This window comes from Aedes aegypti, chromosome 2 (genome assembly GCF_002204515.2).
Source record: "Aedes aegypti strain LVP_AGWG chromosome 2, AaegL5.0 Primary Assembly, whole genome shotgun sequence".
Classification (NCBI taxonomy): Eukaryota; Metazoa; Arthropoda; class Insecta; order Diptera; family Culicidae; genus Aedes; species Aedes aegypti.
Window position 1 is genome coordinate 72412855 of NC_035108.1, and position 144179 is coordinate 72557033.

General features: G+C 37.5%; 2 protein-coding genes across 4 annotated transcripts; one reads left to right on the plus strand and one right to left on the minus strand.

Moving 5' to 3' along the window:
• Positions 1–6914: 6914 nt before the first annotated feature.
• LOC5565654 (probable ATP-dependent RNA helicase DDX20) lies at positions 6915–33977 on the minus strand. Of its 2 annotated transcripts, XM_001649954.2 has the most exons (3): positions 33843–33977; positions 22014–22328; positions 6915–10142 (listed from the first exon to the last, which is right to left on the minus strand). In XM_001649954.2, exons 2-3 carry the CDS (start codon positions 22192–22194, stop codon positions 7138–7140), a joined length of 3186 nt encoding a protein of 1061 aa, XP_001650004.2. In that variant the 5' UTR covers positions 22195–22328; positions 33843–33977; the 3' UTR covers positions 6915–7137. The 2 variants fall into 2 exon arrangements, with proteins under 2 accessions (XP_001650004.2, XP_021696905.1); XM_021841213.1 differs by lacking the exon at positions 22014–22328.
• A 168-nt stretch (positions 33978–34145) lies between these two features.
• Positions 34146–50249, plus strand: LOC5565650 (D-glucuronyl C5-epimerase). 2 transcript variants are annotated; one of them, XM_021841214.1, is made up of 4 exons: positions 34146–34665; positions 46583–46745; positions 46806–48221; positions 49010–50249. In XM_021841214.1, exons 1-4 carry the CDS (start codon positions 34609–34611, stop codon positions 49159–49161), a joined length of 1788 nt encoding a protein of 595 aa, XP_021696906.1. In that variant the 5' UTR covers positions 34146–34608; the 3' UTR covers positions 49162–50249. The 2 variants fall into 2 exon arrangements, with proteins under 2 accessions (XP_021696906.1, XP_001650002.2); XM_001649952.2 differs by having other exon boundaries at positions 34171–34665; positions 46803–48221.
• Positions 50250–144179: the final 93930 nt, after the last annotated feature.

A 144179-nucleotide genomic window follows, 5' to 3' on the forward strand; every position in this document is an offset into this window, starting at 1 on the left:
TCATGCAAAATGGTGCAGCCCAAGTGGCGCTAGTTCAAGAACCCTACTTTCGTAGAGGGAACTTCTATCTAGGTAACCTTGTGGACCCAGTTTTTGCTACTTTTAGCAAGCTTGAAATGGCAAACTCGCGCTCCATGCCTCGCGCATGCGTGCTCGTTAATAAAGCAATCGTTGCTACACTCATTTCTGAGTTAACTACCAGAGATGTATGTGCTGTCACAATCGATGTTTCTGTTGGTGACCTCAACAGGAAATACGTCTATTGTTCGGTATATTTACCACATGATGAACCATCCCCAACGGATGACTTCAAACGAGTTGTCGTACACTGCGTAACAAAAGGCCTTCCGCTGATTGTGGGCAGTGATGCCAATGCTCATCACATCATCTGGGGCAGCTCGGATATCAATTTGAGAGGCTCCAGTCTGATGGAATACTTAAGTAGTACAGACCTTGGATTACTTAACATAGGCAATCGCCCAACCTTCATGGTTTCTAATAGAGAAGAAGTGTTAGACATAACGCTCTGCTCGAATAGAATCAGTCACGAGTTGACGAATTGGCATGTATCAGATGAGGAATCATTATCTGATCATCGCTACATCTTCTTTGAACATTCAAATGTAACTGCGCAGACTCTGCGTTTTAGGAATCCCCGGTCAACAAACTGGGAACTCTACATTGAATTGGTTGCGACCAAATTTCATGGATATTCTCCGTCCATTGAAAATCCAAGTGATCTGGATGATGCCGTTGATACTACAACATCCTACATTATGGAAGCTTTTGAAGAAGCATGTCCTCTGCGGTCTGTAAAGACTACAAGAGGGACCCCATGGTGGAATTCCGATCTGACTAGACTCAGGAAACAATGTAGAAGGAGTTGGAACAGACGCCGTTCAGCTGGATCAGAGTCGTTCAAGTCAGCTCGCAAGGCTTACAAGAAGGCTCTTCGTTCTGCTGAACGATCCGGCTGGAAAAACCTTTGTACAAATGTTTCCAGTTTAAGTGAAGTCAGTCGGTTGAACAAAATTATTGCAAAATCTAAGGATTTCCAAGTGAACGAAATTCGCTTACCTAATGGTGACTTTACTTCTTCCGATGAAGAAGTTTTAGAATGTTTATTCAATACACACTTCCCCGGATGTGTGGACATAGCATCTACGGATGAACCAAATGTCTTTTCATGTAGTTACGAGTCTCTGGCCTCGGCTCGCAGTATCGTAACTACTGAATCGATTCAATGGGCACTTAATAGTTTTGCTCCTTTCAAATCTCCAGGAGCGGATGGGATTTATCCTGTTCTGCTCCAAAAGGGATTTGAATCTATCAAACATGTTTTGAAAAAGCTACTTGTAAGCAGTTTTGCTACCGGGTACATTCCCAAATCCTGGCGTGATATTACTGTAAAGTTTATCCCAAAAGGAGGACGTGCGTCGTATGAGGAAGCGAAGAGTTTTAGACCAATCAGTCTGACCTCTTTTCTTCTGAAATGTCTGGAACGCATTATCGATCATCACATCCGTGATGTTTATTTGGCAAACATGCCTCTTCATGTGAATCAACATGCTTACCAATCTGGAAAGTCCACTGTGACTCTTTTACACAAAGTTGTATACGATATCGAGAAAGCATTCGCTCAGAAGCAATCGTGCTTGGGTGTTTTCTTGGATATTGAGGGTGCCTTTGATAACGTGTCTTTCGATGCCATATTGGAAGCCGCACGAAACCATGGGCTACCTACAATGATTACCAATTGGATTCATCAAATGCTCAAAAACCGACATCTCTTCTCGACATTGCGTCAAGTAGCGATTCGAAAATTGAGTGTTTGCGGATGCCCCCAAGGGGGAGTCTTGTCACCACTTTTGTGGAATCTCGTAGCAGATACGCTATTGAGGCAACTCAATAATTGCGGTTTTCCAACTTATGGATTTGCCGACGACTATCTAGCTCTGATAGTTGGTATGTGCATAAGCACCCTATTCGACCTGATGCAAAGTGCTCTTCAGGTAGTCGAGAGTTGGTGTCGCCAATATGGCCTTTCGGTTAACCCGAATAAAACATCTATTGTTCTTTTTACGGAAAGACGAAACCGCGATGGAATTCGACCTTTACGTCTTTTTGGCACTGAGATTAATGTGACTGATCAAGTAAAGTATGTCGGAGTCATTCTAGATTCCAAACTTTTATGGACAGCTCACATTGATTTCAGAGTCAAAAAAGCTTGTATGGCCTTCGGTCAATGCCGGCGAACCTTTGGTAAAACTTGGGGCCTCAAACCCAAATATATCAAATGGATTTACACAACAGTTGTTCGACCAATATTGGCATATGGATGTCTTGTGTGGTGGCAAAAGGGCGAAGTGAGAACAATCCAATCAAAATTGGGCCATCTCCAAAGGATGTGCTTGATGGCGATGTCTGGTGCGTTCTCTACAACTCCCACAGCAGCGCTCGAGGCCCTTTTCGACGTTGCGCCACTACAAATATATCTTAAACAAGAAGCACTTTCTTGCTCTTACCGTTTATGGGTACTGGATCTACTGGAGAAAAATCCAGTGAATCGTAGATCTACACACACTTCGTTGTTTCCACTTTTGGTGAATTGGGACAAAATTGTCCTTGCTCCAAGTGATCTCACAATCGCTTGTAACTTTCCTTACAGGACATTTACCACACAATTCCCTTCACGGGAAGAGTGGACGTCTGGCTATTTGGAAAGAAGTATATCAAACAATATAGTATGTTACACTGATGGCTCCCTTCTTGAAGGTAGAGCTGGTGCAGGAGTATATTCTCGTGAGCTAAGGCTGAATCAGTTTTACTCACTTGGTAGAAACTGCACCGTTTTTCAGGCGGAAATATTTGCTCTTATGTGTGGAGTGCAATCAGCACTTCAACAGCGCGTAATGGGTAAAGTCATATACTTCTGTTCAGATAGTCAGGCTGCTATAAAAGCTCTCGCTTCGGCCAACTCAAGGTCGAAGCTTGTTATCGCATGTCGAACTCAAATTGAGGAACTGAATACAGTCAACTCTGTAAACCTTGTATGGGTACCTGGCCATTCTTCCATCGCTGGAAATGAATTGGCTGATGAGCTAGCTCGCGATGGAGCATTGCATGACTTCATTGGCCCTGAGCCGGCTATTCCAATTTCGAAGTGCTGGGTGAAGCTTCAGATAAACTCTTGGGCGGCAACTCAGCACAAGCAATATTGGAATAGTTTGGAGTCGTGTCGTCAAACCAAATTGTATATTACTGAGCCATCTCCAAAGGTGGCGAAGTATTTAACAAATCTGTCAAAGCAGAATTGCAGTCTCTTGGTCAGAGCGTTGACAGGCCACTGCCGACTCAACTATCACATGGCAAATATTCAGCGTGCTGACTCATTTGTGTGTGATAGTTGTGACTCCGATTATGGAACTTCGTATCACCTGATATGTAACTGTCCAGTTTTTGCGCAAATGCGATTCCAATTACTTGGTAAACACTTATTAAGTGAAACTGAATACAGAAGCCTGAATCTTCAGGACATCCTGTTATTCTTAACCCGCTGTGGTAATGAGCTATAGGCTCTCTTTACGCTCATGCGTTTTGCAGTGCCCTTTTTAGGGCGCTGTACGAACCCATTGTGGTATGGAGCTACATGCTCTCATTTCGCTTATGCGATCTTCCCTCTTCAAGGGACCCCACTCCTATTTCCTCCCATCTTTCCCTTCCCTTTCCTCTCCCATCGGGTAGATGATGAAATAGGCTCAAATATGGCGATGGCACAAATCTCCCAACTGGTGGGGAACGTGCCTTTGGAGCCGGCCTTCTGATACCTGATACCCCATAAATGAGCAAGTGGTTTATGGACGACCCCCAAGGATGGTACGGAGCTAAACTCATAAGGGTATACGACATCAATAGATCCAGTCAATTTGTTTGCTTTACGGTTGATATGTAACATTGTGGCGTAAAATTGTTGTTTCAGTGTTATCTGTGCAAATGAGCTTGCGTTTGAGCTTGAACTTGAGTGATTGAGCTTGATTGGCCGTCCCTGGTTGCTTCTTAAGTATCGCCAGATCAGCTGCATTTACACAAGGAACCAACAAGGATGCTTGTGACTAATATACCCTCAGTGTATATTGGCACCTGCCACGTCAGAATGCAGACCTATGAGGGGAAGGGGGAGGAATTGATGTTGCATTTTAAAACTGGCCCACAGTAGGCCGGATATACCCCTGCATCTACTGCAGGCTTGCTTTTGGTTAGCAGACTGCCTATTTATCGGGCGTAAGGAAAGGCGTGATAATGATGGAAGAATGAATGTCTCTGTTTTTATCGATTGCTATGAACGAATGGTGTGATAGATCAAGAGTGAAAGACAGAAGCAAGTGATAGTTACAACTACAAAGTACGAGGGAAAAAACGGGCCTGGGAGTGGAGGAGAAGCGGTAGTTATCTTCAAATCTGTTCGAATGTTAACGAAAAAAAGGAAATGTAATGATCGTTAATCAAATAGCGCACTATGTTTAAGCTTTAGTGTGATCACGTGAGTCCATAATTTTGTGAAACTATATGTACAAATAACTAGGATACTAGCCAAACTTTTATCCCATTGCAGAAAATAATGTATTTTTCTGTAGACACTTTTACTTAAACGTGACAAATCGAGGAAAAATTATAGCTCTTGTGCTACTGAACAACATTGCCGAAGACGCCATCTTCGAGTTTTAGAAAACTTTCTAAAAGACACCTACACCACAGACAAACAGACGTAACACTTAGAACAAATCCCGATCAAAATCATAGTCACGATGACATGTACGCCCAATGCTAAAATCGGTGTGTTTGGCCGATGGACCAACAGATGGCGGTAGTGTGTAAACGTCAAACGCGAACAAAAACGATGCGAGCGCTGCGGGTGGTGGATTGGCCACCTACCATATATTTGAATCGGCCGTTAAAAAGGTGGTCGATGGACATCGGTGAGAGTGTGACGTCTGTTTGTCTGTGCCTACACGTTACAACAACTCAATAATTGAAAATAGGGGAGTTAGGGGCATAATGAACACGTTAAGCAAATGTTCATTTTAAGATCATAAAATGGCAATGTTTTTAATTTACGCCCAGCTTGTTTTCAAGTTTGATGTTAGTACGACGTGCTACATTCATGCATGGTAATACAAATCATATCATACGTCAGAAAAACGAGATAGAAAATTGGGTCGAAAACAAAGCTGGTAAAAAGGTATCGGGGCAAAATGAACACTTGCGTGAAATTTAGTGATTCAAATATATTTAATGACTGTCAATCGATATGTAAAAGGATGATAGCTAAAAAGAATGTTTCTGGGTTCGTTACTTTTCTCAAAAATTCCACCGTCTTGCTTATATGCCAATTGGAAACTGAGAAAAACTTGAAGTTAATTTTCAAAGGACAGTTAAAGCAACAAATAAACTTTTATATCGTCAAACATTTCAAATGCAATACAGATTTCATGCAGCAGGGCTGGTAGCAAAAAGTGGTGCCGAAGAAAGTTATTTTAGTGACCAGATTTGAGAAATAAATGACTTCCGATTCTCGAAAAAGTGACTTGAAAATCAAAACGTAGTTAGTTTTATTTCAGTTCTTCTACACTGTTTTTTATCAAGAATGGAATATCCAATATGATCTACTGCAGGTAGTATGGGTAGTTGAGGATGAGTACCAAATTTGGAAATTTTTATTGTACTTTCAAAATTTCAAGATAATGTTAATATTTTTTTAACAGAAAAGTATTTACACAAATCATTCTCTTCAGTAGATTCCCATAATTTTATAAATATGCTCTGAAGAAGATCACCGTTTGTCTATTATATCAGCAAAGTATTTTATTTTGTAATGTAAATTTTAAAAATTTGGTCATATCCGATTTTCTTAAAAACAAATAACGAGCGATGGAAATCCTACATAGCAGAAATGCAATTTCTTTCCCATGATGTAAGAACTAACATTGAAAATGTTGCAGTTATAATGTTGTCGATTCATTTCAACAAACATAACTGAACAGAAGAAAATTCAAGTAATAAGAATAAAATTCTCTTTGTTTACATTTTACTTACGTTATTGTTCATTGGGACGCCTTAACAAATGTTAAAGGTAATAGAAATCGTGAATAGAACTGTTAGTTTTTGAATTTATTGTTCAGAACGATAAACTTTTCACTTGCCCTACTTATGGGGCAAGTGAAAAGTAAGGAGACGTTTTTCAAAAACTATTTTTTTTTCAATTTTATATAGAAATCAATTTCAGCATACTGCTTATATTTGGTGGGAGTCAAGCTAAAAAATATATACGACCTCATTTGTTTTAATTTAGTCTCTAGAATTTGAAGATTCTCAACTATGTGAAATCCATTACTCACTTGCCCCACGGTACCTTAACTATGACTATTTTAAAGCCTATAGGTATGAATTCGCCGAGGGTAGCCACTATATGGAAAGATCCTCCAGTACCGGACACCTAAGCCGCTAAATCAATAATTCAAAAACTATTGGTTATATGCGGTTTTGGTGGCCATTTATGACAAATATTACCATTTTTGTAGTGTACAAAAAATAATTTGAAAATATAAATATGAATTTTGACATTGCATTGTAATGATGCATTTTAGTACCAATTTGACCGATATTAAAAGGTGGCCCCCAATACCGGACACCATCTTTATTCAACTTCCAAATTTTCGGAAACATACCTTAACCTTTATTCGTCAATCGGTTTTCAAACATCAATTTTTCCAATAAAAGCATGCATATTGCAAGTATGTATTATTCTACGCAATCATTACTCTCTAATAGTTTCCATTTCCTCTAATACACCATCTTGTTTGGACCATGATTTTTCGGACTTAAGGACATTTTCTCCCAAACGCACAAAACTTATGTAGGATACTATAATATTAACTTTTATTTAAATGTACCTGTCTCTTTCTCTCTAATTCACAAGAGCCTTCATGGCCAACAAAAAAATAATAATCCAGGAGCAACTGAAAACTAAATCGATAATAATAAGTAGAGTAATAACATCACATTTCGAAGAAGATCAAAAACCACTTGGCTACGTGTTACGGTTCGTAAAATGGTAGTCAGAACAAATGCAAAACGGTTTCAATTGCCAAAGGCGTTGTGGCGGGCGTAGGCCGCAAACCGCACGTAATCGCGAATCATCGTCATCTGGTTCCAGTACTGGGTGGTCCAGCTGGAATGCGACCGATGGTACCGATTGGTGGCATTCTTCGATCTTTTCGAAACTTTCCTCTTCCGGGCTGGGTCTGCGTTGTTCTCCTGTTGCTGTTGTTGTTGATCTTCCGGCTGTGCCTCATCGGGAACATTTTGGGTTTCCGACTCCCAGACCTGCTGGTCAAAGAAGGATGGGTTTGACGATTCACTGTCGTACTGGGAGGAATAGGAGCTGGCATCATCGGCTTCCTCCGTGGCGGATACGGTATCTGGGATTTGGGGAAGTGCCAAGGGGTCAACTTCCGGTTGGTCACCTTGTTGACTGGCCCCACCCGGAATAACGCCGACGGAGTTTGAGTGCAGTTCTAGAGAGTTGTCGTCTTGCTGCTGGAAACGGATTCGCTTCGGACGATTATCTTGAGGAATAACGGCTTCTTCCGGTTCAAACACGGATCCATGGTTGGAACCGCACGTGTTGGAGTTAAGATCGAATGTGGCCGCTTCCTCTTCTTCCTCCTCGACCGATGGTTGATGCTGCAGTCGTGATGGATCTAGGGTGATTCCGCTCGGTACCACATCGGGAACGGATCCTTTGCGCGAATTGATGTCCCTATCGCTGACCGGGTCATCGTGCACCTCCAAGCTGCACCCGTCAATGGAGAACTGGAACGGGCGCTGCAGTTGTCCGGCTTCAAGCTCTTTCTGTTCCATGATTTTGGCAAACAGGGCATCGTTGTTCACCTCTAGATTGAGGCTGTTCTGTTGGGTAGGAATTTCGGGGTCAGAGTTGTGATCGATTTCCGACGAATTATTGGAACTGGAGGAGCTGACCTGATGATCGGGCATGGCGCCTCGAATTCCCTGAACCCGGGAGTTTGGTGTTGTGAAGTTTGATCCAACTTCCACCTTTTTGGTGGCGTTGGAGCTGAAGGAACTGTCACTGGTGTAGCAAGATTCGGGCGTGGAACAGCTGAGTTCAGATGTTTCAGAGGATGACTGTTTGTCGGACGTTTCCGAGGATTCTGGCGGATCACGTTCGACTTTCTCCATGGCCGCGAGAAAGAGTTCGTCAACGTTTTCTCCGTTAGAGAGGGGCTGTTGATCTGCTTGGTCTTCAACGTCCAACTTCTGCATCGCTTCCAGGAACATTTTATCAATTGGTGGTTCTATATTTTCGTTGGTATTTGGTGATTCTTCTGGGACGTTTCCATTTTCCACATCCTTTTCGAGCTCCACTTGCTTCATAGCATCCAGGAACTTCTGATCTACCTTGGATATAATACTGTCGTCCGAGATTTGCGATTCGCTGGATAGCGTGACCGAGTCTTCCAGTTCCAGCTTCTTCATAGCGGCCAGAATCATGTCATCTGCATTTGCACTCGACTCGTCGTTTCCCGAGGATTCGATTACTTTCTGTATTTCGTTATCTTCAAATTGAAGCTTGTTCTCAGAGGCCAGCTCTAATTGATTACCGCTCTGTACCTCTTCAGCATCAACCTTTCCGATGGCAGCGAGGAACACATCGTCGACATCTTTGGTCTCGCCACTTTGAGCAGCGTTGTTTCCGGAGTCGTCTTCCGGAAGGCTAAGCGGAATAATCCTCTCCACTACTTCCTCTTGCCCTTCATCGTCTGTGGCTTCAAACTGCTTCTTCGAATTTTTGGACAAATCCTCAATGGAATCCATCTCAACAGCGGAGTTCACTTTCTTCACCTGATCTTCCAGACTGTCGTTCAATACGGTTTCGTTCGATTTGACCTCCAGCTCCGTTTTGGAATCGACTTCTTCGATGGTTTCCAAAAACGATCGATCCGCGTCCTGATCGCGAATTTCCTGTTCCAGCTTAGATGCGTACAGTTTGGCGTATTTTTCACCATATTCGTCAAAATTCCAGATTTCTTCCATTTTTTCCGCAGGAAGGCGATACACAAACATATCGTTACCTCCGATATCTTGAAGGATTTTGCGAAAGCGGTCCATCTCTTTACTCGACGAAACCAGGGTAATTGCGATGGCTTGAGTGCCAAAGCGACCTGCTCGCCCAATGCGATGCAGATAGACCGAGTTATCCCTCGGAACATCTACGTTGATTACCAGATTCACATTTTCGGCATCGATTCCGCGCGAAATGACATCGGTAGCGGTTAGCACCCGGCAACGGAATTCCTTCAAGTTCTCAACGGTCTTCAATCGAACGCGCTGCTCTTGTCCTCCACGGATGACCTCGGTTGGCCATCCAGCCCGCCCCAAATAGCTGCAGTAAGTGTCCGCCTTGGTTTGGGTGTTTGCAAATACCAGACATTGGCCATACGGAACCTTCTTCAGTATGCGATTCAGCTCGGCGATTTTTGCCATCATTTCTTTAATGTTGTCCTTCGCTTCCGGAAGTTCCTGAACAAATTGTCGAATGCCATGCAGAACCGGAACTTCCTTCTTCGGCGTAACTCCAATGAATTTATCGTTCAGGTATTTCAGCAATTCGCGGTCCCTGTTGTTGTAATACGTTGCACTGCAGACCACCGTTTGCCTCTTAGTGGGCAACATTTTAACAATCTGGTCAACTTCCGGTTTGAGTGATCCGGTTATCAACGAATCTGCTTCATCCAGTACCAAGATCTTGATCTGACTTGTGTTCAACACGTTGCTCTTGATCAGATGGTTGATCCTCCCGGGAGTTCCGACCACGGCCGAACAGCTCTGCAAGTTCTTCCGGTCCTGACTGATGTCCAACCCGCCGATGAAACTTTTGGCGCGGAAATTCGGAACCGAATACCCGATCCGGTTCAGGACGTCCTCGATTTGCACTGCAATTTCCCGAGTTGGCACAACCGTCAGCGATTGTGGGAACATGACGTCCGGATTGTGGTTCTCCGTTATCAACACAGTGAATACCAGTGTTTTGCCCGTTCCGGATTTTGCTTGTACCAGTAAATCTGGAAAAAGATAAAACATTCCATTAAGTAAAGGGAACAATCTCTCAGGGTGGCCACAGAGAATCAGTTTTGAAATTCTTACATTAATCCCCCATCATTTAGTATTCTTCTCTATGCGATGTATGTATTCGGTGGTATGTAACAGTAGAAGGATTAATCATATTAGTTTCTATTATTACGTGTGATTGAACAATCGATGGAAAATTACAACTAAAGATAATGATAAATTAAATTTAGTTTAGTTACAATAGCACCTCTAGCGTTCTATTTATGTAACCACTAAGTCTGTAATCAAAATTCTTCATAATTTTCTCGGGAATATATCCTGTGCTTCTTTCACGGATTCTGCCTCCAATAATTACCCCAGGAGCTCTTCTAAGGAAGGACCTTCAAAAATTATTACAGAGATTCCTCTAAAGATTCTTCCAGAAATTTTCTCAATGAAGTCCTCAGTCCCCTAGAGATTTATGTACGGATTTTCAGGGATTTTCTCCAAAATATTCGTTGAAGACTTCTACAAAGTTTAAATCTAATAATGAAATTTAGACAGTCAGGACTGCTAGCAGCAAGCGCCTATGAAATAGGAACTTTATAGACTTTATGCTTGAAAAAAGAGATCAAAAAGAGACCGAACTGGAGCCAAAAAGGACCATACAGGAATCAAGAAAACACAAATTATCAGGAATCAGGAGATTCGAGTTTCCATAGGAACTTGTAAAGAATCCAGTCAGCCATTTTTCTATGTACATTTTTTTAATTACAAATATTACTGCTCGTATTACTGTTTTTCCAGGAATTCCTTTATTAGTTTTCAGGTAAGTATTTGCCCAAAGTTTTTTATAGGCATTACTCAAAAAAAAAAAAAAATCCTTCATTTATTGATACTTTAACTAGGGAAAGTGTACCAGTTATGGCTATAGTGGTTCCCTATTTGGCTATACGTGTTTTATCGAAAACTTTCACATTTTGAATATTTTTGAATGTTTCAACATCAAGATATATTTGATATCATACTACTTGAACACACAGAATGATTAAAAACTTGAAAATAACCAATTTTTTCCGTATGGCGAAATAGGAAACAAATATGTCCATAACTGGTACACCTACCCTAGCTAAGAAATTCCTGCATGAATTCAACGTACATTTTTTTTAGGATAATCTCAGAAATTCCATCATGAATTTCAAAGATCCGTTAACAAATTTCAGTGATTCTACATTCGATTTTGCTAGGGCTTTGTTCAAGATTTCCATTTAGGACATCTTCAAGCAATAATTTTTACAGATATGCCTACACTCAGTGGCGTACGAAGTGGATAGAACATGTCTTACGCACAAAAAAAACCGGAGTAGGACAGTCAAGGGATTATCCTACCCGTGATTCAACATGAAGTGACATTCTTACAGAATTTATACAGCCAGATGGTATGTTTTTGGATTAATTACCATGAGCTCTTGGAAGTGTTTCTTGACAAATAATTGCATGGAGAAGTATCAAGAAGAGATTCCTGAAGAATCGTTGGAATAATTAATGGATTAACCCAAGACCGATAGCATCGGGTACTAAATATAAGTATCTTAAGCAAAGCTCGTTTATTATAGTCCTGCTGCGATGACCGATGATGCTCTTGATTTCTCAAATCGTGGAAGAATGTGTTGACGATCTGTTGAGCAATTCCTACAGAGCTCTCGAAGCACATTCTTTAGGAGTTTTTGACTGAATTGTCGTTAGCATTTCTGTAAGATTCCTTGATTATTTCCTAGAAAGTGATTTGATCATATTTCCCATGATTCATAAGAATAGAGTATATTTTGGAGAATTTCTGAAAGAATTCTTGTCGGAAATACCGGAAGTATACTTGCAGAATTGTTTAAGAAATTCAAGCAAAATATTTGAGGGAGTTTCTGCACGATGATTCATGTACCAAGAATCTTGAGCATCTTGAGATATTTTACAACTAATCCGGTAGTTTCTAGCTTCGGTGATATCTAGTTTGCGTCCTGCTATGAATTGCAAGCAGGGGCGCATCCTCGTTCGAAACCATGGGTAGGACAAACCATTGGCAAATATTGCAAGTTCGGTCAATCGTTAGAAAATGCATTTCGCTGAAGTTGAATTTTTCTCGGAATCCATGCAAAATACCCTACATCGGAAGTAGACCGTATTTGATGATGCGAATCAAATGCACCACTTCCGAAGTTAGGTATCTCCCATAGGTTCTGAGATAAATCCAACTTCGGCGGGGAATCATTTCTAACTTTTTACCGCGCCGACAATATTTTGTGCACAGTGAAGCTAAGAAATTTTTTAAACCTGGATTGGAAATTGAAAGTTACTATGTATGAGGGGTTCAAACGTAAAGGAGTGTAAGTGTCATTTTGATCGGTTTTGAGTTGAGTTGAGGAAATTCTACTGTTTGCAAGCGTTCTAACGATATTATCACTTGATTTTTCTGCTTAACAGAAAAAATAACGTTTGAGGTTATGGCTTTCAGTCTTAAATAAAACTCAAAAACGGATTATCGCTTACATCCGACGTTTCGGACACATGTATTGCGGTTTTTTCAAGGAATTAAAAAGGCACAATACAAGTGTCCGAAACGTAGGATGTAAGCGAAAATCCATTTTTGAGTTTTATTTAAGACTGAAAGCCATAACCTCAAACATCAACATACCAGTCGCACCTCCAAGAAAAAATAACATAATTCTTTGAAGTTTGGTTTGATTTTTTCGTTTCTCATACAATTTGTATATAAAACGAAAAATTACTGAAAAACATCATAGTAAATTTTCTTAAAACTAGGTTTTGTTACTGACACCCTCATTTTTCTTTCTCTAACCCCCTCTTTTTTATGTCAATCGTTACCACAAAACTAAGAAAGTTTTACGTCTTTACAGGGCTGGTGCCAGATATTACGCCGGAAATTTCGAAAGGAGTTCATTTAGTGATTATTTCCCAAGGAATTCATCCACGAATTTTCCTAGGGAATTTTTTGGAGAATTTTGCTTAGTATACTTACGAAAATTCAACCAGGATTTTTTCAAAGGAGAATCACAGTAATGAATTCCCCCAAATACTATTTCAGAATTCCTCCAAAAATACCTTAAGATTTTTTTCAAGAAGGTCTCAACTCCTCCAAGACTCCAGTGTTTCATCTATTGATTTCTCTGGGCATCCTCCTAAGATTACCGGTTAAAACGTCTTCTAGAATTCAATCAATAATCCCAGAGATTCTAGAGATTTACGTTCAAATTTTTTTTCATGATTTAAATAAAATTTCAACTAGGGATTGGGGTTTCTCTAAAGATACCTTCAGCAATTGCTTAAGAGATTTCTTCAGAAATTTCTCCAGTAATTCTTTGAGATTTTCTCAAGTAAGCCTTGAATCTTTTCTTATTCAGAATTTTTTTCAGGAATGTCTCCAAGGAAATGCCAAGGACTTTATTTGAAAAATTAATCCAGGCGGTATTTTTTCCTTGAACCGCTCAAAAAATTTAGAATTCTGGGGGGAAACGTGAATGAATTGTTGAAAAAAATCCACATGAACAGGCGGAGGAATTCTTGCAGGATTTCTTGAATAAAAAAAAAACCTTTAGCTATTTTTTCAAACAATCTGGAATGAACCTTTGTGGGTTTCTTCGGAGAAATTCTGTAGAAATCATTGGAAGATCTCTGCCGATTTCGGTTGAAGGATTAGTGAAAAATGTCTGGAGGAAATTCTAGGATAGTTGAAGAAAAAAAATCAAAGTAAAACATGAGTAAATTACTAGAGGTAGTAGCTTTGGAGTTGTCAAGAATTTCCTGGAGCAAATCTGGGGATATTTTTCTAAGCATCATTTGAAAAATCGTTAAAAGAATTTCTGGGAAAATGGGTAGAGATATCTCTAGAAGAAATTCTGGAGAGATCTCCGTAGGAGACCCTGAAGGTATTCTAAATAAAATAACTGTGATAACTCCTGAAGTTTTTCCTCGGAGAATCTGAGACGAAATTCTTCAAAAGCCTGTTGAACCCGTTATAGTTTCTGAAGGTTTCTTTGGAGCCTGTACTAATTTGCATCAGAATTCGAAGCAAGAAAATAGAAGAAAATTTTGATTAAAATAGATACTTAAAAGAGCTTCCATTAAAAATAGAGACTTTTTTGAAACTTGCGATAAAAAAGAGATCAAATCCCTTAAACGAAACCTTTTACCAGTCCTGTCCTTAGGATCATTCAACTTCCTCATCTATTTCCAGAAAACAAATTAATGAATCGTGGGTAGGACAATCCTTTGACTGTCCTACCCAGGATTTTGTGTGCGTAATACCGTGAAGGCCCCATACTCTGCGCACTTAAGGCTTTTTAATTTTCAAACAGCTGTAATTAATTGAAAACAAAACACAATATTCTGAAATTTTGGAAACAAATACTTATTGATCTTATGTATAAGGAAAAAATATAAAAGCTTCACTAAGTAATGATTTGTATAGCAAATTTTTAATTTTTCTCAAGGGTGTTCGTGTTCCTAACTCTGCGCATTAATTTTTGCAATGCTCCTTATTCTGCGCATTAAAGTTCCTAACTCTGCGCACTCGATAAATTCTTTATAACAGTTGAAGTATTTTACTAAAAGCATTACTAGCTTTTAAACTCCGAATTAATCTTTATTTTCTTGCTTTATACGGCTTTACGTTCCCAGTGGAGCGTGGAATGTCTCTAACACAAGTTTACTAAGTGAAGTGAATTTTATCTATAATTCAATTGAATGCCATTAAGTGCAACTCTCAAAACAATCGAAATCATCATATGTTTTCCAAAACATCTATTTAACTTAGTTTTCTAAAATCTAAACCAACGATTAAACCTCGATGTTCCATTACTCGATATTGACTCATGAAACTATACAAAAAATCATTTTTTTTTGCATGGTTAGGGAGCATTCAAAAATTACGTCCATCGTTCAGGGGAGGAGGGGTATACGAAAATGTGGCAATGCATTCATTAGGTACTGTAAAATCGCGACAGGGGATTGAGGGGACGGAGTGTAGAAATCCTTAAAATATGATGGACGTCATTTTTTAATCTTCCCTTACTATGATGGCCCCCTCAAACAATTTTCCAAAGCATTTCTATTCCATATCTCGATGGTGTCGACAAGTCGATGGTTCCCTTCAATATCGACATCTGGAGGGTTGATTGTATGTTGAAAATAACGTTTTATACCTGCTTTGCATAGTAAGGAACATAATTGAAAAATGGTTCCTTACTATGCGCAAGAAGAATAAGAAAATGAAGAGAAAATAAGTTGCACTTCACCAGTGATGATTGCTCGATAAATAAACTAGTGACTACGTACTAAAAATCTGAAATATATTCTCTTTAATTTGCTTAAAATGACTTAAGTGATGAGGTACTCCCTTAGCATTTTTGCTAACGGGCAGTCAATTTGGACGTTTTTCAATATTTTTAAAGCTATTTTATTTTTTATTAAAGTAATAAACGTAAATTTGTCAAGAAAATTCTTCGCGTACTTTTTTATTACTATTGTAGCAATATATGCAAAATAAATTTTGATCAAAAATGTAAGTATTTTACCAGATTTTGGTGGATTTTGGTGAAAGTGCGCAGAATTAGGAGCTGCGCAGAGTTAGGGGCCTTCACGGTACATGTCCAACCTGCCCTACCCACTTCCCGCGCCACTGATCGCAAGTCAAATTGAGTTGATATTTTTTCAGCTTACTTATCTATTTGTTTACTCAATCGATTTCACCTAATGTTGTTACAATTTAGATTTTTACAGAGATTTATGCCACTTACAGCTGCGAGTAATGTCATTTTTCAACTATTTTAGGATGTCGATTATTATTTCTAATTTTTTTTCTAACAAAAAACTATAAAAAACCCTAGAATCAATTTTCGATCGATTCGTACGACTAATAGTACCACATCTATGCTTATGGAAAATGGCAACAATTAGGGTTATCAAAGTATTTTGGACAGGCCGTTACGCGTACATAATTGGGCCATTTACGGCAAAATCAAATGGATGTGGTCAAATTATATACGCGTAACGCTCTGTCCAAAATACATAAAACACCCTAGCGGATTATTAGACATTTCGCAAGTTAATCTGAATCTTTATGCAGCTTTTTCTGCAAATCTGAAAATTGTTTTAATTTCTGCTATTTCATGCAACTCTTTTTTTTTTGAAACACATCAACAGGCAAATTGTAGCCCCAATGATGCCTAAAATATATATAAAACAATTGGAAGACAAAAACTTAACAAAAGCACTAAACAGTCAAGAGATAAAACTTAAACTAAACTCTTCGTTCGTCAAAAAATGATAAAAACTCTCGGCGAAGCATCATTTGGGTGGTATTGAAGTCGAACAATGATGCGACTTTATTGAACACTCGCTGCAATCCACTAAGTGCTCCGTGAAGTCCGTAGTTTGTTCGAGTTAGAGGCAATCTCAACATGACGCTGTTCCGAAGGAAGCGTGGATCGGCATTTAGATGGACTCGAACCAGGATTGTGCCACAGTCGATACGACCCAGTAAAACGTCTGCAATAGTTAAAGCTCTGATTGTATCCCTTCTGTTCCGGAGGAGGTCCAAGTCTATCAATCGGCATCGACTCTCATAGCTCGGCAAGTGTAATGGATCTCTCCAAGGTAGCAAACGGAGTGCGAATCGGAGACATCGGCGTTGAACAGATTCGATCCTTTCTGCGCCATTATTATAAATAGGACTCCAAACAGCGGAACCATATTCCAACGTGGAACGCACGAGAGAACAATAGCGTGATTTTAGACAGTAAATGTCGGAGAAATTCTTGGCGATTCTACACAGTTGATTTGTACTAGTGTGGCTGCGCTGTAACTGTCTGAAGGAGTGACTGCACAATCATGCATAGAACAGTGTACAGGGTCTGGATAGGGGAAGCCGAGAGAGAGATGCTATCCACGAAATGCATGGTAGATTGAAGTCGCCCAAAATGAAAATATCGTAGACGGGTTGGCGGCTTCCATTGCAGTGATGATTGAGTCACAGTGCGCCTCTATAAGCTCATTATCACGAACTCGATCAGGAGCAATGTAGAGCGTGCACAACAAAAGAGATCGATCGCCAAGCTCGATGGACACCCAAACTTGTTCCAGACATTTCCACGATTCTTTTTCGATTAACTCTTCGGTACAATACCAGGGGCTTATCGAGCATCATTTTAAGAAGCTTATTCTGCTTAACTTAAGAGCGTCGTAGGTTGGGACAGCGCACAATTTCCCCAAACTGAGCAGCCATATGTGAGGACAGGCCTAAACACACTTTTGTAGAGAAGGAGTTGGTTATCTGGAGTGGTGATCTAAGGGGTGTTTAAAGGGATCGAGATATATAGTTGGCTTTACTGATAGTCCGATTTTTGTGCTTATCGAACAATTGTTTTTGATCTAGGATTAGCCCCAAATATTCTACATCCGCCTTCCTGGAGATGTTTGATCCATTGACGGTTATTTCTGCTGTTGGTAGAAATCTTGGTTGAGATTTCGCAGCATTGGTTTTGATTCGCCATTCGTTGAAATTCCTGTAATTTATTCTGGGCATGTTGGAGTTTACAGGTTACCATTTTGGTGTCATTATCAGTCGCTAGAAACGCAGTGTCATCTGCAAAAAATGCGTAGGTGACGGATCTTTGAGGTAATCCACATGAGATATCACTGGCTGTTAAGTTTCGCAATTTGTTCAAGTTTTTGTCAAATCTGTCGAAGTGATTTGGTCTTAAAAATAATATAAATTTTGATAAAATAATAAATCACTAATGAAGTTGATCTAACCAATGATCTTGAAGCTTTCTCAGTATTGGGTTAATGATTAGCATGAAAACAGTAATTTTCAATTTGTCTAGGATTCTATAGTTTGAAAAGTTTTCTGGGCTACCGTGGACATGATTTGCCAACGTTTGTCTTATCTTTGGTTTGAATGTGTACGTGCCTCTGACACTAATTTCTTAGGTACTCCTCCAGAATGGTCGTTCAGTATTTCTTCAGCATTTCAACCAAAATTTTGTATAAGGATATCTTCATAAAATACTCCTGCAGAAATTCTTCAAGAAATATCCCAACGAAGTTTTTATATAATCTATCCAGCGATTTGTCAAAGTTTCTTAGAATCCCTGTAGAAACTTGTATAGAAACGGTCGGATTAATTGCTATATTTGCTAGTGTGAAATTTCAAATAAATTTTCGAAAAATTCGTAGCGATTTTAATTGAAAAAAGTACTTGATTATTGTTTACAAGAACTGCTGCAAGAGTAATTCATAGATGACATATTGGAGAAATTTCTACAGTAAAACCTCTATGAGTCGATGCTCCATGAGTCAATATCGAATCATAAAACCATACTAACATCAAAATTTCATGGTTACTATGAATTTCTGCTCCTTTTTTCGAAATTTCCATGAGTCGATGTTCCCTTCATGAGTCGTGGATGTTTGACAAAATTTCTGGAGGAACTTGAATCCCGTTTGGAATTAATCGAGGAATTCTTAGAAGATCTTGATAGATTTGCTGGAATAATTAGGTGCTGGAAGAAACTTAAAGTGAATCCCAGGTTAAGTGAATTCACAAAGGAATTACTATGAAAATGGCTTGTTTGGGATTCCTGGAAAAAACTTCAACGAATCCCTTTAAAATCTCTGGAATAAACCTTTCGGGATTTTATTGGCAGAATTCTTGTTGTAATCTTTGGAAGGTCTGTTAGAGTAACTAAAGTCACACCTCTATGAGTGCATATCTGAAGGGACCATCGACTCATGGAAATATCGAACTATGAAACAGATATGCTTTTTGAGGAGACCATCAAAGTTACCGTAAAATTTTGCTTTAGTATGATTCCATGAGCCGATAGCGAGTTATGTTGATGTTCTGACTCATGGGGCTTTCACCGTACGGATAAAAACGGTGACAAAATCTCTGAAGGAAATCCTAGAATAATATTTTGGTAAATCAAATGCAATCCCAGAAGAACTTTGTACATGAATGGTCATAATAAACGCTGAAGTATTTACTGGTGTGAAACTTTAAATAAAATTTGGAAGAATCTGTGGAGCATTCATTTGAAAAATGATAAGAGGAATTCCTGGCAGTATATCGCAATGATTTTATGGAATAATACTCGGAGGAATTCTGTAACAATTTCTCAGAACCGTTGAGGAATTCATGAAGAACTGAGGAACCTCTTGAATAGTTTTTTGTCGTATCCCGGAAAAATCCTAGATTTCTTTCTAGAATCTTTGAAGATTTTTTTTATAAGAACTGTAGAAATCTTTGGCAAATTTGTTACAAAAACTACGGAACAAAGCGGTGAAAGAATTGGTGGAAAAATCTCTAGAGGCATTCTTGGAATAGTATCTGTAAATATTACAAGAGTAATCCCGGGAGAAAGCTTTGTTGGATTTCTTGTAGAAAAATAATGAATAAATTCTTTAAGTTATTCCTTAAAAGACGTCTGAAGGAATTTCTGGGCGTATTCCCTGAAAGTCAGTGGGAGATCTCTAGGGGATTTCTGGAGAAGCTCCAGATAGTATTCCAGAAGAAATTGCTGGAGAATAATCGCGTAAGAGTCTCTGAAGGAACGTCTCCAATTATGCACTGGGATTCACTGCGAGGAGTAAGACGAAAATGATGACTGAATAATTAAAAATAAGTCTTTAAAAAATACCCTCCAGAGTAGACCTATTCATATTTTCAAAAATGTCTGGAAACTCCCCAGTCAACCAATACTTTGATTTTTCATTGCGAAATGAACTTCTGGCCAAAATTTCAGTCAATTTAGAGTAAATTTAGTTGTGCTTCAAATCAATTATGTGTTTTTAGGCTATTTTCAAGCTTTAAAAAATCATAACTACCGAACGAAGCATCAACATTTATCGGAAATACTTCTACTTAGTAGTTTATCCAATTCTACGAACTTTTGCCGAACACAATTTTATGATTGGAGCAGGTTTTAACATAGTTTGGTTGAGGTTTGTATCTCGAGGTTCTTGAAAATCTCTTTTTTCGGGAATTGTTTTCACTGAACAGCATGCCTGCATGAAAATTTCGGATTTTTAATTTCCAGACATGATGACAATGCATATCTAAAAGTCAATCCCGTTCAAAGTAACCATTTATCTTACGGAAATTAATTGTAAAAAATAGGTAATTATGAAGTACATTTGTAAATCCACTGTGGGTGAGCCAAGCGCACCACCGTGAGCTTCAAGGAATACAAAAAATGAACACGTTAGCACTGCTTTTTCTCAGTCGATGATGATGATTGTTTTCAAATCGTTCTAAATTATCAGTGAAATGCGATCAAAACAATCATCACTCGGAAAGAAAAAGCAATGCTAACTTGTTCAATTCATTCGTTTCCGGTACATGTGTCATGCATGATTTAACTATCATCAGGTTGCGATGCGGTGCTCGATCTTTGGGCATTTATTGTAATTTATTGCCTTTAGCAACATGTAATCTGTTGATGGTCAATAAATTCATAAATATATTATGTTTGATTCCCTTTGACTAGGGCCTGAAAAAATAATACCAATGCATGTTTTATATACCATATATATTGAGAAAACTGTAATTTCTGGGTACAGCGGAGTACAAATGTTTAAACTCAATTTAATCTTGTTAGCGCGTTCGACAAACTTTAACAGAATAGAATTAGCTTTCAAATAGTGGTAATAGCAAGTGGTTTTGATTTTCCACATGCTAGTTATGATTTTTCAAACCTTGAAATAAGCCCAAAAACACATTTTCAACTTGAAGCATACTGAAATCTTTATCAAATGAGCTGAAAATTTGACCAGACATTGTTCTTAGCATGAGAATTCCGAATACTGCTTGCCCGGTAGATTTCCAGATATTTTTTTTAAATATGAACAGGTCTACTCCAGAGTCACAATTTCGCAGAACACATATTGCCTACGTGAACCATAAATCTAACAGTATCGCAATCAATTATATGCTTAACGTGAAGATGAATCGAAGCCAAACCTCAAATTTTCAGGAGCACAAATCTGGAGAACTAAACATCAGTTTAAGCTGAAAACTTAATCAATTGGTCACAAGCTGGTGGTGACCAATCGATTAAATTTTCAGCTCGGTGTTCGGTTCTCCAGGTTTGTGCTCTTGAAAATTTGAGGTTGGCTGCAATTCATCTTCACCTCAACCATAATCCTAGAAGCGCTTATTCGGGCATTGAAAACCTTACCATAGTCCTGGAAAAACATTAGAGAAGGATCCAAAAGGTCTTGACCCTTTTTCAAAAATGTTGCTGTTGAGCCCATTTTAGCTCGCCCACGCAAACTAGCACTATGTACTATCAGGAAGATTAGTGTTAGCTCTTCCTGATAGTGGTATTGTTAAACGTGATAGAGTTGAATTGGGCTGAACAGCGTCCTATAAAGCCATTGGTAACCAATGTCGATGTGCCCTTTTCTGATGTTTGTCCAGATTTATGCATCAAACATAAAACGATTCCGATACGTATGCTTTCACTAACACACTATTCAATTACATCGCAGATGAATTGCTGTTGTAGTGTTTTGATCCATGATATGGGTCGATTTGATCCATAATAAAAATCGTCAATCTGTGGGAACGACGTTTGAAATTTCTATAGAAATCGACACTTTTTCGTAAATATCCTCTAGTTTTGAGGTGTATTCCCGAAGATAACTATATTCAGCAAAAGCTATTTGTTTTGTATAGCGTCACTATTGTTCTGAATTTTGTTGATCCACAACTGTGGGGTAACTATACCAAAAGAACTTCCCGATGGTTTCAAATTCCCGAATGTTTGTGGCCGCCCTGATCTCCGGAGCGGTGGCTACCAATTCCATACCTAGTCCCAGCTTAGCTAGTGGGATGGCACGTGCCTGGATGGGGGAAGGGTGGGTGAAGTTGTTTCGCGTCAATCCTCGTAGCACCGGTTCCGAGAGGAACATCTTCGAGAACTGGAGCGACAAATCGAACTCGACGTCCGCCGTCCGGGGCCGCTCGTCGTTCATCTTGTGGCCGGCCATCCTGGATTGAGGTTTTCCGATTTTCACACTTTTCCCCTCAACTTTGTTGCACTTTTTTTTTTTCCTTTCGCCTAGAGCGTAAAAAATGATGCGGATCAAAACGGTTTTGCGTCTGTTTCCACACTTTCGGTCAACTGGAATGAGTCGAAAAGAGAAAAGTGCTGCGTGCGTTTCATTTGGAGTGGTGTTTGTTTTCGAGGTTCGCGATAGGAAATATCGATTGTTTTGACTTGTGAAACGAGGCACAGGAATGTTAAAATGCTGCCTCTTGTTCTAGCGTGCGCTAGAATTAGGGCGTCAGACCAGATGAAACGTCTGAACCCAAATATGGTTGTTACAAGCTGAGACTTGTGACCCTACTCATCATTTAAAAGACACTAATCTGCAGAAATAATGAACGTTGGAAAAAAAAAAGACGATGTTCTTATATTAGGCTTTCTGCTAGTGCAGCTAAAAAGAATATTGCACCGTCGTTTGATGCTTTATTTGCGAGATTTGTGTCTAAAGTTTTAGTACACACTGCTTTGTTGTCGGTATTTTTTAAGGCATTTGCTGAGATTGGAATTACAGAGTGCTCAGCAAATATTTTTTTTCAATGAAATTTCAGCAAGATACATATTATATTTTGCTGAAAGTCAGCTAACAAACGTCATTTATTTCTGAGATTCAGTATACAAAATTGACGAGCACACGGCGGTGCTGGGTTTGCCTTGAGTTTGGCAGTGTGTAAATTATTCCAGTGTATTAGTTGGTAAAGCGCTCGTCTAGCATACAAGAGTTCTGGGTTCAAATCCCAGCCGAGCACGTGGATTTTTTTTAAATAATTTCACTTATAATTTATCCATCTTTACCACGCGTAATGAGTTAATTCAATACAGAGTTATAATTAGGGCGAATGTGAAGACTAATACATTCTCAGTAAAATCGGTTTGAAGTTTAGCAGATGTAATTTTAATTCTATATTATGTTTCCGATCGATTTAATCGCATGATGCATTTTTGTAGGATGCATTACAGTATTACTTTTGTAGCAAAACATTTAATTTATTTACATATTATGAATAACATTTTAAAATAAATAAAAGTCCATCATGCGCCCTTCATCAAACTTCAGAGCTGTTGCGCCCCTCGTTTTCTCGTCTTCTTCAGTTTGACAGCAGCGATTGCGCCTTTCGACCTCGTCCTTCTGGTTTGACTAACATCAGCTTCGCCGTTTTGCTACGCTCTTTCACACGAACCTTTATCACTATCGCCCTTCTGCACACTCAGTTTAAATGCGCCCTGCTGCCACACTCAATCTCAAATGCGCCCGGTTACCGCAGGGGGAGAAGATGGGCGAAATTGACATCAGAGTTCGAACCGAAACAGAATATCAAATGCGCCTTTATGTTTTTCTTACTTATTTCGTGATAAACGTAATTTTTAAGGAACAGATGTGCATTATATGATTGTAATTTATCAAATAAACTGTTAGGTGAATAAAACTCCGTTTGTTTACATTTGTCAGTTAGGCCTTTAATCTGGTACTGTATTGAATTAATTTATTAACCATGCGGATTGGATTACCGAAAAGCTCAATATATGTGTAACTATGTATTAGGGGATGGTACACAAATTATGTCACGCTAAATTTCAACTTTTCGACCCCCTCCCCCCCTTTGTCACACTTTTTGTATGAGTCATCTGAAAATTTTGTAAGGCTTGTCACGCTTGGCTTGACCCTTTCCCCCCCCCTTGGAGCGTGACGTAATTTGTGCATGAACCCTAGAGTGACTGCCTCTCTGTAGTGTTGTCACTTGAATGCGAACGACACGTTGATGGCCTTCCTTCATCTATACATTTCCCCAATACAGTTCTCGCATAACTTTTGATCTCGCCCTAAAAGCCATTGGTAACCATGTGTGTAGCTCGTTGTTTATGAGCATTTCTCGCGTAACTTTTCAAAACGTCCTAAGTAACAAATGTAAACAAATTGAGATTATCATTGCAAATCATTTGCGTTGCACCACTTAGCAGCTAGAACACTCGTTCTGATATATTAACAATAAATTAATCTATTAAAAGCTTAACAAAATGACCAATGTTCAAAACTGCATCACTTTTAATCAATTGTTACATTGGACCTTTGATCAGAGAACCAACCACATGTCCTATGTAACATTTATGAATAAACACGATTCTAATGTTACATTGGACATTCCTGAATAAAGCTTTGGAATGGAGTTTAAAAGGTAGAATGATTTGTAGAAGCGTGTCTGAGACACTACTTAGATGTATAGAATGTCATAATAACTGCTTCTCAATCATTTCAGTCGATATTTTCAGAGTCGCACTGCCTCGCAAAATTGAAAACGCTCAAGTGAGAAAAAGGGAATGAGTTACACAAATCTGTATTTTGGTCATTTTGCCAAACCATGTTTTACCGTTTCGCTGGATTGGATCAGCTGCAACTTCTTTTTTCATATTATTAGTGCATTGCGTGCATATAGGGGAATGATATTGAGCACAAGATTGAGCATCATGATGTCATTGTATCAATCTGATTCAGATGCATGATCGATCAAGCATATAAATATGCTTCCCGGCAGCAACACGAGCAACGTACATGCGCGACTTGCGCACATATTTTCAGAGCGATCAATCACCGAAGGCAGGGGAAGCTGTATGTATTTGTTAGGCGTGGGCTCCTTTCTCAAGTTCCTACAACAAGATGGACGGTGTCGTCATCGTCATCATTCCCCACCGCAATTTCTTGTTTCAACCGACGGCTGGTGCTGATTGCAACTCAGCCGTCACCACCACCACGTCATGCAGTGGGAAACTCACACATGATCATGTGGGCGAAACCGTCATAAAAACGGGGGGAAAATTGAGGGAGAATCAGTGAGAGAGCAAAATGTCCTACATACAGCTCAACGTTTCCCCTCCTTCTGTTGTTTCATAGGACACATATACGGAGGGAAGAAGTGACGTCGTGGGATTGAGTGAATCAAAACAAAGCACAGCTGGTGTCTGCGATTAGCACACCGCAACAAAATGTCGATATTTCCAGAGTCGCAATATTGAATACGTTCAAATAAATAACAAAAAGAGAACGAGGTACACAAAACTGTGTTTTGGCACGGCAGCAACACGAGCAACGTGCATGCGCGACTTGCGCACATATATTTACAGAGCAATCATTCACCGAAGAGCGGAGAAGCTGTATGTATTTGTTTGGCATTGGTTTTCTACAACACAATCGACGGCGCCGTCATCGTCATCATTTCCCACCGCTATTTCTTGTTTGCGCCGACGGCTGGTGCCGAATGCAACACAGTCGTCACCACCCGTCGTGCAGTGGGTAACTCACACACGAACAAGTGTGGGCAAAACCAGCATTGAAACGGGGGGAAGATTGAGAGAAAAACAGCGAGAAAGCAAAAAGTCCCATGTACAGCTCAACGTTTCCCCTCCTTGTGTTGTTACATAGGACACATAGACGGAGGGGAAAAAGTGACGGCATGGCATTGAATGAATCAAATTGTTGTTGTTTGTGAGGGACTTTAACCCGAAGGTCATTCGTCCCTCCTTCAAATGAATCAAAACAAAGCACAGCTGGTGCCTGCGATTATCACACTGCAACAAAATTAGCAGTTCAACTTGAATGTTGAATCAGTTCAGTGCACGTGGATACAAAATGAAATAAAACATGCTTGCTGTGTGCTCAAATCAAAATGTCCGATGTTACTACAGTTAACTCTCCCTAACTCGATATTTCGTTTCTCGATATCGAGTTAGAGAACCATAGATAAAGTTGGTTTTCATGGCTACCTCGATGGTCCCTTGAATAGCATTTACACTGGTTTTGTGTTCTATAACTCGATACCTCCCTAACTCGATGGTCCCTTCAATATCGAGTTAGGGAGAGTTGACTGTATAACTGAAACAAAATGACCGAAGTGAATGTCCAATGTAACAATTGTTGAAACAGAACGACCTATGTGATTTATCCTATGTACATATTTTTGGTCAAAACGTCCTATCTGATGTTTTTATAGATTTCAGTGTAATTTCCAAATAAATTGACAAAATTTCATTTCTTACGTTGAACTCTATTACACTGCTTCCCTCTACAAGCAACACAGTGGGGAAAAATTGTTTCATTTTGATACAGTTTCAAAATATATTTTCACAACCTTCAAGCTCGATTTACTCGAAATGTGTGAATTGTTAGATAGGCCGTTTTGAAAAGTTACGCGAGATTTGAATGGATTTTCATGTTAAGGCTGGGCCACAATGGTGTGAGCGGCAACGCGGCGCGGCAAGATTTGACAGTTAACCCATACATTTTCTGTCAAAACCTGCCGCGCCGCGTTGCCGCTCACACCATTGTGACCCAGCCTTTATTTAACAACACTATGTGGAAGAAAGGATCATTATCTACCTGTCCGTGATGTTGGTTTGGTGGATGCTTATTCTTTCATTTGCTCAGAAACAACGAGCTACACACGTGGCTACCAATGGCTTTTAGGGCGTTATCTCAGAGTATGCGAGAGTTGTTGTGGAAGCGATGGGGGTATGATAGGCAAACAGTTTCAACACAAAAATAAATCGCACTCGCGCGTGTGTAGTAGATATGAGATGGATGGATGTGGGTTATGAAAAAGGTCCACGTGATCTGTGGGGATTTGAATTCGAAACTTGTAACCAACTGAGTTATTGTGTAACCAAGTCGCTCGGTAGCTTAGTTGGTAAAGCGCTCGTCTAGCATACAAGAGTCCTGGGTTCGAATTCCAGTCGAGCATGTAGATTTTTTTTTCATAATTTCACTCATAATTTATCCATCTTTAATACGCGTAATGAGTTGATTAATTTCATAACCATACGGATTAGATTACCGAAAAGATCAATATATGTGTAGGCTAAAATAAATATTTCCATCCTACCCAGTTTCGAACCTTTAGTCTTCGGAGCGCAAGTTCTGTATCTTACTTCAATACCAGTTCGAATCTGTTAGAAGGGGTTGAATTGATCTCAATGACTTTCTTTAAAGAGCTGCTGTCAATCATTGAGTTCGTACGAGAAACGTGATGTTTAAAATGATCGACTTTCCACTTCAGAGCACACTTGAAGACAAAATTAGACATAATTAAGATTGCTTCGATGGAACGGGTGGTAAAGAAGCACAAACTGTCATTTCAAGGCGTCGTTTCAACAAAAACGAGGGGCAGGTTGATGTGCTGGGGGATCGCCTGGGTTAACTTGGAGGCACAAATTGAAATTCTTTTGTTATTACCATAGTCAAATATTTCTGTTGATATTACTGTTCTGTCAAACATACAAGATAACGATGCCACTATCTATGCTTTCCATAGCGGCCTTGCGAGTATTTTAATGATCAATTTTCGATGCGTAGGAAATTTATTTCTTGAAACGGTCAAGAATAACACTTTTCTTCGTTCGCAGTACGCAATGGGTTACGTGCATGGCCTGATTCGCTACTCACCGCACAGTAACGCACATGCGCTCGTGTCTATGCACGAAAAATAGCTAAACGGTACCGCGAAAAATATTTGTATGGCGAAATGCATCCAACGAATTATTTCTCAATACTGGGAACTTTTTCCGAAAAAAATAATTGGTACCGGTTGTACGTAATGATGATGACTATCACGCCTACCAAATATTTTTTTTCCGATTAATGCTTTCATTTACGAGAAATTTGAAGTCAGATGCCTTTCCCCATACAAAATAAATCGAGAAAACTTCTGCCGATCAAGATGATGGACAAGAGCAAAGCAGGAAATCCATTGAAAAGAAATGTCTTTCCAAATGGAGCTCGCTGTAGAATCTTTCCTGGCCATTTCTTGCCAAAATTTCTACTTTTCTGAAGCGGAACAGCATACTTAGCTAGGAAATGGAATTGATGGGCTACAATCTGCTACGTTGAATTTACGCTGAATTGATAATTCTTCTCCACTGCCGATTAAAGCCTGATTCGCTGCTGACAAGTAATTTCTCAGCCTATCTTGATGCATGGGAAATTTCTGCAAGGAATCGATCAAGAATGCGCTTTTTTCTGATCGCAGTACGCAGTTGAAAAGAACTGTCAGTTCAAATGGGAGTCGCTGTAGAAAATTTCTGCAAGGAATCGGCGAGAAATTTCTTTAGCGATTCCTTTTCAGTAGCAAATCAGGCTTAAGATTAAAATTACTGAACAAATGTTTTAAGGAAATCGATTTGGAAAATTGAAAAGTGGCGATATAGAAGAAAATAAAATTTGAACATTCTGCAAGGGTTGTTAACATGGTTGAACTAAAAACCAAACAAAAAAGGTATTTCGAATCAAAATTTAAAAAAATATTTGTTTTTCCAATTATTTTACAATTCTTATGTTTATTGAAGTGTATGAGGGACAATAATTCATTGACAAAATATGTTTTTCATAACTCATTAGCATGCTTAAATGTGTGACAACTAAATGATGAATTTAATAATTATATATGAAATACATGAATATCTATTAAATTTGCGGTAATTTCAGCGGCAATATCTCTTGGTTCATTTTCTAGTTTTCTTGTATCATGACAGGACCTATTTCAATCCAATCCTGCTCTTGCTTTATCTCTTTCATCGGTGTTTCCAATAAGTTTTGACTATCAAGCAAATCAGGATCACGGATATCGCTTATTGCAGTAGTTAATATTATTTTGTTGGACTGTGAATCAATGGGATCTTTCTTCGGGCGACCTCTTTTCTTCAAAGGTTTAAGTAGATTATTTTCGCCTACATGCACCGATTCTCCTGAATCTTTCAATTTCATTGTATTTAAACTTTTTGCTGGTCGACCTCGTTTCTTCGACGATGTTTTCTGTTTTTCAGCGTTTGGTGATTCTACATTCATTTCGCTGTCACTCGACAGTGCAAGCGAATCAACATCTACAGCATCATTCTTTTTGTGTGCCCTCCGTTTGCGCTTCAGTGGTTTGATGAATTCTTTCAAGTGACGATCTGGATTGCGATGACATTTGCTGTGATTAGCAAGGCTTTGCAGGTGAGAAAAAGCCTTTTCACAAAATGCGCACTTAAAAGGAAGTTCATTGACATGCGCGGTTTCACGATGAAGTCGCAGTTCATCAGACAACTCGAAAGTTTGCGAGCAATGTAAGCAGTAGTATTGATTGTTCCGCATGTGCATCATTTCTATGTGTCGTTTCATGTTCGAATCCTGGGAGAATGACTTATAACAAATTTCACATCTGGAAGAAATATAAATCTAGTAATTGTATTACTGACAAACTCGAAACCAGTTATCATACCTAGAATGTTCTTCAACACGATGGGATCGTAAATGCTTTCGTAAACGAGGAATCGTATGAAATTTCTTAGTGCAATGCGGACACTGGAAATTGCGCTCCCCATGCGTAAGACAATGGTTCGAATATTTCGTTTTAGAGTTGAACACAGCATTGCAAAGTACACACGAGAAAGACCTTTCAATAGAATCGTTAGGATGTTTGGCTTTCACATGGGCACGTTTTTCTTCTATTTTTGCAAATTCTTCCTTACATATCGAACAGGCAAATCGTTTCATGGTGTGAACCAACATATGACCTTGGAGATCCTTTTTCTGCGGATAGCTTTTATCACAAATTTCACATTTGAACGGACGATCTTTTGAATGAACTTGTTTTTTATGTTTTGCTAAATTCCCACTCTCGGAAAATGCTTTTTCTGAAATTCGGGAAAAAATGAATGCATGTGTGAGCAAATAATACATTTTACACTTACCACAAACATCACATCTGAATTTTTTTTCATTAGAATGTGTTCGCATATGTCGCAGTAGTCTCCAGTGTTCAATGAATGTTTTGCTGCAAATTTTACATTTAGGCATAGTTGTGTCGCTATGCTTCTCCATTTGATGTTTTGTTAAATCCCATGGCTAAAATATATCTGTTTAGAAATGATAAACGACCCATTACATGCAGATATTGACAAACCTTGTAAAACCGTTCGGAGCATACTTCACAATCCAGAGGATTGCTGTGTGTCGTTTGGTGCTGGTAGAAATCTGCAGTTTTCCGAAAACGCTTGCCACATAGTTTACACTCGTGATGTAGTTCTTTCTTAATCGTATCTAACGTAACAATTGGGTTCTTTTTGCCACGTGGCGTACTTAGACACAAAGGATCTGGCACGTTGCGCAGCGTATCCATGAGAGCGGCTCCGATGAATCCATCGTCATACGACGCAGATTGGTCAAATGATGTACTGGCAGAACTTTCGGCATCAGGTTCTTGTTTCACTGCTATCTGACTGGGGGATGGCTCACATAAGCTTGGTTCCATGATGGGTTCTACTTTCGCGTTGAATGGTTGAATAAATGTATTCCAATGAAATGACATTTAAAACAAAATAATTATACATTTTTCGACTATGTTATCAGGGGGCACAACTAAGGAATACACATTGGCGTAAATAGGGAGGGGCCAGGGGGGTTTACAAAAAAAAAAATCTCGGAAATAAACAATGGTGCAGTAAACGAGTAAGCTGCTAAAGGCTAAAAAGCTAAAGGGTGATTTTCTGATGAAATGAAATCGCTCAAGAAAATTCTCACCGTTTCCTTGCAGTAATTTTCTACAGCGATTTCTGTTTAAACTGAAATTTATTTTAAACTGCGAACTGCGATTACAAAAAATAAGAAAAAAAAAAAAACGATTTCTTGCAGAAATTTTCCATGAATCAATAAAGGCCAAGAAATTACTTTTTACAATAGCAAATCAGCAAAAGCAATTTCTTGGCCTATCGAGATACATGAGAGATTCCTGCAAGGAATCGATCAAGAAAGCGCTTTTTTATCGTAGTTGAAAAGAAATGTCAGTTCAAACGAGAGTCGCTGTAGAAAATTTCTGCAAGGAATCGGCGAGAATTATCTTCGACTTTTTTTTCCAGAAGCAGATTAGGCTTATTGAGCTGCAGTTTAAATTATGTGAACACATTTGTTGGCTGGGAAATTTATGCACGAAAGAGAAAAGAAGCAAGCTGGATAACAAAATCAAGGTGTGCTATTTTCTCGGATACGCTGTAAACGGATACAGGCTGCGGAATTCCGAAAAACGAAAAGTTGTAGTCTCACGGGATGTAATCATTGGAGAACCGAAGCCCAAATTAGCGTCCATCTACACGTTGGAAAACTTAGTGCCCGATAAGGAAATTGCGCTGACGGAAAACAAAGTAATTGAAGAAGTAAAAATAACTGAAGAAGAGGAGGGAGATAACGATGTGTACGAATCATTATCAGAAGATGAAAATGGAGAAGAAGAAGTCAGAGTAGTATTGACAATTCGAGTGACAATTAGAAGTTCGGCAGTCAAAATTTCGGCGATGTTCGGCATCGTCATTCTAATTTAGTGCTTCGCTGACGCATAAGGAACGCCTTTGTCGGCGTAGCACTTCGGTAGAATTCCGACGAACTTTTGTTGGTGATGTTTCATTTCTCTTATGAACTTCGGTCTCAAGTTAATCTGAATGCACAATAAGACGAACCGAAGGAAATCGAAAACAGATTTTCCGATTATCATTTGTATGGTGCGTTTACTTTTCATGCTGATAGCTATTCAAAATCATTTCAGGGATGATCGACGAGGCAAAGAAGCGAGACAACTGGTCTGAATCAAGATGTGTGCATTGTACTCTGTAGCCAGAGAACTGAACCCGCCTTGGTCTGAATGGCAGCTGGCGGTAAACTTAAATCGCGGGAGTAGAATCATACCTAAGATTTAGTAGACCTACTAGATGGATGTCGAGCAATGCCGTGTAAAGGCTGAGCTACAATGATGGGAGCGGCAACGCGGCGCGGCAGGTTTTGACAGAAAATGTATGGGCTAACTGTCAAATCCTGCCGCGCCGCGTTGCCGCTCACATCATTGTAGCTCAACCTTAAGTGAGTCTTCAAGATCAAATATAACGACGATAGATCGAAGGATGGTCGCAAAAGGATGCAGCGATACGGATTCCATCCATCGGGAGACATATGAGTATGAGCGAATGGGTACCGTTCATGCGTTGCTGTTCAGAGGAAATGCATCTACACAAAATGGACGCACGAACTGTATTTTTGAACGGTAACTTTCAAAGAAAACTGTTTTCACGAAGCAATCGCCATGATTTGAGAAATAAAAGATGGTCAGCAAACACAACAAATCGCTGTACGATTTGAAGCAGGTGCTTCAGAGGAATGAGCGGTTCCACAAATTTATGGTGAAGCTTAGATTTCAACGTTCGAGGTACGATAGCTGCCTCTATACGTACACCGGAGAAAAGGCTCGCATCTACGTTGTTTTGTACAGTTGTGTTAAGAATAATAGTAGTGAAAGCCGATTTTCATACAAAATGCTCAACTTTGGCATGCTGTAACTTTGTTACCCTATGAGCAATCATCATGAAATTTTGGCAGAGTACTACAAATATGCTCAATTTTATTATTTTTTCACATTACCGGCTAAAGAGTTAAGCACCAGGTGAAATCGCTCAAAATAATAGTAGTTTTTCTTTGGTTAATATTTGTTCAACAATTTTTTTTAAAAATTGGCTTGTTTATACATTCGTAGCTTGGGTGAAAATGGTTGAAACGATGAGTGAAGAAAAATTCAAAAACTCAAAATAAGCAGATATTTAAATACTTAAAACTACTATTATTTTAAGCGATTTCACCTGGTGCTTAACATTTGTAGTTCTCTGCCAAAGCAGAGGCTTAAACGCATGTCAAAGTTAAGGCTTAAACGCAATGATAGCGGAACGGCAACGGAAAGCGGAACCGGATCGCCAGCATGAATTAGTGATCCTTTATAGGGAGATAAGCGGAAGTAAAATGGAATGATTTGGCAACAGACCAGCAGTGCTGATTTTGCTCGGCGTCGAGAATAATATTGTAACACGGACATGACTTCCTCATTGCTGAAAAATGTATTTTGTTTCGTTATAGATCTTTGAGCTACATATCAAAACTAATAAACCAAAAAAATCAGAAACTAAAAATCGCATTGAAAAAAATTCAAAAAAGTAAAACATTTCATTTTTTGCTTCATGCAAAATTACTTTTACCGAAATAATTTCAAGCGGATTACATTACTCCTCAAGAAAAGTTCAAAACAAAAAAAGCGTTACGAAGGGGTGGGTGGGTATCAATAATGGTCATTTTCAGTGTTATGAAATAAATGAATGAGCCCCATTTTATGTGAACATGGCCCGCATTTACAGCGGAAAAGAAAAAGAAAGTCGACAATTGGCGATCAAAAGTGAGGTTAGGTTGCGAGAGTTTTTCAAATTGAAATGAATATTCACGGTTTCCTTTGCCTTAAATTGCTAAAATCTTGTCAGATAAATGATTGTGGTGATTTTTCTTCCAAAGTTATCACTAGAAATTTTAATTGGGATGCACTAATCCCAGTTCCAGAAGAGCGCCATCTACGCATTTTAGCTTTGCGTAAGATCACCAATAAAAGAAGACCGTTGATAAGTCCATTCCAAATGTCCCGCCAGAAATTTTGTTCAGATTCCTACCCCTGGGTTGTTTACATTCAGTCCCAAGGATCTGATGTTGATAAATTTAGTTCAAAACCGATATTTTTCATTGCACATTTACTACAGAGTGACAAAACTTACCGTTGCGTTGCTTGGAGAACAAGTTTAACTAATAAAACATGTATTTTATTCACAAATTTCAGGTAAAATCTTCTCTTGGAGCCCTGAAGAAAACACCTCAAACTTTTACGAAACGTCAGCACTCGGCTCGTGACAGTTCGGTATCATCTTCGCTCGGCGATGATCGATATTTCCATCGATATTCAACGGGTTCGTTCCATTTGTACTAGTGCTTTATTATGGTTGATGTTCCCTTGCATCCCTGTCTGTTCCGCTTGTCTCAAGCGGGGTGAGCGAGTGCGAACGAATGAAATCGATTCGGGAAAAGCAAAACATCCATCATCAGAGGAGAGGACCTCGAAACGTCACAAGGAAGTGGCTGCAAAAAGTGTTTCGATCCGCATTTACCAGAGGAAAAGGATTCCGGAAGTGAGTGGAAAAGTTTTGTTATTATCCTGGATTGTGCGGTTGTAGGCACGGGAAGTGGTAGATTGAGTTAATGTTGATAGAATCGGTGCAATAGTTAATGGAAACAGTGAAGATTGAAGAGTTGAAAGTGGTGCCCGGAGGAAGGTATAGCTGGTCAGCTGCAGGGCAAGGACGACTTTTGTTTACAAGATTTTGCACCTTTTGCTTCCGCGGATCGGTAACTGGATAAGAAAGGCGGGGTTGCCGCAATCGATTGGTGACGGAGTGGAAAATGAGTTTAGCGGGACGTGTGAAATGCCGCCCCGGAATCGGAATTTGCTAAAGTGAGAAATCGTCTGCGTTACAAATTCGGTTCTCGATGACCACCAGCACGATATTAAGGAACGGTTTCAGCGCCCCAGTTCATCATCACAGGGTGAGTAATGACTTGCTCGGTTAAGTGGGTTAATTGCTCTCAAATGTTGTACGTGGTCAACAACCAAAAGAATTGTTTGGAAGGATCATCCATACAATTGTAATTATCTTGGAGGAGTTTCCGGCCTCCTTCCCGAAAAAAATCATAATTATCGAATTGGCCAAATTTGTGTTCAGCATAAGTCACGAAACCAATCACTCATATTCGAAATATGCTTCAGCTTCTTCCAAATCCCATTTGCAGATTTCAGTTCCTTTTTGCGAAAATCTATTAAAATTCGATCCTCGTTCTTCCTCGGCTCTCCTTTCCCATTTTCCGCAATCCATTCTCCATCACATCATTGATTTATTCATGCTCGTTTCCTTCCGTCTGCCCACTGCTATACTTGTCGCTTGTCGCTATACTTGGATGCGAAGGAAATGCGGCGGAAAATTTTTGCCGGGCTGTGGGTGGTGGCCGCGATGATAGACGAGAAAAACGTTGTTTTGATATATGTGTTTCTGGCGCTGTTGATGGTGATTTATGACCCGGTTTTTCGGAAGCAGCTTTTAGAATCGGGTCGAGTCGCGATGCCGGTTCGAGTTTATTACTTGAATTATAAATGAAATTGTTTGGATTTGTGTCAACTTTGGATCAGTTTTGCACAATTTAGGATGAGTTCTTGTAAATACAAACGATTTACGAGATGAAAATTTGGCAGTACACAGTGAATTTTCAGTGGATTAGTCTTGTCGGTATAGTTTTATAGAATGAAACAACATGAACAACTAGTGTTGATATCATATGATAGCATATGATCTAAACTTATTATTTTATTAGTATTATTTCAAACATCACAATAATTTCTTACATTTAGGTGTTATGTGTTAGGCAACATTGTCATTCTAATTTGGTAAACCTATATTAATCTATTATAAACATGTTGTCAACATCATATTACATTGCATTTACCGTACCAGTTCAAAATTGTAAAAATAAATTGAATGAACCTCCGTATAAGAGAAAAAAAAAAACACTTTTTAATAAACTTAACCTAAATCATAAAGGTCATTTAAGATGTACCACCTAAGGAAGGGATTCTTGTAGCTCTCCATACACAAATCAAATTGACCTTATTTCTTCCTAAACTCTTTCATATTAATTGACGCCTATTATATTCTTTCACATTACTATCAACCCATAAACATGCAATTCAAGATAATTTATCACCAAGTTTCACTACAAAACACAAATATCAAATCAACTGTTATAAATCGGTCCTACAATACGTATGACCCACAATTCAAGTAGTGACTACTGTAGTATCGAAGCTGGGCTTCAGTTCTGCGGGAGCACAGATTTGGAGAACCAATCCATCAGGGTTTCAGCATGAATAGTTGTCTGGTTCTTTAGGTTTGTGCTCTTGAAGGGTTGAGATTTGGCTTCGGTGGAAGACATAAAATCACTTCAGTGGTTCAACAATTAGTTACACTGGTAATTTGCTTGACTTTGTTCATAGACATGCAATTTCTGTAACGATGTTATTAGTCGTTAAGATATAATCTGACAAATAAATATTTAATTTGGGGATATCATACAAATGACTTGACAGAGTACTACAACGACGTTCAACAAAACTTTTAGATTAATAGTTTCGCAATGATTGATTATATACTTTACTACTTGTTGCGCTACATAAGAAGATGTTTTTCATTTGATATCTCTCATGTTGATATTCTAAGTTTATTTTTTAAATTTATTAGATTTAATCAGTAGTTTTCATATTTATATATTTTTGAATATTGGTTTTCCCTTGCATTTTTATTTTTATATGCTCGAAATACTATTTTAATATTGAATTACTCTGCTCGTAGGCTCTAAAATAATCAATAGAATTGTTTAACCTACGGATTCATTACATTTTGCAGCATTATTAGCATTATTGTGTCAAGTCCATCCCATACATCACATCCAACCCAATCCTATTCTTCTTCTACCATGGCGTTTGCGTGGTCAGTCTAGACTGTTCAGCTATTATCCCTCCTATCTCCAGCTTTGGATTGACTTGCGCTCTTATTACCCCATCAAATGCTGCAAAATGAAAATGAAAATTGTTACGGTTTAAGTCTTATACCGTCATCAATCATCAAAGACTCTATTTTCTATGGATATTACTTATGATGATACTTATACATTTCAAAACTAAACGATTTTTATCGTTGAAAGTACAGCCTATACCTTCATCTGGTCCCTTCATCTATTTTTCTTATTCTTCTTCTTCTTCTTCTTCTTCTTCTTCTTCTTCTTCTTCTTGACATTAACACTATCATTGAAACAGAGCCTGCTTCCCAGCTTAATGTTCTTATGAGCACTTCCACAGTTGTTAACTGAGAGCTTTCTTTGCCAAAGTTTCACATTCGTATATCGTGTGGCAGGTACGATGATACTTTATGCCCAGGGAAGTGAAGGAAATTTCCATTAAGAAGAGATCCTGAACCGGCCGGGATTCGAACCCAGACACTTTCAGCATGGCTTTGCTTTGTAGCCGCGGACTCTAACCACTCGGCTAAGGAAGACCCCTTCATCTACGAAACGAATTTCCTAAGCGTGATTTTTTTATAACATGCAGCAGGTATATCAGTTCTTGATGAATATAGTGACCGTAAAGTGCCCTAATGCAACGCATTGTCTAATTCCGCGTATTTCATACAACATCGTTTTTATATGAAACTACACATTAACCCATTAACGCCCAAGGTATCTCACAATTCAAGCGTGTAACCTTACTACAATAGTTGTAAATGTTGCACTTCGCTTGCCTTTCCATTGGCCGTTATCTTCAACCGCTCTGTTAATTCCGGATGCTTCCATACTCCTTGGAAGAAATCATTTGTTTTGCCGATTTATAAAAAAGGTAAGAAGACTGATGTCATCAACTACCGCGGAATCGCTGCTTTGTGTGCTACGTCGAAACTGTTTGAGTTAATTGTTCTAGACTTTCTCAAACATAATTGCTTGAAACTCGTCTCGGAGACCCAACGCGGTTTTATTGAAAAACGTTCGACATCGACTAACCTTGTAGCCTACACGTCCTTTATTATAAAATCAATGGAAGCACGCAAACAGGTTGATTCCATATACACCGACTTCTCGGCCGCATTTGATAAAATCAACCACCAGATCATGATAGCTAAACTGAATCGTCTGGGAATATGCGGAAGTCTCCTAGCATGGCTTCAATCTTATTTACTCGATCGAACTATGTCCGTTAAGGGTTGTGCTACTTTTCCCCGAATGTCGGTTCCCCGAATGTCGTTTCCCCGAACGCCAGTTCCCCGAATGCCAGTTTCCCGAATATCCCGTTTCCCCGAATAGCCCTCTTCCCCGAAAAGTTTTTGGCACTCATATTTGTCATAACTTTATACATTTTTGGGGGGATGAACGTACTGGTCATCTGATATGCACCCTTCTTTATTTGATTGGCGGTTCTTACGAGTTTTACCGTCCTCAGCATTTTGGCAACATGTGTATAGTCGAGAATAACTAAATACCTCCTTCTTTTGATTGCTTATCGTTTTTTTTAATTCACCATCCTGCCACTATTATAGCACCTATTTGAACTGCTACACTTTTCGGGGAAACGGGTCATTAGGGGAAATGGCATTCGGGAAAACGGGTCATTCGGAGAACTGGCGTTCGGGGAACCGACATTCGGGGAAACGACATTCGGGGAAAAGTAGCACAATCTCCGTTAAGATATGCGATACTACGTCTTCTGCATTCCGTGTCACTTCCGGTGTACCGCAGGGTAGCCACATCGGACCCTTCTTATTCCTACTCTATCTAAACGACGTCAATTCACTACTCAAATGTTTCAAATTGTCCTATGCAGATGATTTCAAGCTGTTTTATGAAGTAGTGTGTCATCAAGATACCGTTTTCTTACAAAACAATCTGGATATCTTCACTTATTGGTGCACCTTGAATCGCATGTCTCTGAACCCTTCTAAATGCTCGGCCATCTCTTTTGGAAGAAAGCGCTCTTGAATCTGCTTTGATTACTCTATTGCTGGGGAGACTTTAAATAGAGTAACTTCGATCAAAGATCTGGGTGTTATTCTTGATAGTAACCTCAACTTTAAATCACATAAGCTATATAACAGCTAAAGCATCAAAGAGTCTAGGGTTCATCTTTCGTGCGGCCAAACGTTTTACAGATGTTCACTGTCTAAAAACGTTATACTGCTCGTTAGTGCGTTCCACCCTCGAATACGCAGTCGTAGTATGGGCTCCTTATTATAACAACAGCGTTCAAAAAATTGAAAGGATTCAGCACAAATTCATTCGTTTTGCACTCCGTCATTTACCCTGGAATGACCCATTTAATCTTCCGGTGTTCATTGATCGATCTTCCTTTATTGGAAAACAGGCGTAACATCTCCAAAGCATGTTTTATTGCTGATGTGTTACAGTCCCGTATTGATTGTCCTTGAGTCTTGAATTCATTGAACATTGATATTCACCGTCGTACTCTACGTTCGTATCAGTATCTTCGTCTACCAACCTCACGTACTAATTATGGACACAATGAATCTATTGCCAATATGTCTCGTTTGTTCAATAAATGTTACCATGTTTTCGATTTTAATTTGTCTCGTTCAGCGGTAAAGAGAAGTTTTAGTGAGATTTTTCAAACATAGTAGGTTTATTTAAGGTAGAGTTAGCTTTATTTAAGAATTTATGTTAGTTTTAATTCATCATTTGGATTGTATTATTCTGTTGATGAGAAAAGATGAGAAGGTTTTACGCCCATTTGAGAGAGAGCTAAAATGATAGCTCTACTCAAACGGGCTTTTCCCTTCTCCTAAATAAATAAATAAATAAATATTTATAAATAAATAAATAAATAGTTCTAAATAATGGACGCAATAGTTTCAACCCCCAACAAAAAAAAAACTATTAGTAACTTGCTTAGGTTCCGAAATTGTTACTAATAGTTAGTTTCCCATAAAATAAATACAGTTTCAGCAAAAAAAAAATGAAGTCTGGCGAGGATGCAAAACAACTTTGACGATGCATATCTCCATCGTTTTCTAAGCGATTTTCATTTTTTTGCACAAATGTGCAAAGTGTCCAGTTTTTGAATTGGACCAATCGAAAAGTGTCCAATTTTCGAGATCGATATCCATCTCAAATTTATTCAAAAATATAGTACACCTTAAGTTTTTTTTAACAAAATTTTCTGCCTAGTGTTTTCTGGTACGGATTTGTGGCACAAATTAAGCAATGTGACAATTTTTAGAATGATAAATTATGGTCAAAATAAGTTCTGGAACCACAATTCACATGTTTGGGTTGAAATATAAATTTTTGATTACACTCAAAATTTGTTTTAGTCAAATAACCTCGAAAAACCCTGTTTTTAATCTATTTACCTGTAAATCAAAGTTCGACCCTGTGACATGTAGTTTTTTCTACATGAATTTAATGTAGAAGCCCAGCAAACTTTTTTGGGCAGAAATAGAAATTTTTGATTACACTTCTTCTTTCTGGCGTTACGTCCCCACTGGAACAGAGCCTGCTTCTCAGCTTAGTGTTCTTATGAGCACTTCCACAGTTATTCACTGAGAGCTTTCTATGCCAATTGACCATTTTTGCATGTGTATATCGTGTGGCAGGTACGAAGATACTCTATGCCCTGGGAAGTCGAGAAAATTTCCAACCCGAAAAGATCCTCGACCGGTGGGATTCGAACCCACGACCCTCAGCTTGGTCATGCTGAATAGCTGCGCGTTTACCGCTACGGCTATCTGGGCCCCGTGTTGATTACACTATAAATTTCTTTTAGTCAAAAAACTGAAAAATTAAGTTTTTTAATACTGTTTGCCTATAAAGCACAGTTCAAAGCAATACCTGGTGGATTTCGCGACTGAAACATGACAGCTGAAGTCTATTGAATATATTTGTGCAGAAATAAATTTTTTGATTACATTCTAAATTGATTTCAATTTTGAAAATTACGAATATCCCATTTTTTATAATATTTGCCAATAAATAAAAATTTAATGCGATGACATCTTGTTTTGTCGCAATAAAAGTTATTATCGCAGTCTGGTGAACATATTTGTCCAGAAAATAAAATTTTTGAGTGCATTTAAGTTTTATTTTATTTCAAGAACTTTTTTAAACTTTTTGCCGGCAAATAAAAATTAAAAACAATTTATTCGACTTCTACGATCCCCGACAAAACATCCGGAGAAAGTTTGAAGCTGTTTTTCTTTAATTTCTTGGCGAATAATGAAATTGTATTTGTATTGAATTATGTTTTAGTTTGTAACTGGTAATATTTGTTAAACTAGAATGAGTTGTACATCATTGGGATCTGTATTTTCTGTTGGTGTCATCCAATTAAATATATAAAACAAAGACTTCTAACTTTTTTCACATCAATCAGCTTATAAAAGTCCATTGAACGTTTCTGGTTGTAATTAGAAAGTGTTTATTATATTTATGTTTATTTCACTAGAATTGCGAAAGAAGAATTTTCTAACTTAATGCGATGACTCGTTAATCCGTTTATTTTTATACTTAGTAAGTCGAGTCTAGTACACGACACTGAAGACGGCCTTACAGATGAGGTCGAAATACGCGTATCTGTCAAAGGATACAAACTCTAGTGGAATTAAATGGTATAGTACTAAATTCGGTTTTTTCATCTACTTATAGGTATTCTACTAAACAGCTCGAAGATTTATTATCAAACTTAGGTCGTCAAAAAACATGTCATCGCTTTGATTTAAGGTAAAAAGGGATTAAATAGTTGGATATTTCCTAGCTTTTCATGAAAAATTAATTTTGAGTGCTATCTAACATTCAAATCTTGCTCAAACATGACCCCCTAACCATTCATTCTTAGGCACGGTAAGCATGACCAAGCTGAGGGTCGTGGGTTCGAATCCCACCGGTCGAGGATCTTTTCGGGTTGGAAATTTTCTCGACTTCCCAGGGCATAGAGTATCTTCGTACCTGCCACACGATATACACATGCAAAAATGGTCATTGGCATAGTAAGCTCTCAGTGAATAACTGTGGAAGTGCTCATAAGAACACTAAGCTGAGAAGCAGGCTCTGTCCCAGTGGGGACGTAACGCCAGAAAGAAGAAGAAGGTAAGCTTAAAGCCGTATGAATTAGGGGTCAACTGTGAGGTGGACTTTTATCACGTCGAAAAGAGCCTCAAATGATGCTTTGGAAATCGTAGAGAACGCACCAGACATCGCCATCAAGCACATCCTTTGGAGATGGCTCAATTTGGATTGGATTGTTCTCACTTCGCCCTTTTGCCACCACACAAGATATTCATATGCCAATATTGGTCAAACAACTGTTATGTAAATCCATATGATACACTTTTTTTTCTGTTCGGAACATAAACCACTGCGACCAATATTTGATCTATTGTCGTATCCTTTGTTTAGTGGATGTCGTGTTACCTTATCACTATTAGGAAGTGATTAAGTATTCGGTTTTCTTACAGTTGTAATTCCTAATTTGATCGCAGGAAAGGATTCTAATTGAAAAGTTCCGCTATTTATACCCTTTGTTGAAGAATGATGTACTTGGTTTGAGGTCCCAAGTTTTACCAAAATTTCGCCGACACTGACCGAAGTACAGACTTTCTTGACTCTGGTTTCAATGTGAGGTGTCCAGGAAATAAATCTCAGTGTCAAAAAAGATAATAGATGTTTTATTCGGGTTAACCGAAAGTCCATATTGGCGACACCAACTCTTGACTACCTGAAGAACACTTTGCATCAGGGCAACAGTGCACTGCTTATGCACATACCAACTATCAAAGCTAGATAGTCGTCGGCAAATCCATAAATTGGGAAACCGTTTTTATTGAGTTGCCTCACTAGCGTTTCTGCTACAAGATTCCACAAAATGCTCCCCCTTGGGGGCATCCGTAAACATTCAATTTCTGAATCGCAGCTTGACGCAATGTCGAGAAGAGATGTTGGTTTTTGAGCATTTGGAAAAACCAATTGGTTATCAGTGTAGGCAGCCCATGGTTTCGTGCAACTTCCAATATGGCATCGAAGGACAGCTTATTAATATACAAGTTTACACCCAAGCAGGATTGCTTCTGAGCGAATGCTTTCTCAATATCGTATACAACTTTGTGTAAACCGTGTTAACGAGTCACTGTGGACTTTCCAGATTGGTAAGCATGTTGATTCACATGTTTACCAAATAGACATCACGGATACGATGATCGATAGTGCGTTCCAGACAATTCAAAAGAAAAGAGGTCAGACTGGATCGCTTATGAAGATAGACGCACGTCCTCCCTTCTGGATAAACTTCACAGTAAAATCACGCCGGGATTTGGAGATATACTCGGTACCAAAACTGCTCACAAGTAGCTTTTTTGAAACATTTTTAATGAACTCAAATTTCTTCAAATGATCTTACAAAAAATGGAATTTGGCCTGCCACACAATATTTCTTCAGCAATTTACAATATGCTAAACAGAGTAAACTGCAGGCCGCGAATTCAACCGCATCTGTATGATATTATTGATACCTCAAAAAAGAAAATCAACACGGATTAAGGTTTGAAACCTTTAAAGCTAGTGCAATAGTATCATCTGTGCACCAGTATCCGCTCATGCTCCTATTTCCGCTTATGGTGTAAACACATATTTTTCGTGTCAAAAATCAATATTTTTCGCACGGATATATTCTACAGGCGACTTTCCACATCTCGATGTTCTATATCTATATAAGGAGAGATTATGTCGATGATTGCTTCGGTCCCTTCAGTTTGCATACGATTTCTGTCTCCATATCTCGATTTCCTCCTTATCTCGATATCTCCATATCTCGATGTATTCCTGATTATTTTTTTTGTTCTCAATTGTCTCTCCATATGTCGATATGAACATTATCACTAGACCAGATTTAAGTGATTCAAAACAATTTGGAAACTCGACATGAAGTTTGTTTGTTTATTACCTTCCTAGTAACGGAGTGATTTTCAATCTAGTGTTCATTAAATTAATGTTCTTTGTCTCGATCTCTCCCCTTCTCGATGGTCCCTTCGATATCGAGATGTGGAGAAGCGACTGTAGTAATATTAACAACATATATAGGCCTCTGCACTGTTTTGATTTTGTATGGGATTTTGACTTTTACTGGCCTTGTTGTTTACAAATTTCATGAATGAGTGAAAGAGAGAGGTACATTTTTGTGCAGAGCCCCATAGAGAAGGTATCGACCGTGATTGTTTTTCATATAATTTGTTAGGTAGAATACAGGACGCTTTGATGATTACTGGTTCCCGTATGGTTTGCTCAATTTTCACCACCTAAACAATTTCAATCTTGTCACTCCCTTGCGACGCCTATCCACCTATTCATTTCCTCATTTGTTATACATCTTTTAAGACTTCCTTTACCTTTGAGTCGCATGACCGATACAGCTATAACAAATAATATGAATATTAACAACTTTTAAATGAAGGCGTCTAACATTATTTTCATTTGATAAAATTTATTTATATTGAAAACAAAAACCTCGTGAGCGATTATTGGATCACTAGGTATTTTTGTGTGTTCCAATAACCGCTCATGCAAAAAAAATAAGCAAAATTTTATAGAAAATACATTTTTGATTCTATAACATTCCCCAGAAAACCATTCCCCCGAAACCCATTCCCCAGAATTCCATTCCCCAGAATCTCATTCCCCAGAATGTACCATTCCCCAGAATTTCACTCCCCAGAATGAACCATTCCCCAGAAAACCAATCCCCAGAATGGACCATTCCCCAGAAAATTATATACCTACTTTAAAGTTTTGAAATAATCTATTTAAAAAACTTGAAAATTAAACTCCATACAAAGTTGTTTACAAGTACATGAGAAGATTAGCATTGGTGCTGCTAATTATGAACACTTTACGCATAATTCAAATTTCATTTGCAAATGAACTATCACAGTAGTTTCACTTTTATTGGCACTTGTGAAAACTGATAGATCAGTCTATGGGGAAACACAATATCCAATATTTATTTAAAAGAATATACAACTAATCACTACTCTGCACAAAATAGAGCTACACCCTTATTTCGGTATAGTAGATTCCAAATGTATAATTTCACATGTATGCCCAATTTTTATCAAATGTAGTGATGTATGCAGCTTTTCATCAATGTTTTAAGAAGGTGCATCATCTCTTACTTTTTAGGGCTACACCGATTAGAATAAAGACGTTTCCGATATAATGATTACGTAAACTCGGCAGAAAAAAAACTTACTATTCTGCACATTAAAATGATACGCCCTGCTTTGCGTCAAGTCTAAATTACAAATGACTTGTTTAATTTTGCACAAAATAGTGATACACCCTTCTTTCAGTCTTATCCTGTTGACGATATAGACAAACTTTTCCGTAAGGATACCAAATGACAAGAAGGCATTTGGCATGATTGATTAAATGATCAAGGACCATTTGATATAATGGTCATTTGGCCAATGACCATTTGGCATGACATGAAGAACATCCTTTTTGAAAAGAAGGAGCATAAGTATGGCTGGATGGCAAATGGCTTTATACCAAATTATTTTATGCCAAGTGACCTTTTGCTATATGGGCTCTCCATCGATATATTTTGCCTATATCATTAATGAGATAATACTGAAAGAAGGGTGCATCACTATATATGCAAAAATAAACATATAGTCTGTATATTTTATGGGAATGTATTAAAAAAGGGTGTATTATAATAATATGCAAAATACTCATGAATAGGGGGATTAGGGGCATATTGGACACATTAGGTAAATGCTTATTTTACATAGAATGGAAATATGTTTCTTTGCTCTAAAATAAATCCACCGCTTCCTCTGCTTTGCTTATAAACTAATTTGAAGCTGAGAAAAAAATATAGTAGAATTTCAGAGGACAAATGAAGCAAAGCGTAAACTTTTATACCGTCCAAACGTTCATATACAATACAGATTTCGTGCAGTTTATAAAGTTTTGCTGAAATATGCATATTCCCAGAGAGTAAGGGGGTGTCCATTTCGCCCCGTGTGTTCATTATGTCCCTAACCCTCCTACCTACATATTTGATTTGTCACATCAGACCTTAGCCTGTCACATAAGTGACTCTTCTTCCTCTTTTCTGGCGTTATGTCCCTACTGGGACAGAGCCTGCTTCTCAGGTTAGTGTTCTTATGAGCACTTCCACAGTTATTAACTGAGAGCTTACTATGCCAATGACCATTTTTGCATGCGTATATCGTGTGGCAGGTACGAAGATACTCTATGCCCTGGGAAGTCGAGAAAATTTCCAACCCCAAAAGATCTTCGACCAGTGGGATTCGAACTCACGACCCTCATCTTGGTCTTGCTGAATAGCTGCGCGTTTACCGCTACGGCAATTTGCGCCCCCACATAAGTGACTCACGCAAAGCAATAATTAAAAAAAGAAAAAAAAATGGATATTCATATAGCTTTCTGGGGAATGGTGCATTCTGGGGAATGGAATTCTGGGGAATGTTACATTCTGGGGAACGATTTTCTGGGGAATGGTTCATTCTGGGCAACGGAATTCTGGGGAATGGTTTTCTGGGGAATGTTATAGAATCTACATTTTTTAGTAAGTTTGTCATGAAATCTGTTTACCGCGAGCGGAAATAGGAACACTTAGATGCAGTAACAAATGCAATTAAATAATTTTTCATATTATTTTTATTTTGCCGCTGATAACCTATACTTGGAGATACATTGTGACATAAAAATAGTGTTGACCGACACAATATTTATCTTATAATGAACATTTGAACACATAACTTCTTTTAAATGAGCGGAATCTGGTGCACTGATGGTATTACCTTTTTATTCCATTCTATCTTTCCCTATCTGTTTCCAGACAAGATTTTTTCTTGTAATGATGCGCCTCAACCTGAAGTTTCTGCTAGTATGCCTATGCTTCGCCGTGTTCCTGATCACGTTCACCCTGTGGACCAACTGCGGAAGCGATCTGCCATTCGCCCGCGGCCTCGTCCCCAAGTGGAACCACCGATATGATAGTGGTATGTAGCAAAAGCATTGAACCTTAAATTTTTACCTACAATTTAACCTACTTTTAGTAGACAATCAACTGGAACTGACGGAGGAGATCGACTGCGTCATCAATCAGGAGTATACGATCGGATGCCGGCGCGAAGGAGACGAAATATATCTACCGTTTTCTTTCCTGAGCAAGTACTTCGAGGTGTACGGTTCGCTCAATACGGTAGATGGCGCCAAGCGCTTCGACTGGTCCCACAGCTACGGGAAGGTGAACAATCCGAAAGGAATCTACGACCCGAAGGGGATTTTCATGTACTTTGAGAACTACAATGTGGAGATGCGGGATCGGGTCAAATGTATCAGCGCGATCGAGGGTGTTCCAATATCGACGCAGTGGGAAAGTCAGGGTTATTTCTACGCTACCCAGATTGCCCAGTTTGGGCTGTCGCATTACAGCAAGAACTTAACCGAACCGGAACCGAGGAGGAAAGTAATCGAAGATGGAGAAAAGGAACTGGCCGACTGGAGAGTTCCGAAGAACAGTTCTCTCAGTCGTTCGTATATGAAGGACAAGGACACCACAGTGGTGCACTTTTCGACTGGAAAGCACTTCGATAGTGCTATAGCATTGCCGATGGATCACGTGTTGGACTTGGTGTTAAGTGTGAACTTGTTACTAAGGCCAAATTCGAGCTTCATGGTGACCCTGCAGAATCGAGAAACGCAAAAGTTATACAATGTGATTTACATCTTGGCGGATTTGATGATGAGTGTACAGGACGATAATATCTACTACGGGATTGGCCAGAATAGTACTTCAACTTGGAGAAGACTGACGCGAGATTTGTTTGTGGATCTGCAGAAGGGTCTACCGCAGTATATAAATACGGAGAAACGGCGGAAGATGCGAAGAACTGAGCTGAAAGTGGTGGAGATATCATTTCTAGGAAATGGAAGTTTCGATAATCTGACTTTGTCGACTAGCGAACATATCAGTCATTTTTACGATGCAGCAGAGTGGATGATCCGACATCAGGATCAAAGTACGGGAGGTTGGCCAATTCCGGTACGGCGGAAGCTTGGGGTGGGTTTTGGAGAGCTGTCTCGGGGATGGTACTCAGCAATGTCGCAGGGGCACGCGATATCGTTGCTGGCAAGGGCGTATCACCACTCGAAAGGTGATAAGCGATACTTGAAGGCGGCCCTGGATGGATTGAAACTGTTCAGGATACCCTCGTACCAGGGTGGCGTATTGGCCACCTTCCTGGGGAAGTACGCATGGTATGAGGAGTACCCGACGACGCCACCGTCGTTTGTGTTGAACGGGTTCATTTATTCGCTGCTGGGCTTGTACGATCTGAACTCGACAGCGCCGGCCAACCATTCCAACGAGGCAGCGTCGCTGTTCGAGCAGGGTATGCTTTCGCTGAAGAAAATGCTACTGCTGTTCGATACCGGGTCCGGCACGAGCTACGATCTGAGGCACTTTACGTTGGGTAAGTATGGTGATTGGTTGGGTCGAAAAAGGGTTGTCTATATACTGTAGTGTCTCAGAAAAAGCAATGTTCCAAAAGACTTGATGCTCAACCATAGAATGTAAAATATGCTTATTTATAGCATTTTCGTAGAACAAATCAACTTTTAATAATAAAGTTAAAAAATCTTCTAAACGGACAAGCACGATCTAGTGGCACAGTTGAGGAACATTGTTGAAAACATAATTTTCAACAGTTTTTGGTACAATTCATTTATTCTAGAGCTCTGGTAATTCTCTATCCTTGAATTTATAAATAATTGCTAAGACAAGAAAGATAGAGAAATTAATGGTTTCAATGGAAATTATTTGGCCAGTGTGGTGGACTCGCCATGGGTAAAAAAATCACTTAAATAAATAATAATAATAATAATAATGATTAGCCAATTAATCAATTACTATGATTTCTTATGAAAGTGGCAAAATTTTCTATATAAAACGGTGTTTAACCCATTATGGCTACAATTGACACCATGGCCAAAACCTGAAATTCCAGCCTACCAAAGATTTGAATTTTAGCGTTACGTTATAAATCAATGCTGCGATATTACAAGTTTGAATTTGTATAAATAATACTAACACATACACATTGTATAAATGATAGTTTAAATGAACTGTAACAAATACTTTTGATTATAACAAACATTTACTACAATCATACATTTGAGAGAATTGTACTCTTTACTCTCAAGTGGGATTATGTTTTGTTCGTCACTGTATATAGCGTTTATAATCCGTTTCTTCTCGTAGGAATCGCTCCGAATTTGGCCCGGTGGGACTACCATGCGACGCACGTCAACCAGTTACTTTTGTTGGCGACGATCGACCCGAACCCGATCATCTCACAAACTGCCGAACGGTGGAAAAACTACATGCTCGGTAAGCGAGCGCAGCACAATTAGTGTTAACTACACCGCATAAGATGTCAGCAACAATAAGAAACAATGGCTCTTCCTCTTCCTCCTAATGCCTTACACAAACAAGAACAAAAAAAAAAAAGAATTGTAATCTTTGATAAAAAAGACACGAAACACACGCCCACACACAACATCTTTTCAACCATAGTTTCTTCTTCATTGTGTCCCTATATAGAACAAGATTCAAACCCGTGAACTGTTACATAGTAGTGATTCTCAAATTTGTCACATTAATAGGACCATGAATACTGAAAAAGTTGGCGAAATCTAAGGCAGCACTTCTCTGCTTAAATGGAGATGTGTAGGTTTGGATAAAACTCGCGTGTTTGACCAACAAGCACACGTCTATTACATTGATACTGAGATAAGACTAGGTACTACTAAAAGTATGAAAATAGCTTATAGAGAGAGAGGGCACATAAATACACACACAGACATTTATACACACACACGTGGTTGGTTCCACAAAGTATGTTAGAAGCATAGAAACACACTGAAAATGATAGTGATTGTGATCGTTAACTAAATTAGAAGCAAGTAATCAACTGAACAGTATAGAAGCACGTAACTGCACTCATTTTCGATTTATAAGATGAAGTGCACTGTAAATATCTTGTTTAGAGGGAAGTGTTTAGAATGTTGTGTAGTGAATCCAACGCATAGAGACTTAGAGAAAAGGAATGGCTGTTTGAGATATAAACCGTGAAAGGATAGACTATTGTGTAAGATTATAGGAAACAGTCTGAAAAGAAAAACTACATATTTCAAAGAGACTAACTTTCTTGCCTTCTTTTGTTGACAAACTTTGTTTCGTTATTTGTTACATTTGTAATTCAGTAGACTAAAATATTGGCTTCTGTAAAAGCTATCGCGTGTAAATTATTGGCTTTGAAAAGTCAGCCCAACCGTTACTGGGTATTAGTAGCACATATCGGCGGTTAATATTGTAAAACAAGTATTGTTTCACTTATGTTTAATTTATCGATCGATTTGAGTTAGTTCCGTTATTTTAAGTACTGATGGGAAAGTGCACATACGTAGAACTTGTAAAATATAACTGAATAGTAACTTCTGTTCTGTGTGTTTAAATTTTGCTATCCTATACTTATTTAATTTGTAATAGTCGGTAAAAATTTATGTTTTTGCTTTCTAACAAGTTTGGTACAGTTCAGCCAAGGGCTGAAAATCTCCCTAATAAAGATAAATAATAATAATAAGTTTGGTACACATGAGGAAGTACCTACCGCTGTGAATGCCTGAAAACTGTATTGAAGAAGCTTACCAAGAGTATGCAGAAAAGTGTCATGTTTTTGTCTCTAGGTGGCTCTGTAGTCGATCAATTTTTCTTGTTCGTAAAAAGAACTATCATGATTCCCGATTTTGAAGCAATTTGAGAGAACAGGAAGTTTACTTAACTTTTGCTGAAAATATTGTACTCCATTTTACTTCTTCTATCTAAGATCTAACCAGAAATCATTCAAGGAATCCATTAACAGCGATGAATTTGTTAACCTTTCGGTAGTCGCGCGGTTTTTTTAACGCGAGTTGTCGCAGCGTTGTACTTTGTACCTTGCGATCTAGATTAAATATAGAAAATATCTTCGATAAAGTTGATTAAGAGATCAAGGGCGGTGATTATTCAGTTTCAAAATTCCGCTTCTAGGCGGCGCTAGTGTGCATGAAGCTTTTGTTTTGCAAATATCTCAGGAACCTGACCACAAAACGGCGCTAGTGCGCATGAAACTGTTTGGCGGATAGCTCAGAAGCCTGATTACATAGAAAGATGGCGTCTTCGACAAAGTTGTTCAGTAGTTCAAGGACTATCATTGTTAGAGGCAGTTGATTCAAAATTGTCACCAGACGACAGCGCTAGTGAGCATGAAATTCTCAAAATACTGACCACATGGTGTCTTCGGCAAAGTTGTTTAATAAGCCGAGGACCGCTCGAACTATGAGCTAGTTGGTTCTAAATTTGCCAACAAGTGACACCAATGAACATGAAACATTTGTTTTGCAAATATCTCAGCAGCCCGATCACTTAGAAAGATGGCATCTCTGGCAGAGTGGTTCAGTAGCTCAAATGCTATTTTCATTTAGGCCTTGAAATTGAATTGGCTAAAATAATGATGGCCCTTGAGCTACTGAACAACTTTGCCAAAGATGCCATCTTTCATAGTGATCAGGTTCCTGAGATACTCGCAAAACAAAAATTTTTTGCTCACTAGCGCTGCCTGGTGGCAAAATCTCAAATTTATTGCCTAGAATATTGATAGTCTTTTAGCTACTGAACAACTTTGCCGAAGACAACATCTTTCTATGTGGTCAGGCTCCTAAGATATCTGCAAAACAAAAGTTTCATGCTCACTAGTGCTGCCTGGTGGCAAAATTTTGAATCAACTTGCTCGAAAAATGAGAGCCTTGAGTTACTGAACAACTTGGTTGAAAACGCCATCTTTCTAAATTGATAGGTTTCTGAGATATCTGTAAAACAAAAGTAAAAGTTTCATGCACACTAGTGCCACCTACCGGTCAAATGCCGAACTAAAAGAGGTTCAATCAAATAGCGCTCCACCTCCAGAACAACTTTACCAAAGTGTTTCGAAACTATTTAGATTTTGATGTTGTAGGTTATGGCCTTCAGTCTATTATGCTCAAAAACGGATTTTAAGTTTTCATCCTATGTACCGTAAAATCGGGTGTAATTGATCAGAAGGGTGAAATTGATCATCGTATCACACGATTTTATTTATTCGTAATGGAGCACAAATATCAATGTAAGCTGCAGTAAATGAACGTTGTTTGTCGTAACTGTTGTCAAATTGTGTGTAGTGAATTTTGTTGCGTTAAAAAATGTTTATTACTATGAAAAATATGTAAAATTTCGAAATCATGCGCGGTGCAGTATTGACAAACACCTATGAACTTCTATTTCTAAGCAAGGATTTGAACATGGTATAAACCTGAAAGTTTGTGAGGATGCTTGAGATATATCCCCAAACCAGATTTCATCACCAAAACTCGTACCAATTAGTTTATATGGTTGAAATAATTGAATTTCTGTTAGATATCATTGAATTTCTTAGGAAATTGCATACATTTAGGCGTTTTCCGCGTAATTCTTGAAATTTAACTATTCGTTATTTATAAAAATATTGCATTGTTCAGAATTTGACAAGCATATTCGGATTCAGGGAGCTCAAATTTATCATGTAGAGTTGTTTTGAAAACTAACAATAATGGCATTGACAAGTGATCAATTTCACCCCGAAATGAGATCCCCTGATTTTTTTTATTTTCGAGATATTTGTTAACACTAAAATGACATTTGTCAGAAAATTTCGATACATGAGTCGATGAGGCTCGCCTTCGTACTTGTTTTCCTGCATTTATATGTTTGGCTTTGTTAACATTTTAGAAAGCAGACTAGAAAACACGTGAAAAATGATCAATTTCACCCGAAATTACGGTACCGTCAAACGGGGTAACTTGCAACAGGGGTGAAATTTGCAACACTTTGACATGTTATCAAATTGTCGTTTCGTTCAGGCTTGAGTTAAATTATTATGATTTATTCCGCCATTTATTGACCTTAGATATACAACAGAAGATTTTGGCGATGGTTTGGGTATTGTTTCTTTTTTGGTTAGTTTACTGTAGGTGAAAATCATATTACACGATGAATTGTATGAAATTAATGCTGAAAAACGTTCCTCGTACAACACAAACGGTAGAAATATGTCATTCGAGGCATTTATTATCAGTTACAGTGCTTAGTAGTGTACAAATTGACAACATAAAAGTTTTGATATGTTGATGGTTAAACCCTATAAAAATTCAAAAACGTTTATGACTACCCTTGTGGGGTAACTTGCAACAGCAATTTTGATCTCAATTGTTTGATATTTCTTGCCTTTTGTTATCGAAAACACATGAAAAGGCACAATTGTACGTACATTTCTTGAGTAACATTGACATTTTTGCAGTTCAATCAATTAAATATACATTTTGTACTAAATATGAGGAAATTTACATAAATTACGTTATTATTAGATTTAGTTTTATATTCTCCATGGGAATAATGAATCATTTTGAAAACCTGTATAAAAATTAACTTGCAGATCTGCCACTGGGAACGTTCTTTATAAAATATGATGAAAGTTATATCAAAACACCAACAGACACCATTTTAAGACGCTTTCTGATACGTCGCTTTGAATTAAATATGTATAAAAATAAAAATAAGTCATGTGAAGTATAGCCTAAAATACTATTGTGTTTGTAGAAAAAATGCATCAAAAGGTTTCAATGGCTTTCCAATACTTCAAGACTTATGATACGCTAAAATTTCCTCATGTGGACACACTATGCAATGCCAATGGAGTTTTCAATGGAATTGATTTATTACTCCTAATTTAATCAATAATAATTAGTTTTCTAAGAGTAGAGTAGCCTGTTTCTGATTATTGTCAAGCTTTTACTGCAGAAAATTATTAAATGATCAAAATAACACGATATAGGATAAGTTTTTATAGTTTACTTTAGGTAGCACTGTGTGTTGCATGTTACCCCACATCAAGGGTAGCATTAAAAATGTATATTTTTCGTTCGTGATCCCAGAAAACCAAATACTGGCAAAATTAATACCGCGTGGTATTCTTTACGTGGCGGTTAGGGTACCAGATGGTTTTTGTCTCATCAGTATTCTCAAATTTTTCATCCATATAGTTTTGAAGTTGAAAATTGTTGCAAGTTACCCCGTTTGACGGTACTTAGATTTTGAGATATATCAATTTAGTACTATTTCTTAGTCTACACGATCCGTATATAGTGTGTTCATTATTATGCGACTTCTATGTACATCTGTTGATTTTATCGCATCAAAAAGGGCCATACTGTAAACAAAAACTGTTGTTGAGTATTGTGCTTAAGAAGAATCTTGAGGAATACTTTTTGGTTTGGTGTCGTTAGATATTTTTGTTATTAAATGATAGCACAAATGATAGAATAGCTTGACAGCTCGAAGGTTCAAATCTGTTATGAAATTCAAAAAGGTTGAAATCCACACGGAAACTCTTCAAATAATTCGCCAAGGAAACACTTCTGGAAAATCATCACATATTGCAAAAGAATTCACATCGTTCATATTTCGAAGTTCTTCAGCGAGTTCTCAGCTGTACCTCCAGGTATTTTCTTTGGATTCCCTCTCAGAATATCGACAGCTGCCCAAGCCATGCAGTTAAAACTATATCATTCAGATTGACTAGAAGAAAGAGCTCAGACCGACTATTGGAAAGATATACGCCCACATGCTGATGGGCGACAACGGTTTACGACCGATTGATTTCGCCACCTCCAAGAATACGGCCATTCGTAGCAAAAACAGCACAGCCTTCCATATCGGTTCACGTGCAGATTGTCACAGTGGACAGAATCACAAATCGACCTTGTTCTGATTGATGTACGAGACTTCTCCGACATTATCGACGTCAGGATCTATCGTGGCGCTTACATCAACTCAGATCATTATCTTCGGGTGAACAAAACCATTCGCCATCAACAATGTTTCGAACCAACTACCTCTGTGTGATCTGGAGCGGCTAAGAACTCAAAGCTACATTTCCGGAATAAGTTCAGCTTAATTAAGCCCTTTTTGAAGGCTGCTGAAGTACAAGGATAGTAACCGTCAAAGATGCAGCTGATTGCAATGCTGGGTACGTGGAATGGAGTCGACGATTGGTTCAAAGAGAAGCTCAGATACTGGAGGAGTACAACAGAACGATAAAGAAACAATAGTTCCGCTTCTTTCAGGTGAAGAAACACCATCTGAAGGAAGTGAAGAGCAAGGAAATATAGTAAAGGTGCTGGTCTCAAGAAACGTGGAAATTGTATCTAAAGCTAAGACATCTCGCGAAGGCTTCGTGCCGCGAACCGATATGTGCAGGGATAAGGAAGGGAGCATCTTGATGGACGAGCGTGGGGTGATCGAACGGTGGATGCAGTATTTCGATGAACATCTGAATGGTGCTGGGAGCGCAGGCAATGAAAGTCAAGACAACGGTGGTAATCTACATCAGTACGTCAGTAGAAGCTGGATGGGATGAACTACGCTGTTTGGAAGTTCCGTATGGAATTGCTGCTAACTCAGGAAAAGTTGTTCTCGATCGTAACTGACGCACTACCTGAAGAACGGAATGCAGCTTGGAAAACCAAGGGCGGAAAAGCTCGGACGTTGATTGGTCTCGCTTTGGACAACTGCCAGTTGGTACACTTCATGCAGTCCACCACGGCCAAGGAAATGTGGGATTCTCTTAAGACATACCATGAAACTTCCACTTTTGTCACTATGGTGCATATTTTGCGGAAGCTGATAACGACTAGGTCGTCGGAAGGTGGAAATATCCCGGAGCATCTGGCGAACATGAGCTCGTTGATCAACAAGTTGAACGCGATGGGTGAGAAGTTCAAAGACCATTGGATTGCTGCAATCATTCTCGCAAGTCTACCGAAGTTCTACGATGTGTTCTTGTAACTACGCTGGAGGGTCGTCCTGAGGAGGAGCTAACACTTGGCTATGTGACTGGTAAGCTACTGGATGACTGGCGTAATTTCACGAAGCTAAGAAGAAAGTGAAGAAAAGCAATCACCACGTTAACATTGCTATATCAAATTCACGAGAAGCTTGTTTCGGCTTTGAAGATGGAGATCATGGTACAAAAGATCAGAATCTATGGTACCTTGACTCCGGTACAACATCACATATGACGCACAATTCCAAGAATATCATTCAACTGGATGCGAATCGGAAGCATATCATTAGTCTCGCATTTTTTTGCGAAGGATGGCGAGGGAAATGATACGAAAGTAACGTTGAAAAAAAATTATCATCGAAGCTCTAGTCCAATTTGCTGTCGATAAGCAAGATCACAGACGATAATTTTTGAGAAGCATGGCTGTAAGATCATCAAGAACCATGAAGTAATCGTGACTGGCACTCGCAATGAAAATTTGTACCACTTGGAACCATTACCAGCTCACCGAGTAATGTTTATGAAAGATTTTCACGCGAAGCAATGTCTGCATCTTTGGCATCGAAGACTCGGACATCGTGATTTGGAAGTTATCAAGAATGTTGCTCGAAGAATCTCGCAAGCGGAATCCTGTTGAAAGAGTGTGATGTTGGACCAATGGAAACAGCAACGCTAAGCGGAAATCGTTACTATATGGTATCACTGGATGATTTTAGCAACTACTGCATCGTGTATTTGCTGAAATATTAGGAAGAAGCTTTAGAGAAGACAAGAGAGTATATAAATCTGCTGTACAATCAATTAAGGTACAAACAAAAGATACGTTCTGACGGAGGAGAATTTTGTGGCAGTCGAATGAAACAACTGTTTGCTGAACACGGAATCATCCATCAGGTAACTGCACCAAATTGCTCACAGCAGAATGGGAAAGCAGAAAGGAAACATCGATATTTGAACGAGATGCTGAGATGTCTTTTGGATGAATCCGGACTTCATCCTTTCTTCTGTGAATAAAGGTGACAAGATGCGGGTTTGTTGGCATTTTTTCACCTCAGGACGCAAGATTGCATCGCTGCCAATCGGTCTGAAGTGAAAAAATGCCAACAAACCCGCATCTTGTCACCTTTATTCACAGAAGAGAGGATCGATGAAGAGAAATCGATAATGCGACTAACGCCCTTATTCTAGAACACGCTTGATTTGTGTGTTTTTGGAAGTGAAGCATTTGTTCATATACTCAAAGAGAAAAGGAAGAAATTGGACAAGAAAGCTTAGAAATTACTGATCGTTGGATATGCTGTAGGAAGGAAAGCGTACCGTTTTCTAGTCCCAAGCAACAACATCGTGGAAATAAGTCGAGATGCCAAGTGGCTTGAAAATGAATAACGCAATGCTGAAGTATGCAACATGAAATGTAAGCCGAATTAGTTCAAAGCTGATTTGGAAAACAATGATTGCGATCTAAATGGCGATGTGGATTTCGAGAACGGTTATGGTAGTTTCAAGAGTTTATCAGGAACAGGAGAACAGATGAATGAAAGCTATTCATATGCCATAGAACCGGATGTCATTCAAGAAGCGGCATGGAGATCATCACGTGCAACAAGTGAAATGCCTCCGGAGTGGCTGAACCACGAAGCTTTCCTGGCTAGAAGTTTGGCAGACCTAACCAATCCGATGTGTTAGATTCACCGGAAGAAGACTGTCATGCCAGTTGAACTGGAATCACATCGAAAGAACGGCACATGGGAATCGACGCCTTTACGTAAAGGAGACATTTGTATTGGCTGTAAATGGGTATTTCAAAGAAAACTCCATGCTGCTGGAGAGGTCACGAAATCCAAAGCTCGTTTAGTTGCCCACAAGTTTACTCAACGTTATGGTGAAGATTATCAAGAAATATTCGCATCAGTCATGAATAATACAACCATGCAGACATTTTTGACTGCAGCAAGCAAACGTAAGTATATATTCAAGGATATTAAGACTGCATATTTATAAAGCGAGTTGCAAGAGGAAATATACTTACATGCGGCAACCAGCTGGTCACGCCGCGAAGCGATTATTTGACGACATGATCGTTGGAGCGGAAACTGAAGCTGAGGTTCAAGGTGTGTATGCTCATTTGAAGAAATTAACTGACTGATTTCGTAGACATGTTTATTTCCTTGGATTAGAAATACAACAACAACAGTTTATCGCTGAAAGGATACATCGAGAGACTTGCGGAAAAGTTTGGTAAAGGAGCAAAAACGCCTTCGGAGACTGGGTTCATCAAAGTTACGGATGAAACCAGAGTTTTGGAATGCAATTCAAATTGCCGAAGCTTGATTGTAGCGATTCTCCATATAGCAACTAGCGGTAGGCTGGAAATTGCTGTGTGTGTCTCGATTCTTGGGAGAAAAATTATTGCACCTACAGAAGCTAACTGGACAGCCGTCAAAAGTGTGGTGAGATATCTTTTAGCAACCAAGGATTTCAACCTACATTATGGACAACCGAACGATCTATTAGTCTATTCCGATGCTGATTTCGCCGGAGATATTTCCACACGTAAGTCAACTAATGGTTTCATGTCTTTGTATGGAGGAGGAACTATTTCATGGGCAAGTAGACTCCAGAATAGTGTCACTCTGTCATACATGGAAGCAGAATATGTAGCCTTAAGTGAAGCTTTCCAGGAAGTATTGTAGATGCGAAATGTACTATTCTAGATTTGGAGAACATTAAGCATGCCAACCGGAATAATGGAAGATAATCAAAGCTGTTTAAGTTTTATCAATTCGGAACGAACTAGTCGGAATATCAAGGTGGCATACGACAGTACCAATCGCCTAGAGCTATTAAAAATCATGAACTAGAAAAGATTTCCAGAGTAGCTTACGAGACTGATAATAGCAAAGATTGAACTCCGCTGTGGACTTTCTTGCCTGTTGTTCTATTTTGCACTAGAAAGTTGATGCGGAGAGCCGGGTTTGACAGCCGGAGTACGATTTTCAACAGATCCAGTCAATTTGTTTGCTTCGTGGATGATATGGACATTGTCGGCCGAACATTTGAAAACGTGACAGAACTGTACACTCGCCTGAATCTTTGGACTGGAAAAATTTGGAAAATGATACCTCTGAGAACACCTCCAACAATTATTGAGAGCTAAATGAGCAAACAGACTAGGAATTGCTAAGATTATCGATGGATTCCAAATGAATTATGCTAAGAATTATTGAAGGATTCGATCAGGAAATCACTAAGAAGACTTACAGGCATTGCTCTAGATAGAATTTTTTTTTTCAAGGATCCAATTCTTAAAAAAAGTATTGTTGCTATCTTCCTGTATCGTTGATTTGTTAGTTTTTCTTTCAACGAATTCAGTTTTAATTCTGAATGGTAGTTCAAATGATAGGGAGCCGGATCCTATTCTTGGCATTTTTGATTCACTTCGACCTGAAATTTTCGGTCAAATACGCAAAATTGAGAAATGTGCTGAATCAGGGCCCTTTACGATATATTTCTGTAGAAATTTATAATTAATTTTCGATCGACTTTGAGTTTCGTCTTAGTAAGAACATATTAAGGAAATGCAGTTTTTCCATGTTGTATGAAATTCAAATCAGACGTGAAGTAGTAAGCAAAAAAACACACAAAGACTGTTAATAATTATGATTTATTTTGTTATTATTATAATAACATCAGTTTATTCGTTCAGCTTACAATCGGTTTTTATACACGTTGTAAAAAGACAATAATCCTCCTCCCCATTTGGAACAACTGAGGTAAATCCGCTGTCGTAGTCAAATAAATAATTCCAAAACTGTAGATGACACTCACTCTATACCAATGTATATATTCAATAGCTACATTTTATATGATTATGTCGAAGTGTTGTTTAAGTTAGAAAAGGGAATATTCTAACCTGTGAGGATGGGAAGAAAGTGGCAATGGATGGTAATTATGTGCTGGTTTTCAACCAGGTGATCTTAAAATCTCCACCAAAATGCACATGCTGAAATTTCGACAAATGTACCAGTAAGACATATTCACATGAATATATTTAATCAATTATTGTACAAATACCAATAAAAACTGACAAAGAAAAAACAACACAGAACCGCGTAGATAAATGTAATTGAAGCAAAAATTTTAACACATTTTTAAACCAAAACGCCCTCAAATCGAAAACCAGCAACCAGCACGGAGTAGAAATGATGATAATCGGATTCATCTGTTCAAGGAAGCGAACACATTGTACGACGTTAGAAATGTATTATTGCGACAGTTCCTTCTATCTGATACCAACATACTAGAATTTATTTTCCAACTACCATTTTCATCATTGATTGATAACAACTTTTCCGACTGCAATAAATAAGTACCCTGTTCCGGTAGACTATCTGCCTAGTAAAATATTACACACTCAAAGCAACAGTTCAGTAAAATAGAACCACCTCAATCTAGATCTAGAAAAAAAGTATCCTCTCGATAGGCATTTAGTTTTGCTCGATATTTCCTCTCCAGAGTGTTTAGTTTAGGCTCTCTGAACGATAGTCAACTCATATCAGAACTTAGAAAACTAGCCTCTACAGGCTACGGTTTTCTAATTCGGATGTTCAAAGATTGGGGAGTTAGTAAGAGTTGCCCGTACATCGTTGTTTGGATTTTATCGGTTTTAAGCAGTGAACTCCAAGAAAGATGGATTTTTATTCGGATGAATTATCGAAACGTATCATACAACTATAGACAACCGCACTGTACACGTTACCGTGAATCCGAATGTTCAAAATTACTACCAAAAATAAACCACAAAATGCGAAATAAAAAAAAACTGATATAAGTGAATTACTATTACTAACCGTTGGGCATTTCATTTCTGTTTGATCCGAAATAAATCAAAAACAAGGTCCAGAATTGCCGTAGTGGAAAACGCGTAGCTAATGAGCTGCAATCAGAAGCTAAACACATCTTTTAAAGACTTCGTACCGCGAGCCGAAATGTGCAAAGATAAATCCTTAGGAAATGAGCATCTTAACGGACGAATGTTAGGTGATCGAAATGTGGAAGCAGCACTTTTATGAACACCTGAATGTCACTGAGAGCGCCTATCGTTAAAGGAACGCAGGAGATGTCTATGTCAGCTCAGCAAAGGAAGAATACCAATGGCCCAACTTTGAATGCTAGTTAAGAATGTTATTCAACTATGTACTTAAGAACTATAAATCAACTGATAAGGAGCTGAACTGATCAAAATAGCTGTCAAAGGACTGGCAGGATGGCCCCATCTACACGCATGGCGAAAAGTAGGAATGTGAGAGCATCCGAGCGATCAACAGTCAAAATATCACCTACAAAATAGTATAACACGGCAACACAGACGTGACGGCAATATATAATTAATCCCTCTTGGACTGAGAAAGCAACACAACGTGTTCTTCGACCTATTGGTAAAAATAAATAGGCTGTTCTTCATGTTATACCAACAATACATTATTCCAAATGATCTGAGCTGATCGTTGAACAGTCTATTTAAATTCCGTATGTCTTAACATTTGATGACCAAAATAAAACGATTTTTGCATACCAATAAAGCAGACCATCAAGGCTTTTCTATCACTTTCCTTCAATACGAAGGTGACGATAGTAAATAACAAAAAAAAAAAAGACAATGACACCTGCCAGAGGTGTGATTCACGGTTGCTAATTAAATTTATATTGGAAGGCAGCTAGCTGATACGAAACAACCGACATCATGGTGACAGTGACCTGACTCTCATTGGACCCGTATCCAGTTCTAACGAATCATCACACCTGGTTGCTAAAAGCGTCAATTTTGTGTCACTTCTTGCGGTCAAACGGTACCCCAGCACAACGCTGGACCATAAAAACGCAGACTTTTATATAAATAAACCTCTTTTTTGTGCAAGCTCAGTCTCGGATGGGCCGCGTAATGCGTCAAGTCGTAAAATCAACCAGACAGAGACGTGAAATAATCCGGTATCCAGCGCAAGGATTCAGCGGATAACGAGCGAATAAATTGAAACTTAGAGCAGATTTCTTGGTTTCCTTACACGCTGTCGACCGCTGAACAGATATAGGCAGGGCTGGTAGCACGTCTCTTTTTAGAGACTTGATATCTATTTGAGTGCAAGTAGGCTTACCAGAAGAATATTTCAGAAAGGAGGACATATTGCTTTACTGGCTTTGACAAAGGAAGACATTTTAAAAATTTGTCATACCAGAGCAAAAATTTATATTATTGCTCCTTGAAGAAAAATTCCATAGGAATCATCTAAAACGAATTTTTATCTCTTTCAGTTCTTTGTTGAATGAATGGACCTGAGTGTCTCATTTTTTCATATCACTTTTCCTAAGATACAAGAGAGGGCCTTAACTTGGTTGATAACTTTACCCCAACATAAGATAATTAAAATACATTCATTGCAAGTGAAAAACAAATTTATTGGAACTCCAAAAGCATTTCAACCCTAGACAGGAACGTTGTTGACTGAACATGTGCAGCAAGATAACAAATAACAGTTTAAGAAGAATTTTAAAGACTAATGAAATGTTACCTTCGAAAGAAACCAAAAATACTTTTCATATTCGACTCTGGGTTGGGTGAAAAAAAGTCTAAAGACAAAACGTCGAATGCCAAAACACCGAAAGAACAAAACGTTGGAAGGAGAAAATTGTAAGAAAACGAGAAGAATGATTTTATTCCGGAAGAATTGTCAAATCGACCACAATGTGAAAAAGTTATCTGAAAAACATTTCCAAATCGGTATGAGCCTCTGTACGTGCCATAAATTCTTTTGTTCTAATGACTTTTACTGTGCGCCGTGTGTTGGTGCTGTCTCGCTCTCTCCCACGGGCAACTTGAAAACAGGGCGCACAGAAAAAGCCAAATGTTTTATAGCATGCATAGGCTCATTGAAATTGCTTTCGACGTTTTGTACTTTCGATGTTTTGTCATTTCGATGTTATGTCCTTTCGACGTTTTGTATTTTTTTTTCACGTTTTGGGTTTCGACCTTTTGGCTTTCGACGTTTTTTTTCGATATAAACCATCCCTTTGGGTTCCGTCTTTCTGTAAAAAAACCGTAGAAAATTTGTTTAAATGTTATTATACTTTGTAGAAAAAAACATTATTCAAAGAATTTGGTAGTGATTTTCATTGATTGATTGTTGATTAATGCTAATGCAATAGCTCAAGATCTATCTCTCCCGAATCTAAGTCTTGGCTTTGAAGTTTTTCTTGACATGACTCAACTTTTAATCAAAATTGAATTCCTTTCAATAAGCTCGAGAATAAGTAACCAGAGAATTAATGGGGATGAAATTGATTATACGATTATTTGAAAAGGAGGATAATGTCAGCCCAAAGGAGGACGGGAGGACACATGGTCAAAAAGGAGGACATGTCCTCCCAAAGGACACCATCTGGTAAGCTTAAGTGCAAGTCTCTAAAAAGTCTTTCTTTACTGGAAGGTCTCTGCAGTCTTATTGTCTCTAATGTCTATATTTTCTTCTTCTTCTTCTTATTGCGAATCTGCAGCTACTGCAGCTCTTTCATTAAAGATTTCTACAGGAACCCCTACAAAAAATCCTCACTGGGTTCTTACGCCGATGTTATCAGTTATTTCTACAACTATTTTCATATGAATTCATTCGTAATTTCTAATAAAGGAATCTACGGTTTACGATGTCAACATCTCGGTTATTATCGAGTTTTCATGTACTGCGGACATTTTTACTAAAACGTTCATCTTTTGAGCTAAGATTTTGTAATTGGAAGATTAAAAAATATTCTGTCGAGTATTGGACACTTTTAACTGCAAAATGGGCTTTTCCTATATTTATTTTGGAAAATACCCCTTACAAGAATCCAATTTTCTCCGACAGAATATTTTCAAATTTTCGGTAGGTGAATGTTTTGTCGGGATTCTTATCCTCGTCGAAAAAAATCAGAGATAATAAAAATTTTGACACCGTGTGGTTTATCTCAAGAATTGCTCCAATATTATCCCAAGGATTATTCCTGGAAACTCATCTGAAATCTGGTAAGAACTTTTCCAGATGTTCTATTTCAATAATTATCCAATAAATTCAACAAGTGATTCATCATTAACTTCTTCCAGTAATTTATCTAGACATTTCTACACTCCTTCAGTTCTTCCAAACTTTAAACGAGTAACTTTTAAAGTAAAATCTCTATGGATTCCTCAAAATTTCATTTGAGATTTCACACAAGTATTCTTTTCTTCCATTTTCATCAGGGATTCTGTACAATGTTTTTTTTTTTCAAGAAATGCCTCATTTTCAGAAGTTAGGGAGTTTTTCTAAAATTCATCAGGAAATTCAACCAGAGTAAATTGACCAGATATGTTTGGCTTCAATGCTGGACATTTAAACTTTCGAAAAATAGTTTAAGAATTTTATATAATTATTCATCCAGGAATGGCAGGGGAAAACTGGATTCAATATATCCCCCGGAAAAAGCGTTTTGGTTGTTTTCAGAAAACATCGAAAAAGGAAGCCAAAGACCAAAATTACCTTAAGTCTCAACAACCAAATCATCCCACAGAAGAAGTATCACAAATGCCTTGGTGTAATATTCGATGAAACCTTGCAATTCGATGAACACGTGGAAGAAGTCAAAGCAGCATGTAAGCAACGGATTCAAATTCTTCGAGCAGTCGCTGGTAGATCGTGGGGAGCAGACAGGACTACACTCGTCAAACTCTATCGAGCAACGACCGTAGAAAAAATATTATACGCAGCACCGATCGTCTCAGCATGCAATAGCAATACACTTAAAAAACTAGAAACGGTACATAATGCTGGTTTAAGGACAATTTGTGGAGCTTTCAGAACTAGCCCTATCTTAAGTCTACATGTTGAAACAGGAATCCTCAGTATCAATACTCTGTTGAAACAACGCACAGCTATACATGCAGTCAAAAATACGGACGTGTGCTCGACCGAAACGATTAATTCATCAGTAGGATCATCATGTTGTACAACTAGCAGCGAGGAAAGTTCAGGTGAGATGTGGGGAACAAATACAGTAGAATTTCCTGAAACAGCGCAGTTGAGAGGGCAGCGAGTAATCGATGAAATGCAGCTTGATCTACCTCCAGTGAGTAGGTACACAACACCTAAGATTTCACCATGGGAAAGGATAAAAATACCACTTGACAACGGTATACTGAATGCTGCTCGAGAAGGTATACCACAAGTAGCGATGAGAAACCTGTTCACTAGTATCAAGTCAACAAAATACCGTATTTATAATGTCATCTACACAGATGGCTCAAAACGTGAAAACCGCTGCGGATATAGCGTGGTATGTGATGAACACATCATAAGAAGGCGAATTTATGGGAACAGCAGCATATATGCAGCCGAATGTGCAGCTCTAAAAGAAGCGTTCCAATGGATAGTCAACAACGAACACGTTGGAGCATACTTAATATGTACTGATTCGCTCAGCGCAGTTTCAACTTTAGAAAAACACAAGATTAAAAATAAGTGGCATGATGAAATGATCCAACTTTATCGTAGTATCAGGGAAACAGGAAACGACATTAAAATTATGTGGATTCCCAGCCACATTGGAATAATAGGCAACGAGAAAGCAGATTGTGAAGCAAAACGTGCACTGGGTGACCCTTACGAAACTGTAACATCGATTGACTACAAAGAAATCAAAACCGTCATTAAAAACCAGATCATTCTTCAGTGGCAGGCCCTCTGGTCTGCGACGAGGGACAATAAGTTACGCGAAGTGAAACCCTCTGTTAAACCCTACTCATCAGCATTCATCGGAAATCGAAAGGATGATGTAGTTCTGGCTCGCATTCGTATCGGACACACCAAGATTACTCATCAATACTTAATGAATAAGGAGCCTCCACCTAACTGTCAGTTCTGTAATGCGTTATTAACAGTGAGACATTTAGTCACAGATTGCCCAGTATTAGACGAAGAAAGGCAAAAATTAAACATATCTACCAGCCTCCAAAATGTTTTGGAAGATAATTTAGACAAAGCGAAAAATGTTATTCAATATCTTAAAAACATCGACATGTATAAACAAATTTGAAATCCCTAACGATATGTCCAAGATGTTTGTAATTTTATACTACAGTGGATCCGAATGACAATAGTTAAAAGATCCACTTTAATCAATAAATAAATAAAAAAAAATATAATTATTTATTTTTGAAAGTAACAAAAAACCTTTGCTCAAAATTCTAGATATTCTAGTGAGATTTCCATGCTGTGAATGAGTTTTCAATAAAGAACAGATAATAATAACATCAAGATAGGTAAAAATTCAGATCTGAATCACGTGATATTTTCGAACCAGAATGTTTAGGAATTTCCAATCAGAATTTTGTATGCTTTTCAAACCAATTTCAGCAATAATGAGAAAAAAAAAACAAACTGAATCCTTGTAAGATTCTGGACTGACAACAAACCAATAGAGTTTTTTTTTTTAATTTAGTGCGATTCTGAGCAGTATCAGGTGAGTTATTTTGCTCAACAAAATCCTCAGAATTCAGACTTGATTCTGGGCAGAATCTCTGCAGGAATTGAAAAAATGTTTTGAGAACAGAACCGATGCGATATTGGAAGATTCTGAACAGAATCATTAGAGGTCTCCTAACAGTGTCATTGAGAGATTCTGTACCAAATACTAGCAGGGGCCTAGCGAATTCTTATTTAACAAAAATAGTGTCAGTCGCAATAATCACGATTTTCACAAATTTCGTAGTTTGTAATGGATTTTATTTGTTTGTGATTTTGTCTGATATCGCTGCTCATCAGCGATATTCGTAAATTTCAATTCCCTATGGAGAATATTCATTATTTGCCTAATCAAGTAAAAAAATCCCTCAAGAATTCTTCCATAAATCTACGACGTATATCCTTTCTGATTCTTCCACGAACTTTTAAGTAATTGAACCATGTCAGTAGCGCAACCAGGATTTGGTTCTGGGGGGGTTTTGTAAATTTGAATTTGAGATGGTCTTTTTCAATAGGTAAAATCGACTTGAAAATTTAAGTAAACTTCTGAGAATGATCTTTAAGCGCAAAATTTTGCAATAGAACACATTGCAACTATTGTTACAGCCGTTACAACTATTGTTACAGCCGTTACAACTATTGTTACAGTTAACCAGCATTGCAACACTTAACTTCCAGTGGGAGCATAACTGTTTCATGTTAAAGAATCGTCAGAGAAATGACTCTAAAAGTCAAAAACGAGTTTTGCTTTTACTATGAAGATTTCATGACCAAATATGTGTGAACATCTTTTTTTTTTTCAATAATACCATAAAATTTTGTTTTAGGATGATTTTGTAAACCAATTGGTTATCTATTGTTAATCCATGATAAACATCTGGGGATTTTTTTAAATTTCCGTACTGGTTTGGGCCGAAAGGTCTCAGATTTTCATGAAACTTTTTCCACAGGCAGGGCTCTTCAATATATGAATGGAAAAAAAATTGAGAAAATTTCAGGGTCGCCTATTTTCCCGGAAAACTCAGTTGGAAATTTTTTGTTTTCCCCTGACACTATTTACTTTGAAAAATCATAGCTCTAGAACAAAGCATCATAGAAACAAAGTTTTTTTTTTATGAAAATGAAAGCAAATTTTCTCAGGATAAAAAAAAATATTAACTGGAAAAAATTTTCCACAAAATTTTCCACCGTTGAGAAAATTCGTAAAGAAAAGCCGGAAAAACTATGCTCCAACTCGTGGAAAATTTTCAAAAAAAGTTTTCATAAGTTTTAATCGCTGAAATTTTTGAAATGTACTTTTTCTTCGTTTTTGAGTTATGGAAAATTTTATAAAAAATGTGCAAATGTGCCATTTTGAGCCTTTTCTTTGAAAAATTATAACTCAAGAAAGAAACATCGTAGAAACAAAGTTTTTTTTTTATGAAAATGAAAGCAAATTTTCTCAGGAATAAAAAAAAATATTAACTGGAAACAGTTTTCCACAAAATTTTCCACCCTTGAGAAAATTCGTAAAGAAAAGCCGGAAAAACTACTGTACTGTTTTAAATTGCGTAATAAATCATTACACAACATATTTTCAGAAATTGTGAAATTATGCTGAATGCGTTCCGATATAATTTCTGATACCCTCAAGTGGTCTTCTACGAAATAGCAATAAAAAGTAGTACGTAACTCGTTGCAGAACTCGATTTTTACAGCACTCGTCGTAATTATCCTAGTCGGTATGCCTCGTAGGATAAATTTACGACTCGTGCTGTGAAAATCATCATTCTGCAACTTGTTCCGTAAACTACTATTTTGCGATTCCGTTGCTAATCAATCATCTTTTCACAGAAGATGCACAACATAATGGCCTACTTTTCCTACAAAAAAAAACAAAGAACAATGCTGAAAAGTGCTACTTTTAAGCACTGGTTTCGGTGCTGAAATGTAGAACTTTTCAGTACTGTTTGGGAGGTGTCAGCTAAATATCCCAGTCTATTTTGCCATAAAATCTGATTCTATATCTGATATGCGATCCAGATGCAAGACTGGTGATATTGTCGGAGTGATAAAAAGTTCGAATCGGTTTCTCGCCAAAGTTGGATTTTTCTCAGAAACTATGCGAGATACCTAACATCGAAAGTGGTGCATTCGATTCGCATCCGAATGCGCTCTAATGCGCCCTACTTCCGAAGCAAAGTATCTTGCATGGATACCGAGAAAAATCCATTTTCGGCGAACTGCATTTTCTAACGATTGACCAATCTTACCATACTGCAGTGGTCCTCAGCCTAACCGACTACACGGGCCATCTCACCGCTTTCAAAATGAGTCGCGGGCCGCAAGATTTGTAAGGATTAATTTTAACAGCTTTTAATGTGATTGCAAAAAAAAATCACTATTTCGATGAAAATGGGTAAACATTTCTGGGAACCTCATGATCAAAATAGAGGGGTTTTGAAGCAAAGGAAATAAATGTCAGAGAAACAAGGCCATTTTTTTATAAATTCTGTTAGGTAATACAACAAAATTCATCAAAATTCATTTTGAGATTTGTGTACTAAATTTTTACTTGAAGTTGTGATATTAAAAAAAAAAAACACACACACACACACACACTAAAAAACATGGATGATTTTCTCAACATTGGATTAACTAGAATTTTAAATTAAAGTTCTCTTTAATCATAATCATATATTCTTTGAAGAGCACTCACAAAATTTTAGCGTAAAATCTGAAAACTATTCAAAATCAATGAAACAGTCATTCAAGTAATCGTGCAAAAGTTTGGATTCACCGGAACTTTCTTAAAACACGAAAATTCTGTGTAAACCCAAACCAACCATGTACGCGCCATTATTTGAGTTTGAAAAACTATACAAAAAATTAGTATACAACATTAGTATACTCAGTCAGCTCATCAAAGTTGACCATTTTTTATGGAAGATCGAAACAGTTGGAAACATTCAAAAAACAATTGATCTTGAAATACTTCGAATAACATAATTCTGTCTCACCTCACACGCCGCGCAGAATAAGCACAAATGGCACAATTTTGTAAACTGAAGTATGTTCAGAAGAGTGGCGATTTGAAGATTTTTTGCAGGCTGCTATTTACCAGAACTTCTTTAAAAATTCAAGAAAATGTCAGGTTTTTAGAAACTTTCAATCTTTGAATGATTGTGAGCTGATAATTAATTGATAAAAAAAATCAATTTCATGTCACTCCTTATGTCATAGAGATGGATGAACGCAGATACTATCAAATGTGTGATTTTGACTTTTCAAGAACAAAGTTTCAAGAGCAAAGGATTATAAATAATTAATTAATTAATTAATATTAATATCAATAATATATAACGCGCGGGCCGCATCACATCAATATTTAAAATCCATTCGCGGGCCGCACAAATCCTTCTCGAGGGCCGCATGCGGCCCACGGGCCGCAGTTTGGTGACCACTGCCATACTGGTTTGAGAACGGATCGTCCAGCATTCGTAGAGGTGGCAGCAGATCCCAATGAGCTACAGAACAGGTGGCGCAGTTCCGTATAATAGTGTGTGTGACAACTGTATAAAGTTGAAGATGACACTTAACACCAATACATCGCTGATCTTGCCTACGTCACTTTTTGTGTTTACAATTTGAAATCCCTTCACGCGAAAGCAAAAAGTGCGGGAGTTCGGAAATGTTTCCACTTTATTTCGTGAAGTTTTAACAATTTCTGGTAAATTTTGATAGAATGCCATAGTGTGCAGTCAATGTGTGCAAGATAATGACACAGGAAAAGAAGAACAGTGATATTGCATAAGTTTCCACACTTTACCCAAAGATCCTAGCAAGCGATCGAAATGGGTGAAACTTTGTGGGCTCATCAAAGATCCGGGTACATCACTTTATGTATGCTCCCAGCATTTCACATCTGACGATTTTGTGTTAAAGCCTGATTTGCTACTGAAAAGGAATCGCTAAAGAAATTTCTTGCCGATTCCTTGCAGGAATTTTCTACAGCGACTCCCATTTGAACTGACATTTCTTTTCAACTGCGTACTGCGATCAGAAAAAAACGCATACTTGATCATTTCCTTGCATAAATTTCCCATGCATCAAGATAGGCCGAGAAATTACTTGTCAGCAGCGAATCAGGCTTAACACGTGGTCAATGCTTCGATCCGAAAATCGTTGACAAGCGTTGTTGTGAAAATGACACTACACGTAATGCTTCCAGTGGGTTGTTCGCCATTTGAAGGAAGCACCACACTAGACAACGAACTAGCATACAACGCCCAGTGGCATAGTCGATTAACATTCCTCACGAAAAGTTTCTTTCGGCATGTAGCGGGAATCGAACCCACATGTTGTGGAAAAATATGAATCTGGTACAGTCCCATATTGATGAATAAAGGCATATGAACTTTCAACTCAAATAGCAACTGCAAAACGTGAATTTTGTTCAATTTTTTTATTTTATTTTTTTGGTTAATATTAAAAACAAAATGAGTAATCTGCGCAGTTACGCTAGAAGAATATGCAACGCAGAATTGTTCTAGAAAACAATTAACATTTGTACGAGAAGACAAACTTTAAACATTAAGTGCTATTTTTTCAATTCCTACTTCTTCCATATGGAACTTTTCCTTTATGGGCAGCATAGAACTCTAAAAATTTAATTTACACAAATTAATAAACTGAACCGGAATTTGATTTGCCATCAAAAACTTTTTAACAAATATTCGCATTATTAAGAGAAAGAAAACAAAGGCAATAAAGTGTGTAGCTTATTGTTTCTGAGCAAGTTCCACCACAGTGTTGTTTAATAATGTGTTAATCTATTCATCTGTTCAGAAACAACAAGCTACATACATGGTTACTACTAGTTTTCAGGGCGTCATCAAAGACTATACATTATATATTCATACAGATGGAATACCCTATTTCGTACTAGGCAAACCTCGATTAAATATGATTATTTTAATTATTTCATGTCTACAGTGTAGAAATAGTTCAACGATAAATACAATAATCAACAATCATCTAGTTCGAATCAAATTTTATGGTACTCATCACAAATTTTTATTATACATTCAATTTGTTTCAAATATCCCATATCTACTCGTGCTTGCAATCAAATAGTGACGTCACCCCTGTTTTGGTTACCAATACGTATGCAAATAATGGTCTGCTTCACCTGTACTGTAGCTCATTGAGCAGAACCCGCTACCGTACCTGTTCAGATACCTGTCCTGTCATCCAATAGGGAATATAAGTCTGTATGATGTGAACTCTCAGATGTGAATTAGAAAATTTGTGACATTAGGAGATATTACCTGAGACGAGACTCGCAAACACGGTCTTCTTTTTCTGTGATTGCTGAGTTTTGTCTTATTCCGCTTCGTGTTTATGCCAATCATGCGCAAGCCGTTCAAACTCTCACATGAACCTCTCAGCAAAAAATGATTGCGTTTGCATCACATCGAATCATAAATAGCCTTTGAGTGAAATTTCATGCCAGCAAACGTAGCAGACATTAGAAATAACTAAACTTGTGTTTAGCTTTATCAGCAACTTTGAAAATAAAAACTGCTCCGTCGACTGAGGTTTTTAATAACAGTTTATTGTGAATACAATACTTTTCACTTTTGCAGCCATAAAAACTGCGGGCTGCATTTGACGTTTCGTGACAGCGGAATCTGGGCTGCATATGACGTTGATATTTTTCCTATTCGCGAGTCTCTCTCAGCATATTACTACGTCACAGCCTACGTGATTGAAAAATACTGAAATGATACTACACATGGATATATGTCCACGTGGTTTCTGTTGAAATGTCTGTTTGTGCTTTTGGAAATGATCCAGCATAAACGGAATTTTTTGCAATAGCAAAAAATGTTGTATGCAACTTGTTGCAAAACTCGATTTTTTCAGCACTCGTTGTATCTATCCAACTTGGCGAGCCTCGCCTCGGATTAATGTACAACTTGTGCTGAAAAAATCATCATCTTGCAACTTTTTGCCTAAATAACTATTTTGCTGTCCCATTGTATATCACCCTACTCTTCATCAAAAGGATGAGTAACATAACGGTCTACTTTTCCGAACAACAGAAAAAGTATCGAAAAGTGCTACTTTTCAGCACTGTTAACGGTGCTGAAAAGTAGCACTTTTCAGTTCTGTTTTTGGTGTCATTAATTAGATACTGGAGCCTCTTCATACGCGATTCCTCTAATGTCTTCGGATTTCTAATTACTAACTTAGTTCATTAGCTTCAGATTATACATTCACTGGGCGATCTGTATCTTACTCAGCTCTTACTGATATGGAATCAGAGCGTTCAGCGGACATAGAGTCAGCTATTTTACATCCAAACAAGTCTGATGCTTCAAGAGACGGTTCGTTTGCCATTGCCATGTGCCAAACATGAAAAGCAACAGTATTTACAATATGATTGAACATTACTTGTGGTTTCCTATCTGTTCTGTTCTCTGATAGGCATAGCTTTTCAATCTGTATGGTATCGACCTGGGAGGGAGAAACCAATACAAAATTTCTCTACGTCACAGTGAGCCGAGATTATGCTGTCACGAACTGTCACTGTGAGCCCGGATCTTAAACAATGGACAAACATGATAAAAGCTAATTGAATGTAACGTACTGGAATGAGGCTCTTTTTACTGTTTTCAATAAAACTGATAATTGAACGCATAGAAAATTGTGGCCCTTTTTCAATGTTTGTCCAGAAAGATCGAAGGTACACAACAAATGAAAACTAGCGATTTGCACCAAGCCTGCCTTGATTGTCGTTGGCAAACTGGAGTTCTCTTGCAGTTTGGAAAAATTTTGTATCAAATTTCGTGTGTAGTATATGTGCCTCCCTCCCAGGTATCGACGCAAATGTGAAAATTCGTGACAGTTATACCACTGTCACTGCACTGTATCACAGCCTACATGTTGAAAAAAAGACTTAGCAAGGATACCCACGCGGATGCTCTTGAAATTTGTTTGTGCTAATAGAAATAATCCAATTGAAACGGCATTTTTGTGACAGCAGAAAATGTTGTAGGCAACTCGTTGTAAAACTCGATTGGATAAATGTACGACTCGTGATAAAAATAATGTTCATTTTGCGACTTGTTGCTAACTATTTTACAGACTTGCATTCAAATAGTGACCAAGTCGTTAAAAAGAGACCTGCTACCAGCCCTGTTACACGCTACCGACCAGTCTGCAGATAAGCAAATCCATTGGAGATTCCAATCATCATCGCTTACGCTGCCCGGCCGAGGATAATCAAGGTCATACCGCAGCTCTGGTCAGCTCTGGTTCGATCCCCGTGTGCAACCTAATGGGGCTTATTTCCGCGCGAGTTAACATTCCTCACCAACCATCACCACCGATGGTAAAGCGCGTGTGTAATAAATTATCGATTTTTATGCATGCGCGTGCCTCGATATATCTGTCTAACAACGCTAACCGTAGTCATGGCGCGACTGCACTTTCCGCTTTACGGCGCGAAATCAAAAGCGCCATTCATCGGTGATATCAACAGGATAAAATTAAAAAAAAACACCGTTATCATCGGCTGGCATCACCGGCAGTTATATGCATTTGAGAATACATTTCTTAGGCAAAAGTTGTCATAATTACCGGTCGACAAGGGTGTTCATGGAAATTCAAGAGGAAACTAACCAAATTTTAGAAATCACTTTTTTTTTCACCCAAAACTAAGGCAATGTTCATAAAAAATATATCATTGTATTGCACTTGCTATCTGTGATGCGATGCTAGATTTTCATGAGCAATTTTTTGAATTTGAACGAAAAAACTGGTTTTATTTTATTTTTGACGATTGCTGATGACTGAATGATAGATACTTGAGCTTTAAATGCTTTGACGTTCATCACAGAGAACTGGAAATTTTGTATTTTCTCAATCAAATCCGTAATCAAACTTTCGAAAGTGAAACCTTAGTTAGTTCATGTGTGGTTTATGCTTTTTAAGGCTAATTGCAGATTGGAATGCATTCAAGGAGAAAACTAGGTATTTGTTTTCGTAGTGCTAATTTCACGATCCCTCGGCAGTGATTGCACAAAACCTACATAAGCACTCATTGCAAGAGAAAAAAAACCTTCCCTCAGTCTTAGTTGCACGATTCCCGGTCGTAATATTCACTTTTATTGATATTTAAAATTACATTTAGGTTCAACAATTTACCGTGAAGAAAGCAAAGTCGTAAAATCCCTTTCGCCTGCTGGACGAACCACGAGAGGATCATAATGGTCGGTAATGATAGCTCTCCTTGCAATACAGAAGCTTCCAATGTTGTGGCCAACCAACGAGCAGCAGCAGAAGCGAATCGAGTACCCAAGAGGCGATCGTCCATGACAGGCTTGCTCAACGTTTTTGACTGGCGGGTCAAATTCCAGAAACTTTATTGTGCGACGGGCCCGCATTCCATTAGGTCTTAAGCAATCCCAAAATCGAACAGATGTCAATTTTTTTTTTTATAAAAAATGTAAGTAAATACTTTTTAGGTTCCTGTTAAGGATTGGTTAAGAATCTGCTCTGTAATAACATTGATTACAATTCGGTTTATGGTTAACCATATTTACTAGAAAATATTTCCTGCATTATCGTTACCAATTTAAACATTTTTTCTAATACTGTTGGAGGTCCACAAAACATTAGAATACATTTTCTGGAAAAAGTTTTGTGAGTAACAATTTCCTGATTTTGTGAAATTTGAATGATATTCAGTATTTAGTGGAAATGCTCAAAATGTCTCACAGATCAACCAAGAATTCTATTACAATTCCTCTTAGGATTATATGTAAGCGCAGTTCAGTCTTTTGTTATAACTATTTCCCTGATTCGATACATTCTAAGCTTGAAATCTGTGGAGGCGTAGCTTAGGATTTTTTTTTCTAGAGGGGGCCTAGGGAGCCTAGTAAAATTATTTTCATAAATTACATAATTTGCATAGATTTTATTTGTTTGTGACTTTAGCTAATATCGCTGCACATAAGTGAAATTTGTAAATTTCAAATATCATTTCACCAAGGAAAATATTGATATTTTGTTCATTCCTATAATATAATCCTTCAAGGCTTTTTCCAAAGAACTCATGAGGAATATCCTTTGTGATTTTCCACGAATTTTTGAGTATTAAACCATGTGCTTCTACGAGAATTACCACGAGGATTTCTTCATAAATTATTTCCAAACTTTTTCAGTGCTCTCTTCAAGAACTCCTTCGCCAGTTTTCACTGAGTTCTTCCTGGGATTTCACCGAAAAATCATTTTCGGGATTAGTAGTCATTATTCATTTCACTCTTAAACTTCTGAAAAAAATCCAGAAATTCCTGACTATATTTGTCACCTTAAAACTTAAGTGGTTTCTGTAAGATTTACTGCAAAAAATCTTGTTTTTTCGTCTTTTGATATAGACAATGAATGGCTTTAAACACTCGGCTTCTCATAGCGATCTTTCATGAAAACTACTCAAATTTCTACACAGGATGATCAATTTTTATATGATTCAAATCTTTTGCGTTTTACACTTGTGAAAATATCAATTCACATCATTGAAATCACCACTGTTCGGAATACAAGTCATGTTTAGAAAATAGAAAAAATAGTGAAAGAATTCTGCAATTTTTAAAAACTGCTTAAATTTATCTCTTAAATTTAATTTTTTTTTGATATTGTTGCTTTTTGATTTATAAGAACTTCTTTATAAATAATAATAAAAATAATTATTCATAATCTCTTTCTAGACGTAAATCATTACAGGATAATTAAAACATCTCTAATGATAAAATTAAACAAAAAATTGTAGAAGTTTTTCTAGAATTGTTTTTTTGACTTCTGGACTCCCCTAACTCAGTATTTTTTCATGAAATTTTGAAGATTGCTACACTATTAGTTGTAGTTTCATGAGTATAATAAAGTATACATTCGGAGTATTGTTGACAAAGTTATTCCAGAACATCTCTGGATCCAAGGGTTTTAAAAATTTATAATTAACCTAGAACAATGCTAAGGCCTTCAGAACATTCTTAGGGTTTGTCCATAATCTACACAGGTTCATAAATTATTTTAAGCGAGTGATATCTATGTTTAATGCTTTACAGCACTCATTAGCCTTAACAGACGTGTTCACGAATTTTGACAAAATTTTGGATATTGGAAGTCATCCAAATTGTCCTGGAGTTCTGGTCCTTCTGATCTACCAAATCTACTACAGTCTATACTCACCCAACTCTCGTGAAACATTCTTATTCCTATCCGTAAAACTTCATGTGACCCGAAAAGCGTACTGCCGTTATACGGCCAAAATATGCAACCAAGTAAAACTAAACGCGTTTTAGATTTAAGCCCATTCATATGTCGTGCCAGGTTTGTGATAATTCTAAATGAAATTGTTGCAAAAGTATGAAGTATAGCATGTACACTAAAAGCAAGAGTTTGTTTTATGGGAAAAAGTAAATATCGCTGCGAAATTATGCCAAGAAATGCGGGGTATTGGGTGAATTTCTTCACCTAACAGTGCCTCTGATAGTACTGATCAATTATGTGCTAAGCGTAGTGATGACTGTTTTTACGTATAAATGGTACCAAATATGAAGGATTTATATCCTCAAGACTATGGTGAGGCACTTAATGAAGGCTCAAGTGACATAATCAAAATGCAGCCACATGTGGAGAAGTGAGGAAATATGATTTTATATATAAGGATGGAAAGCAAATTTTTTTGTATGTGAGATATTGAGCAAATGTATGAGTTAGGCAAAAAAAGAGTAGATGAGTAAATTAGAGAGTTAATAAGATTTAGAAAAGGTACAGAAGATTAGTTAGTAGAGAAACAGCACCAGTAGATTAATAAGATTTTGTAAATCTTGCCATCAGAGTAATTTAAAATTCATAGTACAACCAATAAGCTCGTCAACATTTGTATTTGCCTACAACAGAGTTTTATGATCAAGTATGGATATATTAAAAAATATTGTTTGAATAATAAGTCAAGCTGTATACCAAAATTGATGCCCAGTACTTCAGTTTGTTCTGAAGACATTAAGATTAACAATATTCATAATACAGTCATCCCTCCCTTACTCGATATTCTGTATCTCGATATTTCCCCTAACTCGATGGAATGCGCGGTCCCTTCAATCTAGCGTGCTTTGATACCTCTCTAACTCGATGCTATCTGTTTCAGTTTCCCAAGTAAGTTTACCTCTCTAACTCGATATTTTCATGAAAAGTTCCAAATGTCGTCCAAACGTTAAAAAATTTCATGAATTTGATTATTATGATTAAATTGATAGTAAAATTAAGGTTTACTGTCAATTTCTGGGTGCTAAAATTTTTCATTTTTGCAGATCGGTAAAAAAGTGTCACATAGATAAATGTTGAAAAATTGTATTGTTTTTCACGTTAAAATAACTATTCTGAATGTATTTTGTCAAAATAATAAAAACATTAAAGTTTGAATAACACAGCGTAACAAAAATGATATTTTTGCGTGTCTCAAGAACTAAATTATGTGTCTCTAGTGGATTTGGGGCTAGTGAATCTGATGCCGTTCTCAGAAATGTTTCAGGACGTCACAATTTTTAGGTACAGGTCGCCAAAGTTGAATAAAACACTGGTTTTATTGATGTTCACAAAAATTTAAGGTAGGGGAAGTGGTGGTAAAATGAACAGGGGTGGTAAAATGAACACCGTGCCTTTTACCGAGAAAAACCAAATTTCGATGAATTTTTATCACGCACGGACGATTTAGAGTATAAATCTGCGTGTTCGAGTTGATACGTAGGTCAATTGAAGTAAAAATATCAACGAAAATTAAGTTTTTAGAAAACCACGTTTGAAAATTTGAACTGACATAACTTTTAGCTCGGAAGACTTGAGGTTTTTCAGTGAGGTGAATATCGTTATGATATGATGTCAAATTTACTACCTTTAGATTTCTTTTTGAATGGGTTACAATCATTAATGGATGTATTTTCGGTGGGGCAACGAAAATTTTCAGAAATATTTGTTTTTCTCACGTTTTTTGCGTGGTGTTCATTTTACCACCAATCGCTGTTCATTTTACCCACATAGTGCAGGTAAAATGAACATTTGCATCGCTTTTTGATAGCGATGAAAATATGTGAAAATTTAGTTATTTTAGTCTGAATCCATGTCGCTGCTATAAATTACATCCCTCTTTTTGATGTTCTGCGATAGAACTATACAAATTCCTCGTTTTTCTATCAGAAACAAGATGATTTCCTTAAGGTGTTCATTTTACCACCCCTTCCCCTATGATTTATCAATCTTTTTTGTGATCTTATCCACCAAACATGCAAAATAGGACTTTAACTTTCATTTTAGATGAAATTTGGCTAAAATTGCACGGTTAATTTTAGATTAAATCGATTTGTTCAACATGCTTGCAGTCTCTATACAAAATTCTTCGTTTCTCTTATATGGCACAATACAATACTTTTCTATACCATCAAAAAATGGCTTTTGAGCACCGACAATATTATGATCTCTTATGATAATTGTTGTTTAACACATGAAGTTTGAATTCTGTGGCAAATTAAGCAAATAAATTGCCATACAAGCTGTAAAACTTGCATGCAAGTTGGCTGATATAGGCAAATTTTGCATTTTCAACTGTCAATATCCAAAAACTAGACGTGCTGTGATATTTTTGAAAACGGCAATGGTCTCAACAACCATTAATTAAGTTAATAGCGGTATTTTGATGTTTGAGACAAAATCGTGTTCCGCTGTGTAATATGTGTTCTGTATCTCAATACCTCCCTAACTCGATGGTCCCTTTAATATCGAGTAAGGGAGAGTTAACTGTAAATATAATAATAAATCTTTGCGCTGTTTAGTATTCCATGCGATTAATCCACGTTTCAACGGGGCAGTTGTGAGAATGGTTTTCAATATCAAAATAACGTCGCGGGTTGGACGTGACCCGCGGACCGTACGTTGGGAAGCTCTGGCCAGGCCGCGGTGAGCGCCGCAATCGGTCAGCTAAAGAATGGCCCATTAAAATCCGTGGCAATGCGCGTGCCTCCGAGTGAGCATTTCCCTCCGAGCTTACTCCGGGAGCTGGCTGCAAATCGAATCCATAATTGCCGTACAGTGCGGTGTAGGTATCCGTCCTGAGAGAGGTCGGCCAGGCTATCGCCACATGAGCAACACTCCGTGCATAGTGGTATTTTTTTTTATTAAGCTATAAATCATGGATTAAGTGGCTTCTATAAAGTGTAGATTATATTGATATACCTGTAATGATCATCAGGTGCTTAAAGTTCGCCCGGTGACCGTAGATGGAGCGCGGATTGATCACTTTCTAACATGTTTTTTCGGCAAAAATCTAATAAAAGTAAAAACACGGTTTGAGGTTGCTGGATTCGATAAGGATATCATAAGATTCTTCCGAGAATTATCCAAATATAATATCCTTAGAAAGATGATCAAATATTCTGGGCATTACCGAGGAAATTTTCCCGAGAAAGAAACTCAACAAGAATACCCAAAAAAATGCTTCTTGGATTCTTGAAAAAATTCTTCCAGGAATCCTTTGGATACTTCTACTGGGACTCTTTCAAAATGTCATACGGAATTTTTTACACGTTATGATTCGAAAAAAAAAACTTAATTGATTCCTTGGCTTGAAAGCCCAAGGAATTACTGTATGAATCGTCCCAGATTTTTTTTCAAATTTTTCCTAGAGTCATCTAAGAATTTCAGCAATTACACGTCATTAAATTTATGTAAAAATCTTTTCTTTTAACTTCTTCTTCTTGGCATTACGTCCTCACAGGGACGGAGCCTGCTTCTCAGCAGAGTTCAATGAGCACTTCCACAGTTATTAACTAAGAGCTTCCATTGCCAAAGTTGCCATTTTCGCAATCGTATTTCGTGTGGCAGGTTCGATGATACTCTATGCCCAGGGAAGTCGAGGAACTTTCCATTACGAAAAGATCCTGGACCGACCGGGAATCGAACCCAGACACCTTCAGCATGGCTTTGCTTAGTATCCGCGTACTCTATCCACTCCGCTAAGGGAGGTCCCGTAGAAAAATCGTATGTGTTGGTTTTCTTGATTCTTGTTTGGTCTTCAAAGTTCGTATTTTGAAGACATTCAGTTGCTAAAAGCCTTTTTTTGTCTCTCGATCTATTGCCCCTAAGTCGTTAAATTTGGACCATGCTTGGTAGCATTGACACATGATAAACGATTATCAATTAATGATCAATAAGTATGGTGTGAATTTGAATATATGGAATTTGGTAATTAATACGTGGAATCATGGGAAAACTTATTGGAATACTTGAACAAAAAAAATAAAATAAATAAATTCGACGAGGATGACATCAGACTAAAAATATTCAAGCTAATGATAAAAAATGTGCATGTATGTGAGTTGTTTCCCAAAAACAATTTCCTTTTTTCATTTACCGCCGCTTCATAATTTTGGACAACCCAAATTGATTCACCAATGTTGAACAAGGAACTGAACTTGTGTAAGCATCGCTGCCTGATTGGTTCCAATTTTCTCCAAGTGGAATTAAATGGATGCCTAATTATTATTTATTCGCAATATTTCCACTCGAATCGCTTCCATTACCATAGAAAGCCAATTACCGACCGCAACCAGTGCCACCTTAACTGACTGTGTGGTGGGACGTGACAGTGCGCGGGTTTCACGTTTGAAATCGAACTGCAAACTTTCAGCAAAGATGCTGATGCTGGTTAGGTTAGTGTCCGAACGGCGCGAGCAAGAACAATCAAGAGATCGCCGAGATTGGCGCCCTGCTGAGTCAATTTTTAGCATTTCGTCGAGAATATGTAGATATGTTTATGTCCCCTTTTGCGGTCTCTAGCCAAGTGGCGAGATCTCATGTTGGCTTTCACATGACTAGGTCTGGCTGGACTAGGTATAGTAGTCGATTGGTATATTGCAGCGGGGTATTATCATTAGCCGGCAGTCAGCGGGAAGCAATTTAGTACTACCCATAGTAGGAACGTGGATTCAAATCCTTTTAGTTGCATGCACGATGAATCACCCGAAACAGGCCGAACTGGTTCAAACAAATATACTTTGGAATCATAATAATAAACTCATTATGTTGCCATGTTTATTATTTCGAATACATGTGCTCGGATAAAAAACTGGCTTTTCATGAAGTAGCCTGACAGTAATATGTATAGGGGAAACTGGGTAGACTTGTTCCATGGGGTGACTTGATCCCTCCCTGTTTTCTCGGAATCTAAAACAGTTTTATTTCAAGTAATTTTATGCAATACTTTGTTTCTACGAATGAAAATGTCAGGGCTGTAAATTTATCAGTTACATCGAATAATATTTTGAGATTTGTTCGTATTGACTCAAATGAAGTTTAGCAAAGATCAATTGAACAGCTATGAAAAATCTGAAGAACTTCGCGTATATTCTACCAACATGTCTCAAATTTGCACAATTTTGAAGTTTAAATAAATCATTAAAATCAACGCGTAATCAAAAATAAAAAATAGACTACCAGGCATCATATTAATGGTACAAGTCCGCGTTTATGTTTTGATAAATAAGTTCAGTTCAATTAGGGCACTTTGCACTTTTTCACCGAAATCGTATGGACGAACACGATCCGATCGACTGAGCCACGCCACTTTACGATACAAACGTTCTGTGTGACTTACTTCACCGGGAACTGATTTACACTGTGGAAAACTTGGTTACTTATTAACTGAAGGATTTCATTCCAATTACACGCCGTAAAACTTTTTCAATTCACGAAATTTTATGAAATTCCCTCAACGACCGCACATAATTGAGAACGTAAATAAAGTTCAATCCGTCGTACTGAGAAAAAAAAAACTTGTGCGCCTCAATGTGAGCGCGATGTCCGGCGTAGAAAACGGTTGCTTTGATTGTGTTGTTGTCGCTGCACTGTAAGCAGCTGTCATGATTGTTCAGTCAAAAGAAATTTCGCTTATATGTTTGGGCTGTACTTTGATGGCGAACAAAGAATTTTAAAGTAAATGCATATATTTCATCATGCTGAAGGAATGGCGGGACATTCCCGTAGATCTATTATTCTATTAAAATAGCAACTCGCACAGACTACAACAGTTTCAAGCCACTCGGGTGATTTATGTTTTGCATAAAATTGGTAATAACTTCAATATTTTCTGGTAATGCAGTCTTTAACAACCTAATTATCCATCAATCCATCAATCCATTGGACCATCAAACACCTCTTTGGTTGTAAACATAGCACAGAAAATGGAAAATATTCGAATATTACAAGTGGTGACACACAGTAGTCGACACCATACACTACCCGTCATTAATACGGACTCACTAAAATAAGTATTGCAACACTCACCTGAATATTGAATCACCCTGAAAAGTTTAGCATCACCTCAAAACAGGTAATTTCACATTGCTATATCTCGAGATCCATACGACTTGCAAAGAAGCGATCTTCAGCAAAGTTGTTCAGGGGATCAAGGACATCCGGAAAGCGAACAGTTTAGTTCGCGATTTTGCCGCTAGGTGGCGCTAGTGAGCATGTAAAATTGAGCATTTTGAACTAGTTCTAGCTTGTGATCCATAAGAGATAGAAAGTTCAGGTCTTCGGCAAAGTTGCTCAGGGGTTCAAGGACATCCGGAAAGCGAACAGTTTAGTTCGCGATTTTGCCGCTAGGTGGCGCTAGTGAGCATGTAAAATTTAGCATTTTGAACTAGTTCTAGCTTGTGATCCATAAGAGATAGAAAGTTCGGGTCTTCGGCAAAGTTGCTCAGGGGTTTAAGGACATCCGGAAAGCGAACAGTTTAGTTCGCGATTTTACCGCTAGGTGGCGCTAGTGACTGTTTCCTAGATGCCCTTGACTTTCCGAACAACTTTGCCGAAGACTCAAACTTTCTATCTCATCTGACTCGAAAGATAGTACAGTGATACCTCCATGAGTAGATGTTCCATGACTCGATATCGACTCATGGAACCATACTGGAAACAACATTTCATGGTTACTATGATGGTCCCTCAAAACAGATTTCCAAAGGATTGCTGTTCCATGACTCGATATTTCCATGAGTCGATGGTCCCTTCAATATCGACTCATGGAGGTTTCACTGTATGTGTTTCATATATTTAATTAAATATGCGTACTAGTGTAACCTAGTGGCAAAATTAGGAACCAAAAAATTTGATATTTGGATGTCCTTTAATTTATTTCTGTTCTTTACCTACTGAAGACTCGAACTTTCTATCTCTTGTGGATCGCAAGCTAGAACTAGTTCAAAATGCTAAATTTTACATGCTCACTAGCGCCACCTAGCGGCAAAATCGCGAACTAAACTGATCGCTTTCCGGATGTCCTTGAACCCCTGAGCAACTTTGCCGAAGACCCGAACTTTCTATCTCTTATGGATCACAAGCTAGAACTAGTTCAAAATGCTCAATTTTACATGCTCACTAGCGCCACCTAGTGACAAAATCGCGAACTAAACTGTTCCCTTTTCGGATGTCCTTGAACCCCTGAGCAACTTTGCCGAAGACCCGAACTTTCTATCTCTTATGGATCACAAGCTAGAACTAGTTCAAAATGCTCAATTTTACATGCTCACTAGCGCCACCTAGCGGCAAAATCGCGAACTAAACTGTTCGCTTTCCGGATCTCCTTGATCCCCTGAACAACTTTGCTGAAGATCGCTTCTTTGCAAGTCGTAAGGATCTCGAGGTATAGCAATGTGAATTACCCTGTTTTGAGGTGATGCTAAACTTTTTGGGGGTGATTAGAGATTTCAATTTTCCCGGGAATTGACTTCCCGGGAAACGGGAAATAAAATTATCATTTCCCGGGAATTCCCGGGATCCCGGGAAATTCTAAAAACGTAAAAGTTATGCTAATTTGATGAAGTTTTTCGAAAAAATGTCTTATTTTATGTCTGTTTTATTTTAACCCATTGCATTTCCACGATTGGTTCTCTCTTTTTATGATTTAGTTATTTATGTTCCTCCAAAAGTATTTGCTTCGTTTTTTGCTAGGCTCTTTAACAAAAAAAAGTTTATAAAATTAAGCAAAATTATATGTGGAGGTATCGTATGAAGTTCAAATAATATTTACCAACATTTGATAAATCTTTACAAAACTAAAATAAAAGCAAACAAGTAGAAACCTTGAAAACTTTATAATTCTACTCAAATCATGAAATATATTATTCGAAAATTTCTTTATATTGTATTGCCAACTAGTTGTCCCGGTAAACGTTATATTGCCAACCAGTAGGCAGTGAAGTAAGCCATGTAGAAATCACCTATAAAATGTCAGTGAAATACATCCCGTTTTCTTCCCTTTTTTCGGTTGGTTTTCACCAATATTTTAACTCACAAACACAACGTATCTCTTCAAGTGAGGACATTGTTGGGTGTGATATGAAAAGTAAATTGTGCGATAGTTTTTAACTGAATATACATGGTCCATTCTGTATTTAAATAGAGCTTCCCGGGAACTACAGAAATCCCGGGAAATACGGGAATCCCGGGAAACAGAAAATCATTTCCCGGGAAACGGGAATCCCGGGAAATCTCAATTCCCGGGAAATGTTCCCGGGATTGAAAACTCTAGGGGTGATTCATTATTCAGCTGAGTGTTTCAATACTTATTTCAGTGAGTCCGTATTTATGACGGGTAGTGTATAGTGGGTGGCGTGTGTATGTCTTGTTTTCGTTCATGGCTCGTTATCTTCCACGAACGATAAATGTCATGCGTGTTGTATGAATGCAGGCGGATAAATGGGATGAAATTATGGCTCGTGTGTCGCTAAATTTGTCAAATCCTTACAATGTAAAAGCCTTCTTGGGAAAAAAAAAATGTTCGACATTGGTTTGTTTCAGTATCATTATTGCAGTGAATGGTGCTGATATCTTGATCTTGATCAAAGCATAGTACGATGGATATTAGCACACCACCCTACACAAGGAACGATTCAGATTCCTGCTTGGGACTAACAGACATCCTCAGTGTATACGTGCAGGTGACATATTTTTAGGCAACAATGGCCCTTGTCACGTCAGGACCCATGAGGGGAAGGAGAGGAATTGATGATGCATTTAAAACTAGCCCACACAGTGGCGTACCCAAAAATCACTCTGGGGGGATTTTGATATTTTTTGTCGAGGAGATTCATGGTACTGTATTGTAAACTAGGGTAACTTTTAATGTGGGTAATATTGATAGCGCGAGTCACATATTATAACTATCCCTAAGCGGAAAGCATCTTCACGATTTGAAGTCAATTTTGTACTTCAACTTGCATACTTTTATATATCATCATCAAACTAAATCAAGTGTATGAAAATAGCACTGAATTTGGCACAGACAACATCTTCTGAAAGTTTTAGAGATTTGACTTTTCCACGACTTTGATCGGCCATTTATCTGTGTTTTTTCTTCATAAAAAGCGTTTGAACATACAATTTTGTAAATAATGCTAAATTTTTCGAAATCAGTTTGAATTCTTCTGTTGTTGTTGTTACTGTTCAATAGTAAATAGATTTTTTTGATCAAATCATATGATTTCCACAGCACTTTACTTTCAAAGAATTTCATCAGAAGCCTTAAGTTATATAAACCGTATTACAACCGATTATAATTTTGAATATTTAGGCGTATTTGTAGTTTGCTTTAATCAATAGAAAATTGGTAATTATGTTTGAGTAGTAGATATTATTTAAAAAACTAGCACTTTTAAAACAAGGTCAATTTAAATCAAGCCTTGAAAAAAATATCCGTGTTAAAAATATAAAGTTTTGTGCTTGAAAAGCAGCACAAATAAATTTCAAAGTTGTTTGAAAAATTTGGTGTTACAATTAAATGCTGGTCATCAAAGACACAGCCTATTCTACTAATTCTATTTTTAAGAGCCCAGATTTCTTCTTCTAGTATATCTATGAAATTTTATTTGAACAATTGAGTAAATAAAAATTTCTCATATATAGACTATGCACCTCAAAACAAAAATATTCGCCGAAATTGTTTCGGGCCCACAGTAGACCGGGTATACCTCTGCATCTACGTCAGTTCATGCGGTAAGTTGTAGGGTTGGTAAGTTTATGGCAGGGTGGTTTGCTGTTTTGCTGTTTGGTTAGCAGACTGTCAAGCAACAAGTTGCAAAATGATATTTTTTATCAGAAAGAGTCGTCCGTTTATCCAATGAGGCTTGCAAAATTGGATAACTACGACAAGTGCTTAAAAATAGAGTTTTGCAACGACTTGCATACCGGGTACCCCCGTTGGTTTGACCGCATTTGATCTGAACAATTTTAATTTGTACCCCGCTTATTTGCAAATCGTTCAGATAAAAAATGGTTCAAACGTCACTTAGCTCATGGAACAGAGTAAAGTGAAATCGAACACTGTGGAACGGAACACAGAATCAAAACAAACAGTGAAAGTGGTTTTAGGGTGACTAGAAGTTCAAATTATAAGTGAACCACGATGCTTTAAATGAGGTTCAACATTTTTTGCAATTACGAAAAAAGTCGTTTAGGATGATTTCTTTCTAAGAGCATAAACATATTTCAAGAGCACTCAGATGAGACACCTATGTGTAGTAACATTTTCGCATTTTGCAATCAGGTAGGCTGTGATACAGTTGAATGGTTGTCACCTGGGAGGGAGAAACCGATACAAAATTTATGTACGTCATAGTGATCCGAGATTCTGCTGTCCCGAACTGTCACTGTGAGCCCAGATCTTTAAGAATGGACAAACATGAAAAAAGCGCGTAATTGATCAAAACCAATTTTTACATTTCAACAAAGTTGACATAAATCGGTTGAAAATCAATTCCTGCACACCCAAAATCAATGCCACGATAGCACCTTTTAATTTGATCGAATATAAAGTATTGAAACACTCATCTTTTTATTCTTTTCCAATCAAAATTAAAATTAAATGTACATAAAACTATGGCCTTTTTCCAAGTTTGTCCAGAAAGATCGAAGGTACACAACAAAAGGAAACTAGCGATTTTTCCCAAGCCTGCCTTGATTGTCGTTGGTGAGCGGGAGTTATCTTACAATTTGAAAAAGGGATGTTTCATGTTTCGTGTGTAGTATCTGTGCCTCCCTCCCAGGTTTTCACAAATTTTCACGTTTTCATTGCTGGCCTATATTTTACAGTTGAGTCCAATTCAGGCACCGCACACAATTTGTCTACAACATTTTACAGTTATTCTTCATATGTAAACTGTCTACGTAAATTGCTACATGAATATCCCGACTGTTTAGAGGGCAAACTAAATGCCTCCTCTAAGTCTACTGCTAGACGGTCCGATTCTAACTCAGGATCCCTCACCTCCATTGGATTTCAATCGTCCAACGAATGTAGAATGCATGGTGTATGGAGGTCCCCAGATACTAAGAAAAGTAGCATTTTTCAGCACTTAACTTGACAGGAAAAGTAGGCCGTTATGCGATTCATTTTGTTGATTAAAAGTGGGATAAAATACAACAGAATTGCAAAAACGTATTTTTTTGTTTCTCTCTAGTTCTAGCAAATGCTATGAACGAGTAGATCAACTGTGATAGATCAAGAGTGGAAACCAGAAGCAAGTGAAAGATGTTTGATCATGAGCATGAGCATGATTGACCACCCGCAGTTGCTACTCCGTTATTGCAAGAACAGCTGTACTTACACAGGGAACCAACAAATGCTACTCAGGAGCAGTAGCATTTTCAATGTCTAAGTACTGGTGCTCTCATTATTATAACAAACAATACCGGCGCAGGCTGCGTCCGAATGCAGGTCAATTTGGGGATGGGAGGGAAATGTTGACGTGTTACTTGCTTTCTGGGAGCCGAGGAGTCCTCTGCACTTCCACAAGAAAACACAGGGAGTTTGGAAATAGGGTTGGATTCGTTTTGGTAAACGATAAAGATATAATTTGATATGAATACGTAAGCACGGCTGACCGATACCGATAATGTGACTACTATGCGAACCGGACACGATCCTGATTTCATTGCACGCTTCCACGCAACGAGAACCGGACACAATTGATCCGGATTCCGTCGCTCGCCCACAGAGGAGCAAGCAACAGATTCAACAGATCTGACACTACTGACGCGTTTTGTTTTTTCTTCCACACACTTTGTTGTTCTTCCACGCAACGAGAACCGGACACAATTGATCCGGACTCCATCGCTCGCCAACGGAGAAGCAAGCAACAGATTCCAATAGAAGCAAGTGAAAGATGCAACTACAAAGTACGAGGAAAGGGATGGGCCTGGAATTGATTCCACGACCTTCTGCTTATGAAGCAGAAGTGGTAGTCATTAAACCACCAACCCCGTTCGTCTGAATACCGGCCATATATGCATTAGAAATTGATTTTACAATGCATTTTTAATTTTGATATTTTTAACTTTTTAATTACCGTGCACCCCCGCTAATTTGAACGGTACCTCATGCAAACCATCGGGGTTCATTTTTAATTTGAACTTCTAGTCACCCTAGAACCGTGTTTCTGATTACCTCTTTCACTGTTTTGTTTTGATTCTGCGTTCCGTTCCACAGCGTTCCATTTCACTTTACTCCGTTTCATGAGCTCAATGACGTTTGAACCATTTTTAACGATGTGCAAATTACCGGGGTACAAATTAAAAAGTGTTCAGATTAAATGTGGTCAAACCAACGGGGGTACCCGGTATTTAGAATAATTAGTTATTAGCTATTTATAGGTAAAACTATTGAATACCGTCTTGTTAAATAATTTTGCCCATTAGAATAGTATACTTGAAATAACTAAAACAATTCCTGAAAGAATCACTGCATAATACATGGAAAAAACTCAACGGAGTATTTGGGGTACGCACTGTAAATCGTTGAATTTTTATTTCCATAGATTGCTAAATAAATTATTGGTTATATAACTCAGATATTCTGTAGAGATTTTTAACGATGCGCTGAAAGAAGTTTGCAGAAGTAGTAGCTAGTAGTAGTAGTAGAATGAGAGAATGCATGCAAGAAATTCTGACAGAAGGTATTTCCAGTGTTTAGTTTGTGGACGAAATTTTGAAGAAATCTTTGGATATGTTTTAGACCCAAGTGAAACTCGAAAAATGATAAAACTAGACACAATAAAGTAATATAAAATCAATAAATCTGAAAAGAACAAATAAGCACAATTGTTTAATTTACCAATTGATTTTAAAATCAAAAACTGATATTTTTTATTTTTTTTTTCTCTAGTGGCGACGGCAAACTTCGTCTTGCCATCAAGTCATCAAGTAGGCTGTTGAAAAAAGTCATGGTATCTCCTATACAAAATGACATATTAGTACTCCCCCGCTTTACCAAATTTTCCGACAACTTCCCTAAACTTTTTCGTCACACGAACACGTCGGAACCCTTCAAGAAGACAACAGTGAAAGAATTGTGTAAATTGGGTGTCCCGTTCTGAAGTTATTTCGTGACATACAAACACCACTCCATTTTTATTTATATATATAGAAGAAGATAGAAGATAGAAGGTAGATTAACGGCACCTTCAGCCTGAGGCTGGTTCATCTCAGGAACTGATATTTCAGTTTTGACCAATTGTTGGCGAAAACAATACCATGATCAAATAACTACAGGTAAATAGGAAATTTCGGATGATTTGTTGAAGTGATTTCTCAACAGTTCCTTAATAAATCAAAAGTAAATAACTGAAGGAACTTCCTAATTAATACTGATTTATCTTGGAAAACCTTTAAGAAAATTCATGGAATAATCATTGGGCATTATTCGGTGGAACCCTTCAGAATGCCTCCTGAAACAATTTATCAGGAGAGCATTTCGCTCAAAATTTCGCATAAGTTTCTAAGGGTTTAAATATTGATCAAATTTGGAAGATGGTAATTTTTCATATTTATTTATCATCGGAATTCCAAGTTATACCATTGCAATTTTGTTCAACTAACTGACTAGCGCTAAATTTGAATTTAAAGATTGAGATTGGCGATTAGCATATCCCAGAACCATTTTAAATGCCCAATTTCAAAAGTAGAACTGTCCCAAGCCACATGTTCATAGAGCGAATGGACCCAAACAAGTCTGTCTAGACGTCTCAGAAGAGGTAGGCATAATGGTTTTAGACCTCCCAAATCAGTCCTATTGCCAGTCTATTGCCCTGACCGTGGCCGGGATAGTTCCACCGTTAATTCCACCACTTATTGTGCGCCAGGTTCCTCGCTTGGGCCGCGTTGAAACTCGTAAATAAAATCGATATCTCCGGTCCATAAATTTTCCTGGGTGCCGGTTGGTGGCGGCGGTGGTCGTGTTTACGAATTGGAACAGCTCGTTCCTAAGAAAAAGACGTGCACTTGGTAGTCGAGACGCGATCGGGAGCTGGGAGCAAAATAAATATAAAAGAAATCGTTAGGTTTTTATGTTTATGCTTCAGTATTTGGAGATCTGAAGTTGTGCCATTCGAGGCACCGTTTGTTTGGAGTACAGCATGAAGGCGCTTGAACATGTGCAGCAAATATAGAGTTAGATTTGTTGAGATTTCAGACTGGATAATGTTAAATCTTGATTAACATTTTTATGAACTGATTCATTTGCTGCGCATGTAACCATTATGCGAAGAGAGTTGAATGTGTTCCATTCTAACCGTGATTCATTTTGATGGGACCAGTTTCAGTGATTACCTATCCCGGATTACGATAATTCTAAAGTATACTGAAAAATCGATTTTGTGTTGTTTTATGCTTGATTTTCTTAAATTGTCTGGCACACTGATATTCATAATATTGTAAAACATCTTCAGGTGTAATATACTTTGCGAAAAAGCAGAAGAATTTCACAAAGAAGCAGTTTTTTAAGAATGTGTTGCAATTACCTGCATGATGTATTGATCCATAACAGATCGATTTTGAAATCCAGACAGACTGTTTTTCAGGGATGTCAGAAAATAACAACATTATTGCAAAATTTGCTATTGTTCATAACTTTAGATGTTATTTTCAACCAACTCTTAAATACAATGTCAAAAATGTCATAAATGCTGTGATAAATCATTTACAAAATAGTAATAAGTTAAGAACAATGCCATCTTCATAAAAAAATTACATCAACTAATGCATAATCTTGTTATGCGATTCTGGTCGGGTTACCTACTGCTTGTAACTCATATGGTGGCGGCAGCCAAACAAAAACCCATATTTCCCAATTCGTTTGGAAAATTCCTACCGTCATTCCTCAGGACATAGTCCAGTTCAAACAGCACATAGACGACCACGACCACGTCGCTCGGCTGTGATTTTGCAATTAAACGGTTATGACAGAAACCGCGGTGCACATTCCAGTGGCGTAATTTTCGTATAAATTTCATTGGATCGAGTGCTCATTTATGGGGCCGTAATTCACACGCGCTGGCGGATGCTTCCAGAAGGCTAGTTAGGAGAGCTCACATGACTTGGGCTCAACATTCATTTAGATGCGCGCAAAAAGACCCCTCGAGATTTGGTGTTGCAACCGTCGTCGTTACCGGCTAAGGTAACCAAACGCGCTAACGATCGCGCTGGTGTTGCGTGTTTGATGCAATTTGTCATATTTGACAGATCCAATCGATGCCAATTAATCGATTAAACAAGTTGATCTCTAACTACGGGTACGATCGCAAGTGGGAAACCCGCCATTTCTGTGTTGGGTTATGAAACCATGAAACCATGCTGGGCTCGTGGCCAGGTGAATTCCTTCCGTGACCTGTTTCCCTAAATTTTTCTAGACAGGTAGCGGAAGACTGCCGTGGTATAGATACCCATAAATTCCTTATGTCGGTGGTGGGTAAAAACCCGTTGATACGGTGGAATTTTAATGCTGTTGACCAACTCTTCCGATTCCGAAGACCAAAGATATGGTTGGTAGAGTTTTTACCACACGCGTTGCGATCGATGTCCAGCATTCCTCACGCTTAATACCCTTTTGTGAAATGGTGGTATTCAACTGAATGGTCACTGGCTTAGAAGCGACACAGTAGCAATGGCGAAAGCCATAAATTTTGATCCGATCATGACAACTTGAATTTATAGGGAGAACGTGAAATATTTAACAGTTTTTATTGTATCTTTGTCCTACATAATCATTCTCTGTTGAACAAAATTTAAATTACTGAGGCCAATTCATTGCACGCTGGTCTCAAAGCCATATCTAGGAAAACAAAAATATTTGCGCCTAAGCCATCAGTTTAGATATGAGGGACTAGGGAAAATTTTCATCATATTTTTTGTCATTTTTAATGATATGGAATTAGAGGGGTTCTTTTAGTTTAAAATATCAGTATGTAAACGTTTTTGTCTGTCGATTCCACAGTGTACAGACACTTAAAATAGGTTTACTGAACTATTTTTGTCAACTTCCTGCAGCAGTTGGATGCATCCCTATATTATCTTAGAAGTACATGTGAAAGATTTAGCTGACGTTTTAGACGCAAACATTTTTGTCTTCCTTGAACCAGGAACAGAGCTTAGATATAAAAAAACTTATCCTAGATTTATGAGCTGTTTAATTTAAAAATCGCGTCTTAGAGGTTTATTTTCTTGGCAAAGTTTTAGACGTAAGAAAATTATATGTTATCGAGGACATCAAAGTGTTAGTATTTTAAATAACACAGTTATGGTTAAAATTGAAAAACATTAAATATAATTTCACGTTTTTGTACTATTTCCGACAAACTTGTAAAACGTTTGTGAACAGATTATTATATTCAAAAAATATATTTGCAAGTTTTTCAAAAAAAATATCAATATTACAGTGCTTTACTTTATGCAAAAATGCACTCCTAAAAATGTACAGGTTTTATTTGGACAAACCATATTGCTGGCCTAATGTGCAATGTCCAGTGATCTATCGCTATCTGATTAGGTAAGAAGTAGAACCAAGTTGTTTTCGGCCACCTCTATCATAAAGGAGCTTTTTAAAATAGGTAACAGTATTTAAGTAACAAAACATGTGAACTGCCAGCAACCTTTTCAAATTTTATGTTTATATGTCCATAAAAGCAATTGTATGAACCAAAAAAACTGACTAAATATTTTGACCATAATATGGCGTGATTTATGGCCTACCTAATATATATTCTTATTTTATTGCATGCTTATCAATTTTTTACAACCCTCCTGCAACATAAACATTCGTTTTTGATGAGCCCAGTTCTTTGTCTCTTTTCTCCACAGTTGTGGACTTGTGGTTCTCCACCTTCACGCAGCCCAACCTCAAAACGCTAAAACATATTGCCATCCGTCCATCGGTGCATTCTATCAAATTAATAAAATATGAATTATTGAAAAGTCCATCCGTTGCCCCGAAGGCTCTGGTGTCGAGAGTCCCGGAGCGCAATAATAATCGGGCGCCTTGTTTCTTCGTGTGTGATCTTAACTTTATGTCACATTTTGTGTCGTTGGCAATTTGTTCTCGTCATTGGTGCTTAAAATCAGATCTTATGCGGAGCCACCTCGATCGTTCTTTGTGCTCGGTCCATCGGTTGGTGTAGTGGGCAGACCGGGATGTAGTTCGGTCTGGAAGCTTCAATCTTCTGTGGCAGGGATGCTAAATCTTTGCACACTGGTTCTGAGAGGAGTTTTTAAAACTATTTCTCGCGTTTAGTATCATACAGGTTTATCTGCAATGATCGATTTGTCTTCGTCGATTTTCTCTTTGAATCAGGACATGAAATTCAATCCGTTTTCCCAACATTGTACGATGCAGCATGACGAAGGACGATGAGTACTTTGTACTGAATAAGAAATATCGGTTGAAAACAGTCGCTCGACTAAGTAATTAGTTAAAGAGAAAATCGATGAAGAGAAATCGATCACTGCAGTAACGCCCTTATGATACTGAACGCGAGATTTAGTAGTATCATACTGTCGTGAATCGCACGTCAGTCCCATCTGTAAAAAGTAGGCATTGAGAAAATGGACTGTGAAGTTGGTTTTCCATACAAATATTCAAAAAATCCCAAAGGATTGGAACGTGATCAAATCTTCATGAAACATTCACAATTTGCTTATCACTACTATATCTATTCATGAAAAATATAAAGATTATCAAAACACGATTCTTTTTTGTGCTACACGGTGCGGTAATCTGTAGTGGGACTGATATGCTGTTACTTTTCATTATGATTTCACTATTCAATTTGACTTTGACTTTGACTTGTTTTTTCCTGATTTTTCCTAATAAATCATAATATTGCATTAGTGCAGCTGAAAGAGCATTGTAAGATATGTTGAAAACTGAACTTAACTCAATTTTGACGAAAATGTAGATGGGACTGACTTGCAATTCACGGCAGTATAGATGTTTGAAATGATGACATTCATTTCTTAGATCTAGATGTTCTGTGGTAGGCAACAGTATTATTATTATTTTGTAAAACTGAATTTAACTGTCATTAACAATTTGTTATCATATTAAATCATATAAAAACGCTTCTCAATAAACTTAGCCTTACCTAATTCTTAATAAACTTAACCTATATAAAGCACTCATCGTGGCAATAAATACTATTATTTATTTTTACTTTAATATTGATAATTTTATTCGAAATTTGTGTCAATGTTTCAACATTGGACCATATCAGGGGTCAACTTCAGAATCATCTTCAACATTTATTTTCAACTAGTGGACCCGGCAAACTTCGTCTTGTCATCAAGTAGGCTGTTGTTAAACGTCATGTTATCCCCCATACAAAATGACACATTAGTATTCTCCAGATTTTCCGATTATTCCAGAGACTTTCCAGAACTTTTTTCCTCGCATGAACACGTCGCAACTCTTATCGAGTGCAACAGTGAAAAACTTACGTCAATCCGTTGATCCGTTCTCAAGCCATTCAAGCTGCCAAAAATCGAAAATAAAACAGATCAATCTCAAATTTTGAGAAATCGTCACTCAATAATCGTTTTGCCTCGAAATCCGGACACCTAAGAAGAAGTTCAACTTTTTACAATATTTCTAGTTTCTTGTTTGCTACAATGCAGAGAAAATTACAATATATAATGCTAAAAACACTTAAATATTAAATTTTACATGGTAAGTCTTGCTTGGAATTCCGGACACTTAAATTTAATATTAAAATCTTGAGATATTTTGTAAATATTTCAATTAAATGGAGTTTAACACACTTTATCAAAGGTAATATCACCAATTCTCAATTGTAGTTTGCGGTTAGATTCATTATTAAGAGGTGATTAATGTTATATGAAAGTAGAGGATAAGTTATATACCGTTAAATCGGGTGTAATTGATCAGAAGGGTGAAATTGATCATCGTATCACACGATTTTATTTATTCGTAATGGAGCATAATTATCAATGTAAGCTGCAGTAAATGAATGTTGTTTGTTGTAACTATTGACAAATTGTGTGTTGTGAAGTTTTTTGCGTTCAAGAATGTTTATTATTATGAAAATAATGTAAAATTTCAATATCATGCACGGTGCAGTATTGACAAACAGCTATAAACTTCTATTTCTAAGCAAGGATTTGAACATGGTATAAACCTGAAAGTTTATGAGGATGCTTGAGATATATCCCCAAACCAGATTTCATCACCAAAACTCGTAACAATTTGCTCATATGGTTGAAATAATTGAATTTCGGTTAGATATCATTGAATTCTTTAGGAAATTGCATACATTTAGGCGTTTTCCGCGTAATTCTTGAAATTTAACGATTCGTTATTTATTTAAATATTGCATTGTTAAGAATTTGTCAAGCATATTCTGATTCAGAGAGCTCAAATTTATCATGTAGAGTTGTTTTGAAAACTAACAATAATGGCATTGACAAGTGATCAATTTCACCCCGAAATGAGATCCCCTGATTTTTAATTTCAGAGATACCGTAAAACGGGGTATCTTTGATAATGCGGGTAACTTTGATAGTGCGTAACCCACCACATACTAAACGAAATATCATAATTTCTGTTAATCAGTTAAACGAAACGAATGCAAAACTAAAGAATATTGGTATGACACTTCATGTAAGAGCGGTTTTCATTTGAATCGAGAACATTTTAGGCTTTTTATACGAATATTAAAAATTTACACAATTTTCGCATTTTCGAAACGCTTACAAACAATCTGTTCTATGATCACTATTTGATGTAGTTTTGAATAGTTGGCCACTTATTTTTGATAGCCTAGTTATCATAGAGCTTGAATACGGTCTCAAATCTTTTGGCGAAAAACATTTTCACAAACTGGGACCATTTTTGTAATCTAAGTCAGAAATTTCCATATAACGTTAAACGCCTAGAGGTATGCAATGCCCTACAAATGCACATTATTCATTCAATTTTGTTCGATTCATACTCCATTATCAAAGTTACCCCAGAACAGAAAACCTACTTTCGATCATATGAAAAATTATATATCCATTCAGAATAAATCTTTTGGCAATCTATCGACTGCAATCGATAGCTAGGATGCCAGTACTTGTTTTAAAAATATAAATTATAATTCCTTGAACCAGCATGCATAAATATTCAAGTTTTCTTCGAAAAAACTATCAAATTTACCCCGTTTTACGGTACTTGTCAACACTAATATGACATTTGTTAGAAAATTTTGGTACATGAGTCGATGAGGTTCACCTTTGTACTTGTTTTCCTGCATTTAGTTGTTTGGCATTATTAAAGAAAACAGACTAGAAAAACCTTGAAAAATGATCAATTTCACCCGAAATTACGGTATCTCTCTTCTGCTGTTGCACCTGATTCAGCGATAGCAACATTCAAAACAACACAAATCGCATTCTTTTCGAAGGACACATTGTATTTATTCGGTCGGGGATCTTCGAAATAGGTATGCGACCACTTTATAGTTATTTTGGCTTATTTTGATTCAGATCTAGGCACATTTTACTTCACACTTTTTGCCTCGTAATCCGGACACTGATATTTTACCACAAGTAACTATACATTTACTTATTTTGTAGTGTATTTAACTATTTGGGAACTGCACAATTTTCGTTCTGTTCATCACGTTTCAGGGAACAAGAGCGAACGTTAGCCTTCAAAACTTGGGACACAAACCCAAAAACTTAAAAGAAAAGACAATTTACGTCGTCTTCAGCCAAAGGCTGCACAGACTGAACAATCACGAACATTAGGCAACGGACAACACGGAACAACCAGTAGCCCAGTGATGAATTTTTCGTTTGACGAAAAGTTTCCACCGACTGGAGCAGGAATCGAACCCACGCCTGTTGACGCAATACGCCTGAACGACTGACACCGCTAATCGCACGGCCACGAAGCCCCCCCCCCTTATATTAAGAAACTGTTAACCCGAGTTGAAAGCCAGCATTTTTTACATTTTTATTTTTTTTCACGATTTTAAAGCCTGCTGGGATGCACATACATTTTAAGTGAACCATGAAAACCAAGAAATTGATCTGTATAATAATAATAAATCAAAATTACATAAAATACGAAAATATTCAAAGTGTCCGGCAATTCGATGCAAAACGGTAGAAGGTTTCAAATGAAGAGGTTCTGATCCCAGAATGCTACCTTACCTCGATTAACAAGTATCAGCTCTCAAATGAAGTCATTCAGAATTGGAGTTCTGATAATTGACCTGAAGTGTACGATTTGACCAATTGTTTTCAATTATTCTAACAATGTATGTATCGAATTCATTGTTTTTTTTATGATTTCTTCATTATTATCATTCTGGCACTTCACTCATTCACATATCTAGATTTTTTTCTCTGTGTTAGGCAAAACTTGATTGATTAAACGTAATTAAGTTATTATTCACATTTTGTTAACAACATATTTGAGTAAAGTTGGTCAAAAGTTCAAGTGGGGTAAGAGTTTCTATCAAAGATTTCTATTATTATAAATGTTAATGTGCTTCGAATGCTATTGAAGTAAGAAACTTTCATTTCAAATGTTATAGAAATCGATTGAGATTTGGCTATTTGTTGTTTTAAGATTTGAAAATTGTAATTTTTGATCGAAATTTCATTGCATTGAACAAAATGAACATAAAATATTATTCGGTTTTTTAAGGAACAGCGTAGTTAGGCTTAGAGTAAGGATGCTTTGAGATGTACAAGTTTTTGAATAAATGTTTAGAAACCTTTTTTGGCCCATAGTGCGACAAAAGTACGAATCTGCAGCCCATATATTCAACCAAATGTTCATTTGACAAAATGTACTTTCGATTAAAAGGCATTCGACCAAATGTCGTAAATTTTTGGGAGATAGCTATAAATATAATTGATTTGGCTTTTTATTGTTGAATACAACTATATCTCATAGTTTAACAAATACCGAAAAACTAATCATTGCAAAGTATACATGCAATTGGATTAAATGGACAAATTGATGTGAAGTTTGCGAAAAAGTTACACGTCTTCTCGGTGAGAATCGAACTCACAACTCCCTGTTTTCTGTTTTCGCAAACTTCACACGGCAATCGCGGTTTGACAAAAGAGAAGTATTTGACAAATTTTAATAATTTAGCGGGAAATGTGATGTTATCGGCCTTAGCAGTCTAAGTATACTATAGCTATAGCTATAGCAGCATAAATAATCTTGCATGTACGTCCGATGGTTTTGGAAGTATATTTTATTATATTTTAATATAGGATTGAAAACTTTTTTTGTACAATCTATGTATATTCGGTCTAAACTACAGTCCTCAAGCTTGCATCTTACGAACAAAAAGGAATATCTCTATGGTATCTTCATCAAAGTTGTTAGCAAGATAAACAAGTTTGCTGAAAAAAGTTTTCTAATCAATCGTTCGTCAAACCGTTATTACTTCTGAACTCGCGATTGAAAAAATCGTTCAAAATTATACATGTTATATATGTTATGTTAAATTTCAAGCCATGTCTAAAGTGCTGTCAAAATTTCATTCAAATGGATCAACTGATACCTGAAATATAGCATACAAAAGTTGACCATTTTGTATGAAAAATTTGGAAATTTTGTTTTCCAATATTGTACGTGCAAATTTCGCGGAATTTCCATAAATATACTTTTCATTTTTCTAAATTATGATGATAAGTTTAATACCAGAGTGGTAATGCAAAATTTAAAATAGGGGGTCAACTTGGCGTAGTTGGCAGCACGTTCGCTTCATAAGCGGATGGTTATAGGTTTGATTCCCAGCCCCCACATAACAACTTTTCGTCAATTCGAATAAAAAAACCAATTTCGACACTGGCCCTCTTTAGAGCGTCTGCTCTTACTGATCAGAATAAATGGCAACCGACAAATGGCATTGAAACATCAACAACACAGGCTTTTCATCCCTACCTGTGTGAGGCGGCTGCGCAGAAAAAACGTAGCAATCAGATCCACAAATAGAATTAGATTGTATGGTACTGTGCGTTACGCCAGTGATCTAACGGTTCTCAACTGACATGATGCCTAGCGGCGAATACAGCTTAAACAAATAAAGTTAGAGAATAAAAAAATAAAAAATAAAACGAAAGTAGTAAGCCAGAACGTCCAAGTTCAAACTAAACAGTTGACATTTTATTGAAGGAACTTTGACTTTAAGACTAATAAACTATTGTCATAAGCAAAATACTGAAATTTACTGTGATTTTCATATGAATTCTCCAAATTCAACTGATTTCGCGGGGTTTCCTGAATTTCGCGGCGAAGGCCAAATTTTGCGGAATTCGTGGCTCCCGCGAAATTTTGAATTTCCATTGTCCCTATTTATAACTAATGAAATACCGTCATACGGGGTGTTTTGCAACACATGGTGGTAAATCCATATTTCACTATAAAACACAAGTATCCATGAAAATCCAATCTCTCATATCTATCTTATCATCCCCTTGCTTGAAGCTTGATGGGCTACAATTCGCTACGATGAATCTGCGCCGAATGGATGAGTCTTCTCCACTGGGCTCGGTCCTGGGCCAATCGCTTCCAGTCGCCCTGAACGTTAAGTGCCCTTAAGTCCTCCTCAACTGCAAAGAGCCATCGTGTGCGCGGTCTTCCAAGAAGTCGGCGGCCTCGTCCGGGTTCTCTGTTGAATATTATCTTTGCTTGTCGTTCTTCCGGCATACGGGCAACGTGACCAGCCCAACGCAGCCTGCCGTGTTTTATGCGTTTGACAATATCCACCTTTCTATACACTTGGTACAACTCGTGATTCATGCGACGCCGCCAGGTGCCGTTCTCTAGTTTACCGCCGAGTATTGTTCGCAGAACTTTACGTTCAAACACCCCTAAAGCTCTCCGGTCGACTTCCTTCAATGTCCATGATTCATGGCCATATAGGACAACCGGAAGGATCAGTGTCTTGTACATATAACGCGAGTTTTGTTTTCGTTTGTAGGCTACGGGACTTCAGCTCGTTACGGAGACCGTAGAAAGCCCGACTCGCAGCTGAAATACGTCTTTTCACTTCGCGGATAACATCATTATCGCATGTCACTAGTGTTTCAAGATACACTAATTCTTCCACCACTTCAAATTTATCATCACCTAGCACCATTTCGCTACCACTAACACGTCCAGACCTACGTTGACCAGCAGCTATCATGTACTTCGTTTTTGTGGTGTTGATCGTGAGCCCGATCCTCGCTGCCTCCCTCTTGAAAGGCACGAACGCCTCTTCCACTGCCCGACGGTCAATCCCGATGATGTCGATATCGTCCGCAAAACCAAGGAGCATATGAGAACGTGTGATACTGGTACCGCTTCTCTGCACACCGGCTCTCTTGATAGCACCTTCGAGCGCTATGTTAAACAGCAAATTAGAAAGAGCGTCACCATGTTTCAATCCATCTAAGGTTACGAACGATGACGAAATCTCGTTCACCACCCGCACACTTGATTTCGATCCATCAAGCGTTGCACGAATCAGTCTAATCAGATTCGCCGGAAAGCCATGTTCGGACATAATTTGCCACATCTCGTTTCTCTTCACTGAATCGTACGCTGCTTTGAAATCTACAAACAGATGATGAGTCTGCAAGTTGTACTCCCGGAATTTATCTAGGATTTGACGCAGGGTAAACATTTGATCCGTCATTGATCGGCCCTCTCGAAAACCAGCTTGGTATTCGCCGACAAAGGACTCCTCATACGGTCTCAATCTGTTGAACAGAATTCCAGACATGATTTTGTACGCCGAATTAAGGAGTGTTATCCCTTGGTAATTGGCGCACACCAGTCGATGCCCTTTCTTGTACAAAGAGGAAAGGAGACCTTCCAACCAACTAGTAGGCATTTGTTCTTCCTCCCATACCCTCTAAATGATACGGTGAAGGAGTTCGTGCAGCTTCTCACTTCCGTGTTTGAGAAGTTCGGCCGGGAGCTCGTCCTTCCCAGCAGCCTTGTTGTTCTTCAGCCCATTGATAGCTTTCTTTACCTCATCTAGCGTTGGAGGTACTATAGCCTGTCCATCGTCATCGCTTTGGATTCTGCTACCAGATCCACTTCCATAATCTCCGTTAACAATAACTCGAAGTACTCTTTCCACCTTATCATCCCCATCAAATCAATATGTATAGTGTTCTATGAAATTTTCAGCTTTCTAGGTGGTGTTCCAAATACGTTAGTACTGTAATGTAAGTACAAACTTATCATAGTGAAAACTCATTCTTGAAAATTTAATGAAGGATGTTGTTGAAGAAACAAATCCCTTTTGAGCTAATTTTGTTTGGAATTCTTGTACATGTTTGAAGGGGTATAATCCCATATGAAGCTTAATAATAGCAAACAAGCTTATGAATATCTCTTATCCTAATATCATGGTTAGAAGAATAAGTTTTTACTTTGGGTTGGTGAGTTTGTACTTACATTACAGTACTATATTATTATTATGAAACCTTATTAATGTAAATATAAATGTGTAATTGTATTACAGTACTAATGTGTTTGGAGTATATTTTAAAATTCCTCCATAGTTATTTCCATATAAACCTACATCGTCTATAGGCCACCTTTAAATCACCACCTACAACGCTGAAAATTTTACAGAACACTATTTTTATAGTAAGGATAGGAAGGAAGATTTTGGACGTTGGATGTTCAAACATTTTTAAATTTTGAACCGCCGTAATGGACATAAAACATAACTTTTGTTACTTTTAAAGCATTAATATTTTTGAGGCAATAGGCAGTGTAAAATCTTGGAATTACTGTCCTGAGTTTCATGTTGCTGAAACCCAGGTGGAAACGATACTCTATGGAGCGGCTTCCTTTCTGTTCTTGCGTAATCACAATAATGTTTTTTTTATTATTCTTGTAAGCGTGGGCCCACCTTCGTCGTTGGAATTGCAAACCCAAACCGTAACGCAACCGATTACACCTTGAGTCGATTGAGTTGCACAATGCAACGCATTCCTGCTGGCACAACTAGCTAGCAGCAGCCCCTGGAAGATTGGTGCATTAGTTTTGTTTGCCGTGCCCTACCTTGCGTTAAGCAGTGGCATGAATAAGGAGTGGGCCTTTGGGGGTATGACCCTTCATCCCCCGAAGTCCGGTGTTGGGACTTTAAAAAAAGATCCTGAAAGTAACAGATTTCATTATTAACCCTCTAATACCCAAATTTTTATTTTCGATTTAAGTATTATTTTTCGTTATCTAAAATCGTTCTAAACACGTTTTGGGCATTTATTTATTTTTATTCGCAAATTTTTAAATTTTGGTTTTTGATTTATATAATTTTCATTTTTGAACATCCCTAGCTATTTTCATTTTTTCTTGAAGCCTTTTCTAGTTGTTGATTTTTGGCAATAATAAAAATTTAAATTGTAAATTTTTTTTCGGAGCGTATTTTATTTTCCGTGTAACTAATGAAGAAACAGGTTTGAAATGATTTTTATACCACCAGGCTCTTCTTTTGTGCTAGGTTAATCGTAGAAAGATATAAAAGGTACGATTTTTTATATTACACGTTAAATGAAGCCCAAGCATTTGTAGGTTATATAAGAATGCAATTTTTCAAACAATTTCTAAAAATACAAAAAAGTTTCAAAAGTCATAAAAAACTTTTCTTATATGCGTATTATGAGTCAAGGTATAAGCCAAAAATAAAATCATTTTGATTTCCAAGCTACGAAAAAATACACAAAATTCCAAAGTGTACCCCGTCTAAAGGCGGGGTTGGGTATTTGAGGGTTAAGCATAGTATAAGCACTGATAATCGTTAAATTCGTTGTTGCTATTCCGTGATTGACTGGAATAATCAAAATTGCACAACAGAAGTAGCTTGGGAGTAGCATCAGATCTTAAATGTACAATTTCGAAGATACCAAACGTAGTATTGTCAATAACAGCGCCGTTCACGCTCTTACGGTCATCAAGGAAGGGAAATAATGTTAGTATGACGCCCTTTTTTACTATAGACCGAGGTCACCAGCATCTCCATGGATTTCACAGGAATTTGTTTGAATGTTTTAATGCTGCGCCCTAGGAAAATGTTTGAAACGTGTAGGAAAAGCTTTGATCCTGGTGCTAGTTCTGATAGGTCCCACTTACCCCGGATATGAAGATATTTTGGAGTAAGTTAGACCATAGAAATTTTCATACGAAATGAAAATAAAATACGTCCGAGATGAGCTAGCCATGGGCGGCAAATCTCGTTAATAAAGAAGTTGAAAATGGCACTGAATTGACAACTGTTACATGGAGCACATGGTAATAAAAATAACAATATTTATTGTATTACATATATACATTCCGTATTATTGTATCTTCAACTTTGTAGATGAATACCCCTTAAAAAAGTTTTCCAAAATAAGCTATGAACACTGACTCTGGATTCTCACTGGCCTTGAAGTACCTTATTTCAGATTATGCTTTGGCGCACAGTTACCATCTAGGATCTCAATCATTCAGAAGTGTTCTTCGAACCGATTACGCGAGGGCCATGCTCCCATAAGTCTGATTCCTGTTTACGCCTATGGCGTTGAGCTGCGTCTGTGCGACTGCATCGGTAAATAATTTATTGCGGCAGCTTATTAAAAGTCCATCTAACGCGTTCTCCGTGCAAGACGGAAGGGGGGATTTGTGGAGATAGGTACGCGTCAAAAGACGAATGGTGCTGTCGATGGGAAGATCTAGCCGCATTTGTCAAGGTTTTCCTTTTTTGCCGGGCGATCGACGAGCCATGGAAGCGTCACCTAGAAACGATCACGATGAACGAGCTGGATTGTGGTCAGCCCTCGAACGATGATGCTGATGGCCGTATGTAAATCATGCAAATCGCGAAATGTAAAGTGAATTTTAAATTGCCCATGGATCCGTCAGAGATTAGGTCAAGAATAATGGAATGCTATTAGCTTGAGCTTGAGATTGATATACTCGTATGCGATGATGTCATGGAGAGAAGAAACAAACACATTTTGCTCAATACATATTTGAAATAAAACATTCTGCTTAAAAAAAGACAGCTTTAAACGTAACCTTAACCTATCGATCGAAAGCATCATTTTCGACCATGAAAATATTTGAATCATACCTGTTTTATTCTTTTTTAATTTTTGTCGTTTACTCACAAGTTTTCAAAAAGCTTCTAGTATCTGTGTCAATTCTGATCATTAGTGACCTGTGTTTGAAAATAAGTATACTAATTTTCCATGCGGAATCGGCAATTCTCATATGAAAATTTCTTAATGCTAATAGATGTTGCATTTATGTTACCTTTTTATAATCGTGGGGAACATTTAAAATGCCCAAGTAATCATTGATCTCTTAATTTATTGGGTCTTTCACGAATGTTTAGATTTCTGTGATAGTTTTGACATCCCTCCAAGCATAACTTCGCTACGAAATTTTCCCCCGATTAGACTCAACGATTATCACAGTCCGATTTATTGCGCACAAATCACACAATTGCGCTCAACAAAGTATCTTGAATTAGGTAGGCTAACTGACCAGCTGTCAAAAAGCTGAAAGCCTATCTTATGACAAACCTTGCTTGTGTACATTTGTACTGCGAAATCGTTTGCAAAATTCGACTGTGATAATAAGAAATTTCGAGTGAGTTTAAATAGACTTGAGCTTGGGCTTGATTGGCCGCCCGTGGTTGCTACTCCAGTATCGCCAGAGCAGCTGCATTTACACAAGGAACCAACTAGATGACTTCTTGGGACTAACAGACACCCCCAGTCTATAAGTGCTGGTGATCTTCTATTTTAGGCAACAATGGCGCCTGCCACATCAGAATGAGCCTATGCATGCTATAAAACGTTTGACTTTAACAAAAGAATTTATGGCACGTACAGAGGCTCATGCAGACCAATGAGGGAAAGGATAGGAATTGATGATCAATTAAACTTGATCCCAAGGTAGACTGCGTCTACGCCAGTTCATGCGGGATGGGTTTAAAGGGGCGGTAATTTTTATGGTATTTTGTCCGTCTCTGGTTCTAGCAAATGCTATGAACTGTGATAGATCAACTGTGATATTTTAAGGGTGGTAGATAGTAGCAAGTGAAATATACAACTACAAAGTACGAGGAAAGGGACGGGCCTGGGATTGCGTTCTCTGTCTATCACGCCCACCAAATTTTTTTTTCGATTAATGCTTCCATTCATAAGATATTGAAAGTTAGATGCCTTTCCCCATACAAAATAAAATGAGAAAACTTCTGCTGATCAACTGTGGACAATGGCAAAGCAGTTAATGCATTTATTAGTTCTTTCATGGATCCTTAGCAGCTCACTTCAACCATGAATGCAGAAAACCAATAAATTAATGTTTATCCCGTTTGCCACTTTCATCGGCATGTCCAGGGAAAACACTTTGCATACAATCACCGGACGACACATCGACGGAATGAAAGCTGTCAATAAAAATGTCAAACAGTTTCCCAATGGCGATATGCCGATTCGAACACTGCGATTGCCGCACTTGAGACATTCGCCATTGGCTAACATTCTATGATGCAAATGTGATTTGAATACCTCACTGACACTGTCCTTTCCACAAAGGTATGAATTCTACAAAGTAGCAAACGAAATTGGCAACACCATCAATCATCGGCACCGTTCGTTCGTTTGGGTTTAGTCGGTGGCATTAAACATAAGCAACACTCGACGGAGGCAACTCGCCTTGTCGCATGGCTACTGAAAGTAGCCACCGCACAGTGGTTACGTTTGTTCTACGAAGCGGTCATAAATAATCTTGTGAACTTGTACAATATTTGATGAAAAATACCATCGGAAAAGGCAAAACAATCATGTTTTGACTATCAAAAATACTATCGATTGTCATTGATAATACTTAAAAATTCTTGTCAGAATTTCATCACATACAGAAGAGCAAATGTTGTTCAAAAGATTATAGATATGTGACAAGGGTGAACTACGTCAGGCATGTTAGGTATACGGACGTTAGGCATAAGTACGATAGGCAAAAATACTATAGGCATTAATTTTTTAACATCTAATAACATTACTGAAACTTATTTGAAACCTGTTTCCGAACTCAAAAGAGATCCAAACTTTTTTGTTTATCGTAATGATCGACTGGATGGAACATGTAGTGAAGTTTCAATCAAATATCATAGGCGTATAAAACATCAACTTTTTTCGTAATTTGAAACCAAAGTTTTTGAAACTGTGGGTGTTCACTTTCATAGATGCCTATTTGCCTTTTCAATGCACTGGGCAGCAAGTTCATTTGCTTCAAAGTGATTTGAGGAAATTAACTTGCAATGGATCGATGCACGAGTTCACTATCTGACGTTTGAGCGGTGCCGTGTTATTTACGTGACCATGACAACGAGTGAATTCGGCACCGCTCAAACGTCAAATTAGTGAACTCGTGCATTGGTCCATAATTCAGAATTTGTTGTCATGGGTTACTTTAATGCAAAACATCGCTCATGGAATAATTTGACAAGCAATCTCAATGGCAGATTTTCGTTTTGATGAGTGCCCTTCAGGATATTTCTCAATACAATACAGTGAGGATTCGCACGTTGGGGGTCCGCTACATGGAATGACTCGATGGTTGGATGTTCGCTGGTTGGAAAATATTCCAACTAAAAAGCACTCAAATGTCAACCGAAAATGTCAAACTGACTTTGACGTCTGAGTACCGTCGCATTGCAGTCTCCATATATAGAACAAATGCGTATGTATATGTGCGTTTCGTGACGATTTGCTCTCCAGATGCGTTAGTGTGGAGCATTTTCACCAGCTGTCATTTGTTCCAACTAACGGATCGGATTCGCTAGATGGAAGGCAGTCGTGTTCCAACCAGTGAATACCCACTGTACCCTGATAGCCCTACTTGTTTTTTCTCTTCTAGAAACTATTCTACCGACTCTAGTCAGCTTTGTAGCCAACTGGTAACTCACGCTGATTCTGATTGTCTTCATTATGAAACTTTAATCGATAGTAATCTTGCTGTTAACATTTCTTGCGAATAAAACTTGACATTGACAATGATTTAGAAACTTTAACTAATTCCACAGACAAACAGACGTCACATTCTCATCATTGTTCATCGACCACCATTTTAACCGTCAATTCAAAAATATGGTAGGTGGCCGATTTACCACTCGCAGCGCTCTCATCGTTTTTGTTCGCGTTTGACATTTACCCACTGCCGCCATCTGTTGGCCCATCGGCTAAATACACTAATATTAGCATTGGGCGTACATGTCCTCGTGACTATTATTTTGATCGAGATTTGTTCTAAGTGTTACGTCTGTTTGTCTGTGCTAATTCCATTGTTGAAGCAAGGGGCATTGCAATACCACAATGTGAAGTGAAATTCGAATCCGTGATTATAGACGATGACATTGAACTTTTGATCCGTTTTAAAAACGTAAGGAGAAGGCAATTTCAACGCACTCGCCATCCTGGTATGAAAATTATATGGCAGGATCTGCAAATAGAAATAAAAAGACGGTTTTTAAATTAAGAAACAAAAAAATTGAATATAAATATTCAAAAATTTAAACATAAAAAGACGTGCTATGGTATTTTTGAAAACGGAAATGGATTCAGCAAACCTTCATTAAGTCAATAGCGGTATTTTGGTGCTTGAGTAGAAAACGTGTTCCGCAGTGTGATCGTTATCTAAAAATGGCCAATTAATATTTGGTTAAGAACATATTCCAAACCACACTTCAAATAAAGTGATGATATTATAAAAAGACCATATATTTATGTTTGATTATTCTTATACTGGTATAAGTGTGAAAAGCAAGACATTTTTTAAAATTTTGTCCTACGGGTGGCACCACAGTGCCCGGTGGCGTGCCGCCACCTCATGTAATATTCAATGATCACGAACAAGCGACGAGCGTGTGGCAGTGACATTCATTGGTTGATTTGCTTTTAGAAAAGCAAATTTGCACCACTCTGAGGCGGGAATTGCTTGAGATGAAATGACAAACTAGCAAAATAGTTTCTCGTGTCATAGTGGCTGAGCGCTGAGGCTGAGCTGGCGAGGCAGGAATGTTAGTACAACTTAATTCCTAAGCTTATTGGCATTCGTCAACTGTGACCAGGAAAAATGGCACTCTGTTTGCGCTGCCCTTTGTTTGATTAATTTTCTCCCGCATTTATGCGAATGCCATGTAATGTCCCTTACCTACCCAGTGCTGATCAAATAGATGGATTAGCTACTCTGTTGCACGCTGCTTAAAAGGTAGCCAACACGCTGTTCGGACAATTGGGTGGAGATTGCAAAGTGAGAGATATCTAGAAAAGGCGTGCGCACGCTTTAGTGTCAACAAGGCTTGCCCGTGGAATGCTTATGATTATCGAAGTTTGTTTCTCCCTATGCAGAGAATGGAACACGAATGGCTGAAGCTGACTAAATTTAGAGTTTATGGAATAAGATGTAACAATCGAAAAAAAGATTGTTGAATGATTCATTTCCTTTTTTCTTCTTATAATTATTTTAATTCTTACAATTTAAAACACTATATTCATTTCTTATACCTAGGTGTTCGGTGTTAGATAAATCTATTATATTATTTAGGTAAAACTAAATTTATTTTTTTTCAAACTATTTCACAGATACGCTTATTTCGACCTCAACTGAAAGGCCATCTACAGTATCGTGTACTACACGCGATTTGATAAAAAATCCATCTTATACACACATTATATAATTAAAAATGGTTTAAATTAATAATTCCCTTTCGTCTTTGGTAGCAACTATTATTTTCATGCATTCTTTAGCATTTATTACGAAAGGTTTACAGTATATATCTTTAATTTTATCTCAGTTACTTGCGATACCTGGAAAATTGTTTCCAAAAATTCAAAGTGAATTCATCTTTATATCAAAGCATCCGTTCACAATTAAAAAAAACTTTAGATATTCGTTTAAAAATTAATTATTATTTGTAAATTCTTATAGATTTTCTCCTAGATTTACCGTTTTGATTCATATTACGGACAGCTTCAAATTACGGACACTCTCGTTTGTATGGGAAACATTTCACACGAAATGTTTCAATTTTCGCCGTCCAATAGTTCTCATTTTCGAGGTTCGTTTTATTAGGCTTTTTCCATGAAAATCATTGCAAATTTATAATGTCCAACTACCTTAGACGTTTCTCAAGTGGTTGAACGATTTCAATTGATGACTTGACTGTTCCATTAATGATTATCATGAGCTGTCCGTAATTCGAATCAAAGCGTCCGGAATATGAGGCAAAAGTGAGGGAGCGTCCGGAATCAGAATCATGAAAAGGCCACACGTTTTGATTTATTTAAAATTATTCAAGTTGCAGACGCGTATTCTTTACCCACCATCCGAAAGTTAAAGGCTTCCGACGCTCGATAACGCTAAAAAATCATACAGAATGATTTATTTTGATTTGCCACTTGCAATTTTCTCGTACATCAGCAGCCAAATTACGTGTTTGTGTGTTTACATTCATGCGTTGCCCAATCCTCTATTGATTCACACCGGCAGACTTGTTAAAATTGTTCTGGAAACGTTTTTACAACGCTGCGAACATCTCTTGTCAGTGTGACTATTGTCGGAAGCCTCAATCTCTGGCAACTTTCCCATAAGCGCTGCAGGCGAATCTGTTCGCAGCTCCAAAACAGTCGCATTTTGAGGTGTGTTCATTTGAATTGATGACATCTCTGGCAAAATTGTTTGTTTCGTATCGCAAATCTCGTCAACGGGAAGCTGCCAGAGCCAGTGCTGGGAATGGTAATAGTAGTAGGCTTGAATTTCGCGAAAATCACGTGGCTTTCCCAGTACAGTACACTGAGGCAAAAATCGCGCATGATTTTCATAAGATCACACTAATGAACGCGTTTTTTATTATTTTTTTGTTGGTTCATAAGACACTTGCGTATTTCATTCGACGAGATTGAGATTCATTAGACAAGTGTAATTTTTTCATAACAATCAATTGTTAATGTCATAAGATCGCTTATGAACCCCATTGCTCATCATTGTGAAGAACCACGTGAGGCAAATTTTCTCGGTACCGTAATTCGGGGTGTAGTTGATCAGTGGGGAGAAGTTGATCATTCACGTACCCACTTGTATAAACTGTCAAGAGAGCTATGATTCCATTTCAATTAGCACAACTTATGTGGCGTTGCATTACCTGATGGCTGCTCTTGATGATCCTAACTTCTGTTTGACAATCAAGATAATTATAACATGGAAAAACATACTTTTTAGGAAATGTTTCATGAACTGTTGAAGGGCTCTTCTCCAAAAAATCGACTATTGACAAGGCTATATAAAGACATCATTTAAATAAGCTGTTTTATACACTCCAGATATGTTCTGTAAACCCAGTTTTGAATTTGCATTGTGGATAAACAATCATTTTATGAGTAAAAAATGTATAATTTTGTGCGTGAGTTGCTAATTTCAAAGAAAATTGCATACCTTCAGGCGTTTATTGTAGTGTATTCTGTAATTTACAACATTCAAATTTAAAATTGACCGATTTGTCATTAAGTTGTAAGATTTTTGAGACTTGATCCAGATTCAGTGACCCTAAATTTAGTGAATAGCATACCTCTTTATCTTAGGAAACTTATCGCAATAATTGATCAACTTCACCCCGGAATCAGAAACTTCACTTTTTGATTTAAAAAAAATGTTTTTGTTATGGAGAGAACATTTCGTCGAAATTTCGTTTGTATAATTCAATAGATATCCAACCAGTATATGTTTTAAAAATGTTTGGATGATAAAACATGCATTCTATAAGGAGTTACAGAACAGAATCGCTCTAAAGTGATCAACTTCACCCCATTTTACGGTACAGCCATTTTACTATCAGAAATTCAATATGGCTTCCGAAATGGACGTGTTTGCTGATTTGTCGCTGGCTGACTCCGTTTCTAATGCATCAAAGGGTAAATATTTTTTATTTATCATCAATTCAGCTGTAACTAACACTTTCTTTCGATCAGATTAAGGAATTGGATCCAAAGAATAAGATTTTTGACTGAAAATTCAAAACAATTTGTATGACGCGTAAGAAATCACAAACCCCCTTCATCCATTAATCCGCCCCTAACGTAAACCTGCACTAATTCAGGTGTTCTTCACAACTTTTCTTAATAATGTTTCGCTGCTATGATATACTTCTTCGCGTTCAAAATAGATTAGCCAACTAGAGAAAATCGAATTTTCATCCATTTTGTCGTATCGCAAATTGATTCTAATGCTTACAGTAAAGTGCTTTATTCGAATTGCGACATGACGAAATGGATGAAAATTTGATTTTCCCAAGTTGGTTAACCTATTTTCCAACGCGGATTAGTATTATTCATTCATTGAAATTTATAATATAATGCTCAAATTACACAAGACAGTCTTATGGAACCAAGAATGGATCAGAACGTAATTCATAAGATGTTATCAAGTCAATGCTGGTTCATTAGATCATCTTACGAAATTCCTTCGAGGTGTATTATGGAAACAACATCTGCCGAAAACCATACGATGGTCTTATGAATTTCAAAGATTTTTCTTGTGTCGTAATTTCATAAGCAAATCTTATGACAGTCTTACGTTTGCTTTCCTCAGTGTAGTTCAAAAAAGTGAATCTCATCAAGTAGCCAATGTTGGGTGCATGAATTTTCTAAATCGTTAGTGTCATTGAAGGCTTAAAATGCGGGAAATGCAGCGAGAAATAGAACATTTTTCTACAGTAGTTTTGGGTTGCCCTTAGCAACGGGTGTTTTGCGATTTTCAAGGCTTTTTGCCTACAGCAGCGATAGGCGTGAGTTTCACTGGCTTCGCTGACTGTGATGGGCTTTGTTTGGCTACTGTAGAATGAATTTCAGATTTTTTCCCAACCCTGGACAGAGCAAAGAATCATCTGAATATTTTCATTTGTGTGTTTTAATAGATAAGTACTGTGTATAAAGCGTTTGATATTTGGTTGCCGATAATAGTCGAATGGTGCCGAAGCCGTAAGTCTTTTTATATAAATAATAATGAAATGATGTTTGAGAAAATTAATCTGTCAATTTGTAAAGGAGTTTGCAAGTCATTTTTCAACAGCCTTTAAAATTTAAATTCGATTTTATTACAGCAGTGTTCCCAATTTTGATGATTGTCATTGTGCAGTGTTTGGATTTGGATCAGAATAAGCCGATGGAACCATATTCGGAGAGTGTAACAGTTCGCGAACCATAACAGTTCGTGGCACATCGCAGCCCTATGAATGTAAACGTTCACTCTCTCGTTTGGTACGTGGCACGAGAGCGTTCAAGTGCAGCAACTCTCACAGACTACAACAGTATCGAGCCATTTGTGCGATTTATATTTTGCATAATATTGGTAATAACTTTTAAATTTTCTGGTAATGCAATCCTTAACAACCAAATTATAATCTATTGGACCATTAAACACCCCTTTGGTTGCAAACATAGCACAGAAAGAGAAAAATATTCGCCTCTGTTTCTTGATCAGAATGAGAGTGGGTCAGGGAAAGTTACAAGTGTTGACACACAGTAATCGACGCCAAACAGTGTTTTCGTGCATGGCTCGTATGCAGGGATTGAATCCTGAGAAAATTGAGAGAATCTCTCACGTATCGCTCTCTGTAACTATCATAACATGCTGCACATTATGAGAGACTGTTTATCGTATACTGCTACAAGTTTGATCAGATTGGGGGGATAGTAGTGCATGATAAAACCCCTCTAAACATGCTCCAAGCCTGGGGGACACTGTTGTTATTGGAAGTTCGTGGATTGTTTATCGTGCCAGTAAAGAAAAACACCTATCCCCAACGGTAAACAAGCGAGAAAAATGGATTTTATCATCACTCTCTCTTTGGGGCTCTCGCTCGCTGCTTCCATTTATCAGACTTGTTACACCTTGCGATACAATGACGATCGTGGACCGCAACAGATGGGATGTTTTTCTTTGCTTGCTTTGATCGTGCTTCATTCGCGTCTACGAAGGTAATTACCACAGTTGACCCTATGCGTGAAGCTCCGATTATTTTACATGGCAAAGCATAGGAAGTCAATTTTCAAATGCTTCTAAAAAATTTAAAACACTTTTTAATTAAATTCTATTAAGTGTACGGGGTTAGACTATTGATCAACTATAGAATCAGCAGCATATTGAGAAAAAAATAAAAAATTCAAAATTATATGCCTATAATGTAGCCCATCAAAAGTATATCAACATATATTGAAAAGATTTTAAATAACTATTGTAGTTAATTTTATATGAGCATTTGAAATTTCGCTTCCTATACCTTGCCGGGTAAAATTTTCGACGCTTCACGCATCGAGCAAACTTTTCCCAGATGGCAGCACCGTACCATCGTACACTCGAATTCTCAAATGAGAGCGAATTCTGCAACGCCTGCTCGTATGTCATGCGTATTGTATGACTGCAGGCGGATAAATGGGATGAAATTATGGCTCGTGTGTCAATGATCGTTAAATTTTCCAAAGCCTGCTTTAAATTGCCGAGATGGAGTTTGCCGGGACCACTAGTGCTTTTTAAGAGGAAAATAAGCATCATCGTTTTTAAAATTTTCAAAACCAGTTTTTTTGCCCAATATTGAAGCAATGTTCAAGAAAATCTATCATTGTATCGCACTTGCTATACCTAATGCAATGATAGATTTTGAGTTTGATTGGCCGCCCGTGGATGCTACTCCAGTATCGCCAGATCAGCTGCACTTACACAAGGAACCAACCGAATGACTGCTTGGGACTAACAGGCATCCTCACTGTATAAGTGCTGGTGATCTTCTATTTTTAGGCAACAATGGCACCTGCCACGTCAGAATGCAGACCAACGAGGGGAAGGGGGAGGAATTGATGATGCATTGAACTGGCTCCCACGTAGACCGTATATTCCACTGCATCTACGCCAGTTCATGCGGGAGTGTATGGATTGGGGGAAAGGCATGGCAGAGAGGTTTGCTTTTGTGGTTAGCAGACTGCCTATGTATCAGGCGTAAGAAAGGCGTGCGCGTGGAAGTAGGAAGCGTTAGGGAAACGGTTTCTTGTCCGTCTCTGGTTCTAGCGTTTGCTCTGAACGAATAGTTTGAGTGTGATATATTTAGAATGGAAGATAGAAGCAAGTGAGAGGTATACAACTACAAAGTACGAGGAAAGGGACGGGCCTGGGATTGAACCTTATGACCTTCTGCATATGAAGCAGAAGCGGTAGCCATCAGACCACCAACCCCGTCTTCCTAATGCAATGATAGATTTTTATGCAAATTTATTGAAAAAAACTGGTTTTTATTTTTTGATGATTGAATGATGGATTCTTGAGCCTTAAAAATCAATAATTCTATTTTTATTTTCTGAAATTGGATCAAACATATCTGAGAAAATTCCTCAGAAAAACCTCCAGGTATATCTTCTATGTATCTAGGAGTTCCATAAATTTAGTTTTTCATTTGTTAAAATGTCTATTTTTTAATTTATACAAGAATTGAGATTGAACTCACGTAAGGAACTGCTAGCAGGGGATTTTTTTTTAAATTTTCGTACGGGTTTGGGCCGAAAGGTATCAGATTTTCATGAAACTTTATCCACAGGCAGGGCTCATCAATATATGAATAAAAAAATTGAGAAAAATTCAGGGTCGCCTATTTTCCCGGAAAACTCAGTTGGAAATTTTTTGTTTTCCCCTGACACTACTTACTTTGGAAAATCATAACTCAAGAGCGAAGCATCACAGAAACAAAGTTTTTTTTTATTAAAATGAAAGCAAATTTTCTCAAGAATAAAAAAAAATTAGCTGGAAAAAGTTTTCCACAAAATTTTCCACCGTTGAGTAAATTCGCTAAGAAAAGGAGCGTTTTCACTTTCATAAAAAAACTTTGTTTCTTCGATGCTTCGTTCTTGAGTTATGATTTTTCAAAGTGAGTAGTGTCAGGTGAAAACAAAAAAAATCCAACTGAGTTTTCCTGGAAAATAAGCGACCCTGAATTTTTCTCAATTTTTTTCTATTCATATATTGATGAGCCCTGCCTGTGGAGAAAGTTTCATGAAAATCTGAGACCCTTCGGCCCACTTTGTACGGAAATAAAAAAAATCCCCTACTGCTGTTCTTGCAAAAAACGTAGCAACTGTGGGTGGTCAATCATGTTCATGCTCAAGCACTAGCTACTCCATGACCCAGGAAGACAAGGGAACTTCGATCGCGAAAAGATCCTGGACCTGGACCGACAGGGAAACGTACCCAGACACCCTCAATATGACTTTTCTTAGTGGCCGTGGAGTTTGGCACAAAGATGAAGAGCGCAACTGGATTCCCCTTTTTCATCAGCTAAAACTTGTTATTCAGATGTTTCAATTTCACGCATAAATGTTAATACTAACTGTAATAACTCTACAATGAACGAATCACTACCAAAACCGTAATTGTAATAAGATCAATTAAATTCAATTAATCAATCTTGTTGCTCCCCTGGCAAACTCAACATTGTCATTGCCCGTCTACCTAATATTCAAATCAATTGAAAATGCAATTTTCTCACGCGGGCGGCTCATAATCTATAGAAATAAATAGTGTCCCTCTTATTTTCCCATGATACCATCTAACAAGAAAAATAAATTGCACCTGAGAATCATCCTCTCAGCTGCAACGCGACCATCTACAACAACGTCACCGAAGTCGCAGACGACGATACCTTCAGAGGACTGCAGACCACTTAACTAGCCGGGTGTGTCTTGTTTGACGGGCAAAATTAATCAAACCACCCAACGAGATCTATTCTGATATCACACAATCTACAGTCGTTTCGGTTGTTGCTGCTCTCGTCTGCTGATGAGCACTCAGTCAATTCAGCCGGCCGACATTGTGGGATTCCTTACTGGCTACCCAACTTTACCTGAAGGTAGGGCTACCATATTTTCTTGGACTAGTAAGGTATGTAAGGTGTGGCAAAAGTTAAACATCAGAAACAATCAATATTTCCATAATAAGTTGAAAAAAATAAAATAAATAAATAACACACAGTGAACCTTCACCATATAAGTTACAATTTTGCTGAACAATCTTGTGTCAAAATATTAACCCATACACACTATATTTTTTATCATTCTCGATCTTTTGCTCTGCTGATTTGAACTTTTGCCCCAATATGGGCTAAAAATGGTTTTCGAGATTTTATGTAAAAACTAATGCACCTCAAAGCATTCTAGGTCATTCATAGGTCTAGAAAACACCTTTCATGAGAAATCGATTTCATTTTCATTTGGTCCATGCAATGGAAGTTTGACCGAAATATTAGGAGTGACAGTCTCTTACTTGAGTTGCATTCGAATCTCCAAGACATTTAATATATTTGTTTCGAATTGAGCTAGAATCGACCTCAACTGTAAGGCCGTCCTCAGTGTCGTGTACTAGACTCGATTTGCGAAATTCTTGCTTCTTTCGAAATTTGTTTCGAACAATGTGAAAAATGTGAGGTAACTTTTGCATTTCGGGACTTTACCTAAAAGGCCTATCTAATTTCTCCAACATTTTACATAAATTCATAGTCAATCTGGTGAGATATCTGCAGAGTAAACTTGATGCTGTTTACCCAAAAAGAAATATACCAATCCAATTTTTAAGGGCAAAGGAGAGTACATGTACTCTAAAAATAGTGCGTCTGGTAACCCTATCTGAAGGGCCTCCGAAGATTGCAACAATGTTTTGTGCTCTCGTGTAGTTACTGCTGGCTGAATGGATCGGAAGATGTGTTCATTAATCTGCATGTAGGAAGGCTCGGCATCATGCCAATTACTCCTCCGCCGAGCGCTCATTGATGACACAGACCACCTTCGCCACTGTCGTTGTCGTCGTCGTCGTCGTCTTTGACGCTTTCGCAAGCTAGACGCACTCAAGACATGGGCGTAGCCTTTGAGGTGGGATTTTCATTAGGGGAGTGGCGAGTGACCTTAAAACTTTATTTGCGAATTTCTCACGGAAACGAGCATTATACGCAGGCTCCGTAGTGAAAAGGGAGAAAAAAAAGTTTGTAAACGCACATTGCGGGGGCAACCATAAGTCTAACATTTGGGATTGCCCTTCGTGCAAAAGAATCGAGGCTCGTACCAGTCAAATGAACGGAATCGCTTTTCGTAGCAAATATTCCCCAATTTTCTTCCATCGGGTAACCGTTTGAATCTTTTAATTTCGAATGGTAATACCCAAGGAAATTCCTATGCCAATGTTGTCGCACATAATTTCAATTCCTCCCCTCCTTTTCTTACGGGTAACCATTCGAATTGTTTCAAAACAAATTAAAATACCCATGCTTTCTTCTGTTCCGGAAAATTCCAACAGAAAATCAACCTACTTTTATTATCATGGGAGATTTAATTTTTTTTAACTGAACAATTGAATCAGATGGCGCATACAATGTTCAAAGCCACCATTTTGGCCGAAGCAGTCCAAGTTGGTGTAAAGATTTCTAATAAAATTGTTATTGACTTACGTATCTCTAAATCACTCGAAATTTTGCACCACCTGAGTGCTTAAATTTTGTATGGTATAGTGACATTCGAGGAAACGGGAGCCTCCTGCTCCCCCTCTGGCTACGCCCATTACTCAAGGAGACACGTCAATTAAACGGTTCTCGGTTCTTTTGGGGGTGCAGTCAGCTTTCCTAGATTTCAATTTACATACTCTATCCGGCGGCAACTTTGTAATCCCGTATTGGCTGCGCTGGGAAGGAAAAGACGCAGCAATAACTGCGACGCGCATTAGGTTTTGTGAGAACATCCGAAAGCCGTGATGCTGGTGTGCCTAAGCGGATTAGCGTTAAGTAAATAATCATTTTCCGACAAGACAAGCGTCATTGCCCGAAGCGTTTTGCATCAGTGGGGACCACTCCCAACCAGCTTACAAAGTCCCTACAGCTCCATCAACGGTATCATTGGTTCCGTCGCTAAAGTCGATGGGCACGACACGTTTCGCGGCGGGGAATTTTGTATCATGCACTAGGAAAAAGATGACTGTTACCGGTTTATCCAATAACAGCGAATAAAATAATTCGAAACAAGTAGTAATTGGGTAAAAATTAACTTTTCATCAATTCAAAATAATAATTAAAAGTAAAAATATAATATTAAAAGTCGTAAAAACGCAATTATTAATCAGAAATCAACATGATAATTATATATATTTCAAGAAAGCACTACAATATTAGAATTATTTCTAAGTAGCAATAATTTTTGTACGGTTTTTATCTGCACTTTTTTTTTTCAGGGGTTTTTTCTTTTCTATTTTTGTCATGAGCGTCTTTCGAAATTTTTTGTTCTTAGTTTCAATTTCATTGAACTTTTTAATTGTTTAGTGCGTATTATTTGTTTTTAGATGTTTAAAATCTTATGGTTCTTTTTGCCTGTTTACACTGTTTGATAAGAATAATGATTATTTTGCTAGTTACAAATTTATCATTACTAACTTTTATCGTTTTACCGGTAGAAAATACAAAAAAAATGCATTTTGAACTTTTTTGTTATCAAAATTGAACACTTTTGATGCTTATGTTTTTATTTTATTGGCAACTTTTTGATAAATCGCTGAGTGTTCCCCTTTTTTAAATGATTGTTAATTTAGCTGCCATTTATGCCCTTGCATCCACAGCCAAACCTAGGACCGAAAGTACCCAGTTCTTATGGAAACTGCGGATTATGCGATTTAGCAACGGGGACAGCCGTTTCTCCCGAGAATATGATTGGGTACACAACACTCTTCGGTTTATTTTATTGCCGAGCATGGTGTGTAAAATGTGCCATGTGACAGTTATTATATTAATCAAAATCCAATAAAAACTGGTCGTGTCAAGGTTTGCCACAATGTATGGTGTTAGAAGTGGACTTGGAAATGCTTGAAACTGAACTGATTTTAACTCAACTGTGTTTGCGAGTGCTATTAAATTTTCTTTCAATAATTGATTTTGAAAAACATTGACTATAAATTCTATGATTTGAATTGCCAGATAAAATAGATAGAATAGATATAACTCGAATAATTTGAGGAATTGCGCGAATGATAAATACTACATTGACCAGTACTGGGCCTTCGTGGCCTTCCACTGAACCTCTGACGTTTACCTGGCTTCTGTATTATTATTTTTTTCAACTTTTTGTTCCAAATTTCACATTAATTGGCCATTAATTACCGAAGTCTTTCGTTACTTTATACGTTTCGTTCAATTTGTTTATTGTTTTTTTCAGTAATCATTTAGTGGTTAAACCAGCCTCGCGCTGAATTTCCCCGTAATAAAGAGTCAATCAATCATTCAATAATCTTTTTTTTTGCATTCCGTCCCTACTGGGACAGAGCCTAATTTTCAGCTTTCTACATTGGATATTTTATGTAATTCTACATTGGATATTTTATGTAATCCGCAAGCCTTTATCCTGGTAACACAACAGCTGGTTCATATTGGTACAGTGTACGACATGGTCAGCCTAAAAATTTGTTTGAAGATCAAAAGTTTGCTCCCAAGACAAACTGTTTTGTTTTTTGGTAGGGAGCCGGATCCTATTCTTGGCACTTTTGATTCACTTCGGCAGTGAGGATTTTTGAAAGCTACAGAGCTCATTTTCGGCCACAATATGCGTCTTACTGATACCCATCTTATTGCAAAGTTTCAGACAATTGCCAAAGAAAATTATGATGCCCAAGTGGTTCTGCACCCTAATAAGTGGATACAGACATTTTACATATTGTTTTTACATTTGACTTGAATGCCATCAATGAGAGTTTTGAAAGTTTTTATTTATCATGAATTTTAGATAGTTTTAAATTCTAGATGTTCTGACCAATTTATTGGAACCGATTACAACCCGTTTGACATAAAGTTGTTTGGCATAATGGTCGTTTGGCAAAAGAGCCTTTTGGTATAATGAGTGATTTGAAATGAGCATATTCAAAAACAATATATTACATATACAATTAGCGATTTCTTCTGCATGTTTGAACATTACCAAACTGATTTGTTTTCTGGAAAGTTTTTACCGATCTTGGCGCCATTGAGCAAACATTTCTGACTAGTCCTCAGCAAGCATGACATTCGTTCAGAGCACAAGGCAGTGACTACAAGTGTCGAACGCAATTTAGGTTGTGTGTACATTTTATGTTTAACCTATTCAAAAATAGTTTCCATGTGAACGCAGATTACTGTGTAAAATTCTTTACACAGCATAACTTGAACAGACAACAATGGTTTCTGTCAAAATTTTTGACCAATCTACCACTATTTTTAATTAAGGATGTGTTAATCAATATAATTGCCTTTTTTCACACAAGGAAACATTTACAATTGAAATAATAATTTTTGAGCAAACCCCGTTACAAGTATTTGTAAAATAGTTAATGATTGTTGAAATATTGGAATGTTTCAAATTAGCAGAAGGGTGAAGTTGTGATGAATATATCAAAAGTTTCAGTGCCAAATTTGTTCCGATAAAGCATTTCGAAAGAATAACTAATATTTGAATGTAGGCCAATCTCTTAGTAAATTATAATATACAGTGGGATTCCGTTTTTGGCATGCTCCGTTTTTGGCATGCTCCGATTTTGGCACCCCCCGATTTTGGCAACAAAATGGATCCGTTTTTGGCAACATTCTTCAATACCATTAAAATTTGTAATTTTTTGTAAATATTATCGTGTCTGTTGCTTTAGTCATTTGAACAGCATGTCACCTCCACACTGATTACATTCCAGAGCTCCATTTTCGTCGATATTTCCCCAAATCTCACCAACTACTAAGGAATCGCGTTCGCGCTTCTTTACTTCAGAATGGTCATCGGTCATACATTGACAACGTTTCATGATGCCAATAATCTCCACCAGTATCTCAACTAAAGACTCTTTTCTTAGGCATTCATATTGAGTGTCCAGCCCACTTGAGTCTGCCAGTAGGTGATACAATAAAAAACACTTTTCTTTAGATTTGGAACAGCTTGTTTGAACAAAGCACCAGCACCGACATAAGAGCATAATCTATGACTCACACAGAGTTACAATCATAAATCTTGTCTCATCTTTTTGGCTCACTGTCTTTATAATTATGGATTTACAAACATAGCGCATATAAAAACATACTGCAGTAATATATACAAATATGTGCAGCAAAATGTCATGCATCATAACTTTTAATAAATTTCATTAAATAACATGACAAATGCGAATACCGTCCAAACTACAATTTATTCTCAATAAAATCATTGAAGCGTGCGATAAATACGACTGAGAGTGTTTTAACTATTTGTCTGTGGTATTGGTGTGTATATTGATCTCTCTGCGTCAATTATTTAAAGCTACGTTTCCTTTTTTCTGTAGACTCTGTAAGGCGTTAGATTTGTTAAGAGACGATCCAGATTCTGTAATCAAGCATACGTGTCTTAACATCATCAAAATGTTCCTTACGAGCTGAGTCTATGAGATACCTAACTGTACCCTGGAGAATCCTTAAGGGATTCTTGGCTCTTGTGGGACTTTCCAGAAATTTTAACGAATTCATGAGGATATCTGCAGATTCCAAGTGGACACTGAGGGCTTCTTGAGGGATCCTTAGAGTGTATAAATGGTTATGAAGAATTATGTCCACAATCTGGTAATTCCTAATAAACACTACGGCGTCCTGTAAATTTTAAGCGGGATAATATGAATTTCTAGTGGTATTTTTAATATTTCCGGCGAAAGCTTGAGGGTTTTGAAAAGGTTCCCAGAGGAATTTGACGTGTGCTAGTGGTAGCCTAATAAAAATAAACTTAAATTGTTTTTTCATCGGAGACTTGAGAATTTTTAGCAACATCGCAGCGGAATTCCAAGATATTAACTCCTAGCAAAATCCTTAGCAAGATCCTGAGAACTCTATGCAAGATTCTGCGGATGCTTGGCAAGATGCTTCAGAGCTCAAGCATTTTTCTGTATATTTCTTATGAGAACCTGAAGATTCCTATAAGGTTCTTGAGGTTTCATAACAGGATCCTGTAAATTTCAGTTGATTTCATAAGGTTGGTGTAAAACATATATCAAGCTCAATGAAAAATGATTTCAAGTAAAAATTAAATTCTACAGAATTACAAGTCACATTTATGCATCATCTTATCTTTATGTTTGCCCTTTTGATAGCAGTCAACCGTTCATTATAAAATGCTTTACTTTATCAGAAATATAAATTGAAAAAGCAATTCTAAACTATCCGAATTTTTTAAATTTTACGCTCAAGTCCAAAAGTTAAACTGATTTTAAATGTTCATTCAATTAAAAAAAAAACTAATGCCATTTTGCAATACCCAGCGCTTTTGATTCGTAAATACGTCTTTATAAGAAAACAAAAATATTTTTTTCGTGTTCTTTCATAGTTTTAAGAAAATATCTAGTTCTTGAATAAAGGTCACTTATGCGATTATTGGTTTTACAAGGCCCTTTTATACAAAAATTAAATAAAGCTTCTAAATATAATTGAAGACGTTGAGTCGTAAAAATGCCACCAGAAAAACGTTTGCCAGATTTAACATTACGGGGCTATAGATTCATAGAATAGTATAACCCTTCGGAAAAATACTTCGAAGTGAACCTTTTCGAAGTCTCAAAGCCTTATGATTCCATAAAAATGATGTATTAACATTGTAATGATGTTTTCAAAACCAATAATTGAAAAAAAAAATTTGAAATATGGGTTCCGATTTTGGCACGGTTCCGTTTTTGGCAACTGAAAATTTAAACTTTGTTGCCAAAAACGGAATCCCACTGTACTATTTGAAATATTTTCTCCACCGCCGGTATTCAATGAGCCATTTTATGCCTTAGCTCAAGGGTTTTCAGCCGTTAGAGGAGCACTTTTTGAAATAAAATTGATGCGCGGAGCATCTGTTATTAATCACCACTCTGTTTGAAATTTAGACTTTTACACACTTTAATCGACCTATAATCCATACGAAAATCGTGCAGCAAGATTTGTGATGGTTTCATTACAGTGAAGATGATCCGAAGCCAAGCCAAGCCAAGTTGAAAACTTGATCGATCGGTCACTTGATGTTTTTTTAATCAATCAAATTTCAACTCAAACGAATGTTCCAGATTTGTGCTTGAGAAAATTTAGGTTTGGCTTCGATTCATCTCCACCATAATTCTTCTTCTTCTTCTTGGCATTAACGTCCTCCCTGGGACAGAGCCTGCTTCTCAGCTTAGTGTTCTTATGAGCATTTCCACAGTTTTTAACTGAGAACTTTCTTTGCCGAAGTTGCCATTTTCGCGTTCGTATATCGTGTGGCAGGTACGATGATACGCTTTGCCCAGGGAAGTCAAGGAAATTTCCATTACGAAAAAATCAGCGGGGCAAAAGTTCGTGCATAAATTCACGGAAAAAATTCCAAATTGCCGGAAATCCACATATTATCTTCAAATTAAGCAAAATTTGCCCGATCGTGAGAAAAATGTTACCAAAATTTTACATTTACACTTAGTTTTGCAAAAAACTGCTATTTTTGGATTTATTACAATTAACCCTGTTTTGGGCAATCTTTTAATGGAAATTAAGTGCATATTTTTCGGCAAACATAAGTTTACGACTGGTGTAAAGTATGTCTGTCACAAAAGTATCGATATTTTGTGTTTTAGCCAGTGAACTTTTGCCCCACCGGTGGGGCAAAAGTTCGATTAAGACAATCAGTTTGGAAACTTTTATAACTAAAAATGGTTAAATATTTTGACTCAAGTTTGTTCAGCAAAATTATAGCCAATATGTTGAAGGTTCACTGTATGGTATTTGTTTTGTTGCATCTGTTATTGTTTTCCTGGAAACTTTGATTATACCACTAAGGTCGAACTTTTGCCCCACCTTACTCTATTAATTAAAACCAACGTCAAATTTTTAAGAGCACATATCTAGAGAACAAAACAGTAAGCTTAAATTAAAATTCGATCGACTGCTCGCAACCAACGATTATTAATCGATCATATCTCCACGATTTACTAATATATCATATTTCTGTTGCTTTGTTTTCTAAATCTTAACTTCTGAAAATTCTAGGTATGGTTTGTGTTGGAAAAAATTAAACCCGAATTTTAAAGCAAAAATTTGGGATATTTCAAGACATTGGTGAAAATTCTCAAAACTGGCAGGTGCTCCTGCCAAGGCTTCGCGGAGCATAATTTTAAAACCACTGCTTAGCTTATTCAAGGGCATGGAATTGTTGAATAAAGTGTCATTTTGTTACGCACTAATTAATTCCAAAATAAGCCTGATAACGTCAGTGAGATTCAATAGACATGTAATAACGAATGTCTCCTTAAGAAGTACTTGGTTCCAGCCTCACTATACTAAATGACTATTATGCCAAACGACTGTTATAAATGATTTTTATGTCAAACGACTGACCTCCCATCGTGGCTATATATCTACTGAAGGCTTCAAATAAAGGACTTCTGGTTCACATAGAAGTACCGCAAGTTTTCTTTGAGAAGCATCAGGATAAATCTTCCATTTTCACAAGTATGAAGGAAATTTGAAGCATAAATACGTTACCCTTACGAATGGTTGTCATACAGAAGATTGATTTAATTATGATAAGCATAACAGAGTTTGCCGTATGAAATTATAGCCATAATGTCTTTTTCTTCTTTTTCTTGACATTAACGTCCTCACTGGGACAGAGCCTGCTTCTCAGCGTAGTGTTCTTATGAGCACTTCCACAGTTCTTAACTGAGAGCTTTCTTTGCCGAAGTTACCATTTTCGCATTCGTATATCATGTGACAGGTACGATTATACTCTATGCCCAGGGAAATCAAGGAAATTTCCATTACGAAAAGATCCTGGACCGACCGGGAATCGAACCCAGACACCTGCAGCATGGCTTTGCTTTGTAGCCACTCTGGTAAGGAAGGCCCCTATTATAGCCATAACGTACGATTGCCATAACATAGGTTAGTCATAATAACATTTCTGAGATAAAACAATCAGAATGAATATTACCTTTGACATAATTCATCTAAGTACCAGGTTTTAAAATATGGGATGAAGATCTTTTTAAAGCTACCCAACTAACATTTATTGCAAATGTAAACATTCTCTAAGCCCTCTTTATACGGTTTGATGCTGAGTAAAGGCGTTGTACATACGGACGAAAGCTTCTATGCAATCCTTTTACCAATAAATCTGGCAAATCAGCAAAAATCAACTATTTATAAGCAGCTCTTATTCATATCGATCATTGCTCTATCTTGACAGTTATATGACAAGTAGTTGTGTAACATCTTTGGAGGACGCTTTCTCAACCATTTCGCAACTGTTGAATAATTTTCATACAGCTTTCCTGTATCATGGAATACATATTATTTCCAAGCTGTTTCACAGCTTCTGGAATTCATATCATAAGTATCTGATAATGATCCCACAATTAAAGTATCTGTCACCGCTTGGAATCGAACTCATGATCTCTGCATTCACAAGTCTCGACGCTGTCCTTGCTGCCACCATCGAAGGCAATGAAAACACACCGTTTTGTTCTACACCGAAAACGGTTCATATCATATTCTACAATGATGGTAAAAGATGTAATACCCACGCTTACACCACTTCATCTGGCTGAAAAAGGGTGTGAAATGCAATGTTAACATCCTACAAGCTGTGTAGATGCGCCACAAGTTGATCTTTTACAGCAGTGATTCCCAAAGTGGGCGAATTCGCCCCCTTGGGGGCGATTTTCGCGTCCAGGGGGGCGAAAATTTGTAAAATGAAATTTGGGGGGCGAAAAAACTAGAAAGGGGGCGAAAGTGAGAGAAACTGAAAATAATGATTTATAACATTTGGAAAAGACACTCAATTTAATAGAGGATTATACTCAACTAGTGGATTACACCATTTTCCTCTATTGATTGTACATCTTCCATTTTGTAATCACAATACACATATATTGGACGAACAATGCCAATGACGAACTATATTTGATATGTATTTAGTTTTTCAAAGCGTTTGTGAATTGAATTGAAGAAATTTTCTCAAAAGATATTGCATTCAGTTTTTTTTTTTTTTTTTTTTTTTTTTTTTTTTTTTTTTTTTTTTTTTTTTTTTTTTTTTTTTTTGGGGGCACTCCGTGCTCGTGGCCACTACTGTGCCGGAATCAGTTTATCTGTATCTTCCTTACCGATACAGTTCTATTTTTAACTAATCTATATTTACATCTGCTTTCACTCTCTTCTGCTCTTTTGCTCTCACACCGAGCAGGTAGGAGAGTGCTCTGCTGTTGGTCCAATCGATTTCCATAAGCCATAGTCCATTTTGCTCTCGCGGTGGTTCGTTTTGCCGTGTTCCTGAGTCGTTTGAGGCTAGCTGCCTGCGAAGTGGGTCAGTTTGTCTCAGTCACCATCTGAAACTGACGGAGGATGGATGTGCTCCCCTCCTAAGCACGGTCCTCCGTGCGGCGTCTTCTGGTGGCTGGACGGGTTATTTTTTGGAGGGGCTGGGAATTGAATCCATGACCTTCCGCTTATGAAGCGAAAGCGTAACCTCAAGGCTACGGACCCCCCTATTGCATTCAGATGTACGTTATCTATTTGAAGTCACATACATTGACAGAGTTATTGCCCAAGTAACACCGAAAACATCTTTCTAAAAGCAGATAGAAAATTATGTTATATGACAGCTTTATTGGTGGAATTTATAACTACTTGAGTAATATTAAAGCTATTGAACAGTTTACAGAAAACATAATTTGCCCAAACATTTATTAGAAGAGTGACGAATTGTCTAGGTAATATTAAAGCTCCATGTACATCTAAATAACTTCATAAGGACTTAATTCTCACTTGATGACATTGATCAAAAGCAAGCTCCAAAAATGTATTTTAAAATGGGTTTCACACAAATGTCAACGTCAACTCAAACAATTTCTAACCGCTCCTATTTACCAGCGCTTACTTCCATAATTGTGAAGTTCTGTCACACAATAGCAAATATTGTGCTCCATTTTAAAGCATTTTTAAGTCTGCTGGTGTTTCATCGGTATGTTCTGCGGGAGCTGAAAACTATATGAAGTTCTACATTGGTGGCTGTTGCTCAACGACCAGCATTGAGAGGCCTCGGAATTCAAGCAATAGGCGTGTTGCTTTTGACGTTACTTCAGGCTGTTTCGTTCCAGTTCCGCAATAGAACTTCTATAACTTCGTTCTGTTGCCGTATCAAGACGTCCTATTTCCTTTGCAGCGGTTCGTCACACTCCCGTTAAACTTAATTGAACGCCTTTTTTCTGAATGCCGCGAAAATTTTGATGTAAACAATGTTTTCGGATCCGATTTGTGGAGCTCTTATTATATGTTTGAAGCTCTTATTATAAGCTTGAAGCTCTTATTTTAAGTTTAGTCAATAAATTATTAACTACCGCGATGATAAAGTTCTTCATTATCACCGGAATGTTTACAAACAAACAATATTTTGACGTTTTGATTGATTTTGATTTTCTATAAAAGAAGCTATAATTAAGTTATTTTAGTGTTATAATGACTATGGAAATACACAATAATAACTCATTTGAGAGTAGGTTGTAAATATGCTCTTATAATGTATTACTGAAGTAAATTGTAAGTATATTTGCAAACATGTTATTAGGCTGTCGTCAAAACATAAATTAAACGTAATAATAACACATTTCTTCATCATAGCTGGATTTGCATGCAGAAGAAAGAAAGAATGCATTTTAAAGTACCGATCATAAATATGAATCTGCGAAAGCAAGAAAGCAATACCCTAAACTTTGAGATCGAAGATATGAATGGTTATTTGATTTAAACATGGACATTTCCAAATTGAAAAAGTATTAGGTGAAATCAATGTGACCAGTAGAATTTTAATTTATTATCATAAATTTAATCAGTATCCACATCATTTTGGATTTTCAATACAAGTATGTGTTGGAAATATAAACTGTCTAAATATTTTTCGACGGCACAGTAAGCTCTGTGCCATATTGGTTTGTTTTGTCTATCAAAACAAATGTTTCAAGAAAACTGCAATTTGAATGATTTCGTATTTCATTTTCCAATTACATTGATGGCGCACGAATTATTGAAGAGTGAAATGAAAAATTGTGCCATGTATCTTGAATCGCATTGAAAACATGACTCTCATTGTTGAATATAAAAACAAATCAAACTGATTTTTATAATTTGACTTATAATTGACGATCATTGACTTCATCATTTAGAATTTTTTCGGGTTGTAGAGGCCATATATATTTCGAAGATATTTTTTCTTTTAATTGTTTTTAATTAACTATACTTCACATGCAGCTGGATATACCCATGAGTAGTTTGTAATACAAATGTTTTCTGAAAGTTCTATAACTTGCAAATAGCCTAATTTCAACTTTTGCATATTGCTGTAATATAAATGTTTTTACCAAGTTATATCACTAGCATGTAGCTTGATTTCAACATATGTAAGTGATTGTTATATGCATGCCTTTTGTAAGAATTAATTGTGGATAAAACACCAAATTATAACTACCTGGGTTGTAAATGCAAACGTTACTTCTATGATTTTTGAAATACGTCTGTAAATCGACTTATGAACACATTTACTACATCTTTAAATTCATTGCGAGACATCTATAAGATGTTATATAAGCCGCCATTTTTTGCGCTTTTTCAGCTGAACAAGTGTATGTTATTGAGCCAATAATGCTAGAAAAATACAACCGAAGATGTATGAATCGTGAATTTTAAACTTTTATACAGCTAGCTGTGTTAGTTGGGTGAAGTCACAAATATGTGACAATTATAAGATGTTTTCAGAAATGATTTTGAAGTTATTGTTTTTAATAATTCTACGGAAATTTTAGAATTGGACAGCTAATGTTACAATTATTGACATCCGGGTCATCACAAGTAAAGTTTTTAACAAAACTTGTTTTGATATTTTGTAACCGTCATTTAATCATTAGTTACATTACAAACTATTTTAAGAACGAATTTCAGAAAATTTAACCGACCAAAGCCAACGTTATAGCCACTCATTACCGAAAAAATTAGGCAACTAAAAATAGATTTGAAAAAATATCGTATTGAAACCTCCGTATTGAAAGTTAAAAATCTGTTTTTTTTTATAATTAAAAAATTTATTCGAGTACAGCCAGTAAGTCTGTAATACACATAGGCTAGTAATATTATGGATAGATTATGGAAGTACAGTGATACCTCCATGAGTCGATGTTCCATGACTCGATATCGACTCATGGAACCATACTAGAAACAAAATGTCATGGTTACTATGATGGTTTCTTGGAACAGCTTTCAAAAGGTTTGTTGTTCCATGACTCGATGGTCCCTTCAATATCGACTCATGGAGGTTTCACTGTATCATTATGGATAATGGGCGCCATAAACTTGTATCATTGCCGTACATATTATTCGGTACCATTGTAAATTTTTCACATTTCTATTTTTTTTTCCACAAATGTTCTAACTTGCGTAATACGTATAACGCAAAAAGTTGTGTAAAATGTTTAAAAACGGATTTTTGACAGAGTTTAACATGGTAAAATGACATTAAATGAGCGGTAAATGGCGTCCTTTCGGTACCAGTCAAGGTAATTTTCTGGTGTATACAATTTGAAGCATTATTTTTGACACTTATTTTTGACATTTTTACACTAGTTATCTTGATTACTTAACCAAGCTTCGATATACTTCAGGTAATATATCGATCAAAACTTTAGAAAAATGAAGTTATCGATGCAAATATTTCAAAACTAAATCAGGGGGGGCGATTCCAAAAATCCATCTGCCTCAAGGGGGCGAAATTCGAAAAAGTTTGGGAAACACTGTTTTACAGCTTACTGCTGTATGTTCGCTGTATAATTGACGACAAATCGCTTCTTAATTATATATTGAGCAGCATAACAAAAAAATGTTTGCGTTAAAGCTGTATTGACGCTAATCATTCTATTTTTGACAGATTTATTTTTTTTGCTGCGTTCGCTGCTTCAATTCAACTGTTATACACCACAAAGCAAATAGTCTTGGCCTATAGCACTAAATTTATTAGTTGGGTAGTATTGGAATAGATTTTGATACCTTTCCCCGAATGTCAGTTCCTCGAATACCCCGTTTGCTCAAATATCCCATTTCCCCGAAAAGAGTTTGCTCAAATATCCCATTTCCCCGAAAAGATTTTGGCACTTTTTAGTCAAATTTTTTACTCCTTCTTTCGATTGTTTATCGTTCTTCCTAGTTCACCTCCTGTCACGAAAGACTATTCTTGAACCATTTTCAACTGTTTAACTTTGCGGACAGATGGCTTTCGAGAAAAAAAGTAATTTAAGGAACTGGCTTTTTGAAAAAGCAATATGTCGATATTTTCATTCCGTTTAAATCAGAGTACCAATTTTATCTTAACAACTACCGAAAAACTAAATATTACATATACTTTGCAATTGGATTAAATGGACAAATTGACGTGAAATTTGCGAAAAAATACACGTCATATAAAAACTTTCTGGTATCGTATTTCACAAGTCACAGTCTCTACAAGCATCTATACGGCAATGCGGTACCATGACCCATTGTAGACACTTTTGGTAAATTAAATTCTTCAAAAAGTCTTTTTAGACGATTTGATGATTATGTTCTCTTTTTGATTGTGATTACTTGGATTTGGTAAAATCTAAAAAAATCATTCGCTTCACTTTTGATCTCTTTAGGTTATTTATAGTTATTTGAGAGACTGCTCAAAACGACCTTGAATAAACGTTCAGCTATGCCGTCATAAGTGAAAAATGATTCCTCTTTCTCCAAGATGTTTGAGAAGTTGTTCACGATTTCTAAGGGTTTCCGTCCGGTGCTTTCTTCGCGGTTTTGAAGCAAAAATTGATTCCCCTAAAAGAGTTCAAGTTCAAGATCTCCTGCATAAATCCAGAAAAATAAAAAAAACTGATCACGATTGGCGGCACCTTATGCATCCTTGCTTGAATCAAACAGCCTTGGTCTTTTGGTATGTTAAGCTCATTGCAGTAACCTTAATCAAAAAAGTAACTTTTTAATACAAAACGGTGTCTAAGAAGGATCACTGCTAACAAAACGCAGTGTCTTTTGAAAGTATAAATCCCTAATTTCCACTTAAAATTCATAATTTGCTAGTGATTTGAATGTAGAGCAGTACACGCCCTTCTGACTCAAATCTGTTTCATACTTTGCTCTTGTGTTATCCAATCCATACCAGAGCTCTACAAGCTTGTGGGATGTAGATTTCGCTGCGGAGCAGTGAACGCAACCTAAAACATGATTTTCAATGTTTAATCGTTATATCTACCAACTCGCTGAGTGCACATAAAATCACAACATGTTTGAAGCTTTTCAGAAGTGTAAACCTAATAACTCTGTTCAATGAAGGTGTGAAATACATGACCTGATAAATTACCGCCCATTTGACTAACATTTGATTCAAAATCCTATGCTTTTTCCCTTAGCAATTTATTCGAATCGGCTACAATGTTAGCCAGCACTTTAGAACTAGAGGCACTAACAGCATCTACACAGCGACTTGGCAGCAGGTGACAAAATTCACGCCCCAGGAACACGTTGTCATGTATACGCGGCGTCGCACTCACAACTTTCTTGCCAAACACATTAGAGGAGATGGGAGGCATGGCGAATGGTGGCAGCTAATTTCGCTTATCGATAGCGATCAGTTACAATTTATCACACGAACATGCAATAAATTATGGAAATAGACGACATCGGTGGTGGCGCGTCGAAGAAATATGGTTTTCGTGGAATTATCCAACAGGGGCGCTGGGCAACGTGAAAGACTTGGGCATGGGTAAGACACGAACCTTATTGAAGGGAAGTGTGGAAATCATCCTTTTTCTTATTCCTTTATTAGTATCATTTCAAACATTACATTCATTTCTTATATTTAGGTGTTGTTTGTTCGACAACACTATCATCCTTATTTGGCAAGAATAAATTGAGCATTTATTAACATTTTCCTATCAACATTTTACATTTTTTTGCCATAGCAGTTCAGAATTTTTACCGCTGAATTGATTTCTCCTAGGTACTTGTAAGAGAAAAAATGCTTTCATTTAATCAAATCTTTGTTAACCTTAATATATAAAGCAATATTCGTGGCAATAGAAGATTGCAACGACTTTTGTTGTCGTCATCTTCGGGTGATATTTATTCTGTTCACCAAAGATGATTCGAATGGCGCACCTTTTCTCAACAATCGCACTAGAGTACTACAACTTATAGAAAATTTCAGCATCAAATTTCGCCCAGTCCGGGATCCGCACCTTTTTCCACTCGATTCGCGATGCCGAGAGCGATCGGTGATTTAAATTCCTGGTATGCATCCCATTGTTGTAATCGAATGCTCACACGTAGCGTTAGAAGTAGGTACCTACCTAGACTTGGACCGACCGACAACAGCATCAACGGCAAACGACTCCAGCGCAGCACTACCTACCAGTCAGTAGAAGCGAAATAAATTATTCAACAGCAATCAAATCATGCCTGCAAAATAACAACAAACCAGCAGGTTACGATCTCTGTGTAGAAAGCTGCGCGGTGATATTCCCGCTCTGGGCCCCTAGTCGCACAGTGGTCGAGATAAAAAAAAAATCATGGTAAAAATAACGCATATTCCATATTTTACAACAGAGGCGAATGACACCAGTTAAAACCTCTATAATAAATAATAATAAATAATATTTTACAAATTTTGATCATGACAAGTGTTGGGGCCTTCCTTAGCCGAGTGGTTAGAGTTCGCGGCTACAAAGCAAAGCCATGCTGAAGGTGTTTGAGTTCGATTCAGATCCAGGATCTTTTCGTAATGGGAAAAATGTGGGAGTGCTCATAAGAACACAACGAACTAACAACGAAAACATGGTCTAGCAACAGTTTGTTTGTTTAAAATGTGTTTCTCATGTGTTGCGTGGAAGTTTTTGCGAAAAGTTTGGATTATTTCAGGCGTGGCCTAATTTCGCCTGTAATGAACTTGTATTCCGAAGGGTGCAGTAAAGTTATAAGCAACAAGCAACAGGCCATGTGGTCGCATTGGTGAAACAATTGTTCGAAGAGTTGGTAGAGTATTGAATAGAGGAGAAGATTAATGATCTTAAGGTCGGAAGTTCGATTCTCGTTCATATTTTTTTTCTCTTAAGTATTTTGCAACAAACAAGCAATTTCGATAAATATGTTGCAAACAGACTCCACCTCTTGCGCTTCTTGCGTTACTATTCAGTGCAATTGTAAGTAATATTTTCAAAAATTGACAACTCTGATTAGTTTCAAGAGATAATTTTATTCTTGGGTTGCAACAAACTGTGCTGCTTGCGTAATGCCAATAATAATAAGAAGAAGGTCGTTTTATTATTCTTATTTTTTTAAAACTACAGTATCTATTTCTCCAGGGATTCTTCAAAGAAATTTTCAAGTAATTTCTCCAAAAAATCATCAAGGGATTACAGGAAGAACTTTCAATCACAACCATATTTTTTAGACCAGCTCCACGCCATCACTCCAGGAATGTCTCTATAGAATTCTTCTATAGACCTCCGGTGATTTCTACAGGAAAATTTCCAGGTATTTCTCCATGAATTTGGCAATTCAACCAAGGATTATTCCAGGTATTTTTCCAGAAAAATATTGACAGAGATTTTGTCCAGAAATTTGTTCGAGGGTACTCCAAGATTTTTTTCCAGGGATTTCTCCAAATATGACTCTAGTGATGACTCAAAGATTTCTTTCAGCAATTTACCCGGGTAATCTTTCTTGTAATTTTCTCATACATTTTTTTCATGAATTTCTCCTTTAAAACTCGGCAAAAATTTCTCCAGGGATTTTTCCAGAGATTTAACCAGAGATTCCACCAACAAATGGTGCCGGAATTTCTTCTGAGGATTCCTTCATAAAATCCTACAAGAATTTCAATTTTTTTGATGTTCCTCTAGGGATTACTACTGGAATCCTTCCAAGTATTTCTCCAGGAATTTATCCACGGATTTCTCTAAAAAAAGTCCTTCAAGGAAGGATATTCTGCCAAGAAGAATTCTTGGGATCATTTCTGATGACATATTGAAGGAATTAGTGCTGGAATCTCTAGAGGAATTTCTAGATGAATTCTTGGAAAGGTCCACAGGCTCAGAACAATTCTCTAGGTAAATTTCCAGAGAACCTTAGTAAGTCCTTTGTGTAATTTCTGTAGCGATTTTGCTAAAGCTTTATCTAGGAAAATTGCTGCTGAAAACTCATGAGGAATCCATTTAAGAATAGGTGAAGTAATAACTTGTAGAATCCCAGAAGGAATTCCTGGTGGAGTCCATAATTCCTAATAGAATCTCTGGAGCAATCCGTGGAGAATCCCTGAAGAAATCTCCGGAAATGCTGGAGGGTTTTTGAGAGGACTACCTGGGAAATACCTTGAAAGTATCCTCGATGGACTTTATGGAGAAATATCTAAAGTAATCCTAAAAGAAGTTGTCCTAGTGTAACCCTTGGAGGAATCCCTGGAGAAATCTTTGGAAACATCTCTGCAAGAATCGCTGTAGACATTTCTTGAGGAATGCTTGGAGGAGTCGCTGGAAGTATTTCTGGAGGAGTATCTGAAGGAATATAATGAAAAATCGCTTGAAAAATACCTGGAAGAAACTCTCGAGGAATCCCTGGACCAATCCATTTAAAAGTTCACGCAGGAATTGTTAGAGAAAATCCTGCAAAAGTCTTATTAAAAATCTTACCGAAGGATTCTATGGAGAAATCGCTGGAGACATTCCTGCGAAATCTCTAGAGGATTTTTATAGACGAATCCCTGGAGAAATTGAATAAATAAATAAATTGCTATGGATTTCAATCCATAGAGGAAGCACCTCTGGACAAATTCTCTTCTAACACCAATGGATTCATTGTAAATCTGACCAAGACGAATGCATAATTTGGTTTCCTTTCGTACTTCACAACGTTCTACGGTTCCCAAATAACACTGAAAACTTCTTCCTAAGAGCAGATTGTAAATTATGTTATAAGAACTATTCATTTTTAATATTTTTTTGCTATATTTTTTTTATTTTTTTGATAAAATTGTAATCGGTTTCCTGTGCATCGTTTAACTATTATTCTACAATGTTATAAAAATATAAGATTGTACAAAAAATTCAGGTTGAAGAACTTAATAGTTTTTCCAAAAAACCCTGTGAAAAGCTGTTCATCAAAGTTAAACATTAATTTTCGCATAACAAAAATCCTTATTTTTATGAACAAATGATGTGTTGGTATCCTTTACTATTCTAACTTTAGGTAGAGCTTTTAAAAAATCAATAATATTCCACCATTCTCTTACACTTGGCCACACTTGTGTTTTATCCATTTATTATCGAATTTTCTGATGCACCATCCTTTTACTCCCAGCAAAAAAGTTAAGTAAAAAGCGTGTTAAAAACTAGTGTAGATTACCAATGGAACTATGTTTGTATGAAAAAGAGCGAATCCGTGAGCTTTAACCATATTCTCAAGTATGAATTTTACTCTTTATAGTCGTTTTACTAAAAAAGCTCATACTTTTAAAATCATGTACGCATATTTAGCGATCTACAGCAAATTGCAAACTTTTTTCTCCGAATATTTGCATCGGTAATTTTAGAACTACATATTATAAACATAAAAAATGAAAAATAAAATCGATTTCATTTCAGCAGTGTTGCCAATTTTGATGATTGCCATTGTGCTCTGAGAGGTCTTCTGAAAATGAAGAATTTGTTTTTCTATTGTGCTTTAGATGTGTCGTAGGGATAATGTAAGCAAATTTATGAAGGCGTAGACTATTTTGCATATTAATACAGTATTAGTACTTCCTTCAGGATGTACTTTGAACCTTAAAATTCTTCTCATATCAGTTCCCTACAAAAATTAAAACATTCTACTCTAAAATATCGGTGAAAAATGGTTGTATGATATCTGGAAAATTGTTGCTCCAAAAAACGAGATGTTTTTCAGCAGGCTTCCGATTAATAATGCTTTTGAAGAACAACGTTTTTGAAAATTAGAAATATAGATTGTTGAATTTCTAACGATAATTGATTTTGATAATTCTCAAAAATGGATCGTTGTAAATGTTGTTCCTTTTTTTTCTATCTTTATTAACGAGATTTTTAGCCCTGGGCGAGTCCATCTCGGGACCAACGGCTTTACTTCCCTTCCGAAGGAAGTCGACACTATAATTTTTTATGTCATAAGTGACTATGTCGGGGATGGGATTCGATCCCAGGTCCTCGGCGTGAGAGGCATGCGTTCTAACCACTACACCAGGTCCGTCCCCATAAATGTTGTTCCTTATTCGTGTGAAATTTAATTATTTCGGTGGCTCTTTTGTTATCACAATATTGTACAATTTAAGTCGAACGATGTACAGAAAACTGATTACGATTTAATTGATAAATTAAAAAGATATAACATGCACAAGATGTCCACTTAATAAAATGAACAGTCCTTATAACAGCTTTATTGTTGGAAATTATTACTACTTCAGTAATATCGAAGCTATATAAGAGTTCTCAGAAAACATAATATGCTCAAACATTTAATTGAATAGTGAAGAATCATCTTATTAAGATTATAGTTTCATGGCCATCAAAATAACTTCATAAGTACTTAATTCTGACTTGATGACATTGATAAAAAACGGGCTCCAATGAAAAATTTTAAAATGGTATCCAACCGAATTTTAGCATCAAAATAGATCCCTACAGACCACGCAGACCCCTTTCATGCCCATATTTATTGGGTCACCAAGTGGCTCGGTAGCTTAGTTGGTAAAGCGCTCGTCTAGCATACAAAAGTCCCGGTTTTAAATCCCAGCCGAGCATGTGGATTTTTTTTTTCATAATTTAACCCAATATTTGTCCATCTTTACCACGCGTAATGAGTTAATTAATTTAATAACCATGTGGATTGGATTACCGAGAACAGCTCAATATAAGCGTCAATTCATCATCACCATTCACCGCTTATTTAACAGCATTTAACAGCATTTCAGCATGTTAAATTCTGTCAAAAATCAGTCTTTTGATATTTTTCATAACTTTTTGCGCTAGACGCAAGATAAACCATTTGTTTCTGTAGTTGAAATATGAAAAATGTATAATGATACCGAATGACATGTATGACAATGATACAGGTTTAGGGCGCCATTCACCGCTAAGCCTATACACAACAATAGTTGAAATCAATTTACTTACATTAGCTGGTTGTAAGCAGTGTTACGATAGACGGGGATACCTTTGAGGTGGTGGACGAGTTCGTCTACCTTGGATCCTTGCTGACGGCTGACAACAATGTTAGTCGGGAAATACGAAGGCGCATCATCAGCGGAAGTCGTGCCTACTATGGGCTCCAGAAGAAACTGCGGTCAAGAAAGATTCACCCCCGCACCAAATGCACGATGTACAAAACGCTCATAAGACCGGTAGTCCTCTATGGGCATGAGGCGTGGACTATGCTCGAGGAGGACTTGCAAGCTCTTGGGGTTTTCGAACGCCGAGTGCTAAGGACGATCTTCGGCGGCGTGCAGGAGAACGGCGTGTGGCGGCGAAGGATGAACCACGAGCTCGCTCAACTCTACGGCGAACCCAGTATCGTGAAGGTAGCTAAAGCTGGAAGGATACGCTGGGCAGGGCATGTTGCAAGAATGCCGGACAACAACCCTGTAAAGATGGTGTTCGCCACGAATCCGGTCGGAACAAGAAGGCGTGGGGCGCAGCGAGCTAGGTGGATGGACCAGGTACACCAGGACCTGGAGAGCGTGGGTCACAGTCGAGGATGGAGAGAAGCGGCCATGAACCGAGGGAATTGGCGAAATATTGTTGGCGAGGCTTTATCAAGATAATTGATGTAAAGCCAAATAAGTAAGTAAGTAAGCTGGTTGTAATCTTTGTAGCTAAGAAGCATTTTTTGATCTGCCATAGTAAAATCATTGTTGAACTCATATTTATTGCCTTAAACAGCCTAAAATTATTTTTTAGAAAAAATGTATAAGATAAAATCATATAAATTTCATTCTTATACAACCCTTCTTGGTATACCAACACATGTTAATAACTTTTATAGCGAAAATTTGTTCAGATTTTTCAAAATAACTCAATGAGCGGTGAATGGAGCATGAGCGGTGAATGGCGTCCTTTCGGTAATCCACGGCATGTCAGTGAAAAATAATACCTCCACTATTGGTACACTGTTCCAACTATTGGTACAAGCAAGAACAGTTTTATCAATTTTAGTGATATTTCATCAGTTTTAAAGCAATTTGAACGCTCTTTTCAACTATTCCGTGTATCAACAAGCCAATACGTCGATTGGCAGTGTCGATTCTGTGGCTAATGCAATAAAATCAGTGAAAATGGCACTACCGCAACTATAGGAACACCCACAACTAAGGGAACACTTACCCTATGCATTTTTCCAGAGGCCTCGACATTTAATCGACAGGCGTGTTTCTTTTGTCGTTACTCCTTCAATGGCTTCAGACTGTTTCGCTCGAGTTCCAGAACTTCAATCACTTCGTTTTGTAACCGTATCAATGCGTCCCTCATGTTTTCCAATGGTCCACCATACTTCCGATAGGCTATATTGAACGCCTTTTTCTCTGATATAAAAATTTGGACCTAAAAATATAGGGGGAGATCCCCCAGTGCCGGACAGCACCCAATACCGGACAAAGTCGAAACATTGAGAAATCATGGTCCAATCAAGATGGTGTATTAGTAGAAAATAAAGCTTTTATGTAGACTAATGTTTGCGTAGAATAACACATCCTTGAAATATGCATGCCTTTTTAAAAAAGTAGAAAAGTTTGAAAATCTTTGAAAAATTGACGTATTCTCTTAATTTTGAGCCTATTCAGTAATTATTTTGAATATGAAAAAATACTTTGGATCACGCAAGCATGATCGAACATAATCCTTATTTGATAGTATGAATGTATTTTGTACCATAATTGAACTAAATATGGACAAACTACAATTTTCGTTAAGCACCTCCTGTCCCTCAGTTTCGGACAGCTTGATTTGTTATATGATATCTTTGTAATTATTGCGTCAGTGTCTCAAAATACTTTCATTTTTCATGGGTTCCGTTGATCATGGTATCAAACATGCAATAAAATTAAAAAGAATGAACATTTAGAACAACATCGTAAAATGTGCTATTTTTCATCATATATGGAAGAGGTTTTTGATAGGCATCTTGTAAACTAAGAAAAACTCAAATTATTCTTTTAAATGTTGCAAATGCATTGAATTGGCAATTATATACTATTCCTATAATAAAAACATTCAATGATGCTCAAATTTACAGATTTTGAGGCATTTCCAGATTGTGTCCGGTATTGGGTGCCACCTTTCAAGAACGATCAATTTGGTACTAAAATACATCATCAAAATGCGATGTCGAAATTCATATTTATATTTTCAAATTTATTTTTGTACACTATAAAAATGATAATATATATCATAAATGTGTAACACGAGCCCATAAAATCAATACTTTTCGAATTATGAATTTAGTGGCTTAAGTGTCCGGTACTGGGGGATCTCCCCCTAACTCATTTGTGATTATGTCTGAAAATTTCATCAAAATCGATCGAACGATGGTGAAGTTACAGAATTCGATGTCAGCATCCAGTACTGTAAAGGTTAATTTAGTAGGCTTAACGACAGATGAAAATAAATTTGTGTTGGGAAATTCTGAATCTAGGTAAAAAAGAGTTAATGACCATAAAAACTAATGCTGAAAACTTATTTGAAGCCTAAACATAAACAAAAATAATTTGGTTTTAAAACTTTCGAAATTTTTGTGTTTCAACTGAAACATGTTTAAAAATTGGATTTTTCGCCAAGTTTTTGGAAATTCGGACCACTATGAGCCGTGGTGGTTGTTGGTCGCCTATTTAGAAACTCAATGCGCGCACAATTTAAGCGCGAGTAGATCGCCACATGCCAGAACTTGGCGCAATCGCGGCTAAAATACGGAATCCTCCATCTACTGTGCTGAGCCGAGCAGCAGGGCTTCAGCAGAACGATTTGGATTGTACAATATGCGGGGGTGACGGTGGAGCAGAAGTGGTTGTGGACACGTGAGCAGAAGTCAAATGGCTCCTATTTCACCTGGGAACGAACGGGTGGCATTAATTGACAGCTTTTGTAATGGAGGTGTTTGGCGGGTAATTTTGCGAGTGGCACCGTTGCGCTTTGTAGTCGTCACAGCATCGCAATTATTCCAGAGTCGAAGAGAGTAATGTGACAATTGTTAGTTGGGTAAGACTTCTATAACATCCCAATAATTAGGGTGCGTTTATTATGGAAAGCTTTTCTACAGCTTTTCAACTTTTGTACAGGTGTTATTACCATTGAACTTAGTAACACAGAAGAGATCGTGTCAGGTTTTAGAATGTATTTATAGAAGCGAATTGATATACAAAAAATCTTAATCAATTGGTATACAAAAATTGTCCCAAAATGCTGGCTTGAGGAACACCAGTCCTTAAAAAAAGTCTTTCAGACTTGGATTTCTGATAATTAACCTGTAGTGTACGATTTAACGGATAATTTTGAATGTTTCTAACAATGTATGTTGGAAAATTATAGTTTTTAAATTATACAATCAAGCCTTTATGCCAAATACTGTCGAATGCTTTTTCCATGTCTAGAAGAGCAAGACCAGTAGAATAGCCTTCAGATTTGTTGGAACGAATCAAATTTGTTACGCGTAAGTAGTTGAATGTCCATGTCAGAATCCGAACTGTTCATTGGCAAAAATTGAATTTTCGTTGATGTGGACCATCATTGTGTTCAAAAGGACCTTTTCAAAAAGTTTACTGATGGAGGAAAGCAAGCTGATTTGACGATAGCTAGAAGCTGCTGTAGGATTTTTGTCCGGTACAACCTTGGCATATTTCCATTTGATAAGCTACTTTCTGGAAGTTTCTCGATGAGGATGAAAAATAAAATCCATCATTGTCAGGGGCTTTCATATTTTTGATTTTAGTTTGTTCTTACAAATTAGTCCCATGATTATTCAAAACGGTTCTCCTGATTGAGAATGCTTTCGAAGTCCTGAGTAACTTTTTTTTCAATGGGACTGCTGAGTCCTAAATAATAATATTGGGCGCTTTCAAATTGCATAACAAGTTTTTGAACTTTTCAGCAACTAGTTAGTAATAATTTGATTTATTCTTTCATGGCCGGAATTGGCCCCTGAGATTTTTTTTTAAATTTTATGCAACTTCCAAAAGGGCTTTGAGCTAGGTTCCAATTGAGAAATTTTATTTTCATAATTTTTGTTTCTTAATTGAGAAAACCGTTTTTAATTTCTTTTTGCAAATCCTGCCATAAAAATTTCATAGCAGGATCGTGAGTGCGTTTTTTCACGTTTTTAAAACGAATCAAGAGCATTATCAATATCAAGTTTTGTTTGCAAAGAAATGTTAATATCAAGAACGAAAATATTTGAAGCTGATAGGATTGGTGGGCCCAGATAGCCGTAGCGGTAAACGCGCAGCTATTCAGCAAGATCAAGCTGAGGGTCGTGGGTTCGAATCCCACCGGTCGAGGATCTTTTCGGGTTGGAAATTTTCTCGACTTCCCAGGGCATAGAGTATCTTCGTACCTGCCACACGATATACACATGCAAAAATGGTCATTGGCACAGTAAGCTCTCAGTTGATAACTGTGGAAGTGCTCATAAGAACACTAAGCTGAGGAGCAGGCTCTGTCCCAGTGGGGACGTAATGCCAGAAAGAAGAAGAAGAAGGATTGAGAATCGTCAACAAACTATTTTGCTGATTCTAATTTGAACATTTTTTGGGTTTTCAGTTTAGTTTTTTTTTCAAAATCGGTAACATGTTATTTTAAACCTCTTAAAGTTATTTAACTATTATACTGCCAATGCATGCACCTTAAGTTCCGTTCACTTGAACTGGCTTGGATCGATAGGCGGTTGCAGCCAATACATGCGTTGTTGATCGTTCTCGTTCTCATTCCAACGTCTCTCCCAGCCGAATAGCCGAGGGCACTTTTTTGACAGTTTGATATATTTACGATGTCGTCGAACGTCGGTTGGTCCCAGTCGTAGACGGACAAGTCCCGTTCCATATACGCTGCGGTGTTCCTTGTCTCGCGTTCTGGACATATTTATGCCGTATTTTTTTTTGTTCAGACTTGTTGAACAGTTCCAAGCTAGGATATGGGGCGGTGAAGTAACGACAAGACCGGTTGCAGTAGCAGTGATAAAATTGAACAAGTTCAACGCAAACCGGTAGCAAAACGGAATCGAAATGGATCGATTTGGGTCTGAATTTGCGATGGGGGCACAATTGTTGTAGTGGGATAGTTTGAAATGAACTGGACTGACACTGCTATTTGGTATGCAAATTTAATCTCCGATTCGTCACTGTTTTGGAACCATAAGCAGTTTGGTCGCCTTCACAGATGTCGTGAGTAATACAGGAGTAATTTAGGATATTTTAGTTTCAAGCGTGGATACAATATAGGGTTGGCATCTGTAATTCGATCCATTATGCGACAAATAAATTGATCGATGATCGATTTTCTCGGTGATCACTGGTCGATTTTTTATTTTGGTGATACTTTAGTACCTCGTCGGAGCCCTGATAACCGTAGCGATAAACAGGCAGCTATTCAGCAAAACCATGCTGAGGGTCGATGGTTAGAATCCCACCCGTCGAGGATCTTTTTTTAAGACACTGTAACTTAACACTAGACAACGAACAAGCATGCTCCAATGGTGCAGCTGAGAAACATTCCTGAAGAAAAGATCCAATAGCTGCAGCGGGAATCGAAACCTCACTTCATGACACGAGGCGCTTACTGTCTGACGACACTAACCACACGGCCACGAAGCCCACAAAGGAATTTTTCTCGATTGCCCAAGGTATTAATCTCGCCGCATTTTGAAATCAGTTTTTTTAGTGTGGGCCTGCATTCTTACGATTTTTATGAACACAGCACACTATTCACATATTAGCTGCGACGCACGGTGTAACCGTTCGTAAAACTTTACAAGAGATTATTAGCAAACTCTTAAGTGGCTTAAGCGCCACTCTCAATGAGAGACCACCAGTCGTGTTCAGATTTGCCCGACGTTTAGAGACTTTTTCTCTCTGGGAGAGTTTTGAACGGTTCTTGGTAAACAACACTAGAAAATCAAACGCAAGAATGACTTTTACTCCTCCACAGCCTTGAAATTTTAGGGAATTCAGAAGAGGATGCTTACTCAAATGAGCTAATGAACGGAACGAAACGTAATGTAAGTTAGCGAGTAGTTTTATTTAAGCATAGTTAAACGTAACGGAAAAAGTAACTAATCTTTTCTTCAAAACTGTTTATTTTAGGAAACGATTCACCATTCATTCGGGTTGGACTAGCAAAAACCGTACGGAATGGAAAAGAGCAAACATGGCCATGTAAAATAAGCTCTTGACGTACCTGCGCAGGATTTTG

Bases quoted from the DNA above. Each gene is read 5' to 3' on its own strand.
- LOC5565654 (XM_001649954.2), bottom strand. From the start codon at position 22,194: ATGGCCGGCCACAAGATGAACGACGAGCGGCCCCGGACGGCGGACGTC. The intron at 10,143-22,013 runs GTATGGAATTGG...ATCTTTTTCCAG, and splicing joins ACTAGCTAAGCTGGGACTAG to ATTTACTGGTACAAGCAAAA.
- LOC5565650 (XM_001649952.2), top strand. From the start codon at position 34,609: ATGACCACCAGCACGATATTAAGGAACGGTTTCAGCGCCCCAGTTCAT. The intron at 34,666-46,582 runs GTGAGTAATGAC...ATCTGTTTCCAG, and splicing joins CCCCAGTTCATCATCACAGG to ACAAGATTTTTTCTTGTAAT. The intron at 48,222-49,009 runs GTAAGTATGGTG...TTCTTCTCGTAG, and splicing joins TCTGAGGCACTTTACGTTGG to GAATCGCTCCGAATTTGGCC.